This window comes from Phyllostomus hastatus, unplaced genomic scaffold (genome assembly GCF_019186645.2).
Source record: "Phyllostomus hastatus isolate PE091 unplaced genomic scaffold, TTU_PhHast_1.1 phas_contig_137, whole genome shotgun sequence".
Taxonomy (NCBI): domain Eukaryota; kingdom Metazoa; phylum Chordata; class Mammalia; order Chiroptera; family Phyllostomidae; genus Phyllostomus; species Phyllostomus hastatus.
The window spans coordinates 16,089,177-16,203,629 of NW_025333583.1; the positions used below are offsets into that span (position 1 = coordinate 16,089,177).

The window sequence follows — 114,453 nt, forward strand, 5'->3', positions numbered from 1 at the left end:
GCTCTACCTGGGAGAACAAACACGTCTGTCTGAGTTTTCCCCATTTTAACCTGAATTCCTGGTGTTATGTGCATAGACAGCACATTTAAAAAAAAATAACGTGTTCCCATGTTCTCAGTCCGGAAAGGACTGAGTGAGGGAAGAGGAAAGGCATTAAGAGCTGATGTCACCTAGCAAAGGTACCTTCCTCACCAGAAAGAGGCGTTTCACTTAAAAGGGGTGGGGGTGGGAGCCTGTCGTGTGAAAGATGGAAGGGGAGTTGGAGGGCTGCAGAGAGAGAGCAGAGCCCGAGATGTAAACAGGGACAAGGCCGTGCTGACCGCTGAGACCAGGAGACAAAGCACTGTGTCACCGAGTGCAGCCCAGGTTGTAATGGGCGGTTTGGATGAATGTCCCCTTTTTTCTTACTTAATTGCCTGTCTGGGTTGGGGAGTAAGTCCAAAAAATAACAGCTAAAACCCTGTGGGTACTCTTCCCAATCAATGTACAGACTGCAAATGAGCATCTGTGGATCAACTCTTGTGATAACATGGAATTTCAACTTCAAACAAGAAAGTTGTACAAAAAACATTAAAGCTTCAAGGAAAGCCTGTCTAATGAAAAACCACATGTAGGCCAGGCCTGGTTTTATTTATATGTACAAAATACTTTAGAATATAACCAGGCATTTTGATTTAAATAAGAACAATTGTAAAAGAATCTGGATAATAAAATTGCTTCTCAGGCTTACCTGGTTGGTTTTCTTTATAATACTTTTTAGATACTTTTTAGATATAATATTTTTTAGATATAATACTATTTACTTTCTCTTTTACATTGAAAAGCATAGTATTTCAAGCAGTACTGTTTAACACTATATTATCTTGGCAAAAAATGCATCCATCACTGACTGAAAAACAGGAACCCCCTAAAGCCACAAAGCTCCATGTTAATATGGTGGAGTTGGCATGCTGTTACAATGTATGGTATGGCAACGAAAGCATTAATAATTCCTTTTAGAATTTTTAGTGCCTAAATACTGTGTCAGACTCTTACTGGCTTTAAGTAACAGGCCACGCCCAGGTCACCTGATGGGCATGTATTTCTATATGCGTGAAAGAAAATCCTTAGAGCTTATTTGGACTGTATGGAGAACCAGCAAGGCATTCCTGTCCCAAATGGCAGGCAGCTCAGGCCCTGGAGAAGCGCTGGAGACATGGGCATCCTATCATCACCTTGGAAGTCAGCACCCTCTCACCCCTAGTCCACTGAGCCCACCCTACTTGCAACCGGCTTTCCGCTCAGTTTCTCCCTCTGTGTCTGAGCTGACACACACAGTCCCTACTTCTACTGCCTTCTCTGGAAACTGAAATGACCAAGCAAGAGCATTTGATTGGATCCACTAGGCTCCATCCAACAGGAAGCCTTTCTATTGGACAGAACCCTCCTAAGCTGGTGGGCTCTGCATGTCTAGCCTATGCAGAGGGCTGCTTTGGGCATCAAGGACTGGACCCAATCACAAGCATCACAACAACCGAGTCATCTGACAGAAAAACACGGCAGCTTACTCAGAAGGAACTGTGGCTCCCTAAAAGTAGCACTCTGTGCCTAGCGCCATGCTCTTGCCAGTAGTTCAACTGTGCAAAAAACTGTTGTTGAAGACACAGAAGTAAGGAAAGGTCCCTGCCTTCATAAAGCAGCCTCAAACTATTAATATGTTTTTAATGGAATTTCACTTAGGTGTCTTTGTAAAGTTTTTGAGTTATGAATCTGCCTTAGCTTAGAGAACCTCCCTCCCTGGGCCATTCAGCATGTCCAACAAGAAATGCTTAAAACCGCGTGTTCACAATGAACTTTCTTCTCCCTAGCTTTCACCAAGAAGACTGTGTCAGTATACATTTACCAAAAACACCACATTTTTATAGCCAGTATTCTCTAAAATTAGAAAAGTAAAAACAGATCTCTTTTCTGGATTCACCTCAATGTAGCATTCTTCAAGTCAGCAAATGTGTCATGTTGCTTATTGAATAAGCCTGTTTGCTGACTGAATCAGTGAAGGTGTTATTTGGATTTAGTTGCTTTTAAAAATAAAAGTCGTTTCAATTCTAACCAGTAATGAACATGCATTTAAGCTATTCAATTTCACGAGCATGCTAAACCCAAGGTGACCTTCACAGGAGCAACCAGTGGGGCGCAGAAAGCTGGCTGCAGTGGGGAGGCGAGGTCAGTGTGAGGGAGCAGCGGATGTGGCGCGTGCCTCCTCAAAGCTCGGTAATGGCAGAGGAAAGACAAGATTACTGCACTAGGGAAGGGTGAGGGAGAAAGCTGTGATTCTAACTGGAACTTCGACATGCCAGTATAGTGAGAGTCGATACAACAGAAGAAGCTAAAGGCTCAGGGCTGCTTGTTAGAGAAACTTCTAGCAGGAGGTAGGAGAGTAAGGGATCAAGAATAAAAGGGGAAGGGAGTTCATCCTGGAGAGGAGAATGAACTCTTACTCCTTCGGGATGAAGTTGAAAGTATACAAACGAGTTGAGAAACAAATTCCTCTAGTTCACACAGTGAGTTAAAAAATATTACATTCATGTAAATAAATAATACTGTACTGAGTTATCTGACAAGGCATGAAATTTCACATGAACTGTAAAACTAACATTTGCTTGAGCTTAGGATTTATCTTATTCTAAAAATGATACGTTGTTGCTGCCCGAAAACAGTCGTATCCTTCATTTAAACGTACTGTACACACCATTCTGGCAACAGCAGGGGCTGTCAATTCTCAGTGTGTGGTTTTTAAATCAAGTGCTGGAGCAGATATAATTGGCAAAATCAAAATTGGTAAATCTCACTGATCAGCTAAGCATAAAAGTTTCCAGGTCATCAATTTATTCATAGACTGCAACATAAGTTAATATGCTCTTAGCCAAAAACAGCTTCCGTTGTACACGATTTAGGTTTTCTCTGGTTAATTAAACTTAGTTAGAAGCAAAACAAAGTATTTCTAGAGTCATCCAGCTATTGACAATTTTCTCTGTGAGTTTGCACACACACATACACACACACACAGAGCAATTTGAGAAAATGTTGCAAAATCAAACAAGAATTGAAAACCAAAGTGACATGAAGCCAAATAGCCATGGATTGATTGGATCCAGGGAAACCCTCTGTTCATGAGGCGGTTCATAACCACCAGGATAGAGCAGAAAAGTGTTGCTGGTTGTGAATCGCACACACCATGCTGATGAGAAGTAGCAGACAAAAATCCCACTCCTGGATCAAAAAACTGCACACAATGGAATGCTACGCAGCAGAAAGAAAGGAAGAGCTCCTACCCTTCGTGGTGGCATGGATGGATCTGGAGAGCATGATGCTGAGTGAAGTAAGCCAGGCGGTGACAGAGAAATACCATATGATCTCACCTGTAAGTGAGTGGAACCTAATCAACAAACCAACAAGTGAGCAAAATAGAACCAGAGACACGGAAATAAAGAACAAACTGACAGTGACCAGAGGGGCGGGGGAGGGGAATAACGGGGGGAAAAGGAGGAAGGGTCAAGAATCACGTATAAAGGACACATGGACAAAGACAACAGGGAGAGGGGAGGATTGAATATGAAAAATGGGGGGGTAGGTAGCGCAGGGGAGAGTAAGGGGGGGAAATGGGGACAATTATAATTGAACAATTAAAAAAGGTAAAATAAATAGAAAGGAAGAAAAACCCCACTCCTGTGGTAGCCAGCCAGAATGTCCAGAGTGAAGGTTCCAGGCCTGGGTTAAGGTCGCTCTCCACCAGCGCTGAAGAGCTTGGGTCTCTCAGAGCCGTCTCATTCAGCTTCTTCAGTGTCACTCACAACTGCATTCACTTGGATAGACAGAAGCAACAAGCACTCCTCTGACATTAAGAGTAATTCTTGTAATTTCCAGCTAAGGGCATCTAGAGATGGACACAGAAATGATTCAACAGGGCCCCTACGCCGTGGCAGTGTGACGGTGTGACCAGACAAAACATGCCCCTGGGGCAACCGCTACTAGTACACAGGGCATGCTCCTCTGACAGCGGCTTGAGCTGGGCTCTCGGAAGGAGCAGCTCTATGACGACATCACGTCACAGTTTGGTGCTGTACGTAATATGCCTGGGGATGATGACCGTGTCAGAGTCTGGGGGCTGGAGCTGCCAGATGGGTTTTTCCTAGATGAAGCAGCAAGCTAGCAGCAGAAATGCCCATCCAATTCTATGTAGAAGAATCTAGAAGTACCCATCAAACTCTGCTGCCGGTAGCTACAGGAGCACTAATTACGCCTCGGCATTCTTGAACAACTGTGATGTTATGCAGCTCTTTGAAGTTGAGAAGCTAGAAGGTGCTGGAAGGTGAAGACAACGGCGACTCCGGGAGTCCGGCTCAGATGTCTGTGCTCTCGGGAGCATGCACAGGGCCATAACTACCCGGTGGCACCGCAAGGCATGTTTTTGCATACTGAAGTTAATTAATATCTCTCTCCTTACCAATGCTATTGTCTATTCTAATTTGTTGCAGATAGGCGGACTTGGTAAGTAAGAGACTGAGTATCTAAAACAGTCAGAATACTTTAACCAAGCAGCACATGAAAATAATGCTCAACATCATCAGTCATCAGAGGAATTCAAATTGAAACCACAAGACATTACCTCGCATCCATGAGAGGGCAACCATTAAATAAAAGCAAATGTTGGAGAGGACGTGGGGAAGTGGGAACCTGGTGCTCTGCTGCTGGGACTGGAAAAGAGCGCAGCTACTGGGGAAGACCGTATGGAGTTCTCGCAAAGGGTTAAAAACGGAACCCACCATATTCAGCAATCCCACCTCTCTGTATTTACCCCAAAAAATGTTTTTAATGATCTTAAAGGTATATTTGCACTTTGTGTTCATAGCCAAGAGGTGGAAATAATCCAAACGTCCACTGATGAATTTTTAAAATGTACATACATACAATAAAGTATCATTCAACCTTAAAAATGGAAGGAAAAGTTACAACATGAATGAGCCTTGAGGGCATTATACTAAGTGGCATAAGCCCATCACAAAAGAAAAATATTTATGATTCTACTTATAATGAAGAATCTGACATAGTCTATTTCATGGCAACAGAAAGCACAATGGTGGTTTCCAGGGGCCGGGGTGAGGGGTGAAGAAGGGCTGTTTAATGGGTATAGTTTGTTTTGCAATATGACACAGTTCTAGAGACATGATGTGAATATATTTAACACTATTGAGCCATATACTTGAAAATGGTTAAGGTGAATAATTTTATTTTGTAGCATAAATGTTAAAATCAGGTTTTAAAAAATTTAAGTTTTACTAAGAATTACTCCAGGAACTAAGAAATTAATTTCCGACACAAATTAATTTAGGGGAGTGGGGACAGAAAGCTCAGTGCCTGGTACCCACGCCTGCACCTCTTCCTCCTTGGCAAGGGAAAAGCTGAGGGGCCGGGCCAGGGACCCCGGGGGTGAGGCCACCCCCAGTCCAGTGGCTCTGCCTTTCACCAGTCTGAATTCAGGCCCTGTGAGGTGGGCAGCAGCACCCACAGCCCCAGGTTACACCACAGTGAGACCCACTGTAGGTAAACTCGGACCACACAGAAGAAGCTAAGGCGAACTCAGCATTCCCGGCAGAAAAGGCTGGGCAGCTTCTTACCGGTGGAAGGGACCCACAAACTCAGGACCCCTTTTCTGGGATGCAAGGAGAAGGGCTATTTATTAGTGTAAGACAAATTCTCAGAAAACAAAGGGGAAAGAAGGAGCAGAGCGCCTATGACCAGAGGCCAGTCTTGCACGCTGTGTTCAGCTCAAGCAGATTTAAAACTAAGTGAAACGGATTCTCGGTTTATTGTAAGTGTTCTTTATTTACAGTATAAGTCTTTAAAAGGTCAAGGGGTTTTATCTCTTAAATAACATGTTAATCATATAAAACAGCTGGAACCAAAGTAGAGAAATATATACAATATAATACATTAGGTATGTTCAACATTGCTAATCCAATTTTTCATACTAAGTTAAAAGAGGCTATTATGATTTACAATATCATTTCCCTAAGTTAAAATTAAACCTGTCAAAAGACATAATGTACATTTTTTTACAAAACCAACACAGAAGCATTATTAAAATGCTCATGATTGTAATTTTAATTTTTCTATTATACAATGCACCCGTGTTACAAAAACAAACAAAAAAAGGCATTGCACTAGATGCTTTGAATACTGCATAAGGCGGTTTGTTAACACTTGAGGAATAATGAACGGCCTGACCTGTTCTGCCAACAGGCTCCTCCATGATCGTTTCCACTCCATTAACCAAGCAGACTTTCTACAGATTACTTTCCTTGGCAGCTTCATACAAGCCCATTGCTAGTGGGTCCAACGCCAAGGAGAAGCTGATGCCACAAAAACCAACAGAACCCTGCTATTTACACCGTCCAATATAAAGCCAAGCTAGAAAACCACTCACTGCTGGACCAAGGAGAAAACTGTAAGGAGGACATTTAACAGGAAATTTTGAATATCTATAAATTAAAAATATTTAATAGGCTATAAAAGGCCTTGCAACAGCTTATTCCCGTTATTTTTCTTAGACTTCGGTAAGAAAAAGGTAAATGCTTTTTATTTTTTAATAAAGTTTCGATGGCATCAAAAAGCTTCAAATTACTTATAAATTTTTACACAGTGCAGCGTTTATACAGTTTTCATGTGCTACTATCACTTATTTTCAGGATTTGTATTTTATTTTCAGGAAGAAAAGTATTGAGGTTTCTTCCATATTCTTAACTTTTCAGCATTACTATTATCCAGGCCTTGAGAGGGAACTTGAGAGAGGAAAAGTCATCCAATGGACAGTGAGCAGCACAGCGTCTGAAACACCCCGTACGTGTGAGTGGCCTGTGCGAGAGCAGCAAGGGCCGGGGACACAGTCCCACCACTCACAGCAAATTACATTTTGTATTCCCCGTTCACTACAACAGTTTTAAAGGGACAGCTCATCCCTGAAGGCAGCAAGTACTGCTTCAGATTATATTATATTAGATCTTTTTTTTTTTAGCCTCAGAAGTGTCTAAGAGGCAGTAAACAAATAGTTCTTCAGGTCATGGGCAAAGAAAACGAGATCGGCAAGACACATAATTATCGTCAGGAGCTATTCCAGTGGAGGATCCAAGGTACATGCACGGTACTGAGACTAAAACAAAGAGACACCTGATTACAGCTGGGGGAGGCACCTGCTACAGGGAGTGTTCATGGCAGGGGGCGGGTGCAGGAAATGGACCGGAAATAACCCAAAGTATCCTGACAGAAAAAAAGAACAGTCTAACAGTGTTTGCATTCAAAATGAGATGCAAAACCCACGGTTCTGGGACACGGGAGTTAATGTTCCGCTACGTTTCACTCCTGCTACACAACATCTTCACTAGCCTTTGATACCAAAACTGAAATCACCAGTGCTCTGTACGTTTTCAAAAGGCACAGCCCACGTGTGGTTGTTTTTCAGTGCTTATCATTAGATTAGTGGTAAATCCTCGGTCAGCCTGTTCCGGATTCCAAACGAGTCACGTTTCTAGGAAGCACCATACACCAAACAAACGCTTTCATTCTCTAAAGCGAACTTCCCAAATGTTCCCGTTTCACGCCTTATAATAGTCTCTGTAGCTGGAATGCATCCAGATTCCTTTTCCTTCTTATACAAAGCCTACAAAAAGAGTAGAACTCTCCCCAAATTTTCCTTATTATGCAAAGAAGCTCAGAGGAAATATTCAGGGTTATATTTTTACATTTAGAACTTCTTATCACGTTTTAAAAACAACCTCTCTACTAAACAAGAAATTCCTTACTAAGAATATTTTACCTTCCAACATTTCTCAAGAGTCAGAACTGGCCTAAAAACTGGTACAGAGAAGTAGCAGACATGGATGTCCACCCTGAAAATGTCTTAATCTTAGAGATGTCACTTAAACTGCTAGTTATATTGAAAAGACCCTCTGCCTCTGGACAAAAAAAAAACCGATCAAGTGCTTCTCTTTCACCCAATGTCTTGGATTGGGCTTAATTCATTTTTCACATTTAAAAAAAAAAAACCCCTTCATTAATCATTCTCCCTTTGGGGATTTAGTGACTGTAGACTAATTTACTAGTGTTGCCCCTGAAAATCAGGGGGGAAAACCTAGATAAAGGGCATGTGCAGATAAGTGCTGCTTAACATACTAACCACACAAAAGTTGTAAACAAGTTTAAAAATCACCCTAGAAAATAAGGCTTAATGTTAATGGCAGTGGCCTCCTGTCACCCGCAGAGAGGTCAAGGCAGAACCTGGAAACCATCTAACACCCTGGAAAACAGGGCCAGACTCGGCTCATGGCAAATTCCTCTGTAAACCAAGAACAGACTGGGTCCATTTGTTTAACTGGCCGTTAATAGAACGATTTGGAACTTTTCAAAGGTTTTGGAAATTCTGATGATAGGCAACATTAAATTGTTACATAAGAAGGAAACGGACATCAGCAGCTCTACAAACGCGTTCTAAGTGAAGAATGCGCCAAACGTGATGCCAAGGGAGTCAGACCGATGAGACGGTTTCCTTTGCAGGACTGTCAGGCAGCACGACAACCCGTTTTCACCCTGTCTCCTCATCTCTAATCACACATTTGTCCTTAGCCCTTTGAAATGTGTCTGCGTTTCTGCTTATGTGAAAAGATGTTCATGCAACTTTCCAAACTAGGGACAGCCAATTCGCAGGTGTCAAAATCCAAAATGCAAATCCACAGAACTTCCACCCTCCAGTTACAGATGGCCTGCCTGTACAAAAGGAGAACGGAAAGGCCTGGGCCAACAGTGGTGAATAGGACAAAGAAAGAAAACATAGCTTATTTTTGGCCCTTCTCTCCAGCCCCCTTTGCTTCTTGGTCCATTTCAAAATGCGCGGCACTTCATTTCAGCAGTTCAGACCTAAACCAGTCCAGTGGTCTGGTACCATCAGGAAGTACTTGTCCATCGCTTCACAAAATCGACTCCTGTACAGCTCCGGAGAGACCACAGTTGGCATTTTACCTAAAATTGTGGAAGAGAAAACTGTTACGTAAATGACCAGGCAACTGACCAACAGCGATGTTCTTTCACGCAAACTGCCATAAAGACCCGTGCACCCGGCGGTCTCAGAAAGGGCAGGCTGCTGCGCCCCAGGCCCCGGGCCCCGACACAGGAGAGGTGCTGCTGGCAGGCGCTGCTATTCTAAAAGACGAGCTCTTGCCTAGAAAGCGGTGTGAGCACAGGGGCTGGCAGCGCTCCGAGAACTTGGAAACTTTCAAGTGTTAATTAAAGAGAACCTCTTATTCAGAACCTCTGGCCTTTTTTTTTTTTAACTTTTCATTTTGAGAACCTCTGGCATTTTAACACAAATTGAAACATGATATTTCCCCATCTTAAACAACTATCTGTAAGAAACAAACAAACAAATAACTATCTGTATTATTTGATCATTTTGGAAATGACAAAATCAGAGACGACCACTTATATTTTTGGAATTAAAAAAGTATCCATTTCTTAAAACGTTAACTGACAAGGGAAACATGAAAACAGTTTATTAAAGAACAAGCAAAATAATAATTCTGCTCACCTTGTCCTCCTAAAATTCCTGTTGATTTCACAACCATCTCAAGCTTTTTGTCCCACGTAAATGTTCGAATATAATCTGTTACAGGGAGCAACAGCAGCGATAAAGTATCACTAAACATAAGCAAATGACGAGAGTAACCACTATCACTCCTAGGACACTGAATGTCTACTGAGCGCTGGCAACAGGCCGGCTGCTCTCCGAAGGGTCTCCCCCGTGTGGTTCACGCTGGCCTTGCAGCGAGCAGCCTCCCAGGGCTTCGTTTCTGAGCGACTTTCTGCATACGGATACTTTTGGTAAAGATGATGCAAATGGAAATGAGGAAACTGAATAGAAGGTACTATTTATATAATCGAATTTGAAACTATTATTTCTAAATTATTCAGTGAAACCTGATGAATATATTCAGTGAACTATTAGTACACCGGGTTTTCATTATAACCTTCAAACTGGACTCTGGTTTCCATCGTGAACTGGAAGTACCGTAGGCTCGCTGACTTACCTATAATTCCAACAACCAGCTCGTTGCTGGTGTCGTCTCGCCCGACCAGCAAAGAATAATCTATAATGAGATGGCTGGAAAGGAAGTGCGCGTCGCTGCGGATGGAGGCTCTCAGCACAGCCTTGGAGTGAGAGCGGATATACAGTGGGTTGTCTCGAACCATCTTTAAAAGATTCTCATCCAGCAGGACTACATCACAACTCTCTTTCCCAGTATCGGTTTTTACATTTCTATTCCTAAGTGAACCCTTCAAATCAAAAACCTGGCACAAAAAGGTGGTCATTTATTTGAGCTGCTACCAACGATTAATGTAATTAAGTTAAAAAGCAGAAAGGTTCACTATAGTCACTACCATTATATACACTTTTAAATGTAATTTTAAAACTTAATATAAGTCATTAAATGCATGCATTATAATTGCATAATACATAAAATATATGTGATACAGTTGTAGCATATGAAATGAATACCAAGTACTCAATTACTGAAACATTTCCAAAGTAACTCACCCATTTAATCAACTTTAAGAAACCTTAACAGCCCCGGCTGGTGTGGCTCAGTGGATTGAGTGCCGGCCAGTGAACCAAAGGGTCACCGGTTTGATTCCCAGTCAGGGCACATGCCTGGGTTGCAGAACAGAACCCCAGTTGGGGGCACATGAGAAACAACCCACACATTAATGTTTCACTACCTCTTTCTCTCTCCCTTCCTCTCTGAAAATAAATGAAATCTTTTTTTAAAAGGGATGAAAAAAAAAAGAAACATTAACAAGTAACTCCAAAAATACTTCACTGGATTGAAGTGCATTTTAAAAACCAGATGCAAATAGTCTTAGGAAACTTAGAGTCTTGATACCAAAACTCTGTGCAATTACTTAGAACAATGGAGAAGCAACAGCCTATCTCTAGGAATTTGGGGGTGGTGGCAAAGGTCAGGGGACTTGGATACTAGACCAGTGTGACCTGAAGTGTACTAGACAGATCACTGCTCGTCAGTTGGTCCTGGCTCAGGACAACAGGAGGAACTCGTGCTGGAACTTGTGATGTAGGTCAGTGACATCAGGAAGCACATTGTGCAGGTCAGCAATGGTTTTTCTCACAGTCAGATACTCTCAGTGAAGAAAGTGGGGCCTTGAATTACACTATTGTATAAGCTCCTTATCTTATCACAGATGAGGAACAGTTCCAGGACCAGCACTTTAGAGTATCGTTCCAGAATGCAGATCAACCCAAGTTCTAGAAATATTTGTGTGACTGTCACAAAGTACTTAATTTCTGCGGGCCTCAGTTTCTGCATGTTCAAAACTAAGAGGGGGGAAGTAGGTCTGCCTTCCCACTCTGCGCTTCTGTGTTTCTAGGACACTGGCAAGGTTAAACTTGAAGAGCAGTCCACAATATTCCTCTTTACTCTTCCCTGCAGGGTTAAACATGTCCAAAGTCAAATGGGACCTAGCAGCCGAAGTGTAGCATGTGCTATCAAACAAGATGTTATTCTCTGATCTGTTATAGTCTGGAACCAGAGTACAGAGGGGTCCAGCAGCTAAACACTTGCCTTACCTGTGCCATCTTTCTCCCATAGAAAAGATTCTCCATGACAAGGAGGTCCAACTTCTTCTCAGTGTTGTTCTGGGAGTTCTTGTAACCAATTCTGTAAACTCCAAGAATTTTGGCTAATGCGGTCGGCCTCTAATGAAGAAAAAAATGAAAGTAAACGCTGATAAAAAATGCTTATAACTGAATACCAATACCTGGACTATTCATGCAATATCCGAACATGATTTTCTATTAATATGAACAGTCAGAGAACCTTGGAATCTGTCCCTGAGATTCTGGAGCAAGTAAAGCAGCAATGTGAGCAAAAATATTAGATCCTCGGCCTTCTCCCCGGGGATAATCCTGCACAGCTGCCCAAATCACAAATTTTATGATGACATAGAATTTCCCCCATTACATGCCATAAACCATGAACAAGAAAAAATCCACGAGGCTCCCTCACACTTTCTCCGGGAGGGTCGCTGCTCGGCGCCAACTGGACAAAGCCGGGTCACTGGCCCCTCTCTTTCCACTACGGAGCCCTGCCCTCATTCCTCACCACCGTTTCCAATTGCTGTTTCAGCAAAGTTACAAATTGCTGACAGTTTGGCTATTCTCCATCCAGTCTTAATGGTTTTAACTGGCATATACATGCTAAGTAAATCCAAGTCGCTTGAGATCTCTCGGCCCCTCAGTGGCAAAGGGCGGAAGGGTCTGACACCACCGCACTCCATGGCGTCTCTGCAGCCAGCAGAGAGCCACACGCGCCCTGTTCCCATCTCACCACAGACAAGACTCTCATCAGGACCAAGTCAGAGGATGCCAAAAAGCCCAGTAAACTCTCACTACAGACCCAGGTTTGAGATGTCTACCTTTTGTTGAACAGCATTTGTAATGTAACTGAAGTAGTGTGGGGCAAAGTCGAGGAATGACTGGACTTCCAGGCGAGGCATCTGCTTCAAAATGAACCTGTCATCTGGAAGGCAGAAATTTCATGTGTTTATTCAGGCACACTGATTTACTGAGGTAATCTGTAGCGAATAGTTCCAAAGATCCTAAATGACTTGTTTACTTCGTATTTTTAAGGGATATTTTGGGATGCCACAGAGAAAATGCTGACCAGAACACAGCTCTCAAGTAACTGAAGGGTGGGAAGGGCTTCCGAGGACTTATAAAGTCAAGAAACCTCTGCTTTTGAAAGTACTACCCCTAAATTCATAACTGATCTTTTTAAAACTACTACAATTTTATAAATTCCTTTGTTAGCAATCCAGTAAGTTGTACTTCTGAAAATTTTTATCAAACAATCCTACTGAATTATCTCAAATAACACTGCCCCCTGTGAGTACGAGAACGGAATGTGAAGTGCAAACGGTCACGGTGTCCTGTAAGCCTTAGTGAGTTAGGAACTTGGCCCTCTGTTTTTAGGTTAAATGCTTCTATTTCTCCCTTTCTCTCACCAGCCCTGGGGTACCCTTTAGAGTTTTCCAGAAGTCCTCTGATATTATTTACATTTGGGAAACTCAGGACAAGAAAGAATTTAGTAAGAGCTAAATCAGTGTTTGTCTCTAATTAATTACACACCTTTTACATGCATATTCTTTTAAATCGCTTATGACACAGCACAAAGTAAAAACCTAATGACAAAAAACTCTGTTTGCCAGCTGACAGGACGCCCTGCCTCAGCTCAGGTCATCCGCACACCACCTGGGGGAAGGTGGGTGCCCCGCAGCCGGTAGACGACTCACGGACTCACCCTCGGTCGCATAGAAGGCGGCCCCCGACTTGCCCCCGCGGGCCTGCCAGGGCGACGAGTGGGAAAGGGACCGAATGAAGTCTTCCTCGCTGCTGCCCAAGATCACTTCCCGCATCTTGTGAAACTCTCCCGCATAGTAGAGCCGGCAATAAAACTTGGCATTAGCATCGGAAAATTCTATAAACAGAAGTGTTTGTTTAAAAAATAAAAAAGCTTTTAGGAATCAGAAATCTCTTTCCTTTTGCTCAGTTCCACATTCCCACCAGACACAACCATCTGACTTTCTCCAGACAGCGTTTTTCATGTTAAGTCTATTACATCCTGTTTATCGTAACTTTGTTGAAGTGATTCTTAGGGAGGGCTAGATAAGCACCTGATGCCCACCCTTACCTATTTACAGAAAAATCAAACATAATGCAGGAGCCATTTCTTATTCCCTACTGGGTGCAGTATTTTCATCACTGTACTTTTATATCTTAAGTTTTACTGTATACAATACACTGGATGACAAATCTTTATCATCTACATACATACACACCAATTCTATGCACCTCATCAAGACTCTGTGGCTCCAGATTACACAATAGTTATTACAACATCAGAAAGTAAGCCCTGGCTGGTGTAGCTCAGTGGACTGAGCGTGGGCTTCGAACCAAAGTGTCGTAGGTTCGATTCCCAGCCAGGGCACATGCCAGGGTTGCAGGCCATGACCCCCAGCAACCACACATTCATATTTCTCTCTCTCTTTCTCCCTCCCTTCCCTCTCTGAAAATAAATAAATAAATCTTAAAAAAAAAAAAAAAAACATCAGAAAGTAAACCAAACTATAATTTATAGGTTAAATTATCATTGAAGTATACAAATTAACTTTTTTATAAATGAATAATATATACTTTATGAACTAAATCTAGATTAAATAAAACGTCAGCACACAGAATTAATACTCATTTCGAGAAACAGGTTATTTATCTGGTATGTAGCTGGAACCCTGTAACAAAACGGTTTGCTCAATTTATAGTCCCTGTCCCCAAACCAACCATATTTTATCTCACACTTACGAAGCTCCACATGAGGATTTGTGAGTTGTTTCTTTTGTGTATCTCCTCCATCTACTTCATCTGAAAGATTTAATACCATTAGTCAAGCCAAAGTCTTAAATAGTTATCACCCCATTTCTGCCTGTTCTTTTTTCCCAACATAACAGTAAACACTAACGCATCCTCTTTATACCAGTCCAAGCACTCTCAAGGAAGCATTATGTGAACAATTAAACTGTGCAAACTATTACAATAAAAATGTGTATACTTTTTGAAAGATCAGTTTTTAAATTTAAAAAAGAGAATTTAGGTTGAAGAATAATTTTTCTTATATCTAAGTTATTCCTAGGAAAGTGATACACTAACTGAGCTCTTACACCCAGATTTTCCAGAGCTTCTGGGTTTACGGGCAGTTCCCCCATGTGTGGAATAATGCTTCCACAACAGTTTGCGACGCTTCCTTTATCATGCTAAGACAGTCATATAATAGATAAAATATGCTGGTGTCCAGTCCTGGCTAGGGTGGCTCAGTGGATTGAGTGCTGGCCTATGAACCAAAGGGTCACCAGTTCAATTCCCAGTCTAAGGCACATGCCTGGGTTGCAGGCCAGGTCCCCAGTAGGGGGTGCTCAAAAGGCAACCACACATTGATGTTTCTCTCCTACTCTTTCTCCCTCCCCTCCCCTCTCTAAAACTAAATAAATAAAATCTTTAAAATATATATATACTAGTGTCTACTTCAGAGCTACTTTTGTTTTATATTTGACTGATCTGTCTGGAAAACCTACCGCCAGATTCACTCTAATTATTATAGGTTTGGAATACTTCTTAATATCTAGAACAAGTCATCCTCTGCATTTCACACTTTAAAATTTTCAAAGCACTACTGCCTTTCAAAGATCATAGCCCAATAGCAGCCTACAGAATATAAAATAAGTATCTTAAATACTAATGAAAACTGATCATGCTGTTGCTATTTTTTAAATAAACTACATTCGTGATCTAACACAGGGGTTGCCAATCCATTTAGTCCAGATGCTAAGAATTTTACTCAGTCACAATTATTCAATTTGCCAACATACACATGAAAGCAGCCAGACAGTAAGGAAATGAATGGCTGTGCCCGTGTTCCAATACAACTCCATTTACAAAAACAGGTCAGCATGGTTTGCGGGCTCCTGGCCTGACCGGGTAGACACATTTTTTAAAATATCAAAATGCAGGTGGACATCAATAGTCTCAACCTTACATGGACTGGAAAAGAAAGGAGACATCTGAGAGGTTAGTGGAAGAACAGCATGTGAATATATACTATGCGTTACACGTGAGACAGATGTCTTGCACGTGTGATGTCACTGAGTCCTTAGTAAACCTTGGAAGACATCACTTTGGCCACTTGACGGGTACAGAAAAGGGATTTCTGATGCCACCACACAGTAAGGGACAGCAATGGCATCCGAAGCCAGCTGGGTCTCCCAGCACCAGCCTTTCCACCACACTGAGGTGTGGGAAGGGGGCGGGGGTGCCCAGTGTCCGCAGCAAGAACAGTAGGAACGATCTGCTTACGGCTCCAAGGAACATCAGCAACTAAAACAAGTAAATCAAAGCCTCGAGTAAGCACATTTGGTCCTCCCCTGACACACCTGGAGGCTCAGTGCCTTGACTCTCCGGCCCCTCCTTGCCCGTCTGGCCGACCTGGTAGTAAGCGCTGTCTGCTCCACGTAAGGTCTCTCTCTTCTGGGAAGAGAGGTCCGGGCTTTTCCCTGCTGTCCCTCGGAAGAAGGACAGCATTCCAGAAGGCTTTTTGGCTGAAAATAAGAGGCAACATATTAAATACAGGTCACTCCAGGTGAAAAAAAATTAAAATTTTCAACTAATTCCCTTATTTGCAGTAACCATTTTCTAAGGGTAATAAATGTTAGTAATACTGATACTTTCATTTGCAGCGATTATTAATCCACAGTTTTTATGGGTTTGGTGGGGGCAGTCAAGCACTCTCATATACAGAAGCAGAAAGAGAACAATGATCAGACAGTTACATATTAAAATGTGCAAATTTCTATATAAAACCTTTGACAAGTACCTTTCCAAGGTAGTCATAGTATGTTAAGCAACAAAATTAAATTGGTGCTGAAATCTTATAGTATCACAATTAATGCAAAACAACATTTCAAGTTACGAGAATTCAAAGTCAAGGGAAACATCTTTATATCATTTGTGTTCTCACATTTTCATACGGCAAAATATAAGATTTTGTTTTTAACATTTTTCAGAAACTAAGTAGTATAGGATGCCCCAAAATATTACTAAAGCTTGCTCTATATGTTTATTATTTGTTTTGAGCTTAATATGTATGATCTATGTACGATCTATAAGCTTTAGTTAGTATACATGGTTCCAATCCTGGATGTCTGCCGTCTACAAAATCCTTATCAAATGTTCTTTGTAAAGTGCTTATTTAGAGTGTCAGAAACCATATGGCCTCCTTAACATCTAATCCCACCTTGTTCCTGGCTAACTGAGCTTTAATTCAGAGGGATTGGGGGTGGGGCAGCCGTGTATACCGCCCCAGACGTGAATTGTGATTGGTGTAAGCCTATCAGGAGGATGCTCACCACTTTCTCAGCCTCCTTTGCAGGGAGGGGTGGCCAAGGGACTCAGTTCTAACTAATGTGACTGAGGGGAAGTCTCTGCTTTCCTAATAAAAGGGAACCACTGCAGCTTATGGCTCCCTTCTTTCTGCTTCAAACGTAGACTTTAAGTGGACCATTTCTGACCGTGAGTAAAACTTAAGAGAATCATACAGAAACTACCCCAATGTTGGCATGACAATGCTGAGTCGCTGAACCACTACCAGCAACTGCCCACCTGCAGACATTATTTTAGGAAAATAAACTCATTTGTTTAAACCCCGACACCCTATGTATAAAACCCTGAGTTTTGTTACTTGTAGTGGATACACTCCTTAACTGACAAAGACCCAAGTTCAAATCCTAGTTCTCCACTAGCTGTATAATCTTGAGCAAATGGCTTAATTTAAGTTTAAACTTTCTTTCTGAAAAGCGGGGCTATGTTAAATAACTCTTATGTGGTTATGGTGTGGATTAAAGGAGAGGATGCATAGGAAGTTCTTTTCGCAATGCCAACGGCACTGTAAAGACGACGACGAAGTTGCTGTGACATCCCTTAGGTGATACACTTTAAACTGAAAGCTCTAGCCAGGAAGGAGGCTCCTCCTTGCTTACAGGGACCTGTGAGTTTCTAGGAGTTCCACAGCCAAGGAGAAGCAAAATATGTATAAACAGGATATATAAAAAATTTCAAATCCATATTATATTTCAAAAACCAGAATAAATAAATCCTTGCCAGATGGCATTCCTTATTTACTTTGTTTTCTTCAAACCACAATTACACAGAGCACTGACAATAACCACTTCTCCATCTGAAACCTTACCTGGCTGCGGTTCCGCTTCAGCGGCGCGGTTCGGACAGCCCCCACTGCTCTCCGGCAACCTCACGGGGCTGCTGCTCTTCAGTCTGCTGTCTGCCGTACTGAAGCGCAAAACAGACGAAAGGCTCGTTTCACACGGTGCAGACAGAAAACACCAAGTACTCCGATTCCTTCATTAATCTCCACCTCAGCAAGCTCACCCACAGTATCATAAATCGGATTCGTAGTTTATATAAACACAGGTTAGAACATGGAATAGAAAGTCTTGAAATGTCCAAGGGACTTAAGAAAACAAAAGCAAAATGTTGAAACTATAAGGGTGTTTGGAAAAATATATGAAAACGTAAGTGTTAATGTTTTCCCCAAGTCCATTAGCACTGTATTAGCACCTGTAAGTCAAACAATTGCAGAAAATACCAGTTTCATATTTCTCACGCTAGTCATCATAATATACAATTCAGATACAATTGTATTACATTAGTAAAGCTGGAAAACCTATTTCAGAAAGAATCAAAATAATGAACCTATGACTATAGTTTGGGGGATTTTGTTTTCTGTTTTAACTGCTGGATCTTTAATTATTATGGCACAGTCACAAATATTTTAGGTTAAAAAAGCAAAAAACTGCTTACTAATTTCACAACTTACTACTTTTTAAATAAAAAGAGAATTTAAAATGTTTAAAGTTTAAATCTGCAATATACATTGAACTTCTATGGCAATTATCAAAAAACTGTATTCAAAGAAACAGTCTGAGACCTTTTGCCATACTTGAATTTTGTTCTTATCAATTATTAGCTAAAATATGTGTGTGTCCTAGAAACTTTCATGTGGAGAAAACCGAAGTACGAGAATGTACAAAAGGATGACACAGCTAAATCGGAACATCCCACTCAATCGCAGGTCACCTGTTCGTTAACAGCCCTTCTTCCGCACTGCTCCGCGGGGTCGCTTTGGACAATTCCTCCAGGGCGTTTCGGTATTCTTTACAGCTTAGGGCAGAAACAGGTTGAAAAATGTTACACTTTAAGCTCTCCTTCTACAGTAAGTCACATACTTTCAAAAAAGCTCTGCATTATAAAAACACAATTCTTGTAAGTACCCATAATAAAACACATTTAACTAATGAAAGTTGTCAAGTAGAAACTTCATGAAGAACATCAATGTCTTCACAGAGAATAAGACAAAATACACCCCAACACACCAACCAGTATCAACACCCTAAAAAAGACTGGGAAAGCCTATGTACTAACATTTATATCAAATACTTTCAGGGGTTGAACAGCTGATTTTAAAAGTATGAACCTTCAAGGTTTAGTGTAAAAGAGAGGAAAGGAACTTCTGAGTGCTTTTCAATTTAAAGGTACTAAACTTGACAAAAAAAAATTTGTTTAATATTGCATTGGCTGAAAAAAATCCAACTCTTGGACTACAAGTCTGAGACCCTTGATTTAGATAAAACAAATGTTAGGGAACAGAAGCTTCTTTAAGACACATGGTAACAGTGGGCATGTAAACGGGTGAAGGCACAGGAATGGTATTACTCTAAGTAAGAAAGCTTTACCTGCTGTGTGTGGGAAGCAGGAAGGAAATGAATGAAGAGTACAAAAAAAGATACTCAGATGATATGCAGTGGATACATTCTAAGTGTTGTGTCAATAAGGGAATGGAAGGATGGGACACAACAGACACACACGACATGACAAAGAACGGCTGCAGGATGTGAGGAGTGGGGAATGACCTGCCCAGTCAACTCAGCTATTCAGAGCTTGCTTAAGACTCACCCTGCAATCAGCTGGGTAAAGAGTACATTTTCAGATACAGAGAAAATACACTATCATGCCCAAAGAGTATACGTTTTTATGTACATTTAATCATTTTGCTCTATTCTATGTGATAGATCTCAACAACAGAGCAACTAATGAATATACAGAGACTATAAAAAGATAGCCACAGGTGAAGGGCCGTATGAGGAGCACCTGAGAGCAAAAGCGATGATGGAGCTGGGTTCCTTCTCACAGACGGCAATGGGCACCCGTTCGTGTTCGTACATCAAGTAGTGTTTATCTGGATCACTGTTCAAAAATTTCAAATACGTAAGAACGAACGAAATTAGCAAAAAATAAAACATAAAAACCTTAACACACTGCAAGTAAATCTCAGGACAATCCTAACTATATTCTGCACAAGTATACATTAAGTAAGCCAAAATGTATGCAGCACTTGAACCAAACAGCCAAAGAAAACAGAACAAAAAATTTTGAAGGCAATTAAAAATTATCAGAATTACGTTTCAAAGGTTCTAATTCAGAGGATTCTGAAGTCACCCCAAACAAAGCTTTCCACACTGCCAGAGACTGCAGACCATATTTACCTCAAATAGGATTTACAATGAACAGCAGACATGTAAAAGACTTTGTTCTACTATAAGCTTGAACGAAAGGTCTCCTAGGAATTGTGCAAATGTCACACTAGTCCAAGAAATAAACAACACCGGTGCTCTATTAGCACATGGAACCTCAATGGTATAACTCCATTTTAACCCAGATCTTGCTTCCCCAACGGAAGCATTCATTCATTTGTCTAACAGCTGTTAACTGAGCACCTAAAGTGCTGGAGACACAGTATTAATAATTCATCACCACATGTCCCAGTAACTTGTTGTGTCAATAATATCATCCTTGTATATGAGCAATATGTGTTTAGGATGAGATCAACAGATGTAGCAGTATAAATATAAATGTTCATATTTAAATATATATGAACAATTATTTTCAGAACTGGTAATCTTAAGCATTAACCAATATTAGTTAATTATTTTTTCTTCCACTTGTCTACTATGTAACAATGATGTTCTACAAATTACATTATTCTAAGACATCTCTTTTACTATGATGAAATGTAACTCAGGATTGAGAAATATGAGTATACAGTTAAATAAACACATTTAGATATAGAGAGAGTAAAACTACATAGAGAATTTTTTTAAATTAAGTAAAAATCAAACTACTCAACAGCCACTGGCTTTTATAATACTTACAAAGGAAACGGAATGGGGTTATAGCTGTTTCCTGGAAGCAGATTTGCAAAGATGGCTTTCATGGTTGATTTTTCCTTCACCTGGCTGTCTGTGGATCCCAGCAAATGTCCATCAAACACATCTAGGATGAAAAGTATTCTCCTTATATGTTAATATTCAGGAGAATAAAAAAAAGTACACAGCATCGACTTCACTTGTCTTCCTTTTCGGGACTCACACTCACGCACACGGTAATTCCCAACTATGGTGTGAAATTTCTGATCTGGAATAGTAACTATCATGGGCTGAAACAGAAAGCGACAGTGAAGCATACCCAGCACTGACTCCAAGGGGTTCACTGCTTTACGCTTCACCAGTTCTGAACTTAAGATCCACCTACAAAGATGGCAGAGGCCAGGAGGCAGGCATGACAGAATTACTCCCTCAGCACTCGTGAACTTAGTCACCACGGTTCACGCTGCCACGTCAGTTCAGTTATGTGCACTGTGGCTATTAGGTGTGAGTTTAGGTGTAGGTTGCAATTGAAATGTAATTTTTAAAGTCTGTACTACAATTAAGTAGTTGCTGATTAAATAGAAAGCAAGGAAAGAGAGAAGCAAGGCATAAATCTGCTATTAGTGAAACACCTATTTGTTGTTAGAGAAATGGCTGCAATTTTTCTTATTTTCTTATGAGGCAACAATCATGTGCTTTATGAGACTGAAGAAAGTAATATCCCCAGAAGGTAGATAAGTTGAATAACATTTTGCTCCTCAGATATTTATATGTCAAACAGAGCCCCTGGAGAAGCGGTCTGGTAAACAGCTGTATCTAGAGAGCACATTCAGTAAGTATATAATTTGTGAATCCTAAGGGAGGAGAGAGCATTATGTCAAAGCATTCCAAGTGCTCTTCTCTTTCGGATGAAGTTCAGGAAAAGTGACCAGAACTGCACCTTCGGAAATGCTGGCTGTGTCCGGTTCCGGGGCGCCCCCGGCCAACTGCTCGGGCAGGGCCTCAGGCGGAGTGGGCAGCTGGAGGTGGGCAGAGCTGGTGGAGCCCTGGCTGGACAGGGTCGTTAGGAAGCGGTCCTCTAAAGAAAAAGAAAGACAAAGGAGTCAGCTAAAAACATGAAGTCCATTTCTGCCTGTTAGTAATGTTTTTAAAATACCAACTGATAGTTTCACTTCAGAAACCAGAGAATTGTAGTTTCATAAAAATTATTTAGGCCATTTTAATCCATATTTTAGAGATGGACACAAAAATCCAGACATGCTGTATGACTTGACTGAGATCAGATCTTACCCAATCTGACTCTTACCAATATTCTTTACAACAGACCATAATGCAAAGTTATGTTTATTAGTTTAATCAATTTAACAGGGAATGAAATGATGACACTATTGGGAAAAAAACACATGCTATTCAGGGAAATGTATTTAATTGTAATAGAACTATTTAAGTTGAACTCTTGTTCTGCAAAGACAGTCAAACTAAAAACCTACAAATTTTCTAGGATGTCACCAAGTTATTCAATCAAATCCTGTGAAAGACAGCTCAAGAACTTAGATAAGATTTTAGTGACATGAAAATCTAAGTTAAGCTTTGCAGACTTTTGCAGTGAGACCTAGGAGCTGACTTTGGGATAAGCAAGACATTCACCCTCCTTTTCACCCTTTGCTCATCCCCTGCCAGCAAGTGGCCTTCTCTACCACTGCCTTCGACGCCCTGGTTTCTCTTCTTGAAATGTACTTGATGGTACATCTTAAACTGACAGTGCTACAGACGCTCCACAGGAAGGAAAACAAGTCTATGAACAATTGCATTAAAAAATTCTCAAAATTACCAATTAAAAACAACTACTAGACTGAGACGTGTCTTTAAATCCAGTGACGGGCAATCGCCTGGCTGAAGGACTGACCTTTTTCTCCATTTTGAAGCCCCGGAGAGACGTTCCGTGGGGGGGCGTCCACTGCACTTATCTGCGCAGAGGAAAACACTTGGTTCTTAGGGGAACATGAAAGTCACATTGAAAAAAATGTTCAGCTACGTGATTCTTAAACTTTTTGGTCTCTGGACCCCTTGAACCTCTTAAGAATTATTAAGACAGACATTCAGATAACTTTTATGTAAGTTATATCTTCCAATTTTACCTTATTAGAAATTAAAACTAAAAAAAGTTTTAGAATATGCATTGATTCATTTAAAAATAACAAACCCATTATATATTAACATAAGTAACATCTTTCACTTTAAAAACCAGCTCTTTTCAAAAAACTGGTTAATAATGTCTGGCTTTAACAGAAGAGAGTGAGATTCACCTTTGGCTTCTGCATTTAGTCTGTTGAGTTACATTATGATGACTAGAGCACAGTATATATAAAAAAATACAGCCTCATGCAAATATAGCATCAGAAGGTACAATCTTGCAGAGCCCCTGAAAGGGTCTTGGACCCCCAGGGGGCCCCTGAACCACACCGTGGGACACTGCTCTAAACAACAAGTTCACTTCTTTGTACTGAAACGTCTAGAACTACTTATGCTCATCTGTTAAGCCTAGTAACATCTTATCTACTGGACTTTCTCAAGTCCCATGACCTGTAGATAAGATACATTTAAAAGAACTGTAAGCCCTGTGTACAATTTGATGACAAAGTCGTTTCTTAGACTGCTTCTCAGAACATTCTCAGGTTTGCTCACCGTACCTTCCTGGCCACCCTACATGAAACATCCCCCCACACCCACTCCTTCAGCAATATTCTCCACCTCCCTTATTTTTTTTGTTGATAGCCCTTTTTCCGTCCATTTTTTAAAATGTTTATTGGTGCATTTGTTTATTTCCAGCCTCCTCCTCACTAGACAAACATTCAACGGTGACAGTGACCATGGCCTGTGTGTGCAAACGAACGCCTTGAACCCACAGCAGGGCCCCGGAGCACACAAAAACAATCTATCAGATGAAGGCTCCAAAGGCGGTGGTGCAGCTCTGCGAGTCAACTCTAGATCTGTCAGAAAGACAGTCACCTGCTGAATGATTCTGTATTTTCAATTCTGTGTCTGCATATTGTAATTAAAGGTCTTACACAGCTAGGTTTGCAGTTTCTTTGCAGTTTCTTGCAAAGAGCAAGGCCCCTAGCAGTCTGTGTTAGCCATTAATAGCCCCAGACTACTTGGCAAATACTAATATAAAAACATCTTCAGTAATCCTTATTCTTCCTCTCACCTAAACTTTAAGGAAAAGTGATTCCTACAAAGTTTTTAAGAGGCAAAAAGGAATAATTCATTTATATATTACTACGTAACACAAAGATTAAAGGCACTTGGATGCATTGCTCCATGAAAATATTCCTCTACAGGTATTATATATCTGTACAAAAAGAAGATATTCTCTCAAAAAGCCTACATTGTATCAGAATATTAAGTCCTTATAATCTGAATATGGTTAGTGTGGTTTGTAGGATTCTAAGGTGGCTCCCCAAGACCCCACCCACCCCCTGCTATACACACACCTCCCAGTTACTCAATCAAACACTGCTCTAGACACTGCTGTGAAGGAATTTTGAGATATGTTTCAGGTCCCAAATCAGTGAATGTTAAAGTAGGGAGGACTTGTGAGTTCTTTCAATCTGTGTCCAGAGGCCAGACACAGAAGAATTCAGAGGTCTGAAGCATGACAGGGTTTGATACATGGCTGCATGCTTTGAAGACAGAGGGGTCACGGGGCAAGGGAAGCAGGTAGCCTCTAGGAGCTGGAAACCATCTCTGGTGGGCTGGCGACAACAAAGGGGGTCTGCTGTCCTAGAGCCACCGGGAACTGAATTCTGCCAACCACCTGGGTGAGCCTGGAAGGGGCCGAGGAGGCGCAGGTGAGACGACACCCCAGCTGAGACCTTCACTGCAGCTGTGAGACTGAGGGGGTAACCCGGCCACACCGTGCCGGACCCCTGACCCGCTGTGAGGTAATCAATTTGTGTTTTAGGCTTCGGAGTTTGTGGCGATTTGCTTTACGGTGCAAGAAAACTAACACAGTTAGGAAAGGCTAATTAAATCGAACGTAGAACTAAACCAGTGCAGACCTCTTAAGAAAAGCTTCTCACGTAAGCACAGAGATAAAGAACAGCCAAAATCACAGTAAAATAAGCTAGGGCTCTATTACATACTCAGAGCACCTGAGACTTCCATGTAGCCCCTACTGCCATTGTGATGCTACCCCCAGGGATGCCAGCTGACAGGAGCTTGTGATAAATGTTTCAAATAAATGAATTATAGGATAAAAAAATTAATCCAAGTCATGTCTCCCTGAAACCTCACAACTTTAAAATAATACCCTACTTAATATTAATAAAGTATGAATTAAACCAGCACCTCTAAATGTCATAAATGAAATCAATTATAATATTTACATCACTGAAGGTCCAAAGACAAACATGCACTTGCTTTGCGTGTGTGTGCTGTGGCATGCCTGAGTATCTAGGGTAGAGAAGAGATGCCCCAATTTTTTAAATCTAACTAAACTGAATCCTAGTATACTTTCTTCTCTATCTCACTAATTGATCTATTCTCTCAGTCCCTCTCTTTCTTTAGTCATTCGGGGGACAGTTATTTACCAAATCATCACCCTGTGTCAGAGTCCTTACTCTCAGAGACAGAGAATGAAGGTGATTCTTGATGCCTTAGTGGGGACCGGTGGCAGAAAATAAACAGGCAGTAATAGAGTGCTCTACATATGAAGCCTTCTTTGTGGCTCTTTTTCCATCTGAAGTAGATTCCAATCGAACTCCATTCTTACAAGGGTTCCTCCCTCCCACAACTCTCTTATCATCTTATATACCCACATTGCAAATCACCAAACTCTAACGAATCTGTGCGAACCTTATGCCTGGTCCTCCCAACTGCTGGTGTCCAACTTCAACTGGATTGTCAGCTGACTATTCTGAAACTTGGACTCCCTCTTCAAATTTCCACACCTCCTCATCCAGAGGTGCCCTTGCCTTCTGTCTGACCAGAAACTGTTTTCCCTTCTCACCTGTGTATTTACCTGCAACTGCACTCACCTGGCTCCTCCCCACTCATTGCAGAAGCCACGACTTCCCTCTGTCAGTCTCACCTGAGTCTCTGCTCGCTCCCCCTCTGTGCTGGTGCATACAAATACCTCTGCTACATTTTTCTCCAGCTACCATGTCATCCTTCCTTTTCCATAGCCCATTCTTTAGAAGCATCACATTCGTTCTGTCAGCTGATGGTTGTTGGCACAGATTCAATGCCAACAGGAACCCCCAATTTGGGGTGCGGTGAAGAAAGAAACTTTATTCAGTGCCAAACAGCTCCATTGTGACAGAGCACAACTGTGAAGATAGCATGTCTATAGCCCAGCTCTGGGGCCATGCAGCCCTGGGGTGGGCCCCTCTCATCCACACACTCCACTCTGCTCTGCCCCCTGCTGGTCTGCTTTGCGCTGTGCTGCACTGCTCTCTGCTCTGGCAATATGCCTTTGGCATTTCAGCTCAGCCAGAGAGATGCAATCTTCAGTAGAAAGGGAAAGTGTGCTCCCAAACTACACTTTCTTACCTTGTTTTCTTCCCCTTGTCTCAGTCTTCCAGGACTTGGAGGAACTGAAGGCCGCTTTCTACCCTTTTCCTGCTGGAAAAGTTCCTGCAACCTACAGTTAAAAGAAAAGAAGAAAACAAAGAATATGGTTTCATTTCTGACATCCTCGGTAACATCTACAAATGTTCTCCTTACTGCTCCAAAACCATAATAATCAGATTTTCCCACTTCGACGGCAATAGATTTTTTTCCAACTGCAAGAGATTTTGGAGTTGTGCATAAATAAGACTAAGTTGTTGTCTTACTTCTAATCAACTAACCAAAAGCTGTTACTGACTTCACTACAGTGTTAAAAGAACAGCAAGTTACTGTAAGAGACAGTAAGAAATGATATAAAAAGCACAGGCTTTAGAGAGCAATACACCTGGGTTCCGTGTCCAGCTCTGACAATCAGTGTCTATGGAGCTTAGGCAAACCCCTTTGTCTCTTAGGGACGCAGTTTGCTCTCCTGCAGCATGAAAGTGGCATACACGTGGTCGGGCTCGTAAGACCAAATAAAAGAGTGAACGTCCATCTAGTGCCTTACTTAGTGCCTAGCATCATCCACGTGCTCAATAAATTAGGTGCTATAATCATGTAACTGGATGTTTAAATAAGTATGAAAGGGAATATTTCCCAAAATAAATATTTTAACAAAGGTAGTATATGTATACAGTAATTCAGATATATTACATTCAATAAGCACACACGTTGTATTTGAAACATTAAAGCCTGTCTTCATTTTTGTTTTTTTTTAATTTTCATAAACTGCCTAAAAAATATTAGCACATCTACTTTAATAGATAAAAAGTGTGGGGGTAATAGCGGTGACAGAAAATAAGTGTTTCCACAAACTGAGAACAAAATAAAGCTCCCGTAATCAAGAGACACAAATGAAGAACACCGCGGCAAAGCGAGTCTGGCGGCCACACGGTGGCAGCAGCACCGGGCTGCCAGGTCGCACCTGCTGTTCCAGGCCTGCAGCACCTCACAGAGGCTCTGCTTCTTGGCGATGAGCGACTCGAAGACGGACTGCAGCTGCGGAGGGGTGTCCACCGAGGACGACAGGAGCCGTGCCTGCATCTTCTCAATCCAGTTCTTGAACTCGCCTTCTTCCATCTGCAAGAAACAGAAACGATTCCGGCCCAGCCATCTGAGACCCACTGCAAAAGAATCTTCCAGTGAGTTAATAATAGTTCACTCTTGGATTTCTGTCAAAGATAGGACTTACCTCCTTTTGTGCGAAGATATCTTCCATTTTTTCCTCTCTTGTTTTGCTGAATGTATCAGTTTTAAAAGATGCAAGTCTTTCATCAATAGCGAGATATACCTGTGAAACTCTAACATTATAAAGAATATTAAACATCATGGAAAAGTGGGATCAAATTTTCTAATCTCACGTAAACAGAAAAAGGATGTCACACACAAAACTTCACAATAGTGCTTTTTCTAATTAAGAATCATATACCATTTTGCAGAACAAAAGAAGACTTGTACATCAAAAGATGTCCATCAAAATCTTAACAGTTAGTAAGTCTCAGAGGGTGTGTCTTCTTTTTTAATACTTTATATATTGCCTACATTTTTTTATATCAGGCATATATAACATACAGGTAGAAAAATGCAGTTACTTATGCTTTCAAAGAAAGCTAAATGAACAAACCTGATATTTAAAATAGCTATAGATTACAGGCAGTTCTGAACAAGAAAAGATGACCAAAGAAACTAAAACTTACTTTTGAAAAAAGTCCTTCAAATCCTGAAGAAGGGACACTTTTAATGGGGCCTGACGTTTAATGAACACCTTGGGGAGTGGAACACACACTTCAAGAAGCCTAATGGGAGAATAACTGAGAGAAGAAAATACAAGTAAGAGGAGAAAAGTGAAAAATGTGTTAACATTTTCAGTTAAGACATATCATGACGGTCAACTAAGTCCTATGAGGCATAAAGTTTCTATAAAATGGTGTTTTAAAACAATCACAAAAATACTGAAGACAATTTATGTTTTAAAGAAAACTTGCAACCATTACAAATATTCTCCCCAGTCCTGGAAGGATTTTGCTTTGTATATTCACTACACTGTGGAGGCATCACTACTCCCCACAAGGCTATCCTCGTGTGCTTTAAAAACAAAAACAACTGGGATAAAAACATCTCTACATGAGACCGACCCCTTCCTCGAGAAAGCTCAGACAAAAGCATTCGCCACCTTCCTGGCTCCTGAGGATGCCTCAGCAGTCCTCCTGTCCTTCCCACCTAGGCTTTATGTTGTCCAGTCAATGCTATGCCCACCTAGGCCCTCAGTTCAAGGTTAAGAGCTCTTGCTTAAAAAAGAAAATAGGGTCCAATTACAAGTATTTCCTGAGGGCCTATTTTATGTCAAACATGTTTTAGGTACCGAGGATAAAGCACTAAACAAGGGCCAAAATTCCAGCCCTCAGCATTTAGGAGTAAGATTTGAGTAACACATGAGATAAAGACTTAAACTATGTATTTTATCAGATGGCAAGTGCTATGGAGAAAAAGAAAGCAGGAGGAAGGCAGGAAAGGCCAGGGGTGAGAGGGAGTCAGAGCAGGGGAAACCGGAGCTAAGACGTACAGAAGGAAGGACGGGCAGTGAGATGTCTGGAGCGCAGGTAGTTCGGAGAGGGAAGAGCGAATGCGAGGCTCCCCCGTAGGCTGGCATACCTGCGGCCCAGCCAGGATGCCAGTGAGGCTGCAGTCAGGCGAGCAAGCGGAGAGCAGCAGGAGGTACGAACAGAGAGGTACTGGGCAGCCAGAGCATGCAGGAGCTTACAGGTCCATAAAATGGACTTGAGCTTTTACTCAGGGAGAAACCCACACCCATTAGGGTGTGGCCAGAGATGATTTTCATTTAAGAGGATCACTCCAACTGTTGTGTTGAGATGAAGATGTAGGGGTCAAGGCCAAAGGGACACTGGTTGAGGCTACTGAAGAAATCCAATGGAAGACAACAGAGGCTCAGTCCAGAGTGGTAGGTGGTGGACGTGGTGAGGTGTGTTCAGACTCTGGATACATTTTGAAGGCAGAGACTCATGGCTTTCTCAAATCATTTACTACTACAGTGTAACTACCCATCTTTGAACTAGTGATTTTAGCTCTACCTAGAATATTCAATTATCCTTATGGCAGTTAATGTCTCAGCAAAAATTCTGACAAACTCTCAGATACAAAAACAGAAACAATGGTTAAGAGCAAAACCGTGTAGAAGCAGATCTACTGGTTCATATCATGACTCCATCACTCACCAGCTTTATAAGTTAGCTAGTAAGATCTCTAAGTGAGAGTAATAATAATACCTATCTCTTAGAGTAAGGATTAAACAGAGTAACAGCACTGAGAGCTCTTAGCATGAGAGCATGGCCCTCTACATTTGCAAAAGTTGCATGGGGAACAACACACACCACAAATCAATTCAATCTAGTAATGGTGGAAGTGTTACAAAGCCTTCCGGGGAGTATGTGACTGCACACAAGCTCGCTCTGACTCTTACCTGAAAGATGCCACCATCTGGTTATAGGAGAAATACTGGTGGTAGTCATGGTGGATGGAGTGACCGCAGGGCTCAGCATTGGCTCTGCGCGTGTACTGGTGCCCATAAAACCTGAGTTCAAGGTATTTTGCAAACGACATGGACCAGGACTCATTGGAAAGAGCAACAACGGGTGTTACCTGAAATTCAGCATAAATCGTGTGTTATCCAATCACATATTGAGAATCTTTTTTTAAAACAATGAATTTTCTCTTCTAATACAAATCTAATATATTCTGACTGCAGAAACCTGGAAAAAGAAAGAAATGTTTAAAGGTGGGTGGAGTTAGGGATGGTTGAGAAGTATCACCAGTAAGTAATCCGACCAGCAACATCAATATAATAAAAATTCTTTCCTGTAGTTAGTTTCATAACCTTCTGTTGTTTGTTTACTTAGTAATGGATCATAAGTGTATTCCCACATAAAATACTTGTACAACTTGATTTTTAATGGCTGCAGAGTACCCCATCATATAGATACATTTAACCAATCCCTACTGATGTGCACTTAAGTCATTACAAGTTTTTCTTTATTTTGATGATGCTCTAATGCACTTCCTAGTATATAAATGCTTATAACTATCCATAATGACCTTCCTGGAATAAATCAGTAAAAGTGGAAATTGTTAGGTCAAAGGACATGAACATTACACAGTCTTTGTCACTTTTTGCCACACTGTTTTCCAAAACAGGTATACTAACTTACACAGTCTCCAACAATATCCGAATACCAATTCCCCTCCTTCTTACCAATCTCAGAAAGTCTAAGTCTTTGAAATGTGATTTCACAGGAAAAAAACAGAAACACACTTCACTTGTTTTTATTTGTCCTTCTTCGGCTACTAACAAAATTTATTTGCACAAATCTACTGGCCACTTGTATTAAACTGCTTTGTCATGCCTTTTGCCCATTTTTCTATTACCACGGCTTACAGAACTTTTATGTTAAGTATATCGATGTTTGGTTATATATGCTAAAGTTTTTTTTTTTACACAGAGAAGTCTTTCATTTTGGTGAACAATCACTGTTTACCCTTTCCTTTTAATCCAAAAGGCAGAAGGTTTTGTTTTAAATTAAAGTGCCTATACCAAAGCATACAAGACATGAAGATCAATTTTACGTTACTCATTTAGTTCACCAATCTACAAAGGTCCACATATTCTACAACAAACTATTACCAGCTGTCTAACAGAAGTCCTATAAAAACAATTACAAAGAGACTGAGAATTGCGAGAACGATGTCGTGGCTGCACGTTTGCTGCTGCAGAAGGAACTAACGGAGTCTGCCCCCCAGACCACTGCCGCCCCTGCAGGTCACACTACTGCTTTCCCTGGGATTCCCGCAGCGCCTTCCAAAAGCACACTCCAAAATAAGCCAATAAAGATACCAATGAAGTTAAATTTGGCACATGCTCACTGCAAGCAATTTAGATAAAAAGTACATATTTAAAGCAAAATATTGACACCAAATACTTCCTCTGGACTTAAAAAGCACTCAGAAGAAATAAAACATGTGGGCCCTGTCTCAAGAATGTACATGAAAACCGGTAGAGATGAATTTAAACACAGCCTCATCTGTATCTCTGCAGACAGAAATGTGGACATAAGCTCAAACTTATACAAACACCCCAGCATACTGTAAATACTGTGTTACCAGTGTGTCTTCTCTCCTAGAGGACAGGAATCCTACACTGCTTTTTGTATTCCTAGGGCCTGGCCCAGTCCCTGGAACACAGCACTACAGTGTTTGCTGAATGAATAAACAAATGTAATTGAGAACTGTCAAGACATAATCTCGATATATTTTACTGGACAATTACCTATATTTTATACAATGACTGATCAATTCTAAAACAGAATCTTCAAGAAACAGACATTAAATGGAACATATAGCACTAGAGGTAAAATAAGAGCCCAATGACAAATAACACACCCCAAATAACAGACCACCCTCCCCCACAAAAAAGAATTATACAATAAAGAGATATTATATGAAACACTATAGCCACAAGGTGCATTTACCTGTTTGCAGATTCTGCACCAGGAATAGGTGAGAATTGTATGTTGATATCCAGGTACTGGAGAATCCAACTCCTTCAGGATTATCTGCACACAGCCTTGGCCATGGACGAAGCGCCGAATATGATGAACCATGGGGGTATCACAGAACATGCTAGGGCACTGATAAGAAGGCCTTTGACCAAAAAGAAAGTTCTGACATTAACCATAAACTGAGGAGCAACATGTAATGAATCCTGTCTAACCAGAATGTTAAGAAATGCAGCATCCTCTCTAGAGTAAGAATGACTGGTGGGCAGTCTGTGCAGGGTTCCACTTAAAAGTGCCATTTGCTGGGTGGCTCTGTTGGTTGGAGCATCGTCCTATACACCAAAAGGTTGCTGATTCGATGCCCAGTTGGGGCACATTTGGGAAGCAACCAATCAATGTTTCTCTCTTACACTAATGTCTCTCTCTCCCTCCCTCAGCAACCTCCAGCCCCTCTCTCTCTAACAATCAATTACGCATATCCTTGGGTGAGAATAAAAAAAAGTACTACTTGGGGCCTATAGCTAAACATCTTGTCTTCAACTACAGCACCATGACAGTTTCTACCTGTTAATAAGCACCTTCTATTTGCTGAGCATTTTGAAACATCATCTCATTTTACCTACTGAAACTCCTTACATTTCTGGAGCTTGCTCCTCTCTATAAAGGGGGCTGGTAAAGATCAAGTTACTTGCTCTTTGAAATAGAAGTATTAGGCGATAGCACTAAGGCTTAAATCTGAGATCCTATGCTTCTCTTGCCTCTCATTTAAGTCACTATAAAAACACAAATCCTTAAAAAAAAAAAAAAAATTTGAGGAATGAACTGCGTAAGACATCCCAGACTGAGTATGAAACAGACCACTTCTTTGCAGGGCACACTCTGATGTGTAGTACGAAAGTGAAGGCCACTCAGCAATATTCTAACTCATGTTTATGTTTTAGGTTGAAATCCTGGGCAGTGAAAAAACATGAGTGGGACACAAAGAGAAAACTTGTTCTTACCTGAAACAGTATCTCTCTAAAAATATTCCTAAAGTAAGATCATTCTTCCCATAGAATTCCATTGTTACAATCCTAAAGGGAGAGATCACTTCTTAGTATCGTGTCATAAGACTTACCACATGGCAAAGACATTTCGCGAAACTACACACTGATTACCTATTAGATGTGCTTATGATACAGTCTTGATGTAGAGCAATTTGTTGTTACAGAACAGGTTTTACCTCGGTGGATAAAACGAGTCTGGACTAACCACACTGGAGCATCTTAGCCACTCCCAGTCCATTAGTATCCTACGGAAGCATTCCATCAGGGTGCGTAAACTATAATATTAAATGAGTAAAACCAAGCTAAGTTAGGAAGAAGTAGGAGCTTCCTCTACAAAGCCTGAAGCCCTGTCAACATAAAATGGAGTCCTGTCTCCTGCTCTCTAGTCCGCACCGGACTGAGCCTGATGAACTGCCGCTCAAGTTCTTCCAGGAGGGCAGGTTCCTGACTTTATACCTAACTTACGCCCACAAATACTAACTTATGCCCACAAATAAGACAGCTTGGTTAGACCGCTGCTGAAACCCCATCTTAGTCAAGTCTTGACTTAAGGAGTTGACAGACTCCCAGAGAAAATTCCCGTGGGCTCCCTTAGGTCCAGTCAGCCTGCTGTAGCTACTGATACTGGAAGAATCCCCGATCTCATTGATAGAAATACATGTTTCTGGGGTTCAAAATGAAAATACGGAACACATTTTGTCATGGAAACGGTGCTCCAAAAACAGGCAGTGATGTTCCATAGCACTATTAAAGCTAAAGATAAATTATGCAGTAATAACTAGGCTATTGTGACTATCATTTCAAATAATTTAAAAAATGTGTTTCTATCAATCTGCTTAGAATTAAGTTTAGAATAAAACTTAAGGCATAAAGCTGACTATTTTTAGGAAACTGCCTAAAGGAAAACCTGCCTAAATTATACATTATCATCGAAATACTGAAAACTATCTTTTCTATCAACTTTCTCACTTTTATAATAAGAAACTCCCCTTCCAGCCTCACATTCTGTTCCCTTTCACTCAAGGTAATCTCACTTACTTCTACCCATGAGCAAACAGAAATTCACATTTAACTCACAAGTTTTAAAAGTTCTACCAACTCCTATGTGCCCGTCCTCATGCCATGAGCCTAAAAACAGATCCTAGTGGCTGAATTTCATTTGAAGTCGCTGGAATCCTGTTCTTAGGGAAAGTGCACGAGTGCAGGGGGACAAGCTCCTACCAAGGACTGACGCAGGCGCTGGGAGCGTTGCTGGACTGGGCGGAGGAGCTGCTGAAGAGCACACACAGCCTCTGGTGGTTGGCAGGGCTCAGGCAGTCCACCTGAAAGGGAAGGAGCACGTGAGCACCCTAAGTCGTAACACACTCCAGGCCCAGTGCATGCTTCCAACACCCAACCTGTCACACTCAATGTTAAAGCCTCTTCACCGTGGGGGTTTTGCTGAAGATTTCAAACTGTAAGATAACTAAATAGAAGGATCTAAATATAAGGAAGAAGAGCAGTTAGTTTTTGTGATAAAACAATCCAAAAACTTTAAGTTAAAAATACAAAGGTTTTGTCTGAAGAGCTTGCTTTCTTAAATACCACTTATTTTTATAAAACTGCATAAAATTATTTTGGAAATATATAGCTAAGTAAATATGAAACAGTCTGAACTAATGGCTAGATATAACATCAATTTGAGCATACAGACCTAAATTCTAAGACATTTGTTTTTTTGTACTTTACACCTGTTTTTGATCATTACAAAGGTAACGCCTGCTCTCCGGTGATATTCAAAGAGTACAGAGGAAGAGGAAAATGTTTAGGGAGTACATACGGCCTCTCCTCCTCTGAGGCCACCCCCCACAACTTGACAAATCTGACTGTATGGTTAAAACCCATGCATTCTTGTTGCTAGCTCACATACATATACACACACAAACCTTCATATAAATATATGCAGGTAACTGTTTTTATAAAAATGGAATACTACTACATCTATTAAAACATAACTTGTCATTTAACATTTGAAAATATACCATGGCCTCTGTTAGGTCATTAAGTAAAATCCATTAAACGCTTTTTACAGCAAACAACTAGAAATAATGCTTCAGTAAACATCTTATATATATATTCTTATAAATTATAAGCATCCTTATATAAAATGCTTACTTATAAAGGAATTGGTTAGAAAAGATAGGAATCCTAAATCCAAGGTACATACATGATCATGTAAATTAATAGGGACCTACCTATATACTTTTTATACCTTTACATAAATGTATATAAATAGAAGTTTATATAAAATTTTTACAGGTATTTTAACATACCTCACTAACCATGGCTCTTACCACTTTCCCTTTGGGCAACCTCAACAATAAAGCACAGTGTACCGTTATTACTTGGCATTTCCCAAGTACCAGCCACATTGGACATCTTTTATTTGTTTTATTAAACAACTGCATTTCCTCATCTAGAGATGCATTTGTTCATTAGTTTTACAGCCACCATTATCAATAATGTTTTCATGAATGGGTCTTCCTGAATTTGCCCCCAATTTTTGTTTAAAAAGTAAAGAGCACTTCATAGCTAAATAACAAAGAAAAGTGTCTTATGTTTAAAAAATGGATAAATCTAACATTTTTTATGAAAACACATCCATTACAATATGCTCACTCTCCCCATCGCTCCCGATGGCAGAATCGCCGACGCCCACGCCACACCCAGGTCACCTGCCAGAAGTGTCAAGCAGCTCTACACACTGCCCCTCCCCACCAGGGCTCTTCCCAGTTTATCATGAGCGCAGGCTGGAACCCTCAACACAGTTTCCTTACGTTATACTCCTACCTCATACACTTTAAAGCAACATGTAAGTCAACAGACCTACTAAGACACAAAGTGTGAAAGAAATATTTAATAAAGCTTCATGCAATTTTCTGCCATAAGGGTTTGCAACACATTCTAAATTCATACAAGCACCCAAGGCGGGCTTGCTCACCTTCGAGGACCACACGGCATCACTCGGAATCAAGCCTTTCTCTTCATCACCCTCACTTCTGCTTCCTGATTTGCCACTTGAAGTACCTGGCACATCCTTTGAATAAGCAAAAGGGTCCGAATTCTTTTGAATTCTTCCTCCTCTGGCCCGATAATCGGCCAGCATTCTACCCAAGCTCTGGCTGTCTCCCAGATGCTCAGCAATCCTAGTGCTCACGAGCTCGTGCGAGGGCAAGACTGGAATGGACTTGGCCTGAACACTTCCGTTCATGCCCTGAAGGCCGGAGAGGTCCCTGAGCAGCTGTTTCTTCCTCCTGCTCTCCATCTCCTTGAACTCTTTATTGAGAAGAGGAGACCAGTAGACCTGCTCTGCAAAATAATCTCGGGTGGAGCATCTCATCCCCTTTTCAGTTAAAAGGAAGGGCTCCCGGAACGTGATTACTGGGGAGATACAGAGGATCACGTCTTTTAATTCCTGTTTAAAGGCTGAAGAGTACGTCTTCCGTTTATCTTCTGAAGAGGTGACTTCCTCAGTGACATAGAGTCCAGTGTCATCCTGCAGAGGGTCTCGAAAGGCTCTCATCTGGCCTTTGGGGTCCTGCAGCTCGTCTGTCTGCGGCAAGGTCTCAGGCTGCTCCATGCCTAGGGCACCTTGCTGGTCGTCCCCGTGCAGCGGCAGCAGTGAGTCAGGTACCGATGGGAAGACGGCACAGGGGAGATCTGTCAGACAAGCTGCGGGGGCGTACTCTTGATGCGTCACAGGGGCAACGTCCTGAGGAGCACTTTTATTTTCCTGGTCGCCCTTCTCCAACACGAGCCTTGACTCCAGCACACTGCTGTCCTCAGAGGGCAGAAACTCCTGAGGGAAGTCGGGCTCCTGGGGAAGGGGACTCCCACTGAACGGCTCTTGTGCAGGCCCTTCGTCCTCCTCCTGCCCCTCAATCAGGGAATGAAAGGAGGGGTTTTGTGTTAATGTGGGAGGCATGGCAAACTCATCCATGAGGAAGGAGATCTCCAGCTGAGAATGATAGGCGACACAGATCATAAATATCAGGATCTCCTTCACTCGAGCCAACTCATAGTCCGAGCCTCCTCTAAGCTTGATTGTACAGCCCAGGTGCTGCGCGCAGCCTTCAAAAAACATCAGCGTTTTGGTTTGTTCTATGAATAAACAGAAAGTGAAGAATAGGTGGCCATCCAGAAGTCCACACAGAATGAATTCACTATATTAACATCTACAAGTAAAAAGAACACCATTGCCGGTTGCCATTTAACCAGTGCTAATGGGTATTTCCTACCAAGTAAACAGTGCAGTACTGATGAGGTTATTAACATCCTCAGGCCCCCGACCTCAGGAGAGTCTATGCCAAAGATCACTCACCATTAGGCAACTGAAACATCTGCATATAAAATTTGTGACAGGTGCCCAGGTGGGGTTTCGTGAGCAGCTGGTCCATCGACATCACTAGATCACCTTGGGTCATTCGACTGATTCGTTCTAAAACTTGCTAGAACACAGAAAAGCATTATATTACAAAATTACAGAAGAGTAAAATTCTTAGCAAATTTACTCTGGAAGAGTAACAGGAAAATTTTAAAATAACCTTCACAATGAATTTCCTTCATTTTATTTAATAAATATACGAGCATGACTTTTTTCTGATTCTAGACTGGTCTACAGGTAGTGGCCTAGAAATCACCATGTGCCCACTGAAATAAACCACACTCACACCGGTAACATCATCCAAAGGCATTCACTCATCACGTGCAGGCACAGGACACTGCGCGGGGCGGGGGCACTTCTGGAATGGGCCTCTGCTCTGAAGAGAGTAACTTGTCTAGGGAGAGAACATTTTCTGCTTGTACAATCCCCTAAACAATCTGAGGGGCAACAGATACTACTCAAGTTATATCTGTGACCCCTCTGGTCTTGCAGACACCTATGAGGAGTGTTACGTAATTAAGCACACTTTCTTCCAGTCTGAGACTCTCTAGCCTGAAACAGTGAAGGAGCTGCCATGCCTCCTGTCCCACTTTCAACACATACAGTGCAGCAAAGAAACAGTCAGTGATCCCCGCACACCTACCACACGTTCATATACGCTTAAAAGCTGTGATTTAAATTGATAGAAAGATAGGGGAAAAAAAAAACAGGAAAACTCACTGATTTTACATTAATGACCAAAGTAATGCCATGTTCCAGTAACATATCCTGGGCAATCCGAGACACCGTTTTCTCTACAAGAACCAATGTGGGCCGCACATCAACTATTCGCTGAACATAATTCTTCAAGAATTCTCTTTCCTAAAGAAGATAAATCAGAACTGTTATACCTGGTATGACTGAAGATGTAGACATTAAAATATCAGCACAGTTTGCCTATCAATACCAACTTCAGGTTTTCTTTGTCCATAAATAAGTCTACAAGCAAATTCATTCAAACACAACCAAGAACACTAGTCATCTTTTTCAAATTGTTGATTATGCTGAAAAGAGTTTCAGGAGAAATTCCATTCTACAATTCACTAATTATACTTTGAAGGATTTTTAATTCTTAATAATCTGTACTATAAAAGCTGGGAATCCAATCAGCTAGTTCTCAGAGTTTAAAAAAAGAACAAAAAACCCCTAATCTCACAACCACTAAAATGAAAGCGATTGCCAAGTGTTTTTGATCTCGTTCAGGATTCCCCCTTTTGCATCAGAAACTAAACAGAGTATCTACTCAAGCGTCTCCGTAAGTAGCAGATGTTTTCTCAGCTACTTCCTAATTTCAATCTTCCAACAGATCATGTCACCTAGAACAGTTTTAGTTAAAAATTAAAACATAATTCTTAATACAATTTCATGACAAAGACCCATTTTCAAAGCAAATGAATATTATAAATAATAACCAGAGTTAAAACAATACGATTCTTTAATTGTGCCATAAAACCTCTGGGCTCAGACAGAAAACAACGGGACGTGTGAGCGTGCCTGTCACTTCTCCACCTGCCCCAGGTGCTTTCTGAGCAGGCTGCACTCGTGGTCAGTGCCACCAGCAACGGACGAGCCTGTTCCCTACAGAGAACCTGCACTGTTAAGGAGTACATTTCTTCTCACCTCTCACTGTTCCACTGAGAATACACAATTTCATATTCTCCCATTCTCAACAAAAATGGAACCGATTTTATTTGTGCACTTCCGATAAAGTAAAAATAGAGTAAGTTGACTTTAGTAAAGTTCTGGCCTCTAGTACAGGAATGTCTGATACATTTCCTGTCAGTTCCAACTCCAATCACCCATGATGACTGTACGCTAGATATACATTACAGGAGGCCTGGGCCAGACTCCGCGAGGAAAGAGGATCAGGAAGCAGGCCCTCAGCACGGCACGGGGGCCGGGGCAGACCTCGAGACCCCGCAGGGCCCAGAGACTGTGTAAAGACAGGCTGGCCTCCTCCTTGCCCTTAGTTTCTCATTCTCCTCTTCCTAGCTACTTTTCAGCTTTTTTGATTATTTGGTTTTTCCACACTGAGTAGGCAAAAAAAAAAAAAAAAGGAAGGAAAAGGGAGAAAAAACTCAAATCAGTTGACACCTTCTATCAATTCAAACTTAAAACTTTAATAGGACAGGAGTTAAATGTATTATAAACTATGTTTTAAAGCATAGCTGAATATGACACTAGGTTATATGGATCAAGTAATTTTTTTTTAATGGTGAAACTTAATTCGTATTTACAGGACACTGCAAGAGATGAAATTCGACATAGAAATAAGAAACCCATTGAGAGGAGACGCTTCAATATAGTATGTACAGTTTCAAGCTGTTCAAATATAGTTTCGCTGTAACAAGTACCACATTAAATAAACCACATTTAAAAAGAGTTCTTAGTAGAGAAACAGTAAGATATACCAAGCATAGTACATAACAAACAACATTTTATGCATCAGCTGTACAATCTAAAAGTTAAAGGTCCCAGGAGGGCCGCCCTGAACTTGGAACGTAGAGCCATCAGAGGTAGTTTCTGGCACAACATTTTGATCTTCCTCTTCCTCTAGAGAGAAATGTTTCTTAAGACATATTTGCTCAGAGCCTACTTCTCTAACATATAAGGACTTTAGTCTGTTAACCGGGCTACAAGAATTGAGTTAAAATAAAGTAGATAAATTTAAGTATAATTTGTTTACCAGTAAGTATTTGTGGGTTTCAATTACCTAGTTCATCAATTTTAAGACATGCAATTTTACACATGCTAACATCTCTGCAATCAAGATGTGTCTCAGGACCAATGTGGTTGTGATCTAATCCTGTAAAAGTCTTCTGCTGACACCTTTGGTAAAATCAAGAAAACCAGCATCAAAGTATCTTAGATTCCACGAACAATAACTGGGTTTCCCCGTCTTATTTCAGTTGTCCACTGAAAAGTCATAGTAAATCAGAGTTAGAAGGGATGGTATAAATCTCGTCAAAACCTCTCATGTTCACTATTACATTGCGGAATTTTAAAGAGGAAACAGCCCCAGGTAACTGAGTTCATCAAGCCACCAGCAGAGTTTCATAAGCCCTGGGGCCCTTCACCACAGCTCAGTTTCTTTTGGGTTGGTGGGGGAGGGGATCAATAGATTTAATACAAAAGTGACTGTTCCTTCCCCTCTCAGAAAAATGTGCCCATCACCTATGAATGTTCAAGTACCGTATTTTTAGGACTATAAGACACACCACCCTGGCTGGCATAGCTCAGCGGATTGAGCGCAGGCTGGGAACCAAAGTGTCGCAGGTTCGATTCCCAGTCAGGGTACATGCCTGTGTTGTAGGCCATGACCCCCAGCAACCGCACATTGATGTTTCTCTCTCTCTTTCTCTCTCCCTTCCCTCTCTAAAAATAAATAAATAAAATCTTAAAAAAAAAAAAGACACACCAGACCATAACATGCACCTAAGTTTTAGAGGAGGAAAGTGGGAAAAAATTTTTGAAGCAAAAAATGTGGTAAAATATTAAATAACCTGTGACCCCACTCCACGGCCGCCACCCCCCACAACAGTGAACCGGGTACGCTACATTTGGACTATAAGATGCACCCCTTTTCCTCCCAAATTGGGGAGTGCATCTTATAGTCTGAAAAATATGGTAATGCTTTTCCTAAATGTTTCTGGGTCTGAATATAGTGCTCCTGCTGTAATATGATACACACATTCCTGAAAGCCTCCCATTTTTGAGCAACCACAAATTAAAATTAGGATCATTTATGGGATAAGAGGGGTTGGAACAGAAAACCTATGCAACTTCACACACAGAGCACTAACAGAAATAATAATCGGGGCTTGAGAGAGATCTTGGGCAGCCCAGACAGGCAGCTCAGTGGAGCTGGAGGCTGCCTTTAGGGAAATTTAAAATGTGCAACAGCAACTGCAACAGTGCAATTGAAAGGGAAGCTCTGAGCAGCAGAGCCACTGACAGCCACCTCTCAGGGGAGAGAGCCCTTCGCGCGGGCAATCACTTTTCATTTCTTAAACCGGAGCCAAAGAAGTTTCTGCCCATGTAGCCACACACAGAGCTTAGGGTTATCATCCGCCTATAACTATCCTGGGCCTCCATACCCATGCAAAACTACACAGAAACCATCACAACTTCCATCTGACATTATTCCCATTTACCAACTGCATATAAAACTAACTGATGTTCTAGAAACGTGTATGAATAGAAAAGATGGCATTCAAACTGGGTATTACCACTGGAAACCTGGTAAGTTACAGAACTGCTTAAAGTAGGTCAATGACCCAAGTGAGAAGAGAAACCAGGAACTGGACTTTCACTTTTTTCCCAATATATTCCCCAAAAGTCCCGTGTTCCCTCTAACACTTTCAACTCTGAAAATAAGAAGGGACAGAGGTTTTTGTAACATTCAAAAGTGTAATATGTGAAAGTGTCTTTCATAATAACTTTTTTGAACAAAACAAGAGCAATCAAGTTTCTCTGCCTGTCAAATTTCATCAGCTGGAATGTGTTACACAGTTTGCAAGCATCATGGTGCACAAATTCCTTCTACATTATTTTCTGTTCAGAAGTTCTCACCTGCAGCACAATAGGATCAATGCAAGTAAATTTAGTTTCTTCTCTGTAGAGATACTCAATGGAACACTTCAACAGAAGAATTTTGGGGTTTTTAATACAAGAATTCATCTACAAAAACATAAACAAGTCAGTTAAAGCTTTTAAAGTTTGTACTTGATAGACGTTTAATCATAACTTTAGGTTGATACTGTTCTTAATTCCTCTTAAACAGATTATCTCATATATTTGTATTGAAACACCCTCATTTAGTTATTTTGTGGTATTCATTTATATTTTTTCAAAGCAAATAAATTAGTTCAAAGCAATGTAACATTCTTCAAAAACTGTTTCATTAATGCTGTTTTGATCTACTTCTTTGTAATCTTAACTATTTTTTCATTTTATTTCTAATACTGCAATAAGACCTACCAATGGGGAAGAGCTACCCAGGGTGAAGAGCAGCTGTAAGACCATAATTTAACCTTTCAAAAATTCAAGAAGTATAGAGGAGAAAGAAATGAATTAAAATGCCTCCTGAATATATTTCTAAGAGAATAAATTTCCAAGTAGTCATATACTGGCGAGCCAACTGAGTAACAAGAGCTTTAAAAAGAAAGAACCGTAAAGCATCCCCAGAAGCAGAGACTCAAACAGTACACTCCAACCACGCAACTTCAGACAGGCAGAGTAGGCTGAGGGCTTCAGTGGAGGTTTCAGACTGACTAAGCTCATGGACTCCAAACTGACAAATGGCCCTGAAAACAGTGACTCAGCAGCTGGGGAACTACATCTGGGATCTTTTAGCAACTGTGAAGTAAAGACCATCTCTAACTGGGGTCAGTGGGGCAAGACAGTCCATTTTCAATTCCAGAGAAGAGTGTAACAAATTTACCTCTTAGTTCAACAAAGATAACTTCATTTGGTTTAAAGCACTACTTTAATGGGTAATGTACTGTTTCAATTAAGACTCTATGTAGAAATACTGACTTTGGATCGTTGCTGTGAAATAATATCAAATCCAGACATGCTTTTATCTACTATCCCCAACAATTTTCAGGTGGCTTAATGCCTTAAAAAAAAAGAAATTATTAGTCTGTGCTTAGAAAAGTGAACACAGGACCGGCTCATCCACCTAGCCCCTCAGACTAGAAATCTGCCTGGGCTCTCACTGTAACCAAATCCGTGCTCCCAGGGCTGCGGTCGGAATATCTCTACTTGCAGGAAGTTTCCTTAGTGATCTGAAGCACGGCAGGTTTGAGCACACGACTGTAGATCAGTGGGTTCTCAGAATGTGAGGACCGGCAAACAGCACTGGAACCCCCCGAGTGCCTGCCATAAAGCAGCCCCCCACCCCACCCCCACTCCCCTAAACCTGCTGAGTGAGAATTTCTCAGGGAAAGGCTTCGGAGTTTACATTTTTAACAAGGTCCACCCTTGATCCTGATGTACACTATACCAGTGACCTTCAGAGGAAGTTTAAGATGCTTAATGGGCCACAAAGCCCTTGGCCTGCTTCCTGCAGCTCCCTCTCCTTTCCCGCCTGGTGCCTTAGGATCTCTGCGCTTCCCTGACACACCAAGTTACTTCACCCCACTCCTCTGGGCCAGTGCTAGAGGCTGCTTTGGGCCTGAAGGTAGACAATGAAGGTGAGAAAGTGAACAGAATACAGTGACAGTTCTGCAGCTCTACCCTAGAAGAGAGAACGGAGTCTGAGAATGGCAGGCCTCTGGAAAGGCTCCAGTGCGACAGGGAAACCTCGTCTCTGAGGAGAGGCAGGGTCAGGGCAGGAACAACGGCAGTGTCCCCTCATCGTGTGGGTCTGGAAGCCTGAACCTCCTGCCCCCCTCCTTCCTTCTCCCGATGAGTTCCACTTCCAAACCCCAGTCCCCACTGCCTCCGGGAGACCTTCCCTTAACCTCCAAAGTTCCATCCCTATGGCAGACGCTGCTAAGCTTCTCCTCAATGCCCGTTCTCCTTTTCTTCCGTGATTAAGGTACTGCAACTTATTAGCTTGGCACAAAGTCATACACAGCTGGTTGAACTTCACCGTTGAACAGAATCACATTACCTTTTTATGTGCAATATTCTTGGTACAAACAAATCCATTGACAACCACAGAATCAAACTTCTTTCCACCTGGGATCTAACGAGATAAGAAAACAGTGAAATTCAATGACACATCCTTAGACGCCAGTCAGACAGAGGCTGTTATTTATTCCCGTTTTTTATTTTATCTATTGTGTAGTAAAATCGGAACAAAAGTTTCAGGATATAGTTCTTCTTTTCAACCAAAAATTCAGCAACTGTCTGTTTTCACACCTCTCACTTTCTAAAGAACTAGCTGGCAGTCTGAAGTGCCCATCTGACTGGACAAACAGGTGTCATCTGGCAATGAAAACCACGATTAAATTAAGCACCATAGATAATAAATACGTTGTAGGACTCCATTACTTTCTAAATAAGGCAGTTACACGCTGCGCGTCCTCAGACAGTGACAGGAACCTGGGAACAGACCGTCTCAGAGATGACGCGTGGAGAAGAGGAAACAGGAAAGAGGGAAACTACATCTGCTTGGGCTCCCCACTCACCTCACCCCACCCCTGCACCCCACTCACCTCACCCCACTCCTGCCCCCCACTCACCTCTCACTTCCTGAGCGCGCTGCCAGCGAACTCACCACAGCACAACCTCCCCCGCCTCACCCAGCTCCCCCTCACGGTCTCGACCTTCTCACTCTCTTATTTGTTTGGTTTGATGAGTACATTTTATTATCTGCCGTTTTCAAGCAATTAGATACCCAAAACTTGGAAGCTTCTGTAAACACAGGGGAATTAAACTAGGGAATGCTCACTGGCTACTTGTGAGGCTTTTCAAAGTGATTCAGATGAACTGTTCTGTTTTGTATTGCTTGTGTAGCTTTGTTGTAAAAAATTCTCTAGGGCATATCTGTTCTCCCAAAGGAACTTGGTGAAAGTGACGCTTGAGTGTTTAAGAAAAAAGCCTCAGGACATATAAACAGACCCTTCTTTACCCAGAGAAAAGTCAGCTCTGGAAGATGTTCTTCCTTAAAACCCACTCTGCTCACTTCCTCAAGACATCTCCCTCTCAGCTGAGCGGCTAAATCTGGGAAGCTCATGTGTATTCTGTCACAGCTGTGTGTGACACATTATGTAATTAAACCTTACAACACATCAGTCCAACTGCGTGACAAAAACTCATGTGGCTACTTCTGGTTTCCAAACGCACTTTATAACGAACTTAGAAAAAATATTACATGTGATTAATGCCACAAATTGTTATGTCGGCATGTACTAGCATATTTATGGTATTACACATTGCATGCTAAACGATGCAGTAAGTTCAAATAGGAACACACTGATTTCCCTGTGTTGACAATACGAAGTTCTACACAGTTCTCTAATCAGAACACAGCCAGTTCACTGCAGTCATACAGTGGACTTCTCCAGTAGCAGCCCTTTCAGACCACCGTTAAGAACGAACTGCAATCAGGCCCACTCCATCAGGTCCCAGCATTAGAAAAGCGTCAGCACAACTCACTTTTTTGATGTGGACAAACTGACGGATATCCATGTCATCGTCACGGTTCTTCACGTCGGGTCGGACTGTCTGAACGACCTGGCAGACCAGGGATACGATGATGTCCCTCCACGATGGTGACAATGACTCATTATGGAGCAGCTGCTGGAGTAGTGCCATCATGTGGTTATGATTAGCTGAGCTACAAAAGTGTCACAGAAAGAAGGCTGCAAAGTTAATACTTCCAAGGCAGTAACTCTGAAGCTGCAATAAGCAGTCCACAAAGAAACAGCATACGAATTAAGACTCACAGATAAGATCTCCTTGGTCAACTTTATTCTTTCATTATTATCTAGTCCTTAACAATGTGCACATAAATAAAACTGTGAAACGTTATCACTAATCCCTTTGATTTGAAAAAAAATTTAACACAAAAATTATACCAGGGACAGATGAGCACAGTTTAGGACTCCTGTTCATTATGCAATTTCATTTTTTACTTTGTAAGGAAAACGAACCACATACATGCCTATTGAGTCACTGATAATTCACTGAAAATTAAAGTCAAAAAGCTCATGCCGCCCTGGCTGGCGTAGTTCAGTGCATTGAGCACGGGCTGCGAACCAAAGCATTGCAGGTTCGATTACCAGCCAGGGCACATACTTGGGCTGCAGGCCACGGCCCTCAGCAACCGCACATTAATGTTTCTCCCGCTCTTTCTCCCTCCCTTCCCTCTCTAAAAATAAATAAATCAATCTTAAAAAAAAAAAAAGAGTATCAAAAAGACCGCAGCATAATTAGGGTTATCATGCAAAGACTTAAAAAAAAAAAAAAAAAGCTCACGCCTTACAGCAACCTCTCCATGGCCTGCTTCTCTCCATTCTCCTCCCGCAGCAGCTCCAGGTTGTTGTGATGCCAGCCCAAAGGGGTGAAAGGCAGCTCTTTGGATTTTTCCTCAACACGACGATTAAATAAGGACTCTGAAGTGTAAAATAAGAAATTATATTCATGTCATGTTTTATACCATCAACTTACAGATTTAAAAAATTGCCAATTTATCTTTTTAAGATTTTTAAGTTAGCCAATTCAAATTGTTGATGTAAAGAGACAGACATACATAAATACATGAATGAAAGAAGTCTGTTTGACCGTCAGTATTTGCAACAGCTAAAATCAGAGACAGAACTATGAAAAGCAAATTCACATTAGCAACTGGGACTCTCAAGCCAATAATTATAAATATAGCTTCTGAAAAGCAAATAAAATGAGATTTTCACAGCCCTTTTATTTGTTTAAGGACAATAAGAAAAGGAAGGGGTTTATCTTCCTTATAAAACCACAAACTGAAAACTACCTTCAGCAGAAATCTGAATCCTGACAGAAACTCCTGTGAGTGTGAGTGCTGAAGGTGCACGAGAAAAGCTCCATTCCAACACGTCGGATCCAGCAGAGGACAGTGGAGAACAGGGGTGTCAAACTCATTTTCACGGGGGCCACCTCAGCCCCGCGGTTGCCTTCAAAGGGCTGAATGTAATTTAAACTCCTTAACAGTTAAGGAATAGTTACACTCATACACTCCTAAAATTATTTTGACCCTTTGAAGGCAATCGCGAGGCTGAGGTGGCCCCCCACGAAAATGAGTTTGACACCCCTGGGGTAGAAAGTCTATCCAGACAATCCCAAAGAAATAGTGCTGCTTTTCCAATATTGTGACAAAAGCTTTCTCTTCAGAAAATCTTTTATAAGTCAGACCCCAAAATTAACTACAAAGAAATATTAAACCAGAATAAATAACAATTTATCTAAAGTGTTATACAATCCTTAAATTTTTAAAAAGAATAAAAATGGATCAAGAGAGAGAAAATTAAAGTAGTATTAAATGCTTTACAAAAAAATATGCTCACTAGGTAAATGTTGAAATGTCATTAAATAAATGAGAAAAGGTGGGAAATGCTTACAAAATTTCTGATTCTTGCCCTCTTCAAACAAACCAAACACAAAAGCTTTCAGCCGAACAGGCCCACAGACTACACAGTACAGCATGTGTCCATGACATGTAAAATGTAAGAATGGCATGTTTCAATCATGGAAATGGCTGGCCTACCAGCTTCTAGTGGACCCAGATGCTCAGAGGTGAATTTGAGAAACGCTGCCAAGCTGTAAGGTCAGCGGCAACGTTCCTCCCTGGTATTGGCTTGCCCTACTTTCTCTTACCTGAAACCCTCCCACTACCTCAGGCCTACGCTGTGAAGTGTTTTGGACCAACTAAGTAAGGGTGTCTTTCCTCCACAGTAAGCTAAGTAAGGAACATGTAAGGAAAGGTTTGTGTTCTTCTGTACTTCCTTTTGTCCCCAAAAAGTTGATCAGCAGAGTTAGTTCTTTATCCCCTTCTGCCCACTTCCCTTTCCAACCTCACGGGGCAAGCAGCATCCTCAACGGGATGAAATCTGCCCGTGGGCTTTCTGACCAGTTCGACAACCAGTGATATGTAGACCAAAACTTACTATTATATTCATGCTATAGGAAAGCATAAATTATTTATGCCTTTAGAAGACTACAATTCAAGTTCTATTTAAAAGCCTTTTAAACAACTATTTTTCAGATCAGGGAAACCTTCTCTCAAACCAAGTCTAAGAATTTGGTCTAAGTGTATTGTTGATTCTCAACATTCTCCAAGTTACTACACATACTAAAAACTGTTCTGATGATACTAAAATAATCAAACATATTTTCAGTACCTACTCTATGCTACCCAATGTGCTAGGTCTAAGCACATCCTCATGAACAAAGGAGCCACCGCTGCGTGTACAGCTTTTGATAAAATTACCTTTGATGAAGGCATCACTTATTGAGAGCTGTTGTCCTCCATTGTCGGAAATCAGATACTCTGCACATCAGGAGACAGGAGAGAGAAGGAAGGAAAGGAGAGACTTATGACTGTAACACGCCAACACAATTATATAGAGGTCACACCCACACACAAAGTATTACTCATACTAAACCCACCACTGCCCGGCCAGTTCAAGAAAGCTTTAGGCTAAATGTGGCTTTAAAATTGTTTCACACATTTCATGATAAACTTAACACACTTGAATTAGTAACTCACCAGAACCTTGAAACAGTAATTTTAGATAAAATCTTTTGACAGATTTTCCCCTTATCAAAACTGAACCAGATTAAGGAAACTGGCATCTTCAGTAATTTGCATGACAAGCCTATGAAGTTACCTAAGTTTTGTGATGTGTAACTGTGTTATTTAACAAATAATAACTTTGTCTATGCACAAAGTAGTTCACAGATAGAGAAGCCATCTAATAAAATAATACATGCTGATTTTTCATTTCATAATATACACCATAAAATAAATTAATACAAAAGTAACACTGGCAGGAAATAAAGATAAAATTTATCAGGCTTTTGTTTGTTTTTCAGAATTTTAGCTTTACAAAAATTCTAAACAAACACTGCCGAATGGTTAGTTGCAGTAACTGCTGAGCACACTATGAATGTGCTCTTTTAGAATTTTTAGAGTATTAAATGTTTTTCTTACAAGTGAAACTTACTCTCTACTTCCCCCATGAACTCTTCTCTAGGTCTGCAACCAAGCATAGCTCGAGCGGGGTTCTTTCGACCATGCAAATTGAACCACAATGCACTTTAAGTCCTTTAAGGAGGAATTTCATCTCATGACACTCATAAACTAATTACTAAAATTCTCCAGCACACCAAAAGATACATTTCTTTCTGATCTGACCAAAAAGTAGGCATAATTATGATTCCTTCACACCAGGTGGCTACTGCTGTGTTGGCTGCTGTCATTATTGGGCAATCCAAGGGAAAAAAAAAATCAGTGCCCCAGACTAAATAGTCAGGAATTACATGTTTTAAAAGCTCTTGTAACACACCAGGTGAAAATCACTGCTTTAAGGTATAGGTTCTCCACAAAATTCTTTCCAAGTAGATTTCATTTATGAACAAATAGACTTCAAAAGTCAATGCTTATAAGCCAGTACACTTGTCCTTCGAACAAGAAAGCTGAAACATTACTTAGAGAATTCAACAGTGCCGTGCCAAATATAATAAAATGCAGTATGCAGACCAGAAAAAATGGACATTACACTTTACTCCTACACCTCCCCTCAGAAATGAATAATGCCAGCCCTGTTCGTTCCAGTAATGTATTTACTGGCTTTATAAGCTTTACTCTTTGTACTAAAGCTTATACATACACACACATATAGGTACATGTATATATTTATACGAAAATTCCAGAAGTGATGATTTTTCCCATTATGAAAAAATTTCAAACACATAGGAAATCCTGTATTCCTTCCATCTAGATTCAGTAATTGTTAACTTGCCAAAATCTGATTTTTCTCTGCATTTATGTATGCTTTTTTTTCTGACCATTTGAAATTACATGTATCATACACTTTACCACATACTAAATACTTCAACATGCAGCTCTTAAAAAATAAGGGCTTCGCCCTGGCTGGTGTACTTCAGTGGATTGAGCATGGGCTGCGAACCAGGCATTGCAGGTTCGATTCCCAGTCAGGGCACATGCCTAGGTTGCAGGCCATGACCCCCAGCAACCGCACATTGACGTTTCTCTCTCTCTCTCTCTCTCTCTCTCTCTCTCTCTCCCCCTTCCCTCTCTAAAAATAAATAAATAAAATCTTTAAAAAAAAATAAGGGCTTCATTATTCTCTACAGCCACAATTCCATGTACACATTCAAAATTATTGTCTATGGCTTAATATCATCAAATCAGCCCATATTCAAATTTATCTAACTGTCCCTAAAATGCTTTAATAATTTTTCCCCTCAAACCAAGACCCAATAAGGCTCATACAGTGCACTCTTATCAAATTCTTTTCATCTAAAGCAGACCCCCACCCTGACTGGTGTAGCTCAGTGGATTGAGCGTGAGCTGTGAACCAAGCAGTTGCTAGTTCGATTCCCAGTCAGGGCACATGCCTGGGTTGCAGGCCAGGTCCCTAGTCCAGGGCACTTGGGAGGCAACCACACAGTGATGTTTCTCTCCCTCTCTTTCTCCTTCTCTTCTCCTTTGTCTAAAAATGAATAAATAAAATCTTAAAAAATAATAAATAAAGCAAGCAGACCCTACCCCACCTTTTTTGTTTTTCACGATACTGAATTTTAAAAGAATCCAGACCAAATGTCATGTGCAACATCCCACCTGCTGGATTTGATCAGTTGTTTCCTCAGGGTGCTGTTTAACTTGCTCCTGTTCCCCATGTTTTCCTATAAATGGGGAGTTAGACCTACAGGCTTTGGGAAGCCACAGTTTTCACTTTCCTCTCCATGTCCTACTCACTAACTTCCCAAGAATGAATTCTGCTTGCAACGCAGGATAAAATACACTTTACTTGCATAACTCTCCAAGACCAATAGTGAAAAATTAATCAAACCAAAGATCACACTGTCTCAGCTTTACAAGTTTCTGAAAATGAGGGGTTTGCTTACACAAGATTAAAAACAGCAGGTTTTTAAAGTGCAGATATTTCAACCAATTTTATAAATCTAAATGTCCTCAGCCTTAGAAGATAGAGGACCATCCTGAAGAAAAGATTTAGTAACTTCAATGAAAAGGTTAAAAACACCCACCCATTTGCATTTTAAGAGGAATGAAAAAAGAGGCAGAAGTCTATTAATCTTTCACTTCACTACTAGATCTCTCTGAGGATCTTTACTTTCTGGTAATCAGTGTTTATCTTAACTACAACACTGGAAAAAATAAATTACTGAATATCAACTTCACAAAAAAAAAGAATGAGAAAAAAGAATAATTCACGTCAGTATGCTAGAAACTAACAAAAGAACCATAACAGGCAGAAACATTTATTAAGGGGTTTATCAAGTTCTTAAAAATTATAGACTCTTAAGGTGGCAAATAACCCAAGAGGTCGATCTAATAATTACCTTCTCTGATACTGGAACCACCTCTACTATACTCCTAATGAGTAGGCTAAAGGTTTCCTTACATCCCCTGTAATTCTTTTAACATTCTAGATCTCGATTTTTCATTTCAGATTCAGAGTTAAAGCAAACTTAGAAGTCACCGAGTCTACCCAACCTCTCAGCCAATGTAACCTCCGATCCTCAATAACCCTAAAAGGCGGACATTCAGACTCCACCTGCAAACTCCCGAAGTGCGGCAGCAAAGGCTCACTGCTCCTAAACACTGAACTTGGATCTTCCTTCAGCCATATGCAGTAGAAATATAATTTCTTTCAGCTACTCTTCAGGTATTTAAAGGCAACATCCCAGGTACTATAAAGAATGGTGTTCTCCAGAGTATTAATAATAAAGTTTAGAAGCCTAATTATTTTATGTTTGTGTTAAATTTTATCTTGTTAGTCTCAGTCTACTGCTTAAGATCTTTAAATTCCAATCTTGCTATACAACATGCTAGACATTCTTTCTATATTTTAATAAATTTTAGTTCTGAAAAACATTCAAAATGCTGACTGAAAAAGTTATTCAGCACTGAATACAGACAGAAAAGCCCCACAGCACTACTGAGAAGTATCACCACCTTCTTGACATCAAATTATTAACTACTTTATCAGTATTTGGTACAACCATCAAACTAACTACAAAGCGATGTTATATTATAGTGGTTCTGACATTTGCCAAAGACACTAAGCTTTTTATGTGTTTTTTATATAGAGGCTTGGAGACCAGAGCTTGTGCTTGTAACAAGAAAATATGACCACTGCCTATAACTACCTCTTTATCAAATTGCAAGTGAAAAATTGTCCTCTTTGTCCACAAAGCTATGGAAACCATCCAACGTGTCATTAGCATCAAAGACAACAGTATTTGCAACTGCGGGTGCTTCCCCTTTAATTTTCCCCAGAGACACAATCTGAGGTTGTAGTATAAAAATGCCATTGTTGGAGTCTCCTGCTCTGGTCCTCTCCCAACACTAGGAAGTCGGGTTTCCCAGAGCAAATGTCTGTCTGTCCTCAGCAATCTCTCTTTTGCAATGATGACTTCTATGATGACATATCACTTTCTTCATGATTTTCAAGATCTTAACTTTCTTTTTTTTGTATATTTTATTGATTATGCTATTACAGTTGTCCCATTTTTTTCTCCCCTTTATCTCCCTCTGCCCTGCACTCCCCTCCCACCAGCATCCCCCATCTTAGTTCAGGTCCGTGGGTCATACATGCAAGTTCTTTGGCTTCTCCATTTCCTATACTATTCTTAACTGCCCCCTGTCTGTTTTGTACCTATCAGTTATGCTTCTTATTCCCTGCACCTCTACCCCTTCCTCCCCCCACCCCCTCCCTGCTGATAACCCTCCAGGTAATCTCCATTTCCGTGATTCCATTCCTATTCTAGTTGTTTGCTTAGTTTGTTTTTGTGGTTTATTTTTTTTTAAGTTCGGTTATTGATAGTTGTGAGTTTGTTGTCATTTTACTATTCATAATTTTGATCCCTTTCTTTTTCTTAGATAAGTCCTTTTAACGTTTTATTTCATAAGGGCTGGGTGATGATGAACTCCTTTAACTTGACCTTATCTGGGAAGCACTTTATCTACCCTTCCATTCTAAATGATAGCTTTGCTGGACAGAGTAATCTTGGATGTCAGTCCTTTCCTTTCATGACTTGGAATACTTCTTTCCAGCCATTCTTGTCTATAAAGTTTCTTTTGAGATATCAGCTGGTTGTCTAATGGGAACTCCTTTGTAGGTAACTCTCTACTTTTCTCTTGCTGCTTTTAAGATTCTCTCCTTCTTTCATCTTGGGTAATGTAATTATGATGTGTCTTGGAGCATTCCTCCTTGGGTCCAACTTCTTACCTGTCTAGATAAATATTTTTTAACTCCTTGGTTGTCGGAGTTCCATACAGTTCCATTTTCTGTCAGTTCTGGTTGTTTTTGTTTTAAATTTGTTGTTGTCCTTCTTTTCATTGTGCGAGGAGGCAAGTGCATTTACCTATGCCTCCATCTTGGCCAGAAGTCTCAAGACCTTCTTAACTTTCCATGAAGTGAAATCATCAGCAAGTCAAAAATGTATTTTGCGCTCTACTTTCAGCAAAATGAAATTGCCAACAGATGTGTCCAGAGAACAGATACTCTCCATCATGACAGACCCCACATCTGACCCACATCTGTAATTCGTGCTACAAAGACCTAGTCCAACATCCTCTGCATGACCAGAGTCTACAGTTCACCACCACGCAGGCGTCACATCTGCTTCACTGTCCTTTCATACTCACCCAAATGTTCTCCGGCAGTTTTCCAACTCCTGTTTTGAGGACTCCCATGAAGATGAGTATCTTACCCATGGTCAATGTTATTTGAGTCTCATCTTTTCTCACACCCTCTCTAAATTTCTGTTAAGTAAGATATTCATTACTATAACTCAAATGCCATTTTACCACATCTTGATGATAACGGCCAATACTGACAATTATAAGAAATTTGTTGTAGACATGTGAATGTTTCCAATTATTTTAGCATAGTTGTTTAAGTTCAAAAGCTTCTCTTTTATGACCATATTTTTAGGTTCAAAACAAGGAGTAGCAAAGAATTAGGAAAGCATTTCTAATTTACACAGACAAGTCAGCTTTAAAGAGCTAAATGTTGAAAGTTCACACTTCAGGAAAAATCATGGAATAAATTGCTTCATCTTTATAATAATGACTTTTCAGTTACCATAACATAATGAAATCCCACAGTTGTTTGTTTACTTATGTATTTACTTCATTATAATGCCATTTTAGGATTAAACTTTAAATTGGTTTTTAATTACATCCAAAGAGTAAACCTTTTTCACCCACTTCTAAAAGCATTTCATTTCTTATGTACTGCTATGTTAGATTTTAGTAATGGTTTACCTTATTTTTCTTTTTATACCAAATTTCTTTTGAATATGGCCATTATTATTTTTAAGTCATTACAGTAAAGTCTTAAATAGACAGCTAAAAATAAAGAATGAATTCATTTTGTAGAGAAGAAAACTTTTTAACAAATACAGCATACACATAAAAAGCATTTTAAGTTATAGTAGAAAGATGTTTTAGAATATGTGAATGTCTTTCCCATAATCTAGTTCAAACATCTGAAAATGTTTAGGGCAATAAGCTACTGGGTAACAGCATAAGCAAACAGGCTTTAAAATGTTAAATGAAGAAATGAATAGAGCAGAACATCCATGTTATAAATGCAAAGATATACCACCTTGGAAGTTGCACATTAAGGGAAGAGCAGTCAGATGTAGTTCCTTTAAACTGGGTGTGGTGGTACGGAGGGAGAAAACAAGAAATAAAAGGAACCAACCAAAAAAGGTGTGGGAAGGGGGTGTGAAGAAAATGGAAAAGGGTGGAACAACACCCACACTACATGACCTCAGCCACATAGGACAGAGGAAGTCAGAGGGACCAGCTGGCGTGAGAGCCTATGGCCCAGCTCTCCAGCCTGCATTTGGATTCCAGACGGTGACTACCTCCTACCTTTTTGGTCAGCAGGGTGAGGGGGCACATGTGGGTACTTGGAGGGCTTCTTGATATGGAAGTTCACGTTGTCCAGCTCCACGTTCAGGCTGATAGAAGCGGCTGAGTCACTGTCCACTGTGGACTGGAAACTGCTGACTGATGTGCGCTTGCTAGGACTGGCAGAATCTTTTAGTGTTGGGGAGGGGAAAGAAATATAGGGAGAGGAGGGGAGTAAAAAATGGGTTTCATCAGGGTATTGGAGGAAAGGAGAAAATGGTTTTTTTAATATACAAGCCCAATGTGCAATACCAAAATGGATACAGTATTTTCATTTACTTCTGTGTAGACTTAATAAAATTGGATCAAGTTAAATATGAAATGAATTTTTTAAATGAAAAAATATATTGGAGGTTCTGCAGAAAAGTCTGACATCATAGCAAAGAGGTGAGAAAGTTGTCTGCTGTGATTTTATTAGCTCAGAGTTATTTTTAAGCTGCTGCAAACTAAAGACTATGGCAAAATCTAAAAAACGCCAGTAGCCTAACACATAGGTTTCTTAAGAAAATACTGTATCTGGGACAAGGACTGCTATCAGATGTTTACATTTAGTTGAAGCCATAAACTCTTAAAGTAGGATTGTTTCAACTAAGCAAACAAAACATTCATTTTGACATACAGATACAGGAATGATTCATAAAAACTAAAACTTTAGAAAGTTAAACTCACTAGTCAAATTATCGTCACCTTCTTCAGCTATCTGCTCTGTGTCGCTGTCATCAAACTTTATGTCTTTAAACCAGGATGGCTCCGAGTGTCCTTCCACCGAGTTCACTGAGTCACTGTCTGGAGAGGGGGTCTCGGAAAACTCCGTGCTCTGAAAGGATCGACACAGGATCTAAGCAAGTCACCTGCAATGGCGATAATGTGAAGGCTGTCCTACTACAAATACGTTCTTGCCCAGTATTTCTACAAAGCTGAGCAATGAATAAGTTTACATAAGAATAAGCAAATTAATAGCAACTGAGTTATAAACCAACAGCATGCTGACAATCCACTCTTAGAATTATCATTTTCATTAATCAGTAGGTATAGGCTGCATATTATAAACAAAACACAATAAACAGATTTTATAGTGTTTCATTTCATCTGTTGTTCCTGAGAGGGGAAAGCATTTTAGAGTTTATTCTAATCCTGGGCCAATGCTGGAACACATCCTGGAAAACAACTTTTAGATTTTAACAAATAACATCACACCATTCTTTTGAGTCATTTGTCTTTTGTAACCAATGATTTTCCAGTTTTAGTTCATAAAGGTGTTACTAAATAGTACATATTTCAAAGTAACAGAAACCAAAAGTGCAAATACATTTTTTAAAAACTGCATCTTTAAAAAATTCCCACTTTCCTAATTAAAGTTAAAATAAGAACATTCATCATTTTACCATTGCTTTACAATTTAATATTGCTAATGAGTCAATGCCAATCGCAATGGTAACTTTAATTTTTTTCAAACATTTCGCTATGTAAACTCCCTCTTAGCCCTACAAACACAGACACGGTAGAACTGAAAACCACTGAAGACAAACGACAAGCAACTACAATGCCACAAGGCCAGGCTCAAGAAAAGCCACACCAACTGAATACTATTTGATCCCAATAGATTGTTATTTTTTTTATCACCACTACCTCTCAGTAAAAATAACATTTTCACTTTCCGCAAACAGCAAGGAAAAAATATGTTAAGAGAAATGTATCTTTGGGTAACTCAACTACTTTTTATTCCTGCTGATGCTGAAAGACTGCACAACAAGCTAGCAGTGTTCTCACTGGCGGTAACTCTGAAATACCTGCAGCGGTCTGTACAGGGCATACTCGTCCCTGAACAGCTGATCGTGGTGACTGACACAATCCAGCCAACGCCCGTCGACCATCGCCTGTCCGATCGCGATAGCCTGTGCCCTGCATCAAAATCAACACAAATGAAAACTTTTAAAAGTCACTCAGAATAACTTTGCAGGTACATCAGTCAGAATAATTTTATAGGTACAGGGTGAGACACAGCCCTGGCTGGTGTGGCTCAGTTGGTTGGAGCATCATCCCCTGGACTGAAGGGTCACGGGTTCAATTCCCAGTCAGGGCACATGCAGGAGATAACTGATTGATGTTTCTCTCTCACATCAATGTTTCTGTCTCTCTCTCTCTCTCTCTCTCCCTTCCCCTCTCTCTAAAACCAAATAAGCATGTCCTAGGGTGAGGATAAAACAAAAAGACAAGACAGACACAAATTGAATTTTTTTCCATCCCCATCAGAGTAGGAATTTCAAATTGTCCTTGGACAGGTGAAGGATTAAAACAAAAGAGACTTAAAGCTAATTTAAAACATTTTTTCCAGGTGTTACAGTGTAAGAGAACCTACTGGTAAGGCAGTCCTAACAAAACAAAATTTAATTCCAGCATTTTTGAAGTACTCAATGCATGCACAGCCCTGAACTTATAAGTTAAAAAAAGACGTTGAGATTAGCATGACTCCTGCCCTCAAGGAGCTTCTAGTCTTTGCTTTTTTGCTTGTAGTCTCGGTGAGAAGACAATACCAAATAGTATAGATATAAATATAGACTGATATGTACTTTATACCTATATAGACACATTAACACATTGCATTTATACACATTTCACAATGTATAGAGCACTTCAGCTACATTATTTCATCCACATGACGGCTTCTTCACAAAACTGTATTTTCCTCCTATTAGCACAGAGAGGTCCAAGCCTCAATAAGACTGAATAACTTCACTGAAAGCATAAAGCTAAAAAGAGATTAAACCAAAATGGAAACCCAGAGCTTCACAGCTCAATGCTGTTTGTCTCTCTCCCTACATACTTGTTTCTTCCCAGGAGAGGAAAAGCAGCCAATCCAATCAAGTAGAAAAGGTAGGGGACAATTTACCTGGAATGGCAACAGGACCTGTCTTTCTCCTTTTTGCACGTGGTTTGTGAGGTTTTAACAAATCTCTCTAAGGCACTCCAGGCGTGGCTCATGGACCCAGTTCTCAAGACAGACTGCAATGTCCAGACTAGCAAACAGTAGCCAGAGAAGCCACTGTGGTCTTAGGGTCCAGTTACTTCCCAATCCTGCTTAACTAAAGAGCTCTGTGTTTTGGGAATTACTGCACACTTACACTTTTAATAAATTAGGCAACCTGTGACCCTCACCGGTTCCTTGCATCTGTACCAGTTAAAGCCCAGATGGGAAGAGGGTTGACAATTTGCACCCCACACACCAAATGTGAAAAGCAAACCCTACTCACGAAGAACATTGCTCCCCTTATATCTACAACAATGTATCCTCCTTAAAAGAAAATTAATAAATAATATTAAAATGTCTTTCTTAAGATCCCATTACCTTGTAGCAATGTGTCCATTTCGGATCAACCAGTTGACTAATTCCTTCCCTACAATGCAGTTTGGATGTGTCCTCAGCCAGTAGCGGTGATCCTGAAACTCCATTCCACTACTGTGATGGCAGATTTTTTTCCACAGGTCCTTTAACTGAACACTGTCCTGAAGTCACATTATAAGCAAATGATTACTCCTGAGTAGGATGCTACACATGTTTTCAGATTCTTTCTTGTGATTTTTAGATTAATGAGAAGAAACTCAATTCATATGTCTTTATATAGCTGACTTACACAATAGAAATGATACCTACAGGGGGAATGGCTTAAACTCAGCTTATCTAATTCCAAACGTAACTTTTTCTTTTGAAAACCCACTACCCCCCACTCCACCCCACCCCACCCAAAACCAACTCTCCCAAATAAGTTTATCAGTCAATGGCACATTATTATCAGTCTCTTGGTTACCTAAGTAGAAAATTTCATACTTCTCTTTAGAAATGGGGCAAGACAGAGGGACTGAATGGTCAACAACATTAATCTACAGTAAATGATTCTAGTAGCCTTCACCAGACTCTCACCATTCTCACCTACCCCCAACAGCCAGGTTAATTTTCCTAAAGAAAAGCCCTCAATTAATTACTCCCTTCTCAAAAAAACTCTGAACATCGCTCACTGCCTATAGGCCCACATCTGAACTTGTAAAGACTGAATTCACCACTTTCCACCAGGTAGCCCCAAATAACTCTCCATTCTCCTTACCAACAGACTCCAATTTAATCTCTCTCCCAACCTCTCCCAATTAGTAAATCCCACTTCAGTCCATGAATAATGTCATGCTTCTTCTCACCTCTATTCCTTTCCTCACACCTTTTAATAAGGTTTGCTTTCCCCACTGCCTAGCCAAATCTATTCCATCCTTTAAGGTCCAGTCCAAGCCATTCAGTTTAAAGTCTTTTTTGGCCCTGACTGGTGGAGCTCATTGGTTTGGGCATTATCCCACAAACCAAAAAGGTCACCGGTTCGATTCCCTGTCAGGGAACATGCCTGAGTTGTGGGCCAGGTCCCTAGGTGGGGGAGTGCGAGAGGCAACCAATTTGTATTTCTCTCACACATTGATGTCTCTTTCCCTCTTTCTCCACCGCCCTCTTTCTAAAACAAATCAATACAATATTTTTTAAAAGTACAATAAAAAATAAAGTATTTCCTGACTCCCTCACTACTATTCTATTTTTTATACTTAAAGCATTACTTCTTTTACTGCTAAGGACCTGCCCACCGACCTCATGTCTACATTTTGCATTACAATCTTGAGAGCAGAAGTCGTATCTTCAGTTTCTTTGAGTCACTCTTAGGACTGAACACAGTATTTTACAAATAGATAAACCCTACAAACTGATTATTATTTCATATAAACATACAGTAGTAAATGTCTGAAAAGTATCCCACGCCCTGTGTATGAGAAACATGTTGCAAAGTTAACAGCAATCTGGGACCTAACTAGAAGTTGAGCTCTCGTATGTAGGCATTTGAATTCTGATCCTGCCCTATGAGAAAGGTCAAGAAAGTATTAATCCAATATATGAACACAGAACATTTGACCAATTTCTCAGGTGATCCTAGTAAGAACTTAAGCTAATTATTTCCCCTATTTAATTTATATGCTAACTGGCTGCTTCATTTGTATGTTTCTCTAAAAAAGACAAATAAGAGATAAAAACAGTCTCTATGATCAAAACTAGCTATGAGTCAGAGAGACTGGACCGGTACCAGAAGAATTTTGCGCTCATCCTCCGTGGTCTCTGTCCTAACGTACGTCCGGCTGGCCTGAGGACTGACAGACGTCTCGTACGACGGCACCATGGGAGACCCAGATCGGTCCAGTGACAGGTTGGTAATGCTGGCTGATCTGGAAACAAAAACAAGAAGTGAAACCACAAGTTGTAAATCTGTCGTCAATAAATGCAATTACAGTGAAAATTCATTTTTAAATAAATGCCGGTTTGCCAATGTCACAGTGCATTTAAATATACTTCAGATGGTCGTGTATGACATTATCGCTGGGGAGTCAGGCAGAAGAGCACCCAGTTACTCTCTGTACTCCGTTTCCAACTTCTGTGTTACTCTAAAATTATTTCAAAATAACTCTAAAAGAAAGTCATTATGGAAAGATTACAGAAAAACAATTACAGACGTAGTTCATATAGCGGCAATATTTCAAAGGAAATAGATATAAACTCTTCTTGTTAAAATGCAGAGAATTAGTACTTGTATTTAGCTGGCAAATATAAAGAATCACAGTCTAGATGCAGAAATAACCTTGCCGATCGGGGACAGGGAAGCACGGCCGACAGGCCAAAGAGCTTCTGCACGACCCATGAATAAGAATGTTCTTCTGAGTTAAACACTTCTAATGCTCTGATGACAGAAAACACTAGCTTTGAACCACAACTAAGCAAAATGTTATCCCCCCAGTAAGAATTCCTTCCTTCTCCTTAGACCTAAATTTAAAAATTGTCCTCAATTATTATTATATTTTGAATTTGATCAATTAAAAAATTAGTGAAAATTTGTTTCTTCTCTTGTTGTATGAGTACTTACATAATATCCTTAATTTTGCTTTTTGGCAAAGTTACCAAATAAATGACTTGTAGGTAGAAAACCAAAAGCACTGAGCAAGCTTTTATTTATAAAAAAATTTTACCTAGAAATTTAGTTAGCTTCTACCTAGAAAAAAATGAAGCCCAGTTTCAGCTTTATATAAAGAATAAAAGGCAGAAGCACCTATGATGTAGCCAACACTATATATATATATATTCATTCAGGAGAGCAATATATGTTTCTTCCCTCATTTAGTCCTATACAGTAGATACTACTGGATCCATTCTACACATAAAGAAATCAAGAGATTAAGTAATTTAAGAACTCAGCTAATAAAGGGGCTGCCATTCAAAACCAGGGCTCACTCAAAAAAAGAGACCGGTGGTCTCTTGGTGGTATGGTCATACTGGTGGTATGGTCTCACCAGCATGAAGATAAAGATACTTCTATAATAATTTTTAAAATTACTCACAGGTTTATAAAAGGTTTAGCAAAAAGTCATTCTTAATGGTTAAAGAGAAACCACAGATATCAAACAAAAGTATATAAACAAGATTTTTAAAGTAGTTAGTTATTCATTTCAGGGTTTTTTTTTTTTTTAGTGAAAAGGTGCCACTATGTCTTTTTCAACTAATTAAAATCTCTTTTCCAATGTGTGTATTAATTACCCATGCATTCTGCTTCTCTAACATTATAACCATCCCTACTCATATTCTGATACAGTGGCAACAAGAATAAAAGAAAATTAGTCAATTTTGTTGTAATATATTCTAGTAAGCAGCCTAATAGTAAGAATGCTGGCTAAAATTTTACATATAAATAGTACTTACTGACTCCATTATATCTTTCCTAAAGACTTACATCAATCTTAACATTATTCAAAACACATGAAAACATTATAAATTAGCACAGCAATCTCTACATTTATGCACATGCCAACAGGAATACTGTTTTTGTCCCATCTTTTAAAAGCCTGTCTCAGCTCCACATCCCTCTGCATTTCCCTCCTTCACTGTATCAATTCTCCTTCCACTCGCTGCTAAACCTTGAAGGACTCACAGAACTGCCTCCCGAGGTCAGCAGCATTATTGCTGCATCCAATGGTCAGACTGCACTCACCTCACCTGACATTATCAAGACCATTTCCCCTCCTTGAAAAACTGTCTTTACTTGGCTACCAAAACAACGCACTTTCCGGGTGTTCCTCTCGCCTCATCTCCTTCGAAGGCTCCTTTTCTGGTTCCTCTTTATTTCCCCAATCTTGCTCCTTGGTCCTTATTTCCTCGCTTTCCACACTCACTCTTTTCATGATCTCCATCCTAGTCCATAGCTTTAAATACCATCCACGTGAAAACAACGCCCAAGTTTACACATCCAGCTTGCACGCCTCTCCTGAACTCTAGATTCGTACATATAGTTGACATCTCACTTGGATGTCTAGAAGGTATCTAAAATTCAATGTGTCTAAAACCAAACTGTTTGTGTAAGTCTGCCCCATCTCAATAAATGGGAATTCCAGCCTTCCAACCACTTGGGCCAAAAACCTGAGTCCTCTTTTACCTGCAGTAGTTCAGCAAATCCTGTTAGCACTGCAATCAAAATATATCTCGAATCTGACCATCCATTCCCCACTTCTCCCCCTCACACCTGAGTCAGTTCTCTCGCCTGGATTATTGCACCAGCTTTCTAAGTGGTCTCCCTGCTTCTGCTCTTCTGTCCTACAATCTATTCAACAGAGCAGCCAGAGTGCTCCTCTGAAAATATATTGCAGATCATGTAATCCTCCCAAACTCCCCACTCAAAACTCCTCTGGAAGGGAAAGCTTTTTCAGAGTAGAATGTCAACCCATAAATGTAAAAGAAGTGGCGATAAAGTGAGGAAGTGACCATCCTAATAGAAATCATAACTGGATACTGAACCTGTTGAGCAAGAGATTGATAAGGAACAGGGTATTTAGAGAATATCCAAGCATCTCCTCCACACATTATTAGTTACAAGGAGAAAAATTATAACTTTACAGTGAAGAAACCCAGGACACCACCTTCACCAGAAGATCGAGTCCGTATTAACGGTGGGATGAACTTGTGTCACCACGTCCTCTCTGACATAACAGACTGTATTACTTACACAGAACTGCTGTCCGAAAATGCATGGCCTAAATCTAATCATGAGGAAGCATTAGACAAACCCAAATTGAGGGGCATTCTTCCAAATGCCTGCCCTCTTCACAAAACCCAGTACCATGAGAGATAAAGAGCAGCTGCAGCCATCCTGCCCCACCGGGTGGGGTATTAACGGGGGGGGCACTTCTCAAGTTCACAGGCACAGGCTCAGTAAAAGACTGAGACCTAATCACAAGGCAACAATTCCCTTTCCTCCAGACCTTACCACCACATTACTGAAGGCCTATGTACCGCAGTTCCTTTAACCCAGTAAATCATGCCATTCTTTCAACAAAAAAAATTATAACAAATACTAAAAGGATTGATCAAGCATTAGAACCAGAATCAGTGATGGCAAGAATGTTGTCATTCTCACACCAAGAATTTTTTTAAATTATGATTTATGTGCTAACAGCTTTAATGGAAACAGACAACATGCAAGCAACAAATAACGTAAGCAGAGAGATAAAAATTCTCAGAAAAAATAAAAAAGAAATGCTAGAGATCACAAATACTGTGGTATAAATAACAAATTTCTTTGGTGGGGCTCATCACCAAGCCAGAAGAGTCCACCAATGAAATCTAACAAACATTTAAGGAAGAAAATATACCAATTTTCTATAATCTCCTTCAGAAAAGAAAGCAGAGGGAATGCTCCCTCATTCTATGATATCATCACTACTCGAATACTGAAACCAGGCAAAGATATTACAAGAAAAGAAAACTGTAGATCAATGTCTCTCATGAACACAGATGCAAAAATCCTCAATAAAATCTTAGCAATCTGATCAAACAATGTATAAAAAGAATTATACACGGTAACCAAGAGAGATTTAACCCAAGTATGAAAGACTGGTTCAACCTTTGAAAATCAATCAGTATCAGTATAATCCACCACACCACCAGGCTAAAGAAAAACTATGTGATCACAACAACAGATGTAGAAAAAAGCATTTGACAAAATTCAGTAGCCATACGTCATAAAAACTCTCAGCAAACTAGGAATAAAGGGCAACTTCCTCAACTTGATAAGGAACCTACAGCTAACATAACACCTAATGGTGATGAACTCAAAGCGTGCCCACCAGACCAGAAACAAAACAACGATGTCCCTCTCACCACTGCTTTCCAAACTTAGTATTGGAGACAAGAGAAGAAAACAGAAGGAAAACAAATTGGGAAAAAAGAATTAAAAATGGACTTTGTTCATAGATCACAAGACTGTCTACGTAAAAATCCTAAAGAATCAATAAAAGCTCCTGAAACTAATAAGCAATTATATCAAGGTTGCAGGATACAAGGTTAACACTCAAAAGTCAATCACTTTCCTATATACTAGCAATGAACAAGTGAAATTTGAAATTAAAAACACATTACCACTTGTACCCCCCCTAAAATGAAATAATTAGGTATAAATCTAACAAAATATGCACAGGATCTATACAAGGAAAACTACAAAACTCTGATGAAAGAAATCAAAAACTAAGTAAATGGGAGACGTTCCATGTTTATGGGTAGGAAGACTTGATATTACCAAGATGTCAGTTCTGCCCAACTTGATCTGTAGATTCAATGTAATCCCAATCTAAGTCCCAGCAACTGAATATTGTGAATATTGAAAAACTGTTTATAAAGTGTATATGGAGAGACAGAAGGCCCAGAATAGTCAACACGATAGTGAAGGAGAACTAAGTTGCAGGACTGACACGACTCACCTTTAAGAATTACGATACAGCTACAGTAACCAGGACAGTGTGGTACTGGTGAAAGCACATACAAACAGGCCCATGGACCAGAACAGACAGCCCAGAAAACAGACCCCCATAAATATAGTCAACTTTACTTTGACAAAGGGGCAGAGGCAATACAACGGAGAAAAGACAGAGTCTTTTCAACAAATGGTGCTGGAACAATGAGACATCCACATGCAGGAAAAAAAGAAAAAGATTCTAGACAGACCTTGAACCCTTCACAAAAATTAAATCAAAATGGATCACAAACCTAAATACGATACATAAAATTATAAAACCCCCAGAAGATAACATAGGAGGAAATCTAGATGACCTTGGGTATGGCAATGACATTTTAGATATAACACAAAAGCATGATCCAAGAAAGAAAAAACTGATAAGCTGGACTTGATTAAAACTGAAAACTTGTGCTCTGGAAAAAGACATCAAGAGAGTTAGAAGACAAGCCACACAGACTGGGAGAAAACCTCTGCAAAGACACATTTGACAAAAAGACTTCTCCAAAATCTGCCAATTTAAATGGGTATAATTTAAAACTTCTCCAAGTTTTAAAACTCCTAAAACTCAACAACATGAAAACAAACCACTTAATTTTTAAAAAGACCTAGGTGGACACCTTACCGAAGATGATATACAGATGGCAAGAAAGCATATTTTTAAAAAAGTCCAGCATCATATGTAACTAGGAAATTGGAAGTGAAATTGGATACGGGAGTATCACCGCACACCTACTAGAAGACTGACCACAATCCAGGGCACTGACAGCACCGAGTGCCGGCCAGGATGGAGAACAGCAGGAACTCTCAATGTCGGTATGAATGCAAGTGGGACAGACACTCTGGGAGACAGTTTGGCCATTTCACATAAAACTAATCATACTCTTTAACACAGGATCCAGCAACCGCACTCCTTGGTACTGACCCAAATGAACTGAGTACAGGACCACATGAAAACCTGCACACGGATGTTTAAAGCAGCCTTATTTGTAAGTTCCAAAACAGGGAAACAATCGAGATATCATTCAGTAGATAAGTAGATAAATAAACTGAGGTATATCCAGACGATGGGATATTAATCATCACTGAAAAGAAATGAGCTATCAAGCTATGAAAACACATGAAAGAAACGTTAATGCATATTACTAAATAACAGAAACCAATCTGAATACACACGAACCATATGATTCCAACTGTATGACATTTTGGAAAAGGCAAAACTATGCGGACAGTAAAAAGACCAATGGTTGCCATGGTTGGGAGACGGGAGAGAGGCATGTTCAGGGCACACAGGATTTGTAGGACAGTGAAACTATTCTGTACTGCACTACAATAGCGGATGAGAGTCATGAAACATTCTCTAAACCCACAGAATGCACCAGGCCAAGGGAGAACCCCACTGTGCGTGCACTAGACCTCTGGTGACAATGACGTGTCAGCCAAGTCCCTCAGCTGCGACACACGTACCACTCTGGCGCAGGATGCTGACAACGGGGAGGTCGCTTGTAGCGAGGGGAAGGGGTCATGTGGGAACTCTCGGCACATTCCATTCAATTTTGCTGGGAACCTAAAACTCCTCTACAAAATAAAGCTTGTTACTTCTTTTTTTTTTTTAGGTAAAAGATGCTATATCTGTAACTTACTCTCAAATAGTTAAAAAAAGCAGCATGTATACAATATAGGAAGTAACAAAGCAAACGGGCAAAACGTAACTTAGTGGACCTTAATGAAAAATATAGGAAAATGTATTTTATTATTCTTCCAACTTATTGCAAGTTTGAATTATTTTCAAAATAACTTTTTTTAAGAAACTTTTGAAAGCTCAAACTCTCCAGTAGCTTCCCACCTCACCCAGGGTGAACGACGCAGCCCTTACGATTAACTATACAAATGCTCGACTCCAGGTACACAAGACCTTTCACTTTTCCTTGCAAGAGTGTTCCCTCTCAGCAATTCGCTACTCCGTGTTCCTACAAAACAGCCACAGGGCTGTTCCCTCACACCCTCAGGTCATTGCTCAAATGTCACTTTCCCAGTGAGGTCTGCACTAACTACAGCATTTAATATTCTACTCTCCACCCCTATTCCTTATGCTTTTTTGGTGTTTTAAATTTCTGTCTGTTTGACTAGCTGCTATATCCCAAGTACATAATTTGTAGGTACTTAATAATACTTGTTGAAAGCATGTTAAACCATGGTGGTTTAGGTGTCTAGTTCTCCAGGTTTATGATGAGTTAACTCACCACTTAAACCTCTAAAAGGAAAGCATTTTCAGGGGGAGACGTGCACATCAGTAAGATAAGTCAAAAAAGGAGGAGGTGTGAAGGTGTAGAATGATTATAGGCAACAGTTTCGAGGAATTTGGCTAACAAGAAAAGAAATAATTGAGAATATATGTAACTGGAGGTAAAACACACAGGAGGGGTTTTTGTTTGTTTTTAATAGGTGATTAAAGTTAAGTTCGTCTGCTAAGCTAGATTCCAAAATCTAAAACCACTGGAGAAGAGTGGAAAAAAGCCACTCAGACAGTAGAAGCGAGAGCTGACCAGCAAAACGAAAGCTAAGAGACTGTGTAACAACCAATTCCACCCATTTTTATGGGTCTTTCTCATTACCAGAAAAAAAGAAAAATCAGATACAGAATACAGTGTTTTCATTTAGCAGTTTACCTATTTCGAGCAGGAGATTTCCCAGCATCCTCTTGAACAGATACAAGTCTTGTTGAAAGAGCAGTATTTGAGGAGTCTGAATGAATCAAACTGTAAAGGAAAAAGGGAAAACTTGAGATGATTTGGGACAGTAACACACAAATTCAATTTCACCGAATTGCTTTAACATTTAAAAGAAGACTGTTTTCCCTTGTAATTATGAGATTATGGGTCATTTTTGTTTCCTTCCTTTAATTAAGGTGGAAACAGTATGGTTTTTATCTTAAGTATATCAAATGTCAAAGGACTGGTAATAGTTTATCATCAAGTATATGAAATGTCATTAATATCATAAATTGGTTGAATGGGTGCTTAGAGACCCTTCTTACATGAATAACACAATATTAAAATGATTGGGGGGTGGAAAATCCTAAGCGCAAATATTTTATTCTCAGGCGCCACAAACCACTAGAACAGCACTGCAGAGTCAGGCAGACCCAGGTCCAAGTACAGGGCCTACTTCTTACCATCTGCGTGACCTTGCACACCTTGCTTAATCTCTCTGCACCTTAGCATCTACCTCTGTCAAGAGAAGACAGTAGTGCCTTCCGGAAACATATGATGACTAACGAAGAGTGAACATCAGCCCTGGCTGGCGTAACTCAGTGGATTGAGCACGGGCTGCGAACCAAAGTGTGGCAGGTTCAATTCCCAGTCAGGGTACATGCCTGGGTTGCAGGCCATGACCCCCAGCAACCGCACATTGATGTTTTTCTCCCTCTCTCTTTCTCCCTCCCTTCCCTCTCTAAAAATAAATAAATAAAATCTTTAAAAAGAAAAAAGTGAACATCAACCAATCAGCACAAAACCTAAAATTATGCCACCTCTGACATCCATGCTACATCTCTCAAGAAGCTTTCAAACCTGCTTTGTTTTATTAAATCACATTGTCAATTCTGGGCTCACACAACAGAGTAAGGAATAGCGAAAAGGCATTATAACTGAAGCAAAAAAATTAAGAATCCCTATGCTTTGTTTTACTTGTAGAATTGGTCTTTAAAGTTTATAAAATTGGTCTTTAAAGTTTATAAAATACGGATAACATACAGAGAATCATGGTGCCACAAACACCAATGCATCAGCGAGCACTTTAAAAAGAGCACTACCACTGCCGGTGAAGTGTGTGTGTTCCCCAACCCCACTGGCATCCAGGAAAGAACCATTGGGAATTTTCTATCGTCGGTCTCTTCCTTTTCTTTAAGTGTACTATGTTTGCATCCCTAGACAGTGTGTTCATTCTGTATACTTTTGAACGTTATGCAAATAGAAGAATCACTGGTTATAAATGTGACTTTCTCTTCTACTCTATGTTATGTCCCTGAGATTCATGTATGTGGAATGTAGCTATAATTCACTTTGAGTTCTGTTTAAATTCACTGTTTACATACTAATACCTCACTCCCTTAAGGGGTAATCAATATGATAACTAATCAGAAAGATGTTAGTTAAAACTCCAAGCTCTTTTAACATAGCCAGACTGGTATTATGCATAAAAAACAATGTAACTAAAGAAAACAATGAGAAACTGACAAATCTTGCATTTTAATTCAGACAATTCCAGGAAAAAAATTGGTAACATTCTCCCCTACCAGGGAGTGTAGCATATTTAGACATCTGGAAAAACATGAATTGTTCCCTAAAAAGAATAAAAATCTAATTTCATTGCAAATATTATGAATATAAGTCTTAACAGCATTCTCATTCTCTAAGAAGGCTACATTAGAAATGATTAATCTCCAAAACTTCCATTGCCTATTCAACAAACAACATCAAGAAAATAGTACAGGTCAAACACTGTTCTTGGTGCCAGAGACAGAAAGTGAGCAAGTAAGATACAAAGTCTCCCCTCTTGTAGAGCTTACATTTTAATTAGTCAATATAATCATTGTCCAAAAACATCCTCTGTGATCCTTTTGGAGGCAAACCAAAGAAAAAGAAAAAAACAGGGAATATGCAGGAAGTAATTCAAAGAAGGTAAATGTTAAACTAAAAGCACGCACAAGGCACCAGACTAGCAATGTTTCTCAAATACAAAATTGCATTTAAGTGACAGTACCTTTGCCAGGCAAAATCATCCTCTAAAAATATGTTGCGACTGGCTTTTCTACTCCCGACAGGTGTTCGGGGTTCACTCGGATCAAGTATAGACACAGAGGAAGCAGAGTCTGAAAGAGCATTCAAGTCTTCCCCAATGGAATTACTGTCTGTGGAATGAGCGTAACTTAAGGCTATTTTTCTACAGTACGTGCAAGCTCGGAGGTCCCCTGGAAAGGGAAAAAAAATGAAATTAAGTAAAAGACAAGATTATATTACTTAACAGAAGTATTAAACCTTTGGATTAATAGTTAATCTAATAAAAGGGAAATGTCTTCAAGTAAGGACTACCAAAAAAAATGTTTTTAAGTGAAATAATTTTGTTAGGTCATAAGATTTTAAAAACCGTCATTATGCGAAATTCACCCAAGTATACAAAATTACCCCAACTATTCAGAATGGATTAAGAAAATATCAGTAACACTAGATAAAAAACTCGGATTAAAAACAGTATTTTTCAAAATTCTATAAGTGAAATAAGGGGCACAAGTTTCAAGAAGACAACATTTAAATGGAGTAAATAAATCAACGTAAATGGAAACAACGTGTTTTCCCTAGGCAAAAAGGGAAAAAAATGTTATTTGGGTCCCCATCGTGAAGCCTTGAGAAGAGGCCTCCACAAGGGGGCGTCTGAAAAACAAACTAAGAAAATGGGCTTACTAATAATATGAAATGTGGGGGGGAAATTGTTAAGAAAATTTTCATAGTGAAAGTTAGGATGGAAATGAAATATTCTTGGGAGAACAAACAACTAGGTTATTTAATACTTTTAAATGTAATTTTATTGTAGGATGTAGGATGAAGTCCTACCCAAATATAAGTTTTCATTTCTATCCTGTCTTTCTATAACAATTATTTGTATGATTTTGTAATATTTCAGTGCACCAAAAAAAGGAGGTAAGATAATTAAACTTTACACGTTGCATGTTATTTAACAACCCAACCTGACAAAAAGTTTTCTTATAGTCAACTGTAAGAAGTATGTTTTCACCACCATATTTACTACCAAGTATAATTTATGTTTAATTTAATTTTTTAATTTTAAGACTACTATTAAATAGTACTCAGTTTTATTAAATTTTGCATGTATTTCAAGCAAAATTAATATTTTGTTTAGTCTGTATTACGTGGTTATGGCAGCCCTAGGAAACTAACACACAAACCATATTAAGAAGATAGGATTTTATCCTAAGGGTAATAGGAACTCTGAAAGGGTTTTTGGCAGAATAGCCTCACATGATCAAATTAGTATTTACCTTAATTTAATTAAGAATATCATCTAGAGTATAGAAAATGATGGAGGTAGGAAAAAAACTAATGGTTAAAAAAAATCTATTCAAAGACTGTAGCCATAATCTGGATGAAAGATAATTCATTTCTGAAACTCTGTAGCAGTTTAGGAAAATCTGCATGATAATAAAAATAACGAGAGAGATTCTAAGACTGTTTTCATTTGGGTACCTTCCGCCCACCTTCCACCAGCAAATCACTATATACATCCACACACTATTGTTTAGTTTTTTCTGCTTCAACAAATAATTAAAATTTATATATTGCTAATACAAGAATATAAGATGCAATGTGCTAGAACACAGTGTCTTATATTCAAGGAAGACCTATATTTTGTAAAATGAAAACTCTCACAATATAAACTCATAACCTACTCTAACCGTATTGTACAATAAATGTAATACCTATGGGTTTCTGATAGCATCTGTGATACACTGCTGCTTTACTTATTATAGACATCCCCATCTACTTTGTTCTTTGACTATAAAGCCCTCAAAAGCAAAGCTGTGTCTCCCTTACCTCTGTGTCCTCCATGGCGCACTCATGAAGCCCAAAATGAAAACAGGCTTAACATCAGTCTGTATCATAACTATTTTATGGTTACGATTTTTAAACATTGTAAAACTGTCAATAAGATGCATTTACCTGTATAACCCATAAATTTTCCCGGGATTTCTTGATTACAGCAACGACTGCAGAAAATCTGCCCACACAGGCGGCAATGGTGTCTGCGCCTGAAGGTCGTGAATTTCTCACTGCAGTCGTAGCACTCCTTGCACTGGCTGTCTGGCATCCAGTATTGCTTCAGGTCGCTGTCCTGTAACAGCACGAATATGTGAAGGCTTCTTGAAAACACTGATGAAGATGCAATGGCAAATGCGATGCTAATCAAAATCTTACGCCGCTTTCGCAGAAAGTGACAAGCTAATTCTAGGATTCATATGGGAATAGAAAGAGTCAAAAAGACCAAGACAATCTTGAAGAACAAAACTGAAGGACTTACATTACCAGCCACTGAGACTTACTCTAAAGCCTCAATAATTTTAGAAAGAGTGTTAGTTCAAGGATAGAAAAAAAGGGGAGCTATGGAGCAGGTAACAGGGCCCTAGCACACCCTCACACATACAAATGGACTTGTGTATGACAAGGTTTAAAATATAATCTTTAAAAAAAAAAAATGGTGCTGAGTCCAACTGGATGGATAGCCATGAGGGGGAAAAAAAAAAAAGAAGCTTGACCCCTAAATTTTATACAATAAAGCTTTTTGAAAAAAACATGGAAGAATATTTACTGATCTTCAGCTAGATAAACACTTCTTAAACAGACACAAAAAATACACATAATTATAAGGGGGGAAAAGTGATCAATTAAAATTAAGTACCTATGTGTAAAAATACAGTGTTCACGGGAGGAGGAAATACCACCTGAACTTTCTCTCCAGGACACTGTGCCATTTCAGTGAGCATGGCATGAACCCCCTGGAAGGGCTTAATAAGTAATCTTCTAAAGTCCTTCGACTGTACCTGGCTTTTCCCTTCCATGATCTCCTTGAGGCGTTTTAATACAGTGCTGAGGCTTCGAAGCTGAACAGCTGTACGAGGGTCATGACCTCCAAAGGTAGGTTCTGCTTTCCTTCTTGTTTCTGAGTCAGATTTACCAAGAAATAAAATTTTAAAAAAACCTTGTTAGTAGTCTTCAGTATCTGCGCAAGACGAGGAATGTACGAGATACACAGTGCCCTTCCTGTTTGCATCCAGTTACATTCTCACAGCCAGTGATGTGGATTGAGAGTTAAAGCTAGTCCTTATAAAGATAAGAGGTCCTGAAAGCATTTCTTTCAACAAACTATTTCACAAGCCAGTAAGGGCTACCTGAGAGAAGCACTGCCTAGGACACTGACGGTTTTGAGACCTGGGGTGGGAGGACTGCTTAAATGGCCCAAAATTCGTTAGTGATTTATTGGGCCCTTTGGTCCCAAGCCATAAAAAACGCCTCCCCGAAATGTAGCAAAAGGAAAAGCAATCCCAGTGAGTTAGCCCCGCTTAGTCTCCACAGTTAAACATCAACAGGGCCACGCCATTCAGTCTAGTCTGCAGACCACGTGTCCGAAGTCTCGTGGAGCAGCTGACCAGAGAGGAAACGGCCCAGTCCACAGAGTCTGACAGGCCTCAGAACATCCTGGATGACAACTCACCCACGCCTCCCTTCTCCACGTCCAATCAGATTAAAGCTGCCACAGAACTGCTGGAATTCCAATGCCTCCCATCCTGCTGCCTCCCCACTTCTACAGCTCCAGACTAGAAGGGATCGCTTATTTCTTAAAATAGCACTGCGGAAGCCAGTTCTATCAATAATAAAATTCCGAATTCCAGCTTTGTGACCTATATGGGTTGTGCCCACCAGAGCTGTAATACATTATTTATTTTAGAGCAAGATTACTACTAAAGTTCCCACCTATTCATGGCTCCAGTGGTTACAAAATCTACTAAGGATGAAATGGAGGTGGCTTAACAAAGAGAATAAACTTGCCTATTAAACTCATTAACCTAATAATCTATTGCAAAGCAAGATAAAAAATACCCACCCTGCATCTTTCTCTAACTCACTTAGTTTGCTTGATTTGTTTTAGATATGGTTTGTTTTGGTGTGGTGGGGGAAAAAAAAGATTACAAAAAATGAAAGGTCAGTATCCAAATCCAAACTGACAAAGAACTTGCCTAATTTAATTACAGAAATAATTATCTAAACAGCACCCATTAGAAAACTTTATCTTTCTATAAATAGTAATGGCCTTCACTATTAGTGTTGATACCACAATAAAACTGTATGAGTACTAGAGTAACCAAGTTTTTTTGAGTATCACAATATAAAGCAATTCTCCACGATTTATTAGTTGAAAAAGATGTGATGATGCTCTTACAACCATAATAGTTGTGCTCCCATGAACAGGCAACGAACAATTAATCGTGAAGCCCCTTGCGTTTAGCCAGTTCGGAGTACATGTGAGAGTACTAACAACATTGTCCATTGAAAAAGGAAGAGCAAGTCCTGGTCCTGAAACCAACAGAATCAGAGATCTCACATAAAGATTAAAGAGCCCTGAGAGGCTATCTCGTCTGGCACTCTGCCAATGGCAAACAATCTTAGCTGTGTCTCTTATAACATAGATATTAGAAAATTAAGTGATTTTCCTAAGGTCATAGAGCTAGCAAATTGTGGAATTAGTCTTTTAATCAGAAAAGGAACTTGATTGGTCAAACAGTCCCAGGTTTCTGAGCCTGTAGCAGCTAAGGTAAAAGAATCAAGAGCACCTGATACAATACAATAAGGAATGGTGGAGACTGCAGCAAACCAGACACAAGCTCCACCAACTGATATTCAAATTCAAGTTTATCAAAACTCCAAGGCAAAATTTGGAAAGCTATCAGTTTATAACCCCTAAAATATTAGATTCTAGCCTTGGATGGTGGGGTTCAGTGGACTGAGTACCAGCCAGTGAACCAAATGGTCACTGGTTCAATCCCCAGTCAGGACACACGCCTAGGCTGAGGGCCAGGTCCCCAGTTGGGGGCGCATGAGAAGCAACCACACATCAATATTTCTCCCCCTCACTTTCTTCCTCCCTTCCCCTCTCTCTAAAAATAAATAAAACCTTAAAAAAATTAAATGGAACAAAAACTATGGTACATTTACACAATGAAATTCTATGCAGCAGAAAGAAAGGAGCTCCTACCCTTCACAACAGCTTGGATGGAGCTGGAAAGCATTGTGCTAACTGAAATAAGCCAGGCAGTGAAAGACAAATACCATATGATCTCACCTTTAACTGGAACCTAATCAACAAAACAAAGAAACAAGCAAAGTATAACCAAAGACACTGAAATAGAGAACAGGCTGACAGTGACCACAGGGGAGAAGGGAGGAAATTTCAGGGGAAAAGGGGAAGGGTTTGCAGGAACAAGTATAAAGGACCATGGACAATAATGGGGGGGGGGGGCCGACGGGGGGGACTTATGGGGTGGGCTGGGATGGGGGTAAAAGACAGAAAACTATACTTGAATGACAATTTAAGAAAATGAGATTCTAGTCCAACTCTTAAATTTTACAAATGAAGATACCCAATGCCTAATTCAGCAGAGGCTTTAGTCAGAAGAACTCCCTCAACAAAAATAGGAGCATTGCCCCAGGTCAGGTTCAAGAGCTAAAGAGAGTTTATTGAGGTCCAAGATTAAAGTGGGCATAGTAGTCTCTTCCTTCCACTCCTTGCAGTAAAAGGAGAGGTCCATTTTCCCTCTCCCCTTCCCACCTTCTGATTCTTCCTTCCGAATGGCTGCCATAACCCAGGCGGAGGCTCACTGCCCTGGGAAACCAACCTGCGAGGCAAGGCAGCCAACTCTGCTCTAGTCCTTAGAGTGAAATTCTTCTGTTGGTTTCTCCTCCTCCTTCTGACCCCCCAGAAGGAGGTTCTAAACCAAGTCTCAACTAGCAATAAAATATCCTTCTGCCAACCACCATTACCTGCACCGGCCCATTTTTCACTTGAGGATCTCACGGAGAGGACTGGCCAGACCAGACAAACATCTGGTGTTTGGGGACACCTATTTCCAATGCTGCACCACTCCCCTTCTATTACGCCACCTCTCACTGCCTGGCTCCTACCACCTTGAGCTGGGCGAACCACTTCCATGAGTTTAATAATCTAACAGAAATAACATAAAGCAATTCCCGTTAGCCTCCGAATCCAGGCACTGATCCCCAGCCTACACTCATCAGAAGAGCATGAAAATGAAGGAGAGGATGTGCAGGAGACCAGGATGGAGAACAAAGAGACAAGAGGAGCTCAGCTTTTCCAGCCACACTGACAGTTTGCACCCAACAAGGACAGAAGGCCAAGAGCACGCGGCAGCCCATTAATGGAGTTGAGAGAGTGCTGCAGCCAGAGGCATGCAAGTCACATTACACTGGCCATCTCACCAAGGATGCGGGATTCATTCACAAAGCTGAAACTGACCTGTGTTCTCCTGGGGATGTTGCAAACTGTTCTCTGCTGAAACCCAAGCAAGTAATTAATCAAAAAACAATCAAGAGATTTCTGCTCAGCCTAAATTAAAGTTTAATACAATGTTTCAGAAATATTTTTCAAGTATCTACAAATTCTTTCACTATCTAGCCAACAGTTTCATTAATTCTGAAGAGTGCCTGACTATCCCAAAGAGCAGAAAAGTTAAGTCAGTAAGTCAATAAACCACCTGGAAAACACTGACTGGGGGAAAAAATCTACTACACAGAGAGGAATGAAATAAGAACACTGTCTTACCTAATACTGTGGAAGATCGCCGCTGCAGTTCCTCATTTAGCTGCTTTTTATAAGATGTAGGTGACCTCACAGACTGCGCCCTCGAAGGCAGCTGAGGGCTGGTCCAGTTCCCACCGAGAGACTGCTGTTCTCCCTGGCCGCCTTCCGCTCTCTCTGTCGCAAAGGAAGGCTTGGCATTATTTGAAAAAATCAGACACAGAGTTTGGCAAAGAGAAGGAAGTAGATGAAATCCATCAGGAAGAAATGTATAACTGTATTACATGCATACTTAAAAATTAGAGTTTTTAAAAAAAAATCAAAGCAGGTGGCAAAATTACAGGCTAGTAATCAGACCCTTAGTATATGTGATCTTCAATTTGATTTACTTTTCATTAGAAATATCTTCAGCATATTAAAGGAAACAGAATGCAAGCTTCACGCAAAGACATAGATTTGAACAGGGTCTGTTTCGTTCATGGGATAAGTCCCCTGCACTATTAAAATAGTACCCAAAAGATAGTAGGTAATCAATAAACACTTGCTAAATAAAAAGACTGCCATCTTATGGTGACTAGATATAATACAGTCTCCTGAGTGGAATCTTGGGAACACAAAAAGGACATTAGGTAATAACTAAAGAAATATACATAAAAGACATACTTTAATTAACATATCAATAATGGCATATTTGTTCATTGTAATAAATGTACCATACTAACATAAGACGTTAATAGGAGAAAGTGGGTGTGGAGTATATGAGAACTCTCTGTCCTACTTTTCCAATTTTTCTATAACCCTTAAACTATTCTAAACAATAAAGTTTACTTTGTTAAAAAAAAGGGTTTTTTTTAGAGAGAGCTTTAAACATGACTGCTGATAACAGTCAGTTAATACTATTTAAATTTTTACTTAAACTATTAACTCCCAAATTCCTTTACAACAAAAGGGATAATTTTCTAACTCATTTCAAATAATACAGCCAAATATAAAGCAAAAGATATAGGCCATGTTTTCTTAATTTTTCTTCCAGGAAAAAAATACATTACTTAAAAAAACCTCACTTTAAACATATCTTTTAATTTGGTAACATTACATTTACACCTTACCTAACTGGTTGAAGTCAACAACAGACCTGAAGATGGTTCCTATTTTTAAAAAATAAGAGTTTTTTCTCCCATGTGCTGATCCTTTTCGTTTCACTGCTTTAATTAAAACTTTTTGGCTATTAACCCCTAAAAGAACAAAGTCCATTCTGTGTCCATTACTAAAATAAGGGGAGAAAAACACTTTAAAAGGGACCTCCTTTTAACATTTATTCACATCTTCAGTTACTAACAATTAATAAGATTAGAGTGAAAATTCTAGCTTTCTCTTCTTAAGCAGTAAACCCCAGTGAGTATGATTAAAGCTCTCTCCTTGTTAGTGTACTACTCTTGCAAAGACACAACCTGAAACCTGAACAGGAGAATTTCAGAGAATCAAAATTCTAGGCTTTCTGGTCTTTAAGAATGAAGTCTTACCTTTGTTAAACCGAAAGAGATTTACAAAAGAACTATATGCTGATTTAAAAGGAGGTTCATCCTGGTCAGGAGTCAGAGGTTTAAAGTGAGTGAGGTGAGAGGGACTAGTAGGAGACCGAGGCAAGTCATTGGCGGAGTCCAACGTGGGGGAAGTCTTATCATCTGTGGCCATTTCATGAGTCTAAAAAACGAAATAAGCATAAGACATAAAGTTTCTCAGGAAGCCCAAATGTTAGTTCTAAACAGCATCCCTAAATATCTGAAAATCTGACTCTGAAAATTCAGATGTTTGAAAACCAAAGAGTAAATGAGTCCAGTTTAGCATATACCCCCAACTAAGGCTTGAAAACTCTGCAGTCTGGATCACAAGGAAATCTCCATCACCTAAAGTCACAAGTGTATGGCCAATCTAACTTTCAGCGCTGCTGCTCGAATTACAGAAAATATCAAAATCATTTAAAAATTGGAAGTAGGAGAGAAATGTGAACAGGTAAAAAGAAATAAAATGTGTTTTTGCATAGTTTGTATCTTTTCCACTTGAAGATGTTTTTGTTAAAAGAGATATTCAGTAGTTTTCAAAAAACTGTTTTTTCACAAGCTTTGTTTTACTCACTTCAATTTTTTCTTTTAAAAAATATAAAGGGTACATATTTCCAAGAAAAGAAAAGAAAATAGTCATCTCCAGTAATCTCAAAAATTACCTCGAACTATGCCTCCACACCTTGGGAACTATTCAGCCGACAAGCCATTCCCCCTCATCTTCTTCCCAGGCATGTGAACCTGGTTTTTCTCCCTTTAAGTCTAAACTCACTTAGACATTAAAATGAAGATCTTAAAGGGCTTTCTAAAAATAAATAACCAGAATTCACAATTAAACTAAAGCAGTAAAGGTAACCACATCACCAGATGGGAGTTATAAGAAAGCACTGACGTCTATTTTCTGCCAGCTTGAGTAATACTTCAGATAAAAGAACCATGAACTATGCATAAACTCTAGCTATTAAAGTGCTATAGTTTGCAATCTAATTTTTACTTAACAGAGAGGACACTGTACTCTTATGAAATGTTTTCACGTTCACAGTCATATTTACCATCTCATTTAATTTTTACAAAAACCCTGAAAGGTGGACAGAGCTGGCCTTATTCCTGTATGTTACCTTCGGGGGGACCGATGTGCACTGAACCTAAAACGACTTTCTAGAGAGTCACACCACTTGTCAGTGGTGGAGCTGCCACTAAGCCCCAAGTGTCACCCTAGAATTATTCTGTAGCACAAAATGAGTTTTGTAGCTCTTCTCAAACTTCCAGTTCTAGCCTATTTGGATTCTAACTACTCAGGATGTTGCCTGACTAATAATTCACTTAATAAATTAAAGTAGAAATGAAACCACTGACTTGAACGGAATTTTGGCAGTAAATGTTTATTGCCATGGAGGAAAAAGGAAAGAAAAGAGGAAGAAGAGGAGGAAGAAGCAAAGGAAGAAGAGGGGGAAGGGAGACAAAAGGAGGAAGGAGGGAATGAAGGTGTCTAACATAATCTATTAGGGAGGGTAGTCAATAAACCTTCCAAAGTGTTGTAACAATCCATAGTCTAGCATAAAGAGTTAGGAAATAAGATGGAAACTGACCAAATGTAGACTCCAAAATTGAAAAAGGGGTTAAAAAAAAAAGCACTGGAGAGAAAGAATAACGTGAAGGCAATAACCCTAAGGCCTTGGAAATCAGCCTACATTCATTCTACTTTGACAAAGGAAACATCAGAAGCAGAGTCAGCAATCTGCCTAAAGACAGTTAGCATCACTTTAAAGGGTCACCCACATACAAAACTTTTATGAGGCTAGGTAGATGTGTAGATAAAAATCGCCATGGAAACACTCAGCAATTGTAGTCTCTCAAGGGTAAACAGCCACTTACTTACAGGACATCAGGATTCTGAAAAAAACTACCCTACAACTCTTATTCTCTGGTAACTTACTATATAAATTAATAGGATTCTTTCCTACCTGATAATTAAAAGTATTAACCTACTCATCAAAGACCTCTGATTGTCACCAGTACTTTCTTTGCATTTTCTCATTTGAAGGCTGCTATTTATTTATTACACCGGCTGACTTCACACTATCTTGTTGCTTAAGCCAATGGGAAGGCTAATCAGGTGTTAAAATGTAGAAAATAAACACGATCTTCCAGCCAATACCAAAATTTCTGCAGATAAAAAAAAATTCCAAGTATCAGTCGAGTTCTTTCTAAGTAGTTTTTGAAAAATGCTCAAAAGACATCTAATAATACAGGACAGCTGGATACGAGAAATGTTAGTTTTCATCAACAAAGATTTTTTGTTGCTGTTCAACCGGTGATCAAGGTGCCAGCAGAAACACTAAAGGCAAACTTCAATGCGATCCCTATTACCCTCCCCAAAATGAAAGGGGGAGGACAAAGGAAAGCTGTCCTGCTCTACAGAAGAGGCCTGCTCAATCTTTGCCACAAGCCCAAAACCAACTGAGAGAAAGGAAGATTATTTTTTTGTAAGATTCCTGATGGAGTGAGAACTTTGGAGTGGCAGAAAACGAGATTCAAATAAGTCAGAAATAACATGCGAATAAACCAGAAATGAATCAAAGACAGCATCAGTGCAATACACTAAGCAACTACCTGTCCTGTCCTTAAGAGCACTAATTTAACAGATGGTGCACTGAATCGATACATGATTATTTAACATATACACAACAGATAAACAAAAACAACTGCTTTACACAGGATGCTAGCATTTCTCATATTTCTGGAATGTCTTACAAGTAACCTTTATATTAGACATTAGACTTCAATTCCTTAAAAATATCCATCACATTCCAGTCTCATCCTCTTGCTGGGAACATTCTAAACAAACGCAAAATACTAATTGGGAAACAAGTCTCCTCGTCTTAGGCTGTGAAACACAAGCAGAAATGGAATAGCCTCAAACAGCAGAGGCAAGCGTTTAAGGAGGCATCTACGTATCTAAAACCCCACTACTGCTGTCCTTTCTGGAGCTCTTGAACTTTCTTTTCCAGCCTATGGATGCACAGATTCAGAGCTATTCCACCAGAGAGGGGAGGAACTGGACTGTGCACCTCCAAAGTGAGCTTACAAGCACAGGACGAGAGAACTTCGAATGTTTCCAAGGAAATCTCTTCAAGAAGAGCCCCATCCGGCTCGCTTCCACAGTCGCATGCCAAGGGGCAACAAGGGAATCAAGGGAGCCGGCTACCAGCGGACACAGATTCTCTGCCCTTACCGGCCCAGTCGCAGTTGGGGAGCCACAAAAGCTACCCTTCCTTTTAGCCTTCCCCTCCGCTCCGGCTTCGGAGCTCGCCAAATCGGCCTTCGGCCCCACTCTTAGCCCCGGCAGACGACGCGCCAGGACACCGCCCTCACCTGCGCCTCCGGCCCGGGCCCGCGGACCCCTCCACCCCAGCAGCCGCTTCACCCGGTAGGGGCGCAGGAAGCCGGCTTCAGAGTGCAGCGATGGGCCTCCGACTGTCGCGGGAGGAAGCAAAGCCGCTAACATGATTGGTGTGACTTCTCGCTTCCCCAAGGCTCCTCCCACTATTTCTCCTCTCCTCCAATCCGCAACTTGCCTGGCCGCAGGCTCCGCCCTCTCCTTCTTGCCCGCACGACGCCGGATCAGATGTTCAGGCAGAGAGAATGCAACCCAGATAGAGTCGTTCCTGACAATTTGGCCGAGGTTAGGCCGCCTCAGCCTTCTTAGAAGAAGCCAGGATGGCTGCGCGCGTGAGCATCAGGCGTGCGGGGTCACCTGATGGGTGCTCGCTGGCCGGCGGCTACCGTATGTGTTCGATGATGTGGGCACTCATAATATGTAACTGCACGCAGTGGTCTCATGACTGACGTTCACTTGTGTAATATAGAGCATTTACGTCTATAGCCAAGACTTTTGGACGACTCTACCAATAACCAGCCACGTGACCTTAAAACAAATGTCTTTAGGCTCTGCACAGGTTATCTGTAAAATGGGGCTAATAATAGTACCCACTTAACAGATTTTTTGAGTATCAAGAATTTCATGTGAAGCATTTGGCAGAGTATCAAACACAGAGTAAGCGATGTTAACTCTGTGGATGAAAAGGGGGCCACATACTAAACCTGACAAGCTCAGGGTAAGCCAGCATGGAGGGCCTTACAAACTCAGAGATCGAAAGTAACCCCATACGATGTTCCAAACATGAAAATCCCTAACTAAAACCACATCTCGGCCTGGCCATACTCAAGTCCTAGCCCTTTAGCTTCGTATGGGGTTACGAAGCTAAATGAGTAGCTATACCCATAGCTACATCTGTTTACATCTAAGATAAACCTTTGAAATGTCAGTGTCTCCTTTTCCAGATCCTTCAGGACTCAACTGCCTGCACCAAAGCACCAGACCACAGAGCCCCTCACTGTTGTCTTATTTCCTCCATACTATCTTTTCGTGATGGAACTGTTAATTATTAACTATCCTATACCCACTAATGTAAAAGATGTATGTGTCTCTTCATTTTACTTTTTATTCAAGCCCAGAGGTTTTCCCTGCTTTGCTTTCTCCCCACCCCCCTTAATCTACCACCAATGGATTTCACATAACCCTATTTATATCCCCTCTTTTTCTTCTAATGTATAAAATAAGCTGCAGAACTGCCATTTTATGGAGCATTTCTCAATTCATTGAGATTATGCTTCTCTGCAATTGTCAGTTTGACTGGAATAAACTCATAAATTCTTAACCTGGCTGGTGTAGCTCAGTGGATTAAGTGCAGGCCTGTGAACCAAAGTGTTGAGGGTTTGATTCCCAGTCGGGGCACATGCTTGGGTTGCAGGCCAGGTCCCTGGTGAGGGGCCCCCAAGAGGCAACCCCACATTGATGTTTCTCTCCCCCTCTTTCTCTCTCCCTTCCCTTCTCTCTAAATATAAATAAGATCTTTAAAAAATAAATAAATAAACTCAGAGAAAAATTCTCTGCATGGTTTGGATGTTTCTTATGCCAACAGCTCTGTAGTTAATCTTTTCATTCAAGTTTTGAGTTGCAAAGACTGGTGCAAATAAAGTTACCAACCCCCATCTTGCACAGCCTGTATTATCCATTGTTCTGCCCAGCAATGAGCATTGTGCCATTAGCTGAAGAAAACATGCCAAAACCTGCCAACCACAATTATGGAAAGGAAGTTAAACCCAAAGTGAGGTGTTATTTTAATTAAATTCTTCAGGCCCTTTTCCTCAAGGTTTGACAAATCCCTATCCAGTTGTCCTTGAGTTTGTCTTCTCAGATGCTGGAGAGTAGCATCAAAGCCTGAAGATTGGTACCACTACAAATCTTGGTCACCTTCCTCAGCTGAGCTGGTCAGCAATCAATCATCCTAGGAGTTGGCAGTCAGCTTCCTCTTCCTGCTGCTATTCCACATACACATACACCCTCATTATCCTGACTACCATTCTCAGCAGAGAATCTCATCTATTTGAGTGAAAAAGCCAAGGTGGTTTTGGGTGCACCCTAACCACAAACGCCACATTTACCTGCATACACATCTACCCTGGCCTGCCTCCCACCTACAACTCTGGGAGAAAGGGGCTTCTCTTTTTCTTTCTGGCTCAATCCCCCCAGCTCCCATCCATACCCTGCTATCTCCCCCAGGAGCTTGTACCATATTTTAAACTGTACCTTTTCCAATGACTCTCCTCATCCCATAAACATGTTCAAGTTTCTGTTTTCCTTTAAAAAATAAAAGACAAGCAAAAAAAATCCCCCTCTTGTAATTAGCTTGCCAAATATTAATATTTCATAAACCTACAAGAAAGCATAAATTGGACCCAGAGATCACATGAACAGAATAGCTAGCCCAGTTAAGACCCTAATGCATATAGAAACTCCACATATGGTGTTAAAGGTAAACTGAGAAATAAACTTACATTTTTTGATATACCTCAGTTTATCTTCCAACAGTATTAATAGGGACTCATAATTATTTTTGCAATATGTTATAATTCATTTCTTCCACTGCTCATTTTGATGGTCAAGAGTCCCTTCAAGTTTGCTCCTGCATCCATTTCACATGCCTCCATCACCTTTTGAGCATTTTTAAGTAAGCTTCCCAACCCTAAAATACACCAGGCTCATCTAGAACTATCTCTGCCCCAGGCCTAGAACCAGTCAGTTCTCAAAGGAGCTCTGGTTCCCTTTAGTAAGAAATGCAAAGATGTTTTTAAAAATCATGAAATCCAGGAAGTAATAAAATTGACACTCTTTTACCCTTCATGGGAAAACATAAATAAGTATATCCCTCTCACAAAATGATTTGATGGATCTTCTAAGCATGTTAAAAGTGTTTACACTCCTTGATCAACAATTCCAACCCTAGCAATCTAGTCGAAGGAACTGATTCAAGTGTAAACTAAAGTATACCTAAATATGTTTGTCACAGTTATTTGAAACAGTAAAAATAAATAGAAAGGAAACAAATTTCTAACCAACACAAACCAGAGGAAAGTAATACAATCAAATGATGAGCAATTATGCAATCATCAGAAATTATCCTTACCAAGAACTTATAGAGTCTTCTTCACCTCACAGTCAACTTTCTTTAAAAAGTTTCCTTGTCTCCAAAACTCCCCACGTCCCATTTATACTTCAATTCCCTATTGTTTGACTTCTAACAGAATCATTCTAATAAAATTATTTTTCTTAAAGTGCTTTCATGAGATCTTCCTACTTACCAAAATTATTTTCAGGCTTTGTCTTTCTTGCTGTGTTTTGTTCTCCTTTTTGGAAACTTTTCCTTTGGCTCCCATCAGGCTCTGCTGATTCTGCTATCCCCAGAGTCCTTCTCATTCTCTTTTGGGGCTTCTTTTCCTCCACCTGGCTCTTCAAGACGTTAAGTATTTCAGAGCTCTTGCTAAGTAATGTATTATCTTACAGTTTTGTTTCTAGTTATTTTGTCTATAAATCTACTATAGTTGGATAAAAGCTAACAACATAATGAGCATACAGAGAGTAATATTATAAGTCAATTCTAGGAATCTACAAAAAACTATTTTCCATTATACAGCATTCCCTACATTACTGGCTTAGGAGACACTGTTTTAGATGCGGAGATTCCCATAAGTGTTACCTTTCTTCCCACACAGGCTTGGAGCCAAACTTGCACCCCATTTCCAGCTGTGTTTAGAATTTGATCTAATACATTTTGTGATTAAATTCACCTTGGTTCTATGTAATTTCCTACATTTATTCTCTCTTTCCTCATTTTCCTCACCTATATTCAACGTATTTTATCACATTATATTGTATGTATCTTGAAGACTGCCCTAAGTCCTTTTTGGAACAAGAATGACTGCAAATACTATTAGTGGTGGGCAAGGGTAATAAAAAAAATGTGAGCCCAATATAATACGGAGTAAAGCTACAATCTTGGGTGACTTTGGGTCTCAGATTGGAGGCCCAATACACCTGTGCTCATACACCTCTCTAATAATTTCTACAGGGATAAATGGAGGTGACAGCTACTTTCTGTTAATCCACCTCAAAAATCAAGCGCAATGCTATGTATTTTCTTCCTTTTCTCTTAGGAAAAATACCAGTGCCCTCTAGTGTCAAAAATGCACCTTGTGTGGTGCCCTTCCTATCAGTTTATCTTCAACAAGAATAATCATAATAATCTGATGCTAAAGATAATTTTTAAAAGTAAATTTGGGGACATTAAATCCCAGGAAGCAATACACAAGCATGCTATTGTGTCACTACCTAAAATACTCCATCACCACTGTGTTTTAAAGAGTAAGGAGTACACCAAAAAATAATTACCTGGAGGGGCAAATATTTTTTTTAAGCCACTGGTTTCTCAAGTTCCACATCTTTAGTATAACTTCTCTGGAACCCAGATAATACTTTATCCTCATTATCTTTATTTTCTAATGCAATGATGATTGGTATTATTTATAGTATGTAATTGGAATTGGAATTACAGTAGTTCCCCCTCATGGAGGGAAGGGGAGATAAATTCCAAGACCCCCACTGGATGTCTGAAACCATAGATAATACCAAACTTTCTTCCTAAACATACATACCTATGATAACGTTTAATTTACAAATTAGGCACAGTAATAGATTAACAACAAATAATAAAATAGAAAAGTAATACAATGTACTGTAATGAAAGTTATGTGAATGGCTTTGGGACCATTATTAAGTAAAATAAGACTTACTTGAACGCGGGCACTGGGATGTCGCAATATCGGATATTCTATCTGATAACTGACCAGCAGGCAGCTAAATTGACTAAAGGGTATGTAGCTGTGTAGTATACAGCATGTATATTCTGGACAAAGAGATGATTCGCTTCTCAGAAGGGACAGAACATGGCAACTGGAGATTTCATTATGCTATTCACAACAGTGTGCAATTTAAAACTCAGGAATTGTTTTTCTGGAATTTTCCATTCATGTTTTCAGGACTGCAGGTGACCGCAGGTAAATGAAACCACCAAAACTGAAACCGCGGTTAGGGGGGAGCCAGTGTGCAGGTACAGACGTTCTAAAGGCTTAGTCATTGGAGGTGGCGGAAATTACTGTGGCATGCCTGCTTGTGTAAATGTTCAGTCCTCTGCATTCTAGCTGCGGGAGGAGTAACCCCTAAAGCATCCCACGCTCATTGCCTGGATCACTCTTTCCTGGGCCAAAGGTGTTTCCGGACCCTGGGGAGCGCCAGGACAGGGACTAGTCCAGGCGCTCTGTCTCCCAGTTTGCCTTTACTGTGGGCCTGGAAACTCACTCCTCATGTCCCTAGGATGTTACAAAGTCCAGGATGCCCTTTGGCACGCTGTTGTCAGAACACCAGCCCCAGCGCGCTCTACTTCCCGACCTGCAGGTGGCACTCGTGTACTTCCACCACTAAAAGCCAAAGCCGAGTTCGGGGTCGCTGCAGCTCCTTTCTACGCCCAGGGCGCTGTGAAGGATGCTCCGCAGATTGCTCCCTCAAGTTCAGAAAACTAGCCTTGCCCCGCCCACCACACAGCGATTGGCGCGGGGACGGGGGCGGGGCTCTAGGAGGTGGGCTGATGGGGCAGGGCCGGGAGGGGACAAAGGCCTCGTAGAGGAAAAGCCTTCCCCGTTGCTGGTCTTTGGGTTTCGCCGAGGCTGAGTCAGACGCTGAAACAGCTGGAACCCAGCTGCGATTGCTGGGATTTGCACCTGTGAATTTGATCGTGTGAGTGGCTGGGGCGCCCCGCGGTGCATCGCCAGCGTACCTTCCCCTGCAGGTAACGGCAGGCTACTAGGGGCGGCGCGGGTCCCTGTCTTTGGGGGAGACTCTGAGTACGCCAGTACAGTAGTTGGAATGGGGAAAGAGAAGAAAGCTCGGGTCTTGGGTGTGGAGGGAGGAGCTTAGCAGCGAGTTCTGGTCTCAAGGAAGGGAAAAAGAAGTCCAGGTATTGCACGTGGGAAAGGAAAATGAGGAGGGAGAGGGTGCTAGGTTCATGGAGGTGTAAAAGACCAGATCTTGGGCTCGGGAGGGTGAAATTGGGCGGCAGCAAGTTGTATCGAAGCCCAGGTCTGCATGCGGAAAACAAAATCTAGTGATGGGAAGCTGCAAGGAATCTAAGCCTTGTGTTTAGGTGGAAGTGAACGTGCGGCAATGGGAGCTGAAAGCAAAGGAAGGTGGAAGGAGAGGATTTGGGCGTGTGCGGCAAACTCCCGCAACCACAACCCGGAGGATGCGTCCGCCTGGGGGGCGTGGAGGGGGAGGAGCTCCAGCGCCCGTTTGCTTTTGGGGCGGAGTGGGGAGTGAAGGAGAGACCAGCCACCGCCGGGTTCTCAAGTTCTGGGATAGGCGTTCCCTGGCCGACTCCCGGCACCCGTTTAAAGGTCCTGCCACGGAGTGGGAAGGCGCGGGCGTGGAGACCCGGAAGGAGGAACCCGGCCAGTTGTGGTTGCAACCATCCTGCACAACGGCCACAAGGACATGTGCAGGCCAACAGCCGCCTGGTCGCAGCGTCCCCTAAGGACGTACAAACCCCAAGACCAGCTAACGGGCGACGAACCTGGGACGCACCCATGGACGCACCCTCCACTGTGTGCAGGCGGATATTGGTACTCCTGTAACCTTTATTTGGAAGGTGCCCGCAGACCTGAAACTGCCCTTTGCCATTCTGGGTTCATTCTGCAATCTACTTTAAGCCGGATAAACCGGGCTGTCTAAAATAAATCCTCCAGATAGGAGGCATTTGTATGTTGTTTTTTTATTCTGTTTGGTCTGGGTTTATTTTAGGAGATTAAACTGCACTCAGCTGAGTCTACAAGACTGAGAGGAGTTGGAGTGATTAGAAGTTGATCCACCGTGGTAAGAATTAGCAATTTCTCCCCTTCCGTATTTTCTTAGATGTGGCAATACTGCTTTTAATTGGTCCTGGAGATCTTAGAGGCAGGCACTGCAAGGGAATGAGTCAAGAATATTTCCAAAAGCAAATTGCAACTCCCTTACTTTCTGGCAGTCCAGTGTCTTCTCTGCAAGAGACTTTTTTTTTTTTTTTTGGCCCAGAAATTATTGTAATTCATGAAAGCAGCTTAAAAAATGGCTAAAAAATTGGGAGTTGGTGAAAATAATATTAGAGTGAACAGTTGTTGGTTTTTTTTTTTCCTTAAATTACTCTGTATTAGTCCAGGCTTATTTTCTGGAATTGCACAAGTGTGTCAGCAGGTTGGAATTTAGCTGCTCTCAAACAAAATGAACTGGTCTGTGGAGAAGTCCTTCCTTTTGAAGTGGGGGTTTGGGTGGAGACCAAAATCTGAGGGCAAGATTAGACAAGTAAACCCAGTGGGGCCTAAAGCCCACCCCATGGATTTCAACTCTAAAAGAAATAAAATAATTTCCTACATTGTAGTAAACCCATAAAACTTCCATTGTTCAGTTAAAAGGTGGTAAAATTTTTGTTAATGTGAGGAAAGCCTGAAATGTTTCAGTTGTGCATTATGAATACAGAAAGATTACTGCACAAAACATTTACTTCAACTAAGAAGGAAACAATTAACTAAAAAATAGTATCACTCAGTATTGAAATTTCAAGTGTGGTATATAAACTTCTATTAATTTTATTTGCCATTAAGGAACACTAGCCAAGTCATAACTCTTGCATAATGCTGTGTAGGAATGTGGCCATGGAAATGTAGCATTAAGACCAAGATAAGCTTGCTGCCTCTTTTTTGTTTTGTTCTGTTACAAACCAGAACAGATGAGACAGTGGGATCTGACAGCATGACTGAACCATACACTTTAAGCTGTACTATCAGTTATACTTGAAATTACACATAGGAAGTAATTGACTCATCCACACCAGTTTGTTTAGTTTTTAAATTCTAGTTGAGTTCCAGATGGTTGCCTAGGAATGGTCTACGGAACCTCCTAAACACAAATAAGCAGCATTCTTGAATTCCAAATTTGGGAAGTGAAAAGGGCCTTGGGGTAGAAAATTTCCCCTGGCTTGTCACAAGAAACTGAGGCTTACTTTTTAAGTTTGAAGGCCAAATTACTAGAGCTCAGCTTTTCAAGTGAGACTGTTTACAGGCCTCTTGCCTAATAATTTTTAAAGCCAGTTCTCCATACTTTTGCAGTCCTCAGCTATAAATTCAGGGGAATAAAAGCATGGCTGTTGCTTTTATTTGCCGTGGTGTTGCTGGGGGAAAAGAGTTTCTGTTAGAGCATGATGAAAGGAAATAGATATCTTTAAGAGGCTCAGGGCTTCCTCTGCTTTTTGGGGAACACACGTAGGATGTGGCCTTTAAGCCCCATAGTCTTGCTTCCAAATGGTGTGCACCCCTGTCCTGCCCTTTTTGAGAATGGATGGATTTGTATTTGCTGACCCCACATCCCATCCCTCCAAATGACTTCTCTTCCAGGGACAGTTCTTCCCTATGCCACCTGCTGGCAGCTTACCTTTGCCCATCAACAGCCAGGAAAACAGAATGGGAATTGAGTCACGGAGGAAGAGGACAGAGGAGCATCGTTGAGTCCTGAGCAGGGGCCTTGTATATGCAGATTTCACTCACTGAGCAGGGGCCTTGTATATGCAGATTTCACTCACTGAGAAGTCACTTTTGTATTGAGGTCCACATCCTCAGGATCCAATATTTGTCTCTAGGAACACATAGTTCCATCAGGAATTCTTCATCTTTCACTTTTACACTTAAGTTCTTTAAATGTAAGCAATAAGAACTAGTCATATCTCCTGAAAGGTAATTATTTTAACCAAAACAGTCTCTTAAAAGTAGGAAACTATTAGCACTCATCATTCTGTTCATCTTGAGGGCCCACTAAAATGAGGAGTTGAATGAAAGTGTTCATGACATTGTGGAAATAATCTTTTATAAGACAAACCAATAGGCACAAATAATGATTACCCTATTAAGGGCATGTGACGGGGTCAGGCTGCCTGATGCTCTAGCTGGGTGGCCTCTTTTCATCAGGAAGGAAAACAGTTCCCATCCTTCTGGGCCATTGCAGGGCTGACTCAAACCACATGTGAAGCAGGCAACAATGCTTCATGAAGAGGACATGCTCAGTTTTAATAGTAAATGTAATTATTGTTAGCTCTATATGCAGTCGTGCTATTATGAATTATTCTTTTAGTCCCTGAATGTTTATATTTTGTTTTTATACTATTGTCACCATGCAGAAACTTGATTTCTTTAATGTGACCCTTTCTCTTATCCTTCTGATTCATAGTGACCTCACTCAGCACACTGTTCACGTTCCTCCTTCTCCCTTACTTGTCCACTCTCGTAATTATTAAGCCCTCAGGACAATGAGGTTCTGCTCCACATTAAACAGTCTTAGGAACAAAGCCTCGGTCTTTTGTGACCACAAGGACAGAGTTTCAGTTAAACCAAAGGTAACATCTCAGCCTCAGCTGTGTTTTAGCTCCAGCACCAGAAAAGTGGGGAAACCAGAGGCAGTGATCCCATGGCTGACACGGGGGCCAGGTGCAGTGACCAGTGACCCCTACCCTAGCGCTGGCCAGTCGCAGAGACCGCAACCCCAGCTCCCTTAGTCCCATAAGTAATGATTTTTCTCCATATACCTCCAGGAGCCAGGTCTGTGAGCTTTAGCTCACCTGTGACTCCGGGTGTGGGCTGCTTCCTCCAGTAGTAAAGTCATACTTTCTTGGCTGCCAGCTCCTGCTCCTTTCTGATTGGGCTTTGGTGTGCTCGGGCAACAGACCCCATTAGACTGGTAACACTGTCATGGAATAAATGATCAGATGTGTGTCTTCTCTTCTTTGCTTTTTAAAGGTTTATTGACATCAAAATGTCTCCAAAAATCCGTGGCGGTTCTGTGGTTGAGATGCAAGGAGATGAAATGACACGAATCATTTGGGAGTTGATTAAAGAAAAACTCATTTTTCCCTATGTGGAATTGGACCTTCACAGGTAAAGGAATTAGAGTCTGTGCAGCTTCGAGACAAGGATACATTCTGAGAAGTGTGTGGTTGGGCAGTTTTGTTGCTGTGCAAACACCACAGAACGCACTTAACACAAACCTGGGTGGGATAACCTACTACACACCTTGTCTCAATGATACAGCCTATTGCTCTGTAGGGGAGGTAGAGTAATTTCCCCTCTACCCTCCTGGGCTCTTGTCTGAGACATCCTGCAATGAAAGACAGCTTAAAGAAAAAAACAAAAGTTTAATAATATTAATATGTATACCTTTTTAATACATATCATTATAGTAACTCTCCAACATGGCTGAAATCACCACCTTACATAATGTCTTTGGCCGAAGACAAAAGAAGATGTTGGCAGGGGGTGGGTGGGTCAGTTACATGAGGTTATGGGCAAGGCACTGTGAACAAGGAAAGGTGTTAGGCACATTCAAATCTTCCTCTTCTGCCTTCCTGAGAGTCTGGAGTTGAGGTCATCCCGCTCTTCCTGGAATACCAGGGGAGAAACCCTTAACACATGGAGACTCCCCTTATAAATCTAAATGCTTTTGCAAGAGGTTACTTCTATTTGGCTTTTAGAGCTTCTCCCATGTCTGTTGTTTCTCAAAATTAACCATCCTAAAATAATCCTTACGCCAAACAGACATATTTTGGGATGACCAATTCTTTCCCCTGCGGCTCCTCAGCTACACACCTGCATTGACTACTGTAGGCAGTCGTGACCATGGTGAGTGTTTGTGCTGCATTGCAACATCAACGACTGCTGAAGCACGATTAGGTGATGGAAATTTTTCAGCTCCATCAGAATTGTATGGAGTCACTGCTGTATATGCGGCTCATGACTATCCCTCCACACTGCAAACCCAGGAAGTGCACCCTAAGCAATTGCAGGACATAACTAGCCTTTTGACGTACATACAGCTGCATCTCGGGAATGATGCTCTTGGGGGAGAGTGCCCGAATAGACGCCCATGAGTCATCTGTTTTAAATTTAACGTTGTTAGATAAACTGGGCTTGCTGTTCAGAAGACAAGAAATAATGATGGGAAAAAATGTGATTCTCAGGTCTTTCCAAGCCTCTGTTTCCTATAAAGAGTAGCACAAATATTTGTAGAAGGGAAAACAATGGAGGTACATCCTCTGTGAAACAGTCATTGTGGTTGACACAATTTTGTCCTTTCGAGCTCAATTTTCTATCCCTGTACTTAGACAATGGACCTTTTCCCTTTTTTATGTGTTGCCTTTTGCTCTTTTCATACAGTTATAGTACAGAAAGAACCCTTCAAGTTATTTGAATAAAACACTAACCTTTCAGAAGTTCCCTTAAACCATTTCTGTCCTAAGGACTTGAGCCTTTCCCTGTGTTTAACGTCTTTAGAGACAGATATGAAAGTCTCTGTGGAATTATCTCATTTTTCTCCTGTGTTTCTCATAAACTGGCTCATGCTTTTTGAATATTTGAACTTGGTAGGGACAGAATTTTTGCAAGGGGGACGTGGCTGAAGACTGTCACATTTTAGTCAAACTACAGGCAACTGTAGGTGTGTTCGCCTTGACCCAGAATTGTTCAACAGACTGGCCTCAGGACCTGTTACATTTGCTTGGGTATTCCAGGGTGTCCAACCAACCTTCAGTGTCTCTGCGCCACACTGAAAGAAGAACAGTTGTCTTAGGCCACACACTAAATACATTGCGACACGTGGTCACAAGAAAAATCTCATAATGTATTAAGTGAATTTATGATTTTGCATTGGGCCGCATTCACCACCATCCTGGGCTGCCTGTGGTCTGCTGGCTGCAGGTTGGACACCCCTGGTAGACTTAATTTACATAGTGTCAATAGACACCCCTTTTAATTATTCTGTGGTCACACTGTTGATAATATCTGTATTGCAACCAGAAGGAGCAAATGCCTGCAGAGGTCAGCAAAACATCCAGGGAATGAAGCATAAAAAACATCATCCAAGTAGGTTAAAGAATTTGTACAAGTGCTCTCCTGCTTCAGAACTTTACGTAGGTGAGTTGGCAGAGTTCTTTAGAATAGCCTAGAGGCATAAGGAGCTTTAAAGGATAGTCTCCCTAGAAAAAAGTCTCACGGGCTACAGACCAAGGAATTTTTGGAGGTTCAAACAAGCGTTAGGTTCTAAAATTTAGAACAACGGCTGTTGTTACATGAGGGGTTCCTTTTGAGGGGAGCGGAGCAATCTGTTTCATTTTCTTTGGGCTGGACAGTGGTCCAGGTCATTTATTCTTCCTTTTTTCTTAGAAATGTTAAAAAAAGAAGCAAAAAATCCACAGATTTTCTCCTGATGACAAATGGTTCCTAAAAACATGAAAACTGCTGACCACACTTCTGGTTTGAGTGAAGAGTGGACATTTGTAGATAACTTAGCGCTTCCTCTGCCAGAAGATAAGAGAATCCGTGCTTTGTCCCACTTATGTGAATTATCCAAGGTCAAAGCAGTCTGCAATTCATTTTATTTGGAGAGACGTTGAGATTCCTATCCTTGTATTTGCATCATGAGTTGGGGACATCTAAGGAAACACAAGGAGTGAAAAGAGAAATCTAGAGTCTTCATGGTTCAGCGAGTTATGTAAGCTGAAAAACTGTTTTAAAAACTTGGAGAACAAAATAGTCACGTTACTGCTTTGTTCTCCTGTTTCTGGCAAACTGTTTTATATCTTAGATAAAGCTTTACAGTCGTCGTTGATGCTCTGAACAACCAACTTTCTTTTCAGCGCTGAATAACTTGCCGTCTGGGTGCTGGTGTGTACTGAGCCAGCTCTCTGGGGTGCATACAACTGTTGCTTGGGTCCATGACTTATCTGATACACTGTGGGCCTGTGTTCAGAACAGAGAGACTTACCCAAGAATTAGGGAAAGGTTCATCGTAGGACTAATTGGCAGGAATGAAGGATTCATTATTGACACTATAGATTTTTGGCACTGAATGTCACATCTGCAACTCCCACTGCTTTAGTTGTCAAAATACAAGAAAAAAAAAATCAAACCCTCAGACCCCTTCATTTTTAAAGCCCAATATTTACTAAAGAAAAAATAAGGCGGTGTTTAGGCTTGCATTTTTATGTTAATTATGCAGGAGGAAGTCTGCAAAAGGGTTGCTCCAGCTCAGTCGTTTTCTGTGTACTCTGTACGGTGAAGGCAGGCAAGGGCACCAAGCCTGAGGGTTTCCCTTCAGTTTCCTTCCAGACAGCTTCCCACAGCAGCCCCAGAGCCGGGGCCCAGCAGTCCAGCCCCCCGTGCTTTTTTTCAGTTGGCAGCCATCTTCGTGTCTAGGGTGCAGGAAAGCTGAAACTTGGCAGATTTCGGTATACTGAGAGCCTTCACGTTCATGCAGAGATAGAATGGTGGCACCCTCGGTTGCCTATCAGTTTGTCTGGAAAGTTCCACTTACGATGTTTCCCTCCCAGCTATGACTTAGGCATAGAGAATCGCGACGCCACCAATGACCAGGTCACCAAGGACGCCGCAGAAGCAATAAAGAAGTATAACGTTGGTGTCAAGTGTGCCACTATCACCCCCGATGAGAAGAGGGTGGAGGAGTTCAAGTTGAAACAAATGTGGAAGTCGCCCAATGGTACCATCCGAAATATTCTGGGTGGCACTGTCTTCAGGGAAGCTATTATCTGCAAAAATATCCCCCGGCTTGTGAGCGGGTGGGTAAAGCCCATCATCATAGGCCGTCACGCCTATGGGGATCAGGTAGGTCATGCAGGCATCATTTGGTTTTCCGTTCTTTGGTCACGCCTTGGGCTGCCCAGCAGTTCTGATTTGTGTGTGTTGTGCTTTTATTTTCTGGTGACTACTTCATTAAACAAAGCGCACAACTGAGAAATGCATATATCTGCATATTTACACATTTAAATAGAAGTAAATACAGAGAGGCTCCTGTCTCAACATAAGTATTTTTTCCTTTTAACTTTTTGTTAAGTTAAACCACATAATATTAACATTTTCTTTATGGATAATTTCCTGTGCTTCAACTAAATCAGTAGTTGTCGACCCTGGTTCTAAAAGGATCCCTTTGTAGGGGGTTTTTGTTTTGGTTTTTTGTTTTTTTGGTGTTTGTTTTATTTGGCTTTTTTTTTCTGTAATGTGTTTCTTTGTTTTAATTCCAGTGCTTGAGACCCACCCTGCACCAGCTGGATCTGAGTTCCATGGGATTCGAGCATTTTCAAGCTCCCCATGTGACTCCAGTGTGCAGGGAGGGTTGACAGCCACCACAGATTATATGAAACGTGATCATTTCATACAGAAAAGGAAAAACTGACTCAGTAGTTGAAAGCAGCCACTTTAAAACTGTTCTTTCCTAGTTGGAAAAGAAAGAAAGTTTAGTTTCTGTATTTCTGTACAAGTAGGTGGGTTGCCAAATTAAACAGAAAGCCAGCCAACTAAACAAAATCAAAATTCCTTGTTGAAACTGAGGCATTCAGACTTTCATAGAGAGCAGCTTATGTCTTAAAAGACCCCGGAAAACAAGTCCCTGATTCTGAAATCCAGAGGCTTTGATGTAGCTGTCCTTAAAAGCAGGCAGGCCAGGGCAGACCACCCACTGTTCCTGGGGGCAGGGTCACTGGGCAGTCCCTGAGGGGTCATTCCCTGTGCTCTATCCTGTGCCTCAAACTGTCCCTTCGTACTGGCCGGTCCCTTCCCTGGTACCCCCCAGAGGCCCAGCACAGGCAGTGTGGATGGGAATGCTGCAAGCTTCGTAATTCTGGGAACCCCACTCTGAGTTCTCAGGAGTTCAGCAGTGTCATTTTTGTCCTTTTCTTGAAAAAAATTACCATTTTGGCACCAATCACCTGGAAGAACGATCCTTCTATTTATTAAAGTCCAGATTGAAAATCTCAAGCCTCTGCTTGATTCCCTGATTGTTGGAATGTGCATAAATGTCCACAAAGCATGAACGTTGCTGTGGTACCTCCATTTTTTTCCTTTCGAGGACTAGGAATAAATTACCATAATAAAGAGTTTTGAATGTCAGAAGTGTTCTGCATAGAATAGACACTGAACCTTTATTCTTACCTGGCAGCTCCCTTACCAGCTGTCACTAGTACTGCTGTGCACCAAACAACCCAAGGCCTGGCCGGCATCTGCTGCTGCCTGACTCTGAAAGCTGTCCTTTCTAAGTAAGAAGGTACAATGCAGCAGAGATTCAACAGATGCCTAGGGCAGGCCGGGCACAGTTTTCCACTAGAGTAGCTTCACACCCATGAGAGAGATGGCTCTCCTCAGATGGCCCCTTCCCAGGGGTCATCTGCCTGTCACAGCTGCTTCCAGAATGGATTCCCAGAGACGAGTTCTGGGCCGGGCTTAAGCAGTGATGATAACTATGAAGAGACTAAGCTCCAAAGGTCCAAGGACCAGCTCTCAAGCCTTTAGCCCCTAGATGCCTTGTTTCCACAACATCACAGTTCCTCCCTTGTAAGACTGATGGAAGAATCAGATGAGATAACTAAGATGAGACGAGTTGATCACCCAAAGCATCTGCCCTATAGTGAGGACAAGGCATTAGCTCTTTCTTCATCCTCTCAGTACTACAACCAGGATATTATCATCTCCTTACAGGGGGACTTCCTGACCTCCAGGTTGTGTCACTTCTCTTCCCCTGTCATCGTCCCGTAGCATCATTTATGTCCACTCTGGATCTTTGAGAGCTCTTTCTTTGCTTTTCACTTTTGTGTGTCTTTCTTAGGTTGTACGCTTCCTAAGGGGAAATGCTTTGTTAATTCTCTCTCCATGTCAGTGCTCAGAAAACTGCTCTGTGTGCGGTAGGCACCCAGTTTGCATTGATTTGTAACCTGCACTGCCCTGCCGCTAATTAGTTTCAGGAACCTTCTGGACCTCTTTGTCCCTGTGTCTAAAATAAAAGAAGGTTGAGCTACACTGTCCTGTTTGTCTAGGTGTCTTCCAGCTCTGTTCTATGATTTTTTTTTCCCATTCTTTGGAATACCTGTTGGGATAGTTGTTGGTTTTGTAATACTTTTCCCTCTCACCTACACAGTACAGAGCAACTGATTTTGTTGTTCCTGGGCCTGGAAAAGTAGAGATAACCTACACACCAAGTGATGGATCCCAAAAAAAGACGTACCTGGTACATACCTTTGAAGGTACGTAATTAGAGTTCATCCTGATTATTTTTAATAGATATTTGGGCAATTATTTTGGTTGTTTAAAGTTAGTTAGTTGTGTGGCTGTCTAAAAGTACAACCTGAATCTACAACGTTACTACAGCTAAAATCTAAATTAAAAAATAATTGGTTTCCAGTCCTGTGGCATGAATAAAGGCACAGAACGGATTAGCCACTTAATTGGAAATGCATGTAAGGCAAAGACAAGTTCATAATTAGGCATTCCTCTTAAAACACAATGGGAAGGTTGGCAGAAATCTGTTGTGTACAAATTATATAAATTAAATGTTCGTAACTCCAAATCACTTGTCACATAATCATGCTCTTTGCTCTGACAATTTGAATTTTAAAAAATGGTTGTGTTAAACACATTTGCTGAAATGTTTTTCTTCTTGCCCACCTGAGTATTTATTCTGTGGAAGTAGAACATTTGTTTTTTGCCTTTTCTTGCCCAGCATCCTGCCGCTTCGAGAGGTCTGTTATAGCAAATTCCACTCAAAACAGAGGACCCTCTTTTTCCACTATTGAAGCTCAGAAAAGCACTCACACAAACAAAAACTCAGAAGTTACCTAGCTTTGTTTTCCTTGACTCTTCTAAATAATGTATTAATGGAACCTAATTCTGCTGGTTTCCACCCCTTCCACATTCTGAGCCACAGTTGGCCCCAGTTAGTGGCATGGACTCAAGCCCTGTCTTTCAGTAATAAGAGTTCAGCTAACAAGTTGTGAACATCAGCAATCACATGTAGCATAACTTTTTCTACTGATGACAGTGTGGCCTTTCAGGACCCTCCAGGGAACCAAGAAAACTTTCATTCTCTGGCTGAGGATTGAGTGCACACTTAGAGTTTAAAATACCTATTTGAAAGTTTAAAAATATGACAAGACAGTTTCAAAATTACCATACTCACCCTTTCTTGAGTATATTTCTAGTTTATATCAGTAGTCTTTGCTATTTCGGTGTCTACAGGGTCCTAAAAACCATATTTTTCTCCTGTCTGTCAAATGCCCTCTCAACACAAGTTAGGAGTATGTGCTGCAGAGACTCATGGGACATTCAAGTTGGGAGCCTGGCTGGGACTTTCTGAAGCCTGGGCTTAGACATGGGAGCTGGGAATCGGGTGGCTTGGTAGCAGTGGATGGGTTTGGACTTGTTACAACTATACCCTGTTTACCTTTCTTTTTTCTCTCTCTCTCTCACTGGTGTTCCCCCAGAGGGCGGTGGTGTTGCCATGGGGATGTTCAATGAAGACAAGTCAATCCAAGATTTTGCACACAGTTCTTTCCAGATGGCTCTGTCTAAAAGTTGGCCCTTGTATCTGAGCACCAAAAACACTATTCTGAAGAAATATGATGGGCGTTTTAAAGACATCTTTCAGGAGATATATGACAAGTAACTACAGTTTTGTTTTTTTCTTCTTTTTTCTCAAGCTGGCATTCATAGTATAGAATTTGATTCCTTATCCTTTTGATTCTGGGACAAACTGAGTGAAAACCATCACTGTTCCTTAAAGACAAGAACAAAACAGATTTAAAATAAGTGAAAAAATCACTCTTAAGTTGCTTTTGGAAGGTAAATGTGTTCTCCAGTAAGAGTCTCACGTTTTTCTGTTTTCAGAACCAGAATTATGTATCATTTGAAGAAGTTACCCTGTTAGTGATAGAAGGCTCTAATCTTTCGAGTATATGAAAGAGTTTCTGAGTTGGACCCATTTCCGTTCTTCCTGAAACCCATTGTTGTGATTTAAAACTCTGCTCTAATATAGTTTCTGGAACTGAAACCTGCATTTATAATGACTTTAGCAACATGTGAGCATGCATTAAATTTTAAGACAGCCTAGCTCCTTTCTAGGTGGGAGTGTTCAGGCCAAGGCACAGATTTGCTCTCTCTTTCGTGAGGCACTTTAATTCCTCTTCCCACTGCCCATCTATGCTAAGCCAGGAAGCTGTCCTGGTTCCCTGGATGATATCAAGCAATAGAATAGTCTTTTCCCGCCTTTCCATGTTCTTGATGTAAGCTGGGTCTCAAGAAGCTGCTCGGTGGTATTTTGAAAGCTGGTAAAGTAGTGCTTGGGGAACTGCTGCCCTGCTTAGCTCTCACAGCTCTCCAGACTGGGTAGAGTCACCCTCACAAAGGGGAAAGCAGGGTTTCACAACTGGAAAGTGATTGGACAGGGAGTCGAACCCACGTATCAGGTCCCCAAGTTTGTGCTGCTCCTACTAAGAAAGCTGCTTCCGCCCCACCCTTCCATCCCTCCTTTGGAGAAGCATAGAATGTCCCCAACAATACCCATTTTCGTCTTTTTGTTGTCCTTTCCTCTCTTCTTTCTCAGGCAGTACAAGTCCAAGTTTGAAGCCCAGAAGATCTGGTATGAGCACAGGCTCATCGATGACATGGTGGCCCAAGCTATGAAGTCAGAGGGAGGCTTCATCTGGGCCTGTAAAAACTACGACGGCGACGTCCAGTCAGACTCCGTGGCCCAAGGTAAGCAGCCAGAGGACCACGTGGAGGTGGAGCTTGTCCTGCAGCAGGTGGGTGATGCCACAGTGGTTTTCCTGTTCAGGAAGGAGGATTCTGGAGCCCTCTGCTTGTGAAAGTCATGTGGTGTTAGTGCTGTGAGGCTCCAGGACCATTTGTCAGCTGACAGATGAGGCAGTTAAGCTCTGGCTGGGGAAGCTGCTCCTCAGGGTCACGCAGCAGGTAACTCCATGGGTTGGGACTCGCGGCTCCAGCCTTGGATGTGTTAACACCGTTTATCTCTCAGCCTTTTCTCCCACTTGAAGTTGCAGTTCCTCCAACAGATCATCCAGCTGCCTGGTCTGAACATCACTCCCTTTTCCTGCCTTTATTCCGCCCTGAGAATGTGAAATACTAGGTCACTCGGCAAGGAAAGGGTAAAGTGGGCTGTCTAATGACAAAAGGGGGCTCTCTCCAAAGCTCATTCCTTTAAAAAAAATTCTAAATATTATTCCCCTAATAACATACCCTTGATATTCCTGAAGCAGGAAGCTAGAATGGAATTTTGAAACCATTTACCTAGTCCAACTGCTTTCTCTCTCTTTCTTATTTTTCTATGTCCCTCCCTCCCTCCCTTTTTATTTCTTCCTCTTCTTTATTCTTCTCTTTCTCCTCCTCCTTTCACAAATGAAGAAACTGAGGCCAGAGGGGCAGTAATTGTAGAGGAATACATCCAGTGAGAAGATCCAGGTCTTCAGACTTCTTACCTTGACCCCTTCCCTGTTCACTGCACTCGACTGACCTTGAACAACCATTATCTTGATACATTGACACCTCTTATAGAGGAGGCATTAGTGATGCATGGACAGACAGACCACTAAATGGGAAACAGACTCTAGACAGGATTCCTCACAGCTTGACAGTTGATGGGCGTCCACCAGCACAGAAGCCAAACAAAAGGTTGAAGAGAAACCCAAGAGCTCACTCATCTGGCAACAGGTAGCACTCCTGCCCCTCCTGCAGCCCTGAAGGCTGTTTTGGCACTATGTAAAACCCACGTGCTCACTGCTCAGCTTTAAACATGGAGGAGTCGAGCAAAGAAGCCCGGGGCTGTTCTTGAACTTCAGAAACCCGGCCACATGTCCAGTATAGTCAATAGATACTCTCCTTCCCGGATCTCCTCAGCAGCAAGTTGCCCTTCAGTTTTAGTTACCATGGCAGCTGCATCAACTTGAAACTCCCCTGACAGATGTTTGTGTCACCTTTAATTATGTTTGCTTTTCCCAGGAAGGACTATGTTTTCTCTGTCTTATGAAAAAGTTAAGCACCTCATACCAGTTTTAAAGTCAGTAGGTCAGCCCAGTTAAAGATCACTTTTATTTTTATGTCAGGTGAATGAATTCCACAGCTGTTTGCTCTCTGGTTGCTCCAAATCCAAACACGCAGTAGAGGAAGGAGGGTTGCTTTGTAATGACTCCATGGTGTGAACGTCTTTGTACTCAGAGTTCTTGATAAGGGACCCGAGTCATTCCATCATTTCTAAATGTCCCCATGGCAACAAGAAGAGAGCATAGGGAGCAAAGTTTCGAACGTATATGTCAAGTTGTAGAGGCTCAAGGGACTTTGAAATCGGAGTTGTGAAGGGCAGGGCCCAACAGCACACTGATAAAGGTACCTGGAGCTACAGCTGTCTGGGCAGAACCTGCAGACACACGTGACCTCAAGGCAGCTTTTCAGATTAAAAGGCAGCAGGGCTGTCCTTATGTTATTCTTCTCTAGAGGCAAGAACTACTTGGACTCACTTCAGACATTTCACTTCAGTCTTCTGTTTTGACAGTGGTACCAACTAGTGTCCCCTAGGATTAATAGATGGACACACTCACCATGGAAAGTGATGTATCCTACTCTTCTCCTGTCAATGAATATTTGAGAGTTAGCTGAAGCCAACACAATGTTATGGAAGGGACTAGTAACCCCACACAGAAATTTCTAACTGTAGCAAAGATGATTTTAAAAATTGTTTATGTTTACTTACTTGCACTCAGACCATTATAAATTTGCATGAACTCCACAGGTACTTTGGAGAGATAGCAAAATAGAGAAATGTGTTCTTTGAAATCAAGTGTAAAAGAGTAATAAAAGAAGAAAAATCAACCACATGCACTCACCAGTTGTAATTGTGTTCCCTAAATAGGGACCCACAGAATAGCCTCATTTTGGTGGGGCCATTGAAGAGAGTAAGGGCAAATGGGATGCCCTTAGGTCCATCCCGTCCTGTCTTTAACCTGCCTTCTCTTACCGGCCCAGTGAGCCTGTGAGCAGCGTGATGGCAGAAGACGAGTCGTTAATCTTTATTTTCCCAGAGCAGTAAAGCATCTGTGCATAAGAATAACTGTAATGTATGGAGCTCTTACTCTGGGGCAGGTGCTATTCTAAGGAATAAATGAACTTCACATGTTTATTCATGAGCATATGTGTATTCATTGAATTCTCACAACCAGCCGATTAAGTGGGTGTTTTGTTATGCCTATGTTATAGGTAAGGAGGGTGAGCCACAGTAGACAGAAAGTCACAGAACCAGGGTGGGGTGCAGGCATCAGACCCTGAGCCCCTCCTCAGGGAGCAGCTGCCTCTGAGATGGGCACGGGAGGGAAAAGTGCAGCCTTTGCAGACTCTTCTCTCAGATCTGGAGCAGGGACCCTGCTTTCCACAGGGTAGAAGGATTATTGATGTTTGCTTTGTTTGATGTGAGCTGTGAAGGTTAAGTCCCTTGCTCTCATGCAGTCGAAGCCAATACTTCATGTTCTACCACTTACAGGTTATGGCTCTCTTGGCATGATGACCAGCGTGCTGGTTTGTCCAGATGGCAAGACGGTAGAAGCAGAGGCTGCCCATGGGACTGTAACGCGTCACTACCGCATGTACCAGAAGGGACAGGAGACATCTACCAATCCCATTGGTAAGATAGTGTTCAGCTGCTACACTGATTTGCAGCCAGAGTGGAGACCTCAAAAAGGGACTCAAACATATTCCTTTGGCTACCAGGTGCTTTGTGCGTAAAATTACCAGCAAACAGCTGGTAAACAGCTGGTTTGTTCCACTAATGAGAGCTGTTGTCATGTGCTTCTTAAAATATATATGCAATATATGCTTTGTCATTGAGTGGGACAATACCCACTACAGAAGAGATTGTTAACAGGCATTTTCCTTTTTCTCTGGTGCAGTGAAATGTCACACATGGCTAAGAATCTAAAAGCTGCATGAATAGATCCTTCTAACCCGGCCTCAAGGGTAGCACATTAAAAAGAGATTACAGGCTGAAAAGAGGAGGAGAGACCAATATAGACAAGCAACAGAAGAGTTGTGACCTTTTGCAAATTAGTAAATGTCTTAAGCTTTAAGAGCTTCCACACCATGAAAATGTGCTTCCTTAAAGCTCTAACAAAGCCCAAAATATTCCTTCTACAAAAATGCAGATTTTTAGAAGTTTCTATTCAGTAAAATATTTCCAACTCTCCTAAAATTTAGAGTGCATGTGGATAGCGTCTAGTGAAGTCAGTCACCTAAATAAAAAATCATCTATTTGGGGGAACATTTGGGAATATGCCTCACTGGTATGACTGAAGTGTGTGTGCTTGTTTTTTCCATCCCCCACCCCTCTCTCCTTCAGCTTCCATTTTTGCCTGGACCAGAGGGTTAGCACACAGAGCGAAGCTTGATAACAACAAAGAGCTTGGCTTCTTTGCAAAGGCTTTGGAAGAAGTCTGCATTGAGACCATTGAGGCTGGCTTCATGACCAAGGACTTGGCTGCTTGTATTAAAGGTTTGCCCAAGTAAGTATAAGAGGCTCTGAGCTCTGTGGTCAAATTGCCACTTATCCTCCTGGGCTCAAAACATCAGTGCTTTTTGGAAGTATATGAATTGTTATTCATCACCTAATTCAGGGGTCAGCAGCAGACACAGTCTATAAATGATCAGATTATAAACATTTCAGACTTTGTGGAATATACAGCCTTTGCAAAACTAAGCAACCATTGGACTTTGTCTCCGTGGCAGGAAAGCAGTCGTAGATGATTAGCTTCTGGCTGGTGGGTGTGTCAGCATTTCAGTCAAACTACGTACCAAACGAGGTTGCAGCCTGGATTGGGTCCATGGGTCGAGTTGTATAGCCTGCTGACCTCTGATCCAGTTGACAATCATTGGGTGACAGGGTTCCCTTTAATTTAGCAAAATTATAGACAGAAGCAAAGGGGCCCCCAAGGCTGTTTTATTCCACCCCTCTATTTTTTCTTCAGTTTACAGATAAGAAAAGTAAGCAGCACAGGTATCAGATGCCAAGTCGGTCATAGTCCCTGCCTTAAGTATCTAGCCAGCAGTCAGATAGTTGAGGAGCTGTGCAGTGCCCAGGATATTTGAGGAACCATATCCCAGCTGGATTAGCTGCTGATCAGAGACTCCACTCAAAGTCAGTTCTTTACTCTTATTCACCTACAGGAACACCACTAAATGTTAATGCCAATCCCGTGTCCCAGCTGTGCGTCTTCACGGGTCTCAGTTAGGGTCAATATACCCCAGGGTATTCTAAATCACTACATTTTTCTGATCTTAAACTTCCAGCAAAAAATAATGTCCCTATTGGTGTGGTACCTTTGTAGCCTGTTTGAATAGGCACCTATCAGCAGGATTATGTTAGCTAGTCCATTGTCTTTTTGTTTTTAAGTGAGACACTTATAGAAATAAGATCATTTTTAAAAATGTCAAGGACACGTGACAGCTTGTGTGGATGTGGGTAAAAGCACGCATACCCAGCATAGGTTTTGTCTCTTTGTAAGGAAGAGTGAGAAGTAGGGTGGCATGGCGGGAACCTGCTGTGTGGGGGGGCGGGGGAGCGGGGGGGGCAGAGGGGCAGAGTGCCAGACTGTAGCTGCCTGTAGCCCGGGTCAGCCCCTTGAACCCGAGCCCGGTCCTCAGCCCCAGACCTGTAGCTGGTTAACATGAATCAGTTTTCCTCTAGAAATAAATAGGCTGCTACTTGAGGTAGCATTTCTAGGACTTTTTTTCTGCCTGCTACAAATCAGAGCAAACTAATATTTTCCTTTCTCTTCCCTTATCAGCGTGCAGCGTTCTGACTACTTGAATACATTCGAGTTCATGGACAAACTCGGAGAAAATCTGAAGATAAAACTAGCTCAGGCCAAACTTTAAGGTCATTTCTCGGCTTACGGGGACAAGTGTTTTTTGGTAACTAGGGCCACGGGTTTATATTTTTCTGTATAACACTCAAGGGAAGGGCAAAATCAATTTTGTAATTTGTTTGAAAGTCAGAGTTTATCTTTTCTATAAGTTTACAGCCTTTGTCTTATACATACAGGTATGCCACTTCAAAAATGTGGCCAGGGACTTTTTAAATTTAAATTTTATTTTGTTCTAGTAGCTTAGGAATTACTTTAGTGCCGATTCACAGTCACTGACAATTTTTTTCATGTTCCAATCTAAATGACCAAAATGAAGCGTGCTTGAAAGGTGAACTACAGCCATGGTTTTGGTCCCTAAAAAATGTGTCAAGCAGAAATGTACTCCCTTCCCCACTGGCCATGGCCTGGGCCCCGGGTGCTGTGGGTGCGACAGGTGTCCCACTGTGTGAGACTCAGGTGCGCCTCAAACTTGCGCAAGAATTGGAACAAAGAGCACGGGGACAACTGGAACGTGCCGGAGACGCAGCTGCCGTTTGTGTAAAGAGCTCTCACTCAATGTTTCAAAATGCCAAATATTTTGGAGGCCACTGGAAAGTTTGGAGTCCAGAATAAATACTACCTGAGGGTTCGTCCTCTGTGTTCGTCCTCTCCTGCTTGCGTCCGTGGCCTGAGTAGTGTTGTATCCCGGACAGCGTGTTTTATTCAAGTGCAATAATACAAGCTGCACCTTTTGGGGACTTCTGGCCTGCTTTGTCTCCTTTATATAAATGTGACTTTTCAGAAGTTGATTTTAAACACTATCCTAGTCTGTTCTTCCTTGAAACTCTTCACTGTCATTAAAAATAAGTACTAATGACTAATCTGAGTTTTTATTTCTGCCACGTACGTACTTTGGTTGCCAGGCACTGTGCCAGGTGCCAGCCGTAGGAATTTGATTTTGAAAACTCGCAGCCCTCCAAGAGTTCACTGTGGGAAAATGGGTGACTCAACAGTAAGAGGTGGACTCAACGGCGAAAAAGAAAGGAGACCAAAGACAGAACAAAACGGGCGACTGTGGAATCTTAGGGAGCCGAGTCTATGTGCACACTAAGGAGTTTAGGTATTATGTCAGTTAATAGGGAGCCCACAAAGGCTTATGAAGGGAGGGGCATGATCGTATTTTCACTGTAAGAAATAGCACTGGACAGCTTTCATGAGGAATGAGCAGCAGTGGAGGGAGGGAGGCAGGAGTGGTGGGCACAGTCGAGCAAGGAAGACCAGCCAGGAGGTTGTTGTAGTAATTCAGGTGGGAAATGATGGAGATCTGAACTGAGCTCACAATGACACTGAGGAGGGAGAGAATGATCCTGAGAAAAGAAAGCTGAGTTAGTGGGGATTGGTGAGTCCCAGGAGCTGTGGGGACTGAGGAAAGGGAACAGCTCAGGTTTCCTAAGTGTCCAGCTGCACACCTGGAGAACGGCTGGTCCGCCACCCGGCAGCATCAAGGTACCTACCGTTATAGATTAAGGGGAAGCAAACAGGCCCGGAGAGGAGGTTTGATTGAGTTGTACAATACATCAGTGAGTGTTTTGGTCTAGAACCCAGGGACCCTTACAGCTGTTCAAGGGCTCTTTCTGCCATACCTGCACGTTTGCAGGCTTCAGTAGAAGAAGAAAGCCTCACATGGAACAAAAGGATGGCATTGGATTGGATGATCCGAAGTAGACCCTTTATCACTCACAAGTATCTTGGGAGTCAATTCGATGAGTTTTTGTGGCAGCAAAGCCCTGCTCCAGTATGAGATTCAGCGTTTGTCCAAGAAGCAGTGTTCTAAAATAATCAGCAAAGGAACAGCTGCTGACCAACACATTCAGAAACTAATAGTTTATTTTGTAACAGCATCAGGATCAGGGTTGTTGACCCAGAAAATGACCGCTGCTTAGCATGATCCTGACGACAGCGGGCTCCTGGGAGGGAGAGGCAGAGAGGTCTAGACTTCCAGACTCCCTAAACTGCAAGCACTGTTCCCTAAGTGGAATTTTTAACAAAATACTTAAAATTTAAACATAGTAGTTAGAATCGCAGCTACACTGTTTTCTTGCCTGAGACATACAGTCTTTCTGAGAAGTGATTTCCTATTCTCCATTTGAATCTTTATATAAGAAGTTTTCCCCAAAGGGTCTTGTCTCTTCCTATGAAAAAGGAAGCTATTATATTAGCTTCCTATTAGAAGCTAATATAAAAATATTAAGGAAGACAGTATTTATAAATACTGATTTAAAAATTGTACTTTTATCACCTCTGTTAGAGGTTTTATTTCATAATCCCTATTTTTAATATTAGAGAGAATGTAGCATCCAAATTGCAAATTATTCTAGAACAAGAAACTTGAACAACTGAATTTGGATGGTATCTAAGACTCTGAAAGAGGTGAATTTTGCAAACACTAGCATCGTCTGACATTTGATTTGGGTATTTCAAATTTACAGGAAAATTGTAAAAATAGTATGAAGAAATCCTTTCTCAATTTTTAACATTTGCATCATTTGCTGTATCATTTTCTGTCTTCCCTCTTCACACACACATGATGCATGGGTCACCGGCCAGAAGTGATCACGGAACGCTGTGGATGGCTCATTGAAACCAGAAAAACATACACAGAGACAACCCGGTCCTGAGGGGCAATAGGAACAGCAGGGACACTCCTCACGTGGGGAGAACGTGCTGTTCCCCCTCCAGAGAGGCTTTTTATTGGTTTTGTTTGCATAAGAATTCAGGTAAAAGCTCATTACTCATTGCTAGGAAGTAAGGATCAAACAAGAGATAACAAGGAAGACTGAGGGCCTATTTTGAGTCAGGGTCAAAGAGCTGTAAGACTTTAAGGAACAAACTAACTTCCTCCTTGGACCCTTCTCATTCAACTGAGAGCATTCTAAACAAAGCGGGTTTCACAGGATTTTACATATTCTTAGGTCTGATCACCTGGGGAATCTGCCCTTTTCAGCACAGTGCTGCACCACCCTGTCATTGTTTCAGGTTTAAGTGGAGCAAGGGAACTAAGGCAACCAAGAGATAAGATTTTCTCCCAGACAATGAGGACTCAGGCTATGTCAAAGCCGAGGAGCGAGGGTCCATCACCCCCTTTTGCTGTAGCCCCCAAAGTCCTTCTTTTGGGGGCCTCCCACGTGATCGTGCCTGTCTTAGATTGTTCCTCCCTTGGGGAATCTTACCCGTCTTTGGCTGACTGACCAAGCTTTGGGGTTCAGTTATGAATGAAGCAGCAGAAGCACTGCTCCTGCCAGGGAGATAAGCTTTTGTCTCCTTGCTGGCTTACGGTTCCAAGGGTGTTCCCTTAGCCTTAGCCTAGGCGGGGGTTACAGCTTCTGATAGCAGGCAGGGCAGTTCCCAGCACACACATGCAGCCTTTTTTTCCTGAACCACTTTAGAGTAATTTGAAGACATTGTGTCCTTTACCCCTAAATAATCCATTCTTTTATATAACCATAATGCCATGATCAAAGTGAGGAAATTTAACTGAGACACTATAATGGAGTCCCTATTCAAACTACAACAACCACTCCAATCACCTTTACAGTTTCCCCGCCAAGATCCATCCAGAACCATACATCATGCTGCGTGCAGTGGTCACATCGCTTAAGTCTCCTTTTGTCTGAAACAGTCCCCACACCCTTCTCTGTCTTCCTAGAGTCAGCCCTTGACATGTCTGAAGAGCACAGGCTAGTTATTTTGTAAAGTCCTTCAACTCAGAGTTTGATGTTTCCTTGCAATTAGATTTCAAGTTCTGCATTTTTGGCAGAAATACTTAAGTGATACAGTGTCCTTCTCAGTGTGTAACAGTGAGGAGATGAAAGAACATAGTGGTGGTTTGTCTCAATGCCAGTGAAGATCGCTTTTCTCACTTGACTAAGGTGGTAGCTGCCCCACTTCACTGTGCATTTACAGTTTTCCCCTTTGCAAACAGAAGTAACACGTAGGGAGATGCCATATAATACAGTTTGTCATCAAAATTCACCCATAGTTTTAGCATCAATTGATGACTATCAATCCATCATACCTTCCATAGTTATTATATACATTTTAAGTGTATTACATTTTTCATCATTACCCAAGGTTGTTTATTAATTTTTAGAGAGAGAGAGAAACATTGATCAGTTGCCTCCTGTTGTGCCCCAACTGGGTATTGAACCCGCAACCTGGGTATGTGTCCTGACTAGAAATCGAACCTACAACCTTTTGATGGAGGGGACAGTGCTCCAACCAACTGAGCCACCTGCCAGGACTAACTATATTACATATTTATAGTCTCCTGTACAGAAGAACTTCCCTATCTCTGCATTTATTTATTCATTCATATTAGTATAGATTCAAGGAGTTTTGCTTTCTTCCATGGATTATACTGTCATGTATTTTGATGCTCAAATTGACTCAAATTTAGCCGGTGGGAAACCATTAAGTTGGGTCCAGTCAGCATTAACAGGAGTATTTTGCAAACAGTTAATTGGGTAAAGAAAGATACTATCTTGTGTATTAGGCCTCAGTCTTTCTTTTCTAGCAATAGAATGAGTTTCTCCTTGCTTTCCTTCCCAGGTTAGATTACCCCCACACACACCACCACGCCCAAGTGGCTCAGCAGGAAGTGCTGAAAGACCACCAGGAGAGACTGGAGATTTACTTAACAATGTAATGCTGGCATGGAAGGACAGATCCGAGTTAAAAGAAAATGAAGGAACTAGAGTGCTAGGGTCACTAGTTACTGATCCTTTCGAGAGATGAATATATCTACTTTTACTTTTGTGTGGTTTACTGTATGCATTTTATTTTACAATAATAAGCTTAAACATTTATTAGGTAATCTGTTTTGAATTTCAGAGGTCCCCATTTTCCTGGGTCAAATTCAAGGACTTTCTCTCCAGTGCTGCCTTACCCTCCTGCCAAAGCCTTTTGGTTTGCCCATCACATTGTCTTTAACCTTTTTGGATATAAACAAGAAAGTGTCTCTCTAAAATGTCCCTATAATGCTACCAGGACTATACACAAAGAATTGTGAGTACAGGTGCTTGGGGGGCTTTAGGTGGCTTTTGGGACCTTCTCTTACTTGATGAATCCATGACACTTTATTCTTTGGAGTTTTGGGGTTTAAACCTTTCATTTGATTTCTCCATGGGAATAATCCTTTTCCTAGTTGGCCTTGTACATTATTTATATGCTCAGAAATTAAGCTTCAAGATAATTTTCTGCCCCGGCTGGTGTAGCTCAGTGGATTGAGCACCAGACTGGGAACCAAAGGGTTGCCTGCTCAATTCCCCGTTAGGGCACATGCCTGGGCTGCAGGCCAGGTCCTCAGTGGGGGACACATGAGAGGCAACCACACATTGATGTTTCTCTTCCTCTTTCTCCCTCCCTTCCACTCTCTCTAAAAATAAATAAAATATTTTTTAAAGATATTTTTCTAACTTAGTCACATTTTCCTATTTTGTCTTTCTTTTTTACCATTTTCATTTTTTTTTATTTTAAAAGACAGAGAGAAACCTCAATTTGTTGTTCCATTTATTTATGCATTCATTGTTTGATTTCTTGTATGTTTGACCAGGGATTGAACTGTCAACCTTGGCATATCAAGGCAATGTTCTAACAAATTGAGCTACCCAGCCAGGGCATATTTTTCTATTTTCAAGCCAAAAAATTTTTGTTCCACTTTTTTTCTACTTCAGGAGCTTTTCAGGTATTTTCTACAAGGCCTGCAAATTCTACAAATTTCCGAAGTGAAATGTTTAAACCATATGATAGAAACTGAAAATTTTGGCTCTGAATTTTTAGTCTAATGTTCTAGAGCTCCTCTTACCTATTTAAAATTTTCCATATTTCCTGGTTATACTTACTCCATTTACTAGATTACTCAATTAGTATTTTTTCAAACATGTTTCTTTTTTTGTTTTGTTTTGTTTTGTTTTGAGATAGCCTGCATGCTGATGACTTGTTTTTTTCCTGCAAATTCATTACCACACCTTGTACTATTCCATGAAGACTTGCAACTTGGAACTTACCCAAAACTTTTAATCTGGTTTTTCCATCTGGATCAAATTCTTTACATGAGAGGCTTTTTAAAAATTTTCTTATGTCTTTGAGCATACTTCACCCAATAAATAGACTTGAACACATCCTCTAATCCTGACTCTCTCTTGGGATGTCAGTGTTCCACCAGACCCACAACCTGAGGAAGGGGGTACCTCTCTCACAAGTCAGCGAGACTGGGCACTTGCATTGTACCAGTGCCAAAAGTAAGACAGCTTGGGCTTGAGCCATTGGGGCTTCTACAGTGTTCTGTAAGATTCTTTCCTATTATAATGGAAATGCCTTTCAGAATTTCTTTGGAGTTAACTTGGGTCTTATTTTTAATGAAGCTATGGTGAGATAAGCAACATCTTTATCTGTACAATCAGTGTTTTAATTCTTGCCCTTTTGCACAGTTGTGACTAACTCGCTGGCTCAGTGATATGTGTTCCATGTTCTTAGAGAATTACTGGAAGAGTATCAGATCTGATGTGAGTGCTTTACAAACTCCCAGCTGAGCACAGAAGGAGATTTAAGATACATCAAAGGATGAAATTTTCCTACTCACATTTATTCCTAGTTCAATTCTCTGTTTCTGGAAGTAGTTTGAGTTCACACTTTTCTTTTTCTGCAGCAATGGAATCACTAGTGATTGTGTGTACAGAAGTGCTATTCAAATTTTATCATTTGCATTGTACTTGAAGCATTAACCCATTTGGATGCTCAACTCATTTGGAATGTTTTCAAAGCTTCCCATAAGAAACAAAAACATGCATGTGAAACCTTCTCAGAGTCAAGAAGACATAAGCCTTTCCACTTGAAATTGTTGGCAGGTGGTTATTTGAATTATATAAAATGTTAGTAACCTTGGAGGTATAGCAAGCCACCATTTTGCCTACAAATAGCATAATAGGAATCAAGTCAATGAGTTTATCTTGTATGTAGCATGTTTTCTTTGCTATAAACTTCATTGGGTTCAAAGCCACAAATTGTAACTATAAAAGCCACTGCTATCTCTATGAGGCAATCTGATCTTATAATAGATATCATCATACCCCACTAAGAAGAATCTGTCAAAAGCCATTGATGAAGAGAAAATCTTAAAAGCAGCAAAAGAGAAGCTACATATCATGTATATGAGATCCTCAATAAAACTAACTGCTGATTTCTCATCAGAAACCATGGAGTCCACGAAGCAGTGGGATGATACCCATATACTCAAAGGGCTGGGTCGGGGGAATAGCCCAGACACACTTGAGAGTGATGGAATCTATATGTAAGAATGACCTATCATTGGACTTTTGAGTAGTTATAGCACCTTTAACTTAACCTCCCCTTCTTGCTACCAGGATCTGTTTAACCTGAAAACATGCCAACAGATATATTCCAAGGAAACATCCAGCATCTTCTGGATATCACCCAAACATTTTTCCTAATCTACTGCATAAAAAGTTTAGATTTCTGCCAACCTCTAAAAAACCTTAACAACTATTCTAATTTATTGCATAGATATTTATATCTATCATACTTAGTTTATGTCTATGATAAATATTAGGGAGAAATACAAGTAAGCAGGGTATAGCCTGGTGCTCTACTACCAATTTTGTTTAATCTCCTCTTCAACTTGGTTTTTAGGGTTAACATACAATAGTCAGTGAATCTTCTACATCAGTAGGAGCTATTTTACATGTATTTGGAATCCTGGTACATTAGATTCCACATTATCCACTCAGCAGTCAGATTTCACTGGTAATCTTAAAAATTAAAAGAAGGAAATATATTTTTAAGATCAGTCTTTTTGAGCCTGGATGAGTGAAACATTTAAGGTACCACCATAAAAAATACACGAGTCCCAAAGACAGCTGGTTGCAAGCCAAAAATGGGTTCAGTTACAGACAATGAATTTGAGATAGGCAGAACACCGCATTAGAGGGATTACAAGCAGCATGTGAAGATGAATAAGTAAGTCAAGGCCGGAGATGTAGCCAGTGGTTGAGTGTTGAAAGTAGACATGCTCTAAGAAAGAATAGTGAAATGAGAACAGTAAATGGCCAGTGGTTGGCCACATTTAGGAAACAAGTACAAGAGTCAGCGAGGTACAAAGAAGCAACCTGAAAGACGGGAGGTCAGTATCCAAGGAAGTCAGAGGAAAGGCTAGTAATTCACATGAAGGTAGGCCTTCAGGCAGCTGTTAGAGAAAGAGATCAAGGTGAGTGAAAAACTGTCATTATAACTCTTGACAATGATATGCTAAAAGGCATACCAATATTTTTGAATAAATGTTTTGCTCATTTGTATGAGGCTATTCACATTCCCATCTTTGAAAGTGATACCCTTTGCCATCCAATTAGGTTACCACAGTGAACAAAGGCAGTAAAAATCCTTATGAGCGAGGTAACAAAGTGTATCACATTGTAAACAACTGAATGAAATTCTAAGAGAAATTCAGGTCTTGAATCTTCAAACGTATGCATTCAACCAACAAATGGTTTTGGAGGGTCCACTGGGCCAGGCATGGCCTAAGCAGTAGGCACACTGTGGTGAGTTACACTTGACTTCTGCCCTCCTGAAGCTTTATATTCCACCACTTACATACTGCCCACAGAAGGGGGACAGCCAGGTTATATATAATTCTACACTGGAGTTTAGGGCCCAAGCATGTAAATTATAAAGGCAACTTTCATAAAACAAACAAAAATCCATTTATTATTTCAATAATTATGTCAATTTCTCATAGAGGATCTATTTAAATACAAAGTGAGTAGGCACTTTTGAAGTTTTAGTCTCAGATACAGGATGGGTCAAAAGGAAGTTTACAGTTGTATGTGGAACAGTTTATTCTTGTATTATGATTAATTATTATATTATTTCCCATATGAACCTCTTTTTGCTCCTCCATGTACATCTTAAATATAGTTTTCTCATTCTGATCTGAGTTGACCTAGGGAAATATATTAGTTAATAGGCTGGATTAGAAAAGAAATACAAAGAAAAGAGAAGAATGAATCCCTGCAGGGTCCTGAGATACCAGGAGGGTGACAAAGTCTAGGCACGTTGGAGTGGTTGAGATGTATACATGGAATTATCCCCTGTAAACAGGAGTTAGGGACAAGCAGTGTATAGGCTCAGACTCATGCAAAATTAATGACCTTA

General features: G+C 40.8%; 2 protein-coding genes across 6 annotated transcripts; one reads left to right on the forward strand and one right to left on the reverse strand.

Annotated features, from left to right (window-relative positions):
* Positions 1-5,838: 5,838 nt before the first annotated feature.
* PIKFYVE (phosphoinositide kinase, FYVE-type zinc finger containing) lies at positions 5,839-81,522 on the reverse strand. 5 transcript variants are annotated; one of them, XM_045852983.1, is made up of 43 exons: positions 81,398-81,522; positions 77,984-78,164; positions 76,485-76,637; positions 76,179-76,211; positions 72,691-72,809; positions 71,813-71,984; positions 69,840-70,047; positions 67,745-67,834; positions 60,336-60,474; positions 58,574-58,731; positions 57,018-57,129; positions 55,897-56,044; positions 55,189-55,356; positions 48,523-48,582; positions 46,546-46,675; positions 45,717-45,897; positions 44,227-44,301; positions 42,180-42,287; positions 38,289-38,429; positions 37,506-37,632; positions 36,126-37,285; positions 34,367-34,467; positions 33,101-33,172; positions 32,073-32,244; positions 30,011-30,189; positions 28,230-28,343; positions 27,725-27,833; positions 27,458-27,612; positions 26,476-26,566; positions 22,829-22,889; positions 21,863-22,000; positions 20,929-21,049; positions 19,868-19,963; positions 18,797-18,880; positions 17,892-17,989; positions 16,081-16,245; positions 14,459-14,518; positions 13,401-13,577; positions 12,517-12,620; positions 11,669-11,797; positions 10,113-10,374; positions 9,614-9,688; positions 5,839-9,048 (listed from the first exon to the last, which is right to left on the reverse strand). In XM_045852983.1, exons 2-43 carry the CDS (start codon positions 78,153-78,155, stop codon positions 8,933-8,935), a joined length of 6,333 nt encoding a protein of 2,110 aa, XP_045708939.1. In that variant the 5' UTR covers positions 78,156-78,164; positions 81,398-81,522; the 3' UTR covers positions 5,839-8,932. The 5 variants fall into 5 exon arrangements, with proteins under 5 accessions (XP_045708939.1, XP_045708949.1, XP_045708930.1 ...); XM_045852993.1 differs by having other exon boundaries at positions 55,915-56,044; positions 76,179-76,214; XM_045852974.1 differs by having other exon boundaries at positions 76,179-76,214.
* A 5,573-nt stretch (positions 81,523-87,095) lies between these two features.
* On the forward strand, positions 87,096-106,105 carry IDH1 (isocitrate dehydrogenase (NADP(+)) 1). Its single transcript, XM_045853904.1, has 10 exons — positions 87,096-87,267; positions 88,275-88,346; positions 91,292-91,429; positions 94,876-95,167; positions 97,470-97,575; positions 98,812-98,989; positions 99,930-100,081; positions 102,873-103,013; positions 103,725-103,887; positions 105,169-106,105. Exons 3-10 carry the CDS (start codon positions 91,308-91,310, stop codon positions 105,257-105,259), a joined length of 1,245 nt encoding a protein of 414 aa, XP_045709860.1. The 5' UTR covers positions 87,096-87,267; positions 88,275-88,346; positions 91,292-91,307; the 3' UTR covers positions 105,260-106,105.
* The last annotated feature ends 8,348 nt before the right edge of the window (positions 106,106-114,453 follow it).

Excerpts from the sequence above, each read along its gene's own strand:
- PIKFYVE (XM_045852974.1), bottom strand. The coding sequence starts at position 78,155 with ATGGCCACAGATGATAAGACTTCCCCCACGTTGGACTCCGCCAATGAC. Across the intron at positions 76,638-77,983 it reads TCTCTTTCGGTTTAACAAAG|AGAGAGCGGAAGGCGGCCAG; the intron begins GTAAGACTTCAT and ends CCTTTGCGACAG. Across the intron at positions 26,567-27,457 it reads CTGCAGGCCTGGAACAGCAG|GTTGCAGGAACTTTTCCAGC; the intron begins GTGCGACCTGGC and ends TTTTAACTGTAG.
- IDH1 (XM_045853904.1), top strand. The coding sequence starts at position 91,308 with ATGTCTCCAAAAATCCGTGGCGGTTCTGTGGTTGAGATGCAAGGAGAT. Across the intron at positions 91,430-94,875 it reads GTGGAATTGGACCTTCACAG|CTATGACTTAGGCATAGAGA; the intron begins GTAAAGGAATTA and ends TTTCCCTCCCAG. Across the intron at positions 97,576-98,811 it reads CCTGGTACATACCTTTGAAG|AGGGCGGTGGTGTTGCCATG; the intron begins GTACGTAATTAG and ends GTGTTCCCCCAG.